The following is a 113961-nucleotide window of genomic DNA, read 5'->3' as shown; positions in this document are numbered from 1 at the left end:
TATCTTCAGAGGTTTTTGACGGAAGTCTAAAATATTGTATAAGAAGTTATGTTAAATTGTTGGAAATGATATGTTAAAAAACTAATAAAAATATATTTTTTAAAAAAAAGAGAGAGGGCTGCCTGATTAGAATACTTAGTGCAGGAAAGGAAACTCTGCACGTGCCCAGAGACAAGTAATCCAAGACTGAGATGCCGTGTTATAGCTGCATCTTAAAACAAAACCCAGCCTAGGCTCAAAAATTTTATTTCCACTTTTATTTGTTTATTTATTTTTTACAACCAAGCTGCGTAGAATTTTTTATGACATTTATTGCAATGACCTCCCGAGGATTATTTTGGGAAGATGCACAGGGGCCAATGAACACGGCCATTTTTGCACGTTTTATTTTATGTCCTCTCATTTTCAGAGCACCCATGAAAAAATCCGGGGAAGTGTGAGAAGTCAGTGATTTGGAGGAGAACATAAAATGGACAACAGAGAATCAGTGGAAGTACAGAAAGCTTGCTGTCCGCATTAACTGTCATGGGCTGGCTGGGTGCAGAGGAGTGGGAGGAGGCATCAGCTGGGGGGCACCCCCAGGGAAAGAAGGCTCGGAGTCAGGTGGTGGGTCAATGTTGTTGCAGGAACACCCCACCCCCAAACATTTAGTTTGTACAAACTCGACACACACACACTCACACACGACATATGCAATGTTTCTGTTATGAATTCATAGAAAAATCAACCGTACATCGGATTTACAGCGGTCCACTTTTATTTTGCTCCATGAAGGAAGGACTATCAAAGGGGGATGGTTTCATACAGGACGGCCATAATCCCTTGAGCGTACCAACATGTATGTAGGAGCCCTGCCCAGTTGGCATGCCAACCTTGATGGTCCTAGACAGAAGACGGAAAAAGGTAAAAGGCGGATCTACACGGATCCTCGTGAATTCATATGATTTTTTCATTCAAATTAAATAAAACCACCATGATACTGTAGACCATGTCTTACTCTGTAGAAAGCATCAAAAAAATCACGCATCCACTGTTTTGGGGGGGCGCAGGGGCGCAAAAACATGGTTAAAAAACACGGATCCTCATGGATCCTCATGATTTTTGCGCTAGATCAGCCCAAACTCACTTTCAAATTACAAATCATGTCCAGGGGCACAACATCCACCACAGAAATCACGCATCCACGGCTTCCTGGCGAAACCGTGGCCCAAAAACGTGGTTTTCAAGAACGGATCTTCATGGATCCACACGCTTTCTGCATCGGGCCAACCCAAACTCACCGTCAAATCACATATCATAGTAAGGGGCACAGCCTACAACACAAAAAACTCGGATCCACACCTGCCTGGCCACGCCCTGGCCCAAAAACGTGGTTCCGAAGCACGGATCCTCATGAATCCTCATGATTTTTGCACTAGATCAGCCCAAACTCACCGTCAAATCACACATCATGTCCAGGGGCACAGCTTACACCACAAAAAACTCGGATCCACGGCTTCCTGGCCATTCCATGGCCCAAAAACGTGGTTCCAAAGCACGGATCCTCATGGATCCTCACGCTTTTTGCATTGGACCAACCCAAACTCACCGTCATATCACACATCATTCCCAGGGGCACAGCCTGCACCACAAAAAACTCGGATCCACGGTTATCTGGCAATGCCATGGCCCAAAAACGTGGTTCCAAAGCACGGATCCTCATGGATCCTCACACTTTTTGCATTGGGCCAACCCAAACTCACTGTCAAATTACACATCATGTCCAGGGGCACAGCATCCACCACAGAAATCACGGATCCACGGCTTCCTGGCCATACCGTGGCCCAAAAACATGGTTTTCAAGAACGGATCCTCATGGATCCTCACGCTTTTTGCATTGGGCCAACCCAAACTCACTGTCAAATCACACATCATGTCCAGGGGCACAGCTTACACCACAAAAAACTCGGATCCACGGCTTCCTGGCCACTCCATGGCCCAAAAACGTGGTTTTAAAGCACGGATCTTCATGGATCCTCACGCTTTTTGCATTGGGCCAACACAAAATCACTGTCAAATCACATATCATAGCCTGGGGCACAGCCTACACCCCAAAAAACTCGGATCCACACCTGCCTGGCCATACCGTGGCCCAAAAACGTGGTTCCGAAGCATGGATCCTCATGGATCCTCATGATTTTTGCACAAGACCAGCCCAAAGTCACTATCAGATCAAACATCATGGCCAGGGGCACAGCATCCACCACAAAAAACTCGGATCCACGGCTTCCTGGCCATACCGTGGCCCAAAAACGTGGTTCCGGACCACGGATCCTCATGGATCTTCACGCTTTTTGCATTGGACCACCCCAAACTCACTGTCAAATCACACATCATAGCCAGGAGCACAGCCTACACCACAAAAGTCACGGATCCATGACTTCCTGGTAAATCCATGGCCCGAAAATGTGGTTTTGAAGGACGGATCCTCATGGATCCTCACGCTTTTTGCATTGAGCTACCCTAAACTCACCGTCAAATCACACATCATGTCCAGGGGCACAGCCTACACAACAAAAAACTCGGATCCACGGTTATCTGGCAACGCCATGGACCAAAAACGTGGTTTCGAAGCACGGATCCTCATGGGTCCTCATTATTTTTGCACTAGATCAGCCCAAAGTCACCATCAGATCAAACATCATGGCCAGGGGCACAGCATCCACCACAAAAATCATGGATCCACGGCTTCCTGGCCATACCGTGGCCCAAAAACGTGGTTTTGAAGGTCGGATCTGCACGGATCCTAACGCTTTTTGCATTAGGCCACCCCAAATTCACTGTCATATCAAACATCATGTCCAGGGGCACAGCCTGCAGCACAGAAAACTCAGGTCCACGGTTATCTGGCAATGGCATGGCCCAAAAACGTGGTTTTGAAGGTCGGATCTGCACAGATCCTAACGCTTTTTGCATTAGGCCACCCCAAATTCACTGTCATATCAAACATCATGTCCAGGGGCACAGCCTGCAGCACAGAAAACTCAGGTCCACTGTTATCTGGCAACGGCATGGCCCAAAGACATGGTTTTGAAGCACGGATCCTCATGGATCCTCACGCTTTTCGCATTGGGCCAACCCAAACTCACCGTCAGATCACACGTCATAGCCATGGGCACAGCCTGCACCACAAAAAACACGGATCCACGGCTTCCTGGCCATACCGTGGCCCAAAAACGTAGTTTTGAAGCACGGATCCTCATGGATCCTTACGCTTTTCGCATTGGGCCAGGCCAAACTCATCATAAAAGCTTTTTGACACCTAATCGTCTCCGCCTCTCATTGCGCGGGAGTCTCCTGCGCAGGGTGGGCGTGGGTAGCGGAGTGCCTGGGCTCTCTTCACTGACTTCCAGGGAAGAATCCCGGAGCCCTTCCACCTCCTCTTCCCATTGCTCTCCTGGACTCTTGGTGTAACGCGTATTTCCTTCCCCTTCCACCGAGCTGAGTCTCCCCCTTGTGCTAGGACCTTCACCTGCAGAGTCTGAGACCCTCTCCTTCTCCCGTGTCTCTGATGTCAGTTCCCTGACAGGTTGCTAATACACCAGAGGACAGGGTCAGAATTCAAAATGACCTGAATAGCCTAGAGAGCTGGGCCAAAACCAACAATATGGAGTTCAATAGGGAGAAATGTAAGGTACTACACCTGGATAGAAAAAATGAAATGCACAGGTGGGGGACACTTGGCTTGACAACAGTACCAGTGAAAGGGATCTGGGAGTCTTAGTTGACCACAAGCTGAATATGAGTCAACAGTGTGATGTGGCAGCTAAGAACGCCAATGCAATTCTGGGCTGCATCAATAGGAGTATAGTGTCTAGATCAAGTGAAGGAATGCTACCACACTATTCTGGTTGGTCAGACCACACCTGAAATACTGTGTCCAGTTGAAGAAGGATATTGTCAAGCTGGAACATGTCCAGAGGTGGGTGACCAAAATGTAAAAGGTCTGTAATCCAAGCCCTATGAGGAGAGACTTAGGGAGCTGGATTTGTTTAATCTAGAGAAGAGAAGATTAAGGAGTGACATGATAGCCATGTTTAAATATTTGAAGGGATGTCATGTTGAAGAGGGAGCAAGCTTGTTTTCTGCTGTTCTAGAGACTAGGATGCAGAATAATAGATTCAAACTATGGGAAAAGAGATTCCACCTGGGCGCGGTAATCCAGTCAGGGAAAAAGGGAGGCATACTATGTTTAGGGCACCATTTCCAGCCTCTTCTCCTTTTCGGGGTGAGAATAGTGGATCCTAAAAAGGGCTGCTCAGTCATGGATACAGCTGCTGAGCTGCTCAACTGCCTTATTCCTTGAGTCAGAACGACTGAACGCCCATGTGTCGGCTCATGACTAGGGGCTTCACATTCCTGCCCCTGTAGCCATTTAGTGATCGCCATGGGGGTTGGGTTTGGGGGGGGTTGGGTTGGGTTTTTGGAAGATGCCTGTGCGTGAATTTGTTTTATGTGTGTAGATCAGTGCACACTGACCAACGCACAGCCTTCGCAGTAGGGCTCTGTTCTGATGGCATGAGTAGTCACGACGAACTGGTGGATCCTATCTCATGCAGCCTTCATCCGCCTTCACAGCCGTTGTAACACACTGCTTGTTATCACCCGCCTGTTCTGCCATTGAGGACTTCTTGGCTCATTCTTTGTCTAGCTCCTTCCCTGTTATGTACTAAGCTTGGATCCTAGAACAATAGGCAAGTAGGATCCTAGAATGCAAGAATTGATTGGCTTGCAGGAAAGACCAATCAGGCTCCAGGAGGGAAGCAGAACCAGCCATTCAGACGGGACTCATTGTGTAAATAATGTATATAAAAGCCTGAGGTTTTGGGGGAAATTCAGTCACTGTTTTACAAGCTGCAATAAAGAGCATGAAATCACTACAGGACTCTGAGCATATTTACTTTTCTTTGACCTTACCACCTTGGGTGACCCTGCTGGGAGTACGAGATTCCCAACGGCTTCACTCACAAGGGTCATAGGAATGTGCAAGCCCACTCACCATGACAAGTGAGAGAACTGAGATAGATTGCACTGAGCCCTGGTCTCATTAGACAAAGTGTTCCACCAAAAAGGCTCTGGCTCTGGTTGAGGACAGCTGGATATGTTTTGGGCCAGGGACCACCAGTAGGTTGCTGTTAGATGAGCATCACACTCATGGGGGTGTATTGGAAGATAATTCCCACAGATAAGAAAGGTCACAGACTGTTTAGGGCTTTAAAGATTAGCACCAAAACATTGAACCTGATTTGATACTCCACCTGGAGCCAATCCAGCTGATTAACAACCAACTGAATGTGGGCTCTCCACAAAGTCCAAGAAAGAACTCATGCATCTGCATTTTAGACCATTTGGAGTTTCTGGAGCAGTCTCAAGGGTAGCCCTGCATATCTCTCTCTCTCTCTCTCTCTCTCTCTCTCTCTCTCTCTCTCTCTCTCACACACACACACACACACACACACACACACACACACATATTTAAACCCTGCACTCCCCGGCTCAGGTGTATAGCAAGTTAAAGTACTCTAGTACTGTATGCAGGTGACTACTGCATGGATCACCATGGGTAGGTTGGAAAGGGACAGGTACAGTGCCGATTGCCTAACCTGACATAGATTCAAAAATTCCAGTTTGGCTACATTTGTGACCAATGCCTCCATAGAGACAGAAGCATCCAGGATCACACCAGGACTCCTGATGGCAGCTACAGGTGACTATTGCACCCCATGAAGAGCTGGGAGCTGGCAAACCAAACTGAAATTATTCTGGCCCAGCCATTGGATGCCCATCTTTAAAGGATAGAGATTCAGCCGACACTGTTTCCTCCATCCCAGCACACCCACCTAAAAATTGGCCAATATATCCAGGGTAGCATCTGGCCAGGGCCATGAAGCAGTAGATCCATGATGTTTGTGGTCAGATCTGTGGTTATGTACAAGATATGTGAATGAAGGGTGAATTTGGGGTTCCCCAATGCAAAAAGTGTGATGATCCATGAGGATCCGTGCTTCAAAACCATGTTTTTGAGCCATGGAGTGGCCAGGAAGCCATGGATCCGTGATTTTTCTGGTGCAGGCTGTGCCCCTGGAAATGATGTGTGATTTGCCGTTGATTTTTGGTTGGCCCAATGAAAAAAGCGTTAGGATCCATGAGGATCCGACCTTCAAAACGACGTTTTTGGGCCATGGCGTTGCCAGATAACCGTGGATGCTAGTCTTTTGTGGTGCAGACTGTACCCCTGGACATGATGTGTGATTTGATGGTGAGTTTGGGGTGGCCCAATGCAAAAAGCGTGAGGATCCATGAGGATCCGTGCTTCGGAACCACGTTTTTGGGCCACAATATGGCCAGGAAGCCGTGGATCCGAGTTTTTTGTGGTGCAGGCTGTGCCCCTGGCCATGATGTGTGATTTGACGGTGAGTTTGGGTTGGCCCAATGCAAAAAGCGTGAGGATCCATGAGGATCCGTGCTTCAAAACCACGTTTTTGGGCCATGGAGTGGCCAGGAAGCCGTGGATCCGTGATTTTTGTGGTGGATGCTGTGCCCCTGGCCATGATGTTTGATCTGATAGTGACTTTGGGATGGTCTTGTGCAAAAATCAGGAGGATCCATGAGGATCCATGCTTCGGAACCACGTTTTTGGGCCACGGTATGGCCAGGCAGGTGTGGATCCGAGTTTTTTGTGGTGTAGGCTGTGCCCCAGGCTATGATATGTGATTTGACAGTGATTTTGGGTTGGCCCAATGCAAAAAGCGTGAGGATCCATGAAGATCCGTGCTTTAAAACCACGTTTTTGGGCCACGGTATGGCCAGGAAGCCGTGGATCCATGATTTTTGTGGTGCAGGCTGTGCCCCTGGATATGATGTGTGATTTGACAGTGATTTTGGGTTGGCCCAATGCAAAAAGCGTGAGGATCCATGAGGATCCGTGCTTCAAAACCACGTTTTTGGGCCTTGGAGTGGCCAGAAGCCGTGGATCCGAGTTTTTTGTGGTGTAAGCTGTGCCCCTGGACATGATGTGTGATTTGACAGTGAGTTTGGGTTGGCCCAATGCAAAAAGTGTGAGGATCCATGAGGATCCGTGCTTCAAAACCACGTTTTTGGGCCATGGATTGGCCAGGAAGCCGTGGGTCCGAGTTTTTTGTGGTGTAAGCTGTGCCCCTGGGAATGATGTGTGATTTGACGGTGAGTTTGGGTTGGCCCAATGCAAAAAGTGTGAGGATCCATGAGGATCCGTGCTTCGGAACCACGTTTTTGGGCCATGGCATTGCCAGATAACCGTGGATCCGAGTTTTTTGTGGTGCAGGCTGTGCCCCTGGGAATGATGTGTGATTTGATAGTGAGTTTGGGTTGGCACAATGCAAAAAGCGTGAGGATCCATGAGGATCCGTGCTTTGGAACCACGTTTTTGGGCCATGGAGTGGCCAGGAAGCCGTGGATCCGAGTTTTTTGTGGTGTAAGCTGTGCCCCTGGACATGATGTGTGATTTGACGGTGAGTTTGGGGTGGCCAAATGCAAAAAGCGTTAGGATCCGTGCAGATCCGACCTTCAAAACCACGTTTTTGGGCCACGGTATGGCCAGGAAGCCGTGGATCCATGATTTTTGTGGTGCAGGCTGTGCCCCTGGGAATGATGTGTGATTTGATGGTGAGTTTGGGGTGGCCCGATGCAGAAAGCGTGAGGATCCATGAGGATCCGTGCTTCGGAACCACGTTTTTGGGCCTTGGAGTGGCCAGGAAGCCGTGGATCTGAGTTTTTTGTGGTGTAATCTGTACCCCTGGGCATGATGTGTGATTTGACAGTGAGTTTGGGTTGGCCCAATGCAGAAAGCGTGAGGATCCATGAGGATCCGTGCTTCAAAACCACGTTTTTGGGCCACGGTATGGTCAAGAAGCCGTGGATCCGTGATTTCTGTGGTGCAGGCTGTGCCTCTGGACATGATGTTTGATCTGATGGTGACTTTGGGCTGATCTAGTGCAAAAATCATGAGGATTCATGAGGATCCGTGCTTCGGAACCACGTTTTTGGGCCAGGGCGTGGCCAGGCAGGCGTGGATCCGAGTTTTTTGTGGTGTAGGCTGTGCCCCTTATTATGATATGTGATTTGACGGTGAGTTTGGGTTGGCCCAATGCAGAAAGCGTGTGGATCCATGAAGATCCGTTCTTGAAAACCACGTTTTTGAGCCACGGTTTCGCCAGGAAGCCGTGGATTCGTGATTTTTGTGGTGGATGTTGTGCCCCTGGACATGATGTGTAATTTGAAAGTGAGTTTGGGCTGATCTAGTGCAAAAATCATGAGGATTCATGAGGATCCGTGTTTTTTAACCATGTTTTTGCGCCATTGCGGCACCACGAAACAGTGGATGCGTGATTTTTTTGGTTCCTCCTACCGACTAAGATGTGGTCTACAGTAGCATGGTGTTTTTATTTTGTTTCAATATAAAAATCATATGAATTCATGAGGATCCGTGCCTCGGATCCATGTTTTTATGGTGCTGCAGCGCGGCAAATTGTTGAATCCACGTTTTTTATAGTCCAGTTTGTAGGCGTGCCTTCTAGGTGTGATTTGACACTGCATTTGTTGGAATTATTTTTAAAAAACTGGAGGATCCATGAGGATCCGTGTAGATCCGCCTTTTATGCAGACCCACAGAAGACCATCAAGGACACAAAGAACTTGCTTATGGGAGTGGATTCAACACGGACTGGAACAAAGGACAATGATCAGCTCTTCCCTCTGGGGGCAGGAAACTGCCGGTACCCCCCCCTTTTTTTTAAAAAAATATTTTATTAAGGGTTTTCTTGTTTTACAGTGTAAGTGTAATGCCTCGTGTATTTTTTTTCCATGTAACATTTTTACAAATCCGTTTCATTTGTTGAGGCATTAGGGGGAGAAGGAAAAAAAAGAAAAGAAAGGGGGGTGGAAGGAGGGGAGATGGATGGGGGTGGGGTCGGGTAGCGGTGTTTCTATTATGCTTAATGTATGTAGAGTTTGGTGTCAGCGTGCTTGTGTTGTTCACTTTCAGCAGCCAGAAACACCATAACCAGAGACTGGAGAGACTCATCAGGAGTTAGCATGGACCAATGGTACCAAATAGTATGGGAAACAGCCCTACTAGAAAAAATAACTAATACTGTAAACTGTAACTGACACGGGGACAAACAGAAGAAGACACCTTCACCCCGCTATGGCTCCCCTTTATCACATACACAGCCCAACAGGACAATGACAATAATCCACCAACAGCATACAAATCAATATGGCTAACCTGATCCAAAACACCCACCCACCTCACTCACACACGAAAACAAAGATCACCACAGCCAATCACAAACAAACAATCACACCCTAGGCCAACCCCAACCTCTCTCACCACCAAAGGAACACAAGCCAGCTCCCCTTTGTCCTCTGGAAAATACTCATGGGGAGGGGGAAAGGAGGAACAAGCCAGGTGACAAGATACTCAGGTTACCTCCACAAACCCCTCCCGCAACCCCTCCTTTTTGTGATGTAGTTGTGATGTAGTTCTAGGGGTGTAGTTTGGGGATTAGTCGCTAATAAAAGTTGGGGTCTTCCATCTTGTTCGGGGCTTCCATCTTGTTCCACCTTGTGGCAGGTGGGAGTCCTGTCGTGACACTCTTCAATAAAGACCAAGCCTACTGGCTGCTGTTTTGCTCTGGTATTCCTGGCTGGTGTCCTTGTTTTTTGTCCAAGGGAGCCCTCAGATTTCTCCGTTAACAACGTTGAGTGGTCAGACGGAGAAGCCTGGGAGGAGGTGGTGTCGGAAGCTGCAGAGGCAACAGGGCTTAGTGAGCAGGAGGAGTCTGTGGCAGAGAGCAGTGCAGACCCTGAACCTGGAGAGGAGGCAGAGTTGAGGCAGGCTGCTGAAAAACCCAGGGAGTCTCCCCCTCCTGCTGCAACCAGCTCCCCTCCACACTGGTCTCCCAGAACACGCAGAGAAATGAAAAGAGCAGAGATTGATTGTGTGCAGTCTCCAGCATAGCTGTCAACCTTCCCCTTTTTTGTGGGAAATTCCCTTATTCCAGTGCTGTTTCCCACTGCTATCCCGGATTGTTAGATATCCCGTAGACTGTCCCCGGGACTGGTGAGGCTGCTGATCCCTTATTTTCGAGGCTGCTTATTTTCAAATCTGAAAGTTGACAGCTATGTTCTCCAGTTGCTTGGGAATAAACCCTGGAGAGGAAGGGACTTAGGCAGCAGTGGGAAGGCAGGGGCCTTCAGTCTTCGCAGCTGCAAGACCTACTCGGGAAGAGTTCCTGTGATCACTAGGACCTGTGCTGTTTGGGTTGTTTTGAATAAAGAGTTAACTTCACTGACACCAGTGGGTTTTTAAATTGCTGACATATACCTGACTCTGTTCCTGACATATTCTTCCATTTATTGCTCCTTCAGCCACCCATTAGGTAGAGTAGGGCTCCTTAGGCCCAGAGGGCTGAAATTTCCAGACATTCCCGTTCCTTCCACGGCCAGGAACTCACAGGCTATTAATCTCTTACGTGAAGCAATTTCAACACAGCAAAGTATTTCAATTAACCAAAGTCTCACAGCTTGGTGTAGATCTTTTTTAATCAACATTTTATTCATCCCCAGCCCTAGTAGCTGGGAAACAAATCAGCAACTCTTTCCTTCAACCATATTAAAGAAATCAAATAATTAAAGGGGTGGAGGTGGGGAATCAATCAAGGGAAGCCAGTTCTGAGAAATCCATTTCTTGCATCTCTTTTACTTTCTGTAATAAATTTGGGGTTGGATTAAATGGAATTTGGGGTCTCCTCTAAACTGGATTTCTGCAAGCAGAAAAGGGAACTGCAAAAGTGGTCAGACCAGTCTCTCTATTGACTTGAAGACCCAGCCAAGTTTATTGTCTAATCTGTTATGTTAAGCTTGGGCCATACTGTTTCATAGAAACCAAATAGCCAGAGAGCTTCTAGAAGGGGAGGTTTTGCATGCAGCAGGTTCCAATAGTTCAGGCTTCCTCAACCTCAGCCTCCAGATGTTTTGAGACTACAATTCCCATCATCCCTGACCATGGGTCCTGTTAGCTAGGGATCATGGGAGTTGTAGGCCAAAAAACATCTGCAGGGCCGAGGTTGAGGAAGCCTGCAATAGTTCAACACCCCAAGATCTCCAAGGAGGATGGGCAATAGGGCAAAAGGTGATCTGGTAATTAAGGTGCCTTGTCGAGGCAAATGTAAGATATATGGCTACTTGTCTGCCATTTATGGATAGAAGGAAATATAGCTCTTTGTCTCCCATAAAAGGTAATAGGAAATGGGTATATCTTTTATGATTGGTTCTAGCAAACAGCCAATAGGAATTTCAACCAAGCTGATTGGACAGAAGCAGCCAAAGGAGGAGCAAGGGGGCTGGGCTGAGGAAATATAAGTGCTGGCCATCAGGGCTGGAGGGGGCAGAGCTTTTGGTAACCATATACCACTGTGCCTATCATTTATTTGTCTGACAAATAAATTATTATTTTAATTTCTCTATTGCTGCGTTGAATATTTCATTCCAGCTAAGCGTTAACCACAAGCAGGGTGCTACACCTGGGCAGTGCTTCTGGGGTTCCTTGACCTCCCCAGATGACAAGACCCTCCTCTTGACCTTGCTGAGCAGAGCAATACGTTTGGCACCAGCTTGGCTGCAGGAGTTGCTGGAAGGAGGCGTACAAGGCGTCATCTAACTGTCTTAGGGATGCCACATAAATCCATAAATATAAGGCACCACCAGCCTCTAGTGACCTTCATTCCTGAGAAGGCATTTCCTGCCTGCCCAGTGTTTGGGGCCACAAGATAGATATCCCATCATGCAGAGAGATTTGGGCATATATCCAAGACCTTCAGTATATGCCTCTCAGTTTGGACCTAAGTTGAGAAACATCCTAGGGAAATCATCCTAGCTCTTTTCCCAGAGCTGCTGAAATCCAGTTGGGGAAATTGATCACAGAGGCCAGGCAGAGAGCTAATGCAAACTGCCCAGACAACACACATAACCATTGTTTCCTTGTTCTAAAATGCCAAGGGAAGTGTTAACACTACTTCATTTTTCAGAAAACGGCTGCCACTGCTAAAGAGAGAGGTGGATGGGGAACTGCAGTCAGGATAACCAAGTTCTGCAACTGAAATAAAGGTTTGCCTGCTTGCACAAACAGGTTTGGTTTGGATGGAGGTATCAGTCCTTCCTCTCCCCCATGAAGAATCTGGAATGCTCTGAGTCACAGGCAAGATATCAGCAAGTGCCCCTCCAGAGTGGAGGCTTTTGTCTTTGTTTTGTGGGTCTATTCTGCAGCATGTCGTTGATGCAGTAAAATAGTGCATTTGCGGTGGGTTTAAGCTAGACTGTATAGATCATTCTAGGGACGCGGGTGGCGCTGTGGGTTAAACCACAGAGCCTAGGATTTGCCGATCAGGAGGCCGGTGGTTCAAATCCCTGCAACGGGGTGAGCTCCCGTTGCTCGGTCCCTGCTCCTGCCAACCTAGCAGTTCAAAAGCACGTCAAAATGCAAGTAGATAAATAGGTACCACTCCGGCGGGAAGGTAAGCGGCGTTTCTGTGTGCTGCTCTGGTTCGCCAGAAGCGGCTTAGTCATGCTGGCCACATGACCTGGAAGCTGTACGCTGGCTCCCTCGGCCAATAAAGCGAGATGAGCGCTGCAACCCCAGAGTCAGTCACGACTGGACCTAATGGTCAGGGGTCCCTTTACATTTACCTTTATAGATCATTCTGCACATCATTTTGCTTCCTTGGTTGGGCTGCAATGCTTCCTTCCCCCACCCCAACGTTGTCACACTATTGCTGCCAGGAGGGGAGCTCTTGCAACACAAGCGGGACAAACAAAATTAAAACGGAATCTTTCTGGTATTAAAGTTGCAGGATTCCAGCAGGACACAAAGTGGCACATCAGCCCCCAAACTTATGCAGGCAACAAAAGTATTAAAAGTTGCATTGCAAAGAACTGCCCCTATACTGTCACAAGAGCACCTGGAGGGGTGATGTGTGAAGGAAGCCCCACAACTGTGCCAGATAACCAGTAGCTGCCTCATTTCCACAACATTTCCTCCATTTCTCTCACAAGGCAATGCTTTAAAGACAGGGCATTGCCAGGGCTAGAGAATGAAATTGGGCACAGGAGAAAGGATTAGAAGCCATGGGGAGAGAGGACGGAAGCCTCACTCTGCAGTTTTCTCTAGATTGCCGGCCTCTTCATTCAACAAGCCGCAGTCACACGTTTTCCACCTCTCAAAACCCTGAGGACTAGCCACCCTTATTTAAAATGAAAGGATCGCCTCTCCTAGTATGCCCCGCGGAGGACCTTAAGGACTGGGGTCTCTGACACAGAATGTGCAATTCACGGTGAGTTGGGAGCCACAGGAAACCCTAGGAAATCCAAGGGTGTTTCTTCGGGGCTTAGGAAGCTCTCAGAGACATTGGTTGCCACAATCACTCGTTTGCTCATTTCAGTGATCCGTGTGGCGGTCACCTCCAGGCTTGATTATTGTCACTCGCTCTACGTGGGGCTGTCCTTGAAGCTGACCCAGAAACTTCAGCGGGTGCAGAATGCCGCGGCGAGGCTCCTTACGGGGTCCTTGCCGCAGGATCACATTCATCCAGTCCTTTACCAACAGCACTGGCTCCCGGTGAAGCACAGGATCAGGTTTAAGGTGCTGGCTTTGACCTTTAAAGCCCTACGCGGCCTAGGACCCTCGTACCTACAGGACCGCCTCTCCTGGTATGTCCCACGGAGGACCTTAAGGTCCACAAATGACAACACTTTGGAGGTCCCAGGTCGCAAGGTGGCTAGTTTGTCTCAACTAGGGCCAGGGCCTTTTCAGCACTGGCCCAGACATGGTGGAATACTCTGTCACAAAAGACTAGGGCCCTGCGGGACTTGACATCTTTCCGCAGGGCCTGCAAGACAGAGCTGTTCTGCCTGGCTCTGGCCAGGGGAGGGCGGGGTATAAATAAAAATTATTTTTTTATTATTATTATTATTATTATTATTATTATTATTATTATTATTATTATTGGAACCACCAGAGTTCACGCAGCTGTGGAGAATATGAAGAACCCCAGATGTTAGTGCCCTTATCTGATTTTGACTTACAGCCATCGAAAGATGGAATCATTTAAATGACTGAATCGTTGAGAGTCCTTCAGTTCTGGACCTCACTAGACTCAGATTAATGCTTTAAAAAGAAAAAGAAAAATCAAGGCCATCTCCCTCTCTCCCATTCCACCCTGACTTTTTCAATCCTAGCAAAACTAGCCATCATATTAGCATCTCACTGTTCCTGAAAAGAGTTCAAGACAACGTAATGGGATTATATCAATTTCCCTCACAACAACCCTGTGAGGTAGATCAGGAGATAGCGAGCAATGTGCCCAAGGTCTTCCACTTATGTATTTTCACTATTAGATGAGGATCTGAATTCAGGATTCACACAAACAAACCCAACGGCTGAGACATGATGCCACATCAACTGCTGAGCACTTAAGGGTATACCCCACTCCCTCAAATGAAAAGTCTTTCAGATTTGTTGTGAGAAAAGCCAGAGGTCTTTTCCGACACTGGCACACGTCCTCCGTTGTGAGTGAAATAATCTCCTCTGGAAATCTTGCTTTTAAACAGTCCAGCCGAAATCACAAGTCTTCAGGGATGGGAGAGATGAGCAAGCCACAGCTTTTAATACGCTGTTATTTTCTCACTTGCTTTCCTCAAGGAGGGGCAGCTGGGCAGAACGGCTTCAAGATCTGGAGAAAAGAAGGATACAGAAAGTGAGCAGAGTGCATCTAAACCGAAGGAAACTTCTAAGGCAGTCAGGCTCCTGAGAGTGCAGAATGGCAGAGTCCACAACCTGGAGGTTGCTGGGAATCAATTCTGTGCTGAATGAATTGACTTCTAATTCATTTTGGGACCAAGCTGGAGGGTTTCTTACAGGGGTTCGGAACCGCCGACCGAAGGGACAAATTTGGCCCGCCAGCCCTCCCCATTTGGCTCAATGAAACTGAGGGAAGATTATATTAAAGCTATAGAGGCAATATATAGGAAACAAAAAAACAAACTTATTTTCAATAACGAAATAACAGAAGAATCTTGTATGAAGAGGGGGACAAGACAAGGTTGTCACCATTACTATTTATTATGGTACTGTAATAATTGATGAATGCTATAAGAAATGATAATAAAATAAAAGGTATCTCATTAGGGGAAAAGGAATATAAGATCAAAGCATTTGCGGATGACCTGATTCTGAGGGTTGAAAACCCCAAAGAAAGTATAATACAGATAACTGAAAGCATTTTTATTTTGTAAACGGCTCTGTGACCCTTGGGTGAAGGGTGGTAAAGAAATTTAATAAATACAGTGGTACCTCAGGTTACATATGCTTCAGGTTACATACGCTTCAGGTTACAGACCCAGAAATAGCGCTTCAGGTTAAGAACTTTGCTTCAGGATGAGAACAGAAATCGTGGTCCAGCGGCGCGGTGGCAGCAGGAGGCCCCATTAGCTAAAGTGGTGCTTCAGGTTAAGAACAGTTTCAGGTTAAGATCGGACCTCCAGAACAAATTAAGTACTTAACCCGAGGTACCACTGTAATAAAAATAAGCCATGAATGATGGAACGGAATCTAGTCCTGCCGTTGCTGCATCCCACCCTCAACGAGTCCCTTTTGGAATGAGCAAACTTACACTCTCTGGGCTAGTGGTGATGTATTAAACTGTATCCGTCCACCGTAGCGTATTCAGGGTCTACTGTAAGAAGCAGATGAACAATAAGTTAGCATTGCAAAAGATGGAAAGGGCGCATGCGCGACAAGACGGCGCAACTGCCAGGAATCCCGAACTCGACTCAGGAATCCCACAAATGCGGTCCTGAGAGGGGAATCTCCTGACCTCTAGCAAAGGGATCTGTTTATTGAGCATGCATCTTGCTTAGCTTATGCCAGGGGTTCCCAAACTTCCTTCCTTCCTTCTTTCTTTCTTTCTTTCTTTTTTGTTAATTTCTTTTTTATTCAAAATTAAAACAAAACATATTATTCAGAAACATATCACATTTATTTCCCCCCTTTTTTCCTCCCTCCCCTCCCTCCCCCTCCCTCCCCCCACAGAACCCACCCCCCCACCCCCACTCCCCAACTTCCCTCAGTTCCAGGCTTTGATTTCTCTAAAAATGCTGTTTTCTGCATGTTACACTGTTGTATAGATCCTCAAACTATTTAAGTAATAATTGTCAATAAAAAGTTTGTGAATGTTTATTCAAAACCAGCCAAGGAGTCCAGTTTGCTTTGTTGCGTCTACAAATACTTTGTAAAGGGTTCCCATTCATCTTTAAGGTCACAGTTATCCTTGTCCCGTAACTTTTTTCAAAGAGAGCCAAATTTGATGAAGTCGCTTGAGCTTTTTGTTGTTGAGTTTTTTTTAGGATTGAAGTTGCTGAACTTTTTTAAAGATTTTACCCCAGGACATTTACTGCAATGGGGGACAGATTAAACAAACTGGCGGGCCAGATATTAGGCCCCCGAAATGGACTTTGGACAAGCCCGGCTTACGTAGAGGTTAGGCCAGCAGTTCCCGAAATGGGACAGTTATTTAGGGGGGGCACACGCTAAGAGACAATGGGGTAACCGGGTGCTGGAGGTGTAATTGAACATCAGTCTTTGTATCACTGGATCAAATTCATCACTCTTGTTGAATCCGTTAAACTAAATTGTTTCAATTGGATTTTGAACAAATGTGCAGTTGTTTTGAATTTTGCAGTGTGGTTCTCTTCCTTAGTGGTGTTATGTACTGAGTTGAATAGGATCAAAAGTGCAGCAGTCTGATTGGTCCTAGAACAATAGGGTTCAGAATGCAGCAGTCTGATTGGTCCTAGAGCAATAGGTTTCAGATTGCAGCAGTCTGATTGGTCCGCAGGAGCCACCCAATCCAACTCCAGGTGGAAGTGAATCCGCAACCTGATTGGCCTACAGGAGAATCGTGGAATTAGCCAATCACGTGGGTCCCATTGTGTAAATAATGTATATAAAGCAGACATTTCGGGGAAACTGGCATTCCTCACTACTATGAGCTGAATAAAGAGCATGAAATCCATGCTCAACTCAGAGTATATTTCAGTGGGCTGGGCAAACCATTATTTTAAGCAGTGCTTTTTACAGGGTTGGAATCAGAGATGAGTTTATGGAAGCAAGAAAGTGGTGGCTCCAAAAACTTTGGGAATCACTGGGTTCGGCTTTGTCCGGTCATTACTGAGCATTTGTTGGGATTTGCTTGCAGGGAGGTTATACGAAAAAATAGCAGTGGTCCTGAATTCATCTTGACTCACATTTTTTCAGTGAATCTCCCCATCAATTTCTAAACCTTAAAAGAAAGCGGGTTTGTTGCACGTGGGTGACAGATTAAAGTGTGCGAGCAAACCTAAATTTTCTGGTATGCACTTCAATCTCTCCCAGAAAATGCTGATAGTCTGGAGGCGACCAGAGAATTTACAGCACCATCATACTACAGGAATTCCCAGAGTTTCAGGGTAGAGCAAGATGGTGGGGGTCTGCGTTGGCTCCCCCCACCCCACATAAAAAGAAGCAGCAGCAAAATTCTCAAAAAATGCAGCTGGTTTAGAAGAAAACTTCTGGTTGCTTACATGGCCCGCTGGAAGGAATAGGTAGCTTTGGCCTCCTGCAGAGAGAGACAAGAAGAAATCATTTATTTTTTCGTTTGTTGAATTTCTATACAGCCCTTCATTTTAGGATCACAGAGCAGTTTGTGGTATAAAAATACAAAACACGGTAACAAACCCATCAATTATATGCACACACATACACAGTTTAAAAAGGCCATAGATTATTTAATTAGCCAAAAGCCTGGGAGAAGAGGGAAGTTTTCTCCTGGCGCCTAAATATATTCAGTGAAGGTGGCAAGTGAGCCTCCCTGGGGAGAGCGTTCCACAAATGGGGAGCCACTGCAGAAAAGGCCTCGGGTGATGATTGCAGGGTCTGGGTTGGTTCTCATGGGGAGAGGCAGTCCTTGAGGTATTGCGCTCCTGAGCTGTCTAAGTTTTTATAGGTCAAAACCAGCAGTTTGAATTGGGCCCATAAGCTAATTGGCAGCCAGTGCAGTTAAGCCACGATCGGTATAATATGCTCAAACCATCTTGCTCTAGAGAGCAACCTGGCCGCTGAATTTTGCACCAGCTGAAGTTTCCGAACCATCTTCAGAGGCAGCCCTACATATAATGTGTTGCAGTAATCTAACCTAGAGGTTTATTAAAATATTTAATAGAATTCAGCTTTTAGGGTTGTTGTTGTTTTTCCACTCGTATGTCAAAAAGTCTTCTATGCAGTTTACAATGTTAACGGAGCAATCTGAGGGCTCCCTTGGACAAAAAACAAGGACACCAGCCAGGAATACCAGAGCAAAACAGCAGCCAGTAGGCTTGGTCTTTATTGAAGACTGTCGCCACAGGACTCCCACCTGCCACCAGGTGGAACAAGATGGAAGCCCTGAGCAAAAGAGCCCCCAAACTTTTATTAGCTGCTAATCCCCATGTTAAACCCCCCAAAACTACATCATGGTTACCTCATGGTTACATCATGAAAGGGTGGTCTGGTGGCAGTAATCTGAGCATCCTGGACCCTGCCCCATGGTTCCCTTTGCCCTCCACCAAACACCCATCAAGTGGAACAAAAGAGATATTTACATTTCCCTGTTTCCCAGCCAAGTTACCCTTTTGTCTTCATCTGGGTTTGTTATTTCTGGAATGGCTACCTGTTCTGGCACTCAGGTATCAGGATGCCAGGGATTATCACTCAGGCAGAGGGGCTGCTGAGGAGCTGAGCTCACGTGTCTATATGGATTTCTGAAGTTTTCCCGGCGAGGCAGTACATAGATACATTTATCAGTGAATTGTTACATTTGGTGCAGAAAAGGCTCTTTGAATAAATAGCAAGAAACTGTGATGAAGTGTTTTGTGGGGACAAATCAAAAACGTCACAAAAGCGATTGTGCTGGTTTTGGTAGTGGGCTGCATGTGCATGATATCTGCTGGAGGGGCAACCTCCCCCCAACCTATACATAAATTCCTGCAGCAACAACTATAAAATTGATCCATAATCACACCTGCATGTTAACCCAGCAACAGACAGACAGTCTGCGCTAGTGAAACCATGAAGCGCCTTTTCTATTTTTATTCTTGCCAGGAGGTGCAATGCCATTTATACAATCCTATATTTATACTACTGAAAGGTTGAGGGTTTGTTTAGGGTTTTTTGCATGTTGCTACATTAGCTATTAAGCTGCTGTTTTATTGCACTGTTATGAAACTGTTCTTAGGACAGTTGGTTTTTAGATGTGTTCCCGTTTTCTCGGCTGCGAGTCGCTCCTTTTGCGCAAAGGCAGCGCACCACCAAAATGACTGCGATTACTGCCGCCACATTGGAGTCCCCTGATGCAACTTAATCAATTAGTTAGCTTGCGATTCCCTCCTTTATCCTTACCTCCCGGGGGCGGGGGCTTGATTTCTCCCTGGCGCTGCATTCTTCTGAGTGTTGTAATAGTTTTCATAGACCACTGGATCTGCAGAGAGAGGAAGGGAGAGCAGGCAGATTGCAAAGCGGTCATCGTTTTGTAAAACAGGCTGCAGAACCATCGGCAAAAGCCACTTACTTCTTGGCCAAATTTTGGACAGGAAAGCCACTACAATTGTTACAGCTGGGGAGTAGAACATGCTGGGAGGAAGACCCAGACAGAACCCTTCCCCCACCCTGAGTGCAACTTTTTAGGAAAAAAAATATTTTTATTGTTATCATTCAATTTAACACACAGTTTAACACACACAATTTAACATACAGAAAAAGAAAGCAAATATCCATCACCACAAAACAACAAAGAAAAAATAATTGATACATCAACTAGTAGTCTCTAAACCTTAAAATAAAAATGGTCTTTTTCTATCAACCAGACTTCCTGTCTATTCCTTTCTTCAAATTCTCATTATTTGTTCACTGCCGTTACATAACAAGTTTTTTTTATAATTTAATAATCTTTAATCCATTCTTAGATTTTACATCATTCTCGAAACTACTACTGAGATTATTCAAATGCTGCAAATGACCTTAAACTACAATTATTATTTTTCAAATCGATTTTAAAGACTTTCCATTTTGAAATAAATGCCTGTTTTGGTTTGTTTTTTGGTTTTTTTCTGACATACTATCTAGTTCCGGATATCCTGCCAATTTTTGAATCCATTCTAATCTTGACAGAACTTTGTCACTCTTCTAATCTGCCGCAATGAGAACTCTTGCTGCGACTGTGGCATATAAAAAGATCTCTGTTACCTTTTTGGGAATATCCGAATCTGTGATTCCCAAAAAGGAAAGCTTCTGGTTTTCTATTAAAGGATATTTTAAGCATTTTTTTCAAATTCTATATGGACGCCCTCCCAAAAGACCTTAATTTCGTTACACTGCCACCACATGTGGAATAAAGTACCTGGCTTTTCTTTACACCTCCAACAATTACCTGAGACGCTTTTGTACATCTTAGAATGTTTCCAGGAAGTTAGATACCACCGACATTGCATATTAAGTAAATTCTCTCTCAAAGCGTAACAAACTGTAAATTTCCAGTTTATTTTCCACAGGTTTTCCCACTTCTTCATGGTTATTGTGTACCCAAAGTATTGCGACCACTTTACCACAGCCACTGTGACCACCTCCTCCTTGACAGCCCAGTCAAGGAGGAGTCGGTACCACAGCATGCAACTTTTTGACCCACACATAGTGACATTCCCCCTCTCTCTCTTTACAGAAAAAACGGATACCGAAAAGGGACATGGTTCACCCACTGCTGTGATGTTCTGTGTGCTTCCAGAATCTGAGATGGCTCCACTTACTTGGTGGGACGGTCCCTGTTTTGCGGGCATTCACAAAAAACTCAATGTCCTTCTCGATGCTGCACTGCTCGAGGCTCTTGCGTATCTCCTCATAGTTCTACAAGGTGCAAAACAGAAGGAATCATCCCTGGTCCTGAACGGGGTAATTGTGCCCATGAAGGACCAGGTGCGCAGCCTGGGAGTCATTTTGGACTCACAGCTGTCCATGGAGGCGCAGGTCAATTTTGTGTCCAGGGTAGCTGTCTACCAGCTCCATCTGGTGGGCAGGCTGAAACCCTACCTGCCTGCAGACTGTCTCGCCAGAGTGGTGCATGCTCTAGTTATCTCCCGCTTGGACTACTGCAATGCACTCTACATGGGGCTGCCTTTGAAGGTGACTTGGAAACTGCAATTAATCCATAATGCTGCAGCTAGACTGGTGACTGGGAGTGGCGAGGGGAATCTGTGGTTTTCTTTTTTGTGGTGCGGACACAATTTTTTTCCCCACCAACATTTCCCCCCCTCTCCCTCATTGCGGGGGAACCTCCTCCCTCCTCCTCCTGGTGTAGCAAATGGCCAATCGCCTGCTAAGGTTTGAGGCCCTGGCCAACGGGCAAGCGGCAGCTGCGTGTGGCCAAGAGGAGGAAGAGGGCTGGGCTGGGCTGAGCTGGCCGAGCGCATTTTCAGCAGCCCCTCGGCGGAGCAAGCTGCTTGCCGCTGCCGCTGCCGCTGCCGCCACCACCGCTCTGCCAAGCGTGGCGCCTGTGCCTGCCCTTGCGAGCGGCAGAGGCTGTTGTCGTCATCGGAGGAGGAACGAGCAGCCGGAAAGCAGCCCTTTTGGGCTGCTTGCTCCTCCTCTGATGCTGACGCCACCAGTCTCTGCCTCTCATTAAATAAGTTGGAGTTCTTGTTATTAAATATACCAAGAAAAAAGCACACCAAGAACTCTGACCAATGTAAGTTTCAATAGTGGGAGTAGTCCCTACTCGCAAATCAATAGTCAATTGTAACAAAAACTAATCCATTCAAAAGTATGTATTCTGACAAGGATTACAAACTCAAATAATTGACTTCTGACTTCTGATCAATGATTGAAACTAAGACCTTCACGTCAAATCTGACTATGGACTAACATGATCTCATCTCTACTCATAAACTCTTATTTCTAATTCTGTAAAGAATTATTGTGTTATACATATTCTTATGAGTTTGTGTTTGTAATCTCTGTTAGAGTTTGTAGTCTCTGCCTCTCGGCAGCACCCTAGATAGGCAGGGGGATGGGAGGGGCTGGGGGGGAGAGAAGCCCCCTCTGCCGTGTGCACATGCGTGCGTGCACACATGCACTCCGGCCCACCAGGAAGTTTGTAGTGCGGTGAACTGGCCCAACCCCCCAAAAAGCTTGCAGAGCCCTGCTCTGGTTATCTCCCGCTTGGACTACTGCAATGCGCTCTATGTGGGGCTACCTTTGAAGGTGACCTGGAAACTGCAACTAATCCAGAATGTGGCTGCTAGACTGGTGACTGGGAGCGGCTGCCGAGACCACATAACACCGGTCTTGAAAGACCTACACTGGCTCCCAGTACGTTTCCGAGCACAATTCAAAGTGTTGGTGCTGACCTTTAGACCCCTAAACTGCATCGGTCCTGTATACCTAAAAGAGCGTCTCCACCCCCATCGTTCAGCTCAGACACCGAGGTCCAGCTCCGAGGGCCTTCTGGCGGTTCCCTCCCTACGAGAAGTGAGGTTAAAGGGGAACAGGCAAAGGGCCTTCTCGGTAGTGGCACCCTCCCTGCGGAACGCCCTCCCTTCAGATGTCAAGGAAATAAACAACTATCTGACTTTTAGAAGACATTTGAAGGCAGCCTTGTTTAGGGAAGTTTTTAATGTTTGATGTTTGATCATGTTTTTAATATCCTGTTGGAAGCCGCCCAGAGTGGCTGGGGAGGCCTGGCCAGATGGGTGGGTATAAGTAATAAATTATTATCATTATCATTATCCCAGTGGCTCCAAAGAAATATTCTGACAAGGGCTCAGGAAGAAAGGGGGCACACCACCTCATCTTCGAAAGTGACTTCTCTTCTGTTACGTCACAAGAAGTCAAATTATCTTTCTGAGAGGGAACAAAATCATCGGGGGCAAATTCAGGTTGTCTCAGTCCCTGCCTGTCTATTGGGTTCGATTTCCCACCAATGCCTCTGTCTCCATCCATTAAAAAAGCCAAACTTATTGGCACTGAACAGTGAGGATCACAGCAAACAGGAAGCAGGAGATGTACGTTTGTGATCTCCAGAGCTAAGTGGTCCCCCAGATGTTGAAGGTCTCCAGGCCCCATCGACCCTGATCATTGTTCATGCTGGCTGGAGCAGATGGGAGCAGTTCTTGGTCTCCAGCCCTGTACTGGGGAAAGCAGACAATGCGGTCTTCTACTTACTTCGTCGTTCTTGACACATTCCTGAGAGAGCTGGTTGACGTGGAGCCACAGAGCATTCCGGAAATAGTTTATCCTTTCGGTCTCTTGGCTCTCGAAGAACTGCGGGGAGAGAGGCAGAGGACAAGGCTGAATTCAGAGGCAAAATATCAGCATCTAATTCCTTTGGAAAGAACCTTGCTTTGGTCTTTTCTCCTTCGTTGGGAGTAATTATAACCTTAAGGTAAAAGGTAAAGGTACCCCTGCCTGTACGGGCCAGTCTTGACAGACTCTAGGGTTGTGCGCTCATCTCACTCTATAGGCCGGGAGCCAGCGCTGTCTGCAGACACTTCCGGGTCACGTGGCCAGCGTGACAAGTTGCATCTGGCGAGCCAGCGCAGCACACGGAACGCCGTTTACCTTCCCGCTGGTAAGCGGTCCCTATTTATCTACTTGCACCCGGGGGTGCTTTCGAACTGCTAGGTTGGCAGGCGCTGGGACCGAACGACGGGAGCGCACCCAGCCGCGGGGATTCGAACCACCGACCATGCGATCGGCAAGTCCTAGGCGCTGAGGTTTTACCCACAGCGCCACCCACGTCCCTTAATTATAACCTTAAGCACGGATAATAATTACTAAACTAAACCCCCGCCACCTTTAAAAAACATCAGCAAATGAAGCAATCAGCATCGGACTTGAGAAACGGCAGCAAGTTCTCAATCTAACTTTTCAAAAGCAATCCCAAAATTGTGCAAACGTCTCGGAAGGTGCAGCTTGTGATGTTCGTCTCCCCTGGGGCATCAAGGTCCCCATGCAAAAGGTGCTGTGCAACATGTTACTCACTAGTGCAAGGGGGGAGGAATTGCAAGACAGCATTTAACTGACGCAACCAATAAAATTGTGTTCTCAGAGATAGCCATAAGGAGGCAATGAAGTATCAATTCCAGATTCTGAACAGGCTCTACCCACACCGCCTGTTTGTTTATTATTTGTCAAAATAACTAAAACTCTTTGAAAAATGCACTGTGACATAAGCAACACACTCCACCTGTCATTGTTTTTAGGAATGTTACTCAACACCCACCCACAGCCATTATTAGGATTATCTGTTTACCATATCATTACAGATATAACGTTCTTCCTTACATTTCTGTCCCACAAAGGCCCGGACTGACTCCAGCTACAAAAGCTAAGACTCTTGGACTGGGGTGTTGTTTTGTGTTTTTGATGTCATTTTTAAAAATCTTTATTTTATATCTTAACAATTTATGTAGAAATTGTTCAGTTTGGCTGTGCATTTTCTGATGATCTATTTACTACTTTTGTTACGTTGCAATCAGGGTCTTGCGAAAGAGCAATGTTAAACAACAATGTTAAACAACAATAGAAAGTGTCCTTTCATATTGTATCACAGTGTGGTACGTTGGCCTGACAGCCACGGACAGAAAGTCTCTACAGAGGGTGGTGAACACAGCACATGATATCATGGGCTGTCCCCTGAGTCCGCTAGATGACATCGCAAGGGATCGTTGCCTTAGGAGAGCGAGGAAAATTCTCAGGGACGATTCACACCCTGGCCAGCACCTCTTTAATCTTCCACCCTCGGGCAGGAGAAATAGAAGTATAATCAGTTGTACCAACAGGCTAAAAAACAGTTTCTATCCATGGGCTGTTGGGCTGCTGAACAGAAAATAATATAGTGCAACTAACTGAATTTTGGGGTTGGTGTGTTGTGCGACAAGCACACGGAGTGCAATGAGATTGAGTGTTTGTGTGGGGCAGGAGGGAGGCTCGGTTAATTTCATTGTACACAGGTTGTACACTGACAATACAGGTTGTACACTGATGTTTCCGAGCACAAATCAAAGTTTTGGTGCTGAAAAGAGCCCCACTCTTGAAAACATTTTGTTCTAAATCCTGCCTGCATCTCTGAAGCATAGCTGTCAACTTTTCCCTTTTCTTGTGAGGAATCCTATTCGGAATAAGGGAATTTCCCTTAAAAAAAGGGAAACGGCAGCTATACATACTTTAAATGCAATAATCTTAACACTATTTCCGGTTCCCCAAGAAAGAATACAGATATTCAAGATGCTTTCGAGAACTCGAGGGCATCTAAAAAGCAATCCCTGCCCAGCAAATAGTTTTCTTGCAACACTCTGGCTTTACTTGTGGGCTGCCCCCTTTTCCGCGGGGCAGGGTGGGTCTCCTCCCTGCAGCTTTTCAAAGAAACCTCACCCGCTTGAGGAAGTGACTGGCAATTCTTTGTTTTGTTACACGTACGCACACCCAAAGGGCAGTCCAAAACTCACAACATTCAAAGGCGAGGGATGACGTTTCCTCCACACACTTATTTCTGTCTTTTGGCTGCTACTAGCTAATCTGGATTCCTCCGCCCTATTTCTTTTCGACATGAAGTGTTCAGAATTCGAACCCAGAACCCAGTATTTGGGGTAAGGGGTCAGGGCAACCTTTTTTGCAGGCTGAGGGCCACATCTCCTTGTGAGTGCCATTCCAGGGGCCACATTCAGTTCCACCCATACAGCTTTTTTAGGGGGGGAACTAGCGGCTAGTGGCAGACACCCCTTCTCACAGGCGCGGTGAGAGCCTCTTTTAAGACTCAAGGGCCACATTCCCTTCTAGGAAATCTTGCAGGGGCTGCATGCCAGGGGCGAGGACAAAAAGTGGCCAGGGCAAAAAACAGTAGGCTAGTTTCTCCAGAGACACACCAGGCAAGGAAGAGACATTATCAAGGTTTCGAGGACATATTCCGGTCAGGCAAAAACACCAGTGAGGTGAATTGAACAAAATATTTCTGTGACGCCAACACTCTCTGAGCTATACAATGGTATCTCGGGTTACATATGCTTCAGGTTACAGGCTCTGCTAACCCAGAAATAGTGCTTCAGGTTAAGAGCTTTGCTTCAGGATAAGAAGAGAAATCGTGCTCCGGCGACACGGCAGCAGCGGGAGGCCCCATTAGCTAAAGTGGTGCTTCAAGTTAAGAACAGTTTCAGGTTAAGTACAGACCTACGGAACGAATTAAGTACTTAACCCGAGGTACCACTGTACTGCCTGCCCCAGTATCCTGTCGCCTCAGGAGAGGCAGCCAAACCATTTTTTCCCCAAATAATCTTTATTAGTTTTTCAATTAGATACTCCACATACACATATTGTATTACATTTTACCTTTATACTTGCTCTTCAGAGCTGACTTCCCTCCTTCCTTCTTCTGGTTTTTTATGTCCCATATTATTTTAATCACATTATTTTCTTCCATTTTGTATATTGTTATTCATTTTCCATATTTTGTCCACAGTGTATCCATAAACAAATAAATCCTCGTGTTTATACAATTCTTGTTGTCTGTCTGTATTCATTTACAGCTACTGTTAGTTATATTAGTTTCCTTATACATATTATTTTCATTATCCATCACTTTTCTTAATCTTTCCCGTTATGAGGTTTCTTTCCAATTCTACTGGTTCCACGATTTCATCTTATCTTTCCCATAAGAGGCAGCCAAACCTTTGTTATATTCATATTTACCTCACACGCCTTGACATGTTCATTCTTCCATTCTTCCCTGATCTTCTCCAGGGCACCAACGTTCGACTGATACACCCTGTCTGCAGTTGGAGAAATAAAAAAAGAGAAATCTGGTCATGTCAAGAAAAGATGGGCCAAACATAGAATTGGAGATTTGGAAAGGGACCACAAGGGTCAAGTTCAATCCCACTGGCAGTGCAAGAATCACAGCTACAGAAGCTCTAACAGTTGGCCATCCAACCTCGGTTTAAAGACCTCCAAGGAAGAAGAGTCCACCATCTTCCATGGGACTCCATTCTACCACCGAACGGCTCTTTCCATCAGAAAGTTACAATACGATAATCTTTATTGTCCTTGTCCCATACAGAACAACGAAACTGAAAAATCTACATCAGACATTCAAAACCCAACAAGCCTGCTATCCCAGCCTGGTTAGCCCCCTAAAAACTCTGATACCCCATTTTTAAATACAATATACTCCCATACAGACTCCTTAAAGGTAAAGGGACCCCTGACCATTAGGTCTAGTCGTGGCCGACTCTGGGGTTGCGGTGCTCATCTCGCTTTATTGGCTGAAGGAGCCGGCGTACAGCTTCTGGGTCATGTGGCAAACATGACTAAGTCACTTCTGGCAAACCAGAGCAGCGCACGGAAACACCGTTTACCTTCCCGCCAGAGTGGTACCTATTTATCTACTTGCACTTTGACGTGCTTTTGAACTGCTAGGTTGGCAGGAGCAGGGACTGAGCAACGGGAGCTCACCCCATCACGGGGATTCAAACCGCTGACCTTCTGATCGGCAAGTCCTAGGTTCTGTGGTTTAACCCACAGCGCCACCTGCATCCCTTACAGACTCCTTACAATGCGTTTAAAACCAAAATCGCATTTGGGTAGAAACTGTTTCTCAGGTGGCTAGTCCTAGTCTTTATAACCCTGTACCTTCTTCCAGAAGGCAGAAGCTGACAGAAAACATTTCATTTTCGTGGTGCGCACTATCCTGTGCTATCTCTGCAGCTTTCTTATGACACCTGACAGCATAGATTTGATCCAAGGTGGGAAGAGTGCTCCCAATTATTCTCTCCGCAGTCTTTACAACCCTGGACAGCATTGATTTTTCCCTGGCCGTGCAGCTCCCAAACCATAAGTTAATACACTCACAGACCATAAGTTAATACACTCTCCACAGTACAATGGTAAAATGCCATCAACAGGTCCTTTGAGAGATTGTTTTTCCGGAGAATTCTCAGAAAATATAACCTCTGCTGTTTTCTCCCCAGGTTAGGTCATCTCTCAACTCCATTCCTACAAATCGAAACACGGAGACCTGTTCCACGCACTTTCCCTCAATAATAAGTGACTGACTATTCAATTTACATTTCCTAAAGTCCACAATAATCTCTTTTGTTTTCTTTAAGCTAAGGAGTAAGTTGTTTTTCCTGCACCACTCCCCCAACTGCTCAACTTCCTTCCTATAGGTCGCCTCCCCCTCTCCAGCCATGATTAAACCAACCACCGTTGTATCATCTGCAAACTTAATGATCTTATTAATGAGGTATTTGGGGGGACAGTCAGCTGTGTAGAGCGTTCTTCCTGAAGTTGAGTCGGAATCTCCTTTCTTGTAACCTAAATCCAGCAGAGAAGGAGCTCGCTCCTTCCGCCATGTTGTTAACCCTTCAGATATCTGAAGGGAATCACAGAATTGTGGAGTTGGAAGGGGCCACCACAGATCAAGCTGCAGCTAAAGGCAGTGGAGCAGAGGTCCATGCAAAAGTTGGCAACCCAACTTTCCGGGCGAATTGACCTCACCTGAATCTTCCAGGGCTGTCTTTGTCTGAGCCAACTTCACGAAGAGCTGGAAGGGAAGCAAAAGAAAGGAGGTCAATCGTCGTGCGGCCAGCCAGGAGAGCAGCTCTGTGAGGAAGTGTTGGGCAGATGGGTCTCCAACTGCCATCTTGGTTAAGGGAAGGGGGCCTGACCTCAGCCTTCCCTAGAACTTCCATTTTGTTTATAAGGTACCTTCTACCACATGTGGTGGACCTGCAAAGAGGTAAAGACTTTCTGGGAAATGATATATAATGAGTTAAAGAAAATGTTGAAAAATACATTTGTTAAGAAGCCAAAAGCTCTCCACCACTGAGCTATGGTCCTCCCTCTATCATCTGCCTATTTTGGCCTCGTTTAGGGCCATACTTCAGCCCGACTCCCCACGCCCCCCCTTGCACCTTCCTAACCTTTTCCTGCTGCTTTTGCGTGACCAGGTTGGCGCTCCGGTGGACGGCCTGCTCCGCCTCGTCCTTGTCCCGGCACCTTTGCTCATACAGCCTCTTGGCCTGAGGGGAAACCGGGATGCAACAGGTTGCAAAGGATGTACATCAAAGGGTTACGACAGAGACCATAACAACTTGGGACCAGGCTTCCTATGAGATTGGCCTTGCGTGTTCAGACCCAGAAACCTCCCCCTTAAATAAATTCACACTTGACTCAAATTTTAGGTTTGGTTTTTGGCAGAATTTAGGCCACAACTTTATTGATTACAGAAAGTGACTGCTTGCATAGGCTCTGGTTCGACTAGCTCCCTGCCATACAGGTAGCGCTGACCCAGGGCACCAGCATAGGTCAGTCAAGGGTGAACACCTGGATAAGCGGAAAGCCGGGAACAGGCTATCTCCGCCACCCAAATGTCCCCCTGGACTCAGGCACGGGCACAACCCCCTCTCAGGGGTTGGCCAAACCATCGAGTCCCTGGATTCCTTTAACGGAATACCCTTCACATAGGGATGGTGAGAGCGTTCTCCCATCCCTATCGCCTGAACCAGATCCTATCCGCAACCTTACAAGTTGTGACGATTTGCTACTCGGCAGGCGAAACCCAAATGGCAACAGCCAATCAGCCAAGTGGGGAAAATTCCTGCCGTGCCCCTGTCCCAATGACAGATAACACACAATGGCATAGCAAGGTCAAGTGCAAAGCCCTAAAAGTAGGGAGAGGTGGGCGGGTGTTCCAAATGCATGCGCCAAAAGAGGAAGCTCTGAGTCACGTAACGTAAAGGTAAAGGGACCCCTGACCATTAGGTCCAGGTGTGGCCGACTCTGGAGTTGCGGCGCTCATCTCGCTTTATTGGTCGAGGGAGCCGGGGTAAAACTTCCAGGTCATGTGGCCAGCATGACTAAGCCGCTTCTGGTGAACCAGAGCAGCGCACGGAAACACCGTTTACCTTCCTGCCAGAACGGTACCTATTTATCTACTTGCACTTTGATGTGCTTTTGAACTGCTAGGTTGGCAGGAGCAGGGACCGAGCAATGGGAACTCATCCTGTTGCGGGGATCCGAACTGCCGACCTTCTGATCGGCAAGTCCTAGGCTCTGTGGTTTAACCCACAGCGCCACCCGCGTCCGTGCATGGGTATAAATAGGTCCCTCGAACCGTTTAGACTGTGTCCCATTGGCCTGATTGCACCCAGCTTCGAGGGACCTACCAATCGGGTGTTGTGGCTGACCAACGTACCCACCCACAACACAGGGTGTTGGTTGTCCAGGCCTCACCGCACTACGTGCCCTCTTTAAGGGAGGACCCTATTTGTCCTATAATGTTCTCTAGATTGCTTCGATCTGTGGCAGCAACGCAGCCACAGGCGTCACATATAATACCTGCTCTGCTTTTGTAAGAAACTGATCTTTGGAACTCCCTGCCTCTTGATGACCAGGCAGGCACTGTTTTATTCTCTCTGCAAACCGCGTTGAGGCTTTCTGCACTCAGGCTCGTCTCGCCAAATGAAGCTGAACCTGCTTCACCACACGACTGCCAGATAGGCGATCTGCAAGGGCACGTGGTATTTTAAGAACCAGGGGAGAAGAATTAACTCACGTCCAGGGTTTTCTTGTACTGCAGATTCCGGTTTTTGTGAATCGCGTCCATTATGAGTTCAATCTGCGGAAAAAATACCAGGGTTAGTGGAGCCTTTTGCTCCTCAGCTGAACAGGGAAGGAAAGAGAAATCCGTTTCCCCTTTCTAAATATAGAAGGCCACACACGTTTTACAAGGAGAGGAATTACCGCGAACGTCTTCTGCTTCATCTTGCAAAACTGAATTGTCATGTCTTTGCTACAGGGCTCCGATTTGGACACCTAACAGAGAATCTGAATTCCACCGAATTTTGAGGTTTGTTAAAGGGTTGTATTTCCTAATAACCGAAGCAGAACGCCAGTAAAAGACATTCAATCATGCCGAAAGCACAGCAGCTTCACTTTGCTTCCTCATGTACTACTTGAAATTCTTTCATTCTCTTTGCAGACCCATGGCGGCTAGAAACTTGGTTTAATTTAACCAAAGTTGAGTTTCCCTGTTGATTCGGGTCAGAGGAGACAGGATTTTCAGCCAGGCTTTGGGGCTTAATCTTGGAGAGTTTCACAATACTACTACGGTTCTTATTTTTTATTGGTTCCAAAGTTTAATATTTTATTGCTTTGAGTTCACTGTTCCTTTAAAAAAGCAACTGATACGTGCAATAAAATAATGGATTCATAGCTGGATCCTGCCCTACGCTTTTCAGGCGGGGAGGGTACAATTATGGAAGCTCTCAGCTCGAAAAGGAAATTCAAAACCAAAAGCTTTTCCTCCAGAGCTTTGAAATGCAGAAACGCAAGATATCGCCCTCAAACAAGGAAGCTGTGCTGTGCTACCTGGTCTGGGCCCTATGCGGTTAAGGTGCAAGCTGGATTTTGTTCCACTAGCAGAGGAGAGGGGGAAGCAGTTGTGAAAGGAATGAGGAAATTAAAATGGGCAGGCAAGAAACTATGCCTTGTACAACAGCGGTGGAGAAGTTCAGGTGCTGAATGGAGGTTGTTTTCTTCTTGGAACCAGAGTTCATCACATTTTAGGGCTCCCAAACACAAAGGGAACTGGAATTGACACCTGCGGGGTGGTGTGGCGAGCACAAGTGTGTGTGTTTGTGTGCTCGATCCCCGGAGTGGCAGCCTATTTATTATTTGCACCCAAAGATGGCAGAGATTACCTGTACCTGAACATCACAATCTGTGTGCCTGAGCTCAGCAATCCCTGGGCTGCATGTGGCTCTGTGTTTAGTTGCAATATAAAGTCTTGCGTGAATTCCCCAAAACCATTATTTTGCTTTTATCAAAGCTCATACACAATTTCATTCTGGACAGATAGTCAATACAGGAATTTAACAATCGCTTTAAACCAATTCTTGTCCGTGAAAGCAAAATCGTATCATTTGCCTATAGGAGGATGGGAATGCTTAATGCATTGAGTTTGGGGCTGTGGGCGTCCACCTGTTTTAGTGAAGACGCAAGGTCATTAAGAAAAAGGTTAAAAAGAGAGGGAATAAAGATGGAATCAATGTCAGTGAATCATCCTGTGTCTGTGGGGAGTCTGCTACAGCATTCCAAAATTTCTTATGACCTCTTGTTAGGATGGCTGAAAGTAACGTATCCCAACATGCCTGATTATATCTTATCCAGCTGAGCTGGATAGTTTCCCTGAGTTGTCGGGATCCGGAGAAGTAAATATCAGACATCATATATATATATATATATATATATATATATATGCTTTCGTAGATTTTCACGGGTACAGGAATGCAGGTTTTGGTGTCCTCGGGTGTCTTCCCGTGTAAAAGTTGGGGTGTCTAGGCGACGTTTCGACGAGGTCTCACTCGTCATCTTCAGGCTGGTGCTTTCGGCTTCTTGTTACTGGAACAGAGCAGGATCTCAGTGTTTGAGTTCCTATAAATACTGTTGAGGAGGTGTGGCCTCTAATGTTCTTGGGCAGAGAGGAAGTTCCCAGGCTAGTGTGCCTTTTCTTCTTTTGTTTCTTAATTACTTGAGGGATATCTTGAGTGATTTCTTGAGTTGTATCCTGAGTACCACTTAGGTGGTACTCAGGATAGACCCACCTAAGTGGTACTCAGGATACAACTCAAGAAATCACTCAAGATATCCCTCAAGTAATTAAGAAACAAAAGAAGAAAAGGCACACTAGCCTGGGAACTTCCTCTCTGCCCAAGAACATTAGAGGCCACACCTCCTCAACAGTATTTATAGGAACTCAAACACTGAGATCCTGCTCTGTTCCAGTAACAAGAAGCCGAAAGCACCAGCCTGAAGATGACGAGTGAGACCTCGTCGAAACGTCGCCTAGACACCCCAACTTTTACACGGGAAGACACCCGAGGACACCAAAACCTGCATATATATATATATATATATATATGCAGGTTTTGGTGTCCTCGGGTATCTTCCCGTGTAAAAGTTGGGGTGTCTAGGCGACGTTTCGACGAGGTCTCACTCGTCATCTTCAGGCTGGTGCTTTCGGCTTCTTGTTACTGGAACAGAGCAGGGTCTCAGTGTTTGAGTTCCTATAAATACTGTTGAGGAGGTATGGTGTATTGTCTCCAATGTTCTGGGCAGAGAGGAAGTTCCCAGGCTAGTGTGCCTTTTCTTCTTTTGTTCCTTAATTGCTTGAGGGATATCTTGAGTGATTTCTTGAGTGATATCCTGAGTACCACTTAGGTGGGTCATTAGGTGTGGATTAGTTGCTAAAGCCTTTGTGTCTTGACCTCTTGAACTTTGTGAAGAGTTTTTCTGAGAAGATGGGTGTACTACATTTAGTTGTGCTCTGGCTTGGCTTCGTGTATAGGGGCGAGCTGTGGTTTTGTGGCCTGTGCCAGCCAGATCTGTGTAGGGATTGCAGGGGGGTGCAGCATCCGGAGGTGCCACCATGGTTTGGCTACTGGATGGTGTCTGTAATTTATCTGTGGAGAGGGTCTGGGTTTGGGTCTGGTGTGGTTGATTGGTGATGGCGTTCTGTGTGCCTCTGGATCTGGTGTCAGTTTTTGTGGGGAGGGCTAATTTCCAGATGTCTGGCAAGCGGGATGTGTCGTCACGCTTGTTCATGTTGTGAGGGTGTTTCTCTATCTCGATGGCTTCCATGATTATTCTCTTGTGGTGATGTTCCATGTTAGAGAGCAATTTGGAATCTGCAAAATTAATTTCGTGTCCTGTTTCTTTCATGTGTTGGAAGAGAGAGGAAGTTTTTTCTTCTTTTTTGACGGCATTCTTGTGTTCTGCGATACGTGCATTTATTCGTCTGTTTGTTTGTCCAATGTACGTGGCTGGGCAGACTTTGCAGGGTATTTCATAGACCCCTTGGTTTTCCAACTGGATTTTATCCTTGGGGTTTCTGAGGATATTGGCTATTTTTTGGTTGGCGCAAAAGGCTGTTTTGATATTGTGTTTATGGAGGATTTTGCTAATTTTATCTGTAGTGCCCTTGATATAAGGAAGGAGGGCCATGCCATTGTTTTCTTCTGTGTCTTGGTTTTTGGGGGGTGTTTCTTTTTGGATTAGCTTCGTAACCCTGTTTTGCTGGTATCCATTGGCAATTAACACATTTGAGAGATTCTGTAACTCAGTTGTCAAGTGGTCTTTGTCAGCCAGGCGTTTGGTTCTGGAGATGAGAGTCTTGGCTACGGAGTTTATTTGTGCAGGGTGGTGGTGTGATTGTGCATGTAAGTAGCGGTTGGTGTGTGTTTTTTTCCGGTAGATAGTGTGTCCTAGGGAGCCATCAGGTTTTTTGTAGATTAGGACGTCAAGAAAGGGAAGTTGGTTGTTGGCTTCTATTTCCATAGTGAATTGTATTTTGGGGTGTAGGCTGTTGAGATGTGTGAGGAAGCTGTCCAGTTTTTCCTTCCCGTGTGGCCAAATTACAAAGGTGTCGTCAACATATCTGAGCCAAAGTTTGGGTTTGTGTTCTGACTTGTCTAAAGCATTGGTTTCAAAGTGTTCCATGTACAGGTTTGCGATGACCGGTGAGAGGGGTGATCCCATAGGTGCTCCTTCTATCTGTTTGTATCTTTGTCCATTGTGGATGAAGTACGTGTTGGTTAGGCAGTGGTTGGTCAGGTCCAAGATGTATTCGGGGGGATTGTATTTGTTTTGAATGGCTGTCAAGGCTTCATTAATGGGCACTTGTGTGAAGAGAGATACAACATCGAAGCTCACAAGTAGGTCATTGGGATGTAGGTTTTGCTTCTTTATTGTTTCTATGAACTGGAAGGAGTTTGGAACGTGTGAAGAGATGGATTCTGCATAGGGCTGGAGTTGCTTGGCGAGAAATTTAGCGAGATTTTGTAGAGGTGAGCCTATGGAGCTGACTATTGGTCTGAGTGGTGTTCCTTCTTTGTGTATCTTGGGGAGGCCGTAGAGTTTGGGGCATCTGGATGATTTTTCTCTGGGGATGATTCTTAGCTGGATTTCTTCACTGATAGGAGAGGCTTTTATTTTGGATTTGGTGGTTTTTTCCAGGTAGGTGGTGGGATCTGTTTTTATAGGTTGGTAGGTAGGGTCTTGGAGTAGATTTGATAGTTTTGCTTGGTAGTCCGATGTGTTCATCACAACAGTGGCATTACCTTTGTCTGCTGGGAGAATGATTATGTTGTTGTCTTTCCTCAGGTTGGTGAGTGCTTTCTGTTCTTCTTTGTGTAAATTGCTTCTGGGTGGTTTGCTGGAGCAGAGGATGTTGGTGACTTCAAGTCTGATTTTATTGGCTTCATCTGGGTTGATTTTGGTTAGGCTAGCTTCGACTCCGCATATGATGTTTTCCGTGGGGATGCGTCTCGGGGCGACTGCAAAGTTGAAACCTTTGGAGAGTACTTTGGTTTCAGTTGAGGTGAGGATCCTGTCTGATATGTTATGTACTGTTTGTTTCATGGGTTGTTGTGGAGGGTGGCTGGGCTTCTGGCGTTTCTCTAGTTTGTGGAGTTTGTTGGTATGTGTGTCTGTCTTATGTGAGGTCTCCGTTTCAGCTCTCCAGACGGCTAGTTGTTTGCATTTGTCCCAGAGTGCAGGGTGGATTTTGTTACAGAGTTTGAGGTGAAGAGTGAGCAGATCTTTGTTGGTTTGGTTTAGTAGGTATCTTTTCTTGTGTAGTTCGTTTCTGATTAGGGATAGTTCAGTTCGTTTCAGGATCCTTTCGGTAGCTGGGGTTTTAGAGTGGAATTTAAGTTGGAAGCTTGTGGGAATTAAGTTGTTGTCTCGGCAGTTGCGTAGGAACAAGAGATCACATAAGATGGTGGCTCTTCGGATTTCTAGTTTCTCGTAGGTTCTTGTCAGCTGGAAGGTTTCCTCCCCGTAGAGGTGAGATATTTGCTTTCGTAGATTTTCACGGGTACAGGAATGCAGGTTTTGGTGTCCTCGGGTATCTTCCCGTGTAAAAGTTGGGGTGTCTAGGCGACGTTTCGACGAGATATATATATATATATATATATATATATATATATATATATATATATCTCAAGCTATGGTTATCCCAGTAGTGATGTATGGAAGAGCTGGACCATAAAGAAGGCTGATCGCCAAAGAATTGATGCTTTTGAATTCTGGTGCTAGAGGAGACTCTTGAGAGTCCCACGGACTGCAAGAAGATCAAACCTCTCCATTCTGAAGGAAATCATCCCTGAGTGCTCACTGGAAGGACAGATCCTGAAGCTGAGGCTCCAATACTTTGGCCACCTCATGAGAAGAGAAGACTCCCTGGAAAAGACCCTGATGCTGGGAAAGATGGAGGGCACAAGGAGAAGGGGACGACAGAGGACGAGATGGTTGGACAGTGTTCTCGAAGCTACCAGCATGAGTTTGACCAAACTGCGGGAGGCAGTGAAAGACAGGAGGGCCTGGCGTGCTCTGGTCCATGGGGTCATGAAGAGTCAGACACAACTAAATGACTAAACTATATATATATATATATATATATATATATATATATATATATGACCTATTGCAGACGTGAACCTCCCCCTTCCCCAATCTTGTCGCTCATCTTTCCTGTCCCGAGCGGAGAAGCCAAGTGACAACATTTTGCAGAATGCCCTATCTGTCTCCAAGGACTGTCTCCATTCCCTCTCCTGCTCCTGACCTTTTTGCGATGGAGCTTTTGCTTCTCCCGGAAGTCCTCCATCTTCCTCGCCTCTTCGCGCAACGTTTGGGCCAACTGGATGTGGCTCTGCCCGACACTGTCCACCTCTGAAAGCAAGGATATGTTAAGAAAGAGATAAAGAGATAAAAGTGTCATATGTGTAAACTTCAGTAAGTTAAAAGTGATGTTGTGCAATTTTCCTATTACTATTTATATATTGTTAAAATTGGTTAATTGTAATGAATTGATGTAGCAACTACTGTGGTTTCTTCCTTTGTTATTGTTGAATTCTAAATAAAGTATTATTCTTTAAAAAAAAATGAAAGCAAGGAACGGTATAACAAAAGAATCACCGGGAGGAAATGTAAAGGCAGGCTTTGTTCCTCCTAGCCACCCAATTCTGGAAGGAACGTCACTTTTACTGCCGCTTTGCAGAAGGGAAACTGAGGCTGAAGCACAACAACAACATTCCCAAGGTCATCTGACGCGGAGTTTCTGACTAAAACGCTGTGATTTTTTTTAATACAGTGAATGTTGCAGTTTTCGTTACTTTATTTTTTGCTTAATTGTTCTATAGCGGCAATAATAATGTTGGGGAAACGTTGCAGAGCAACTAGCAAAACAGGATGCCGTGTGAACGCTCCAGTATAAATCCACCACTAACACACAATTGTTCCGTCAATCACATGTTGCAGAATACAGCCCCTAAGGAAACACCAGTCTGCAGGGACAGGGTTTAGAAGCGTTTAGTAGAGATGTTCCCATCCAGCTAAGGTGCCCCCCACCAAATTAATATGGGGCTGAACAGAGAGAACAGGTGCCCCAGGGAGGCAGTGGGATTACCAAAGCTGGTACCATGCGTTCAAGTTCACAAATTTTGTTGAATTAAACTTAATGTTTCTAACTGGAATTTGGAATGAAGATGCAATTAATGGCTACTGTTCGGATTGCTCTCATGTTATTATTGTCCTTCGTAGGCCATGCAAACCGCTATTCTGAATAATGATTTTTAGGGTTGGCGCTGTGGGTTAAACCACAGAGCCCAGGACTTGCCGATCAGAAGGTTGGCGGTTCGAATCCCCGCGACGGGGTGAGGTCCCGTTGCTTGGTCCCTGCTCCTGCCAACCCAGCAGTTCGAAAGCACACCTGTGCAAGTAGATAAATAGGTACCGCTCCAGTGGGAAGGTAAACGGCATTTCCGTGCGCTGCTCTGGTTCACCAGAAGCGGGTTAGTCATGCTGGCCACAGCTGTACGCTGGCTCCCTCAGCCAGTAAAGCGAGATGAGTGCCATAACCCTAGAGTCGTCCGTGACTAGACCTAACGGTCAGCGGTCCCTTTACCTTTACTTTACTAGGGATGAGTTTATGGAACTCAGGAAGCAGTGCCCAAAAAAAGTTTGAGAATCACTGAGCAATGGCATGAAAAGGGCAGAATTTCGAACAGATAAATAAACGAATCCTTAGCCGCTCGCCTTTTCTGTCCTATTGTACAGTCTTCACTGATGCTTATTTTTAAAAGGCTATGGTGGACTGCCAAAAGGGGTTTGATAAAATTCTATTCTAATCCATTCAGATGCCTGAAACGAGGGTGAAGGAGCCCTTGCTTCCCATGAGACCTTTCTCACGCTTCCCCTGTTGCGTTTTCACCATTGTTCGCCAGCTCCTCCCTGTGAGGAACAAAGCCGACTTTGGGGATTCCAGGGTCAGTCCAGCCAACGCCAAAAAAATGCCACTAAACTGGCAACGTGGGAAACTCCCCTGCCTGGAGGCTGCCTATCAAGCTGGAAGCCTTCCAAGGCTGAGAATTTCCAGGAAAAAAACACCAACCCACATTTCATGTTGCAGGCAAGAAGGGTTCCTAGAAACCCCGTGGACTTTTGCAGAAACGCTGCCCAGATCCTACAAATGCATTTTGAAATGCTGACATTCCTGGCGTCGCACTGCTCTCTGTTTTTGTCCAAGGATCCTTAACGCGTACCAGTTTTTCTGCGCCCATGTCTCTCGCCGCCTGTCAAGGGCGGTGCGAGTGTTTATAAAAACACTCTGCTCCAGGTACCCAGGGCGCAAAGACAGGAGCGCTTCCAACTAAAAGGCCTGAGAGAGTCATTAAGCAAACCAAGGCAAGGAGCTTGTGGCAGAATCGGAGGCTGGGCGGACTATGCTACGAGACGCCTTAGCCTCTCTTAAAAGAACAAAAAGCAAACAAAGGATGCTATCTTATACGGAAAGTAATGACAAATCTAGACAGCAAACCTAGGCAAACCTAGACAGCATCTTAAAAAGCAGAGACATCACCTTGCCAACAAAGGTCCGTATAGTTAAAGCTATGGTTTTCCCAGTAGTGAGAGCTGGACCATAAAGAAGGCTGATCGCTGAAGAATTGATGCTTTTGAATTATGGCGCTAGAGGAGACTCTTGAGAGTCCCATGGACTGCAAGAAGATCAAACCTCTCCATTCTGAAGGAAATCAGCCCTGAGTGCTCACTGGGAGGACAGATCCTGAAGCTGAGGCTCCAATACTTTGGCCACCTCATGAGAAGAGAAGACTCCCTGGAAAAGACCCTGATGTTGGGAAAGATGGAGGGCACAAGGAGAAGGGGACGACAGAGGACAAGACGGTTGGACAGTGTTCTCGAAGCTACCAGCATGAGTTTGACCAAACTGCGGGAGGCAGTGGAAGACAGGAGAGCCTGGCGTGCTCTGGTCCATGGGGTCACGAAGAGTCGGACACGACTAAACAACATCTTATACTGAGTCAGAGGATCTCAGGGAAGGGCAGAGCACATCCTTTGTGTGGACGACTTTGCCCATTCAGCTCTGCTGCTGGCATCTCTAGTCCCCTATCTGACACCCTGAACTATTCAACCCCGGCACAAAAATGGAAGCAAGAAGAATTACTGACGAAAGAAGAATGGCAAATGAAATTAATGGACTATGCAGAATTAGATAAATTCACAGGAAGGATTTGAAACCGGCAAAATCAGAGATTCTTAGAGGAGTGGAGTAAACCTTTGAACTATTTGAAAAGCAATTGTAATAAACAGATTACGCTAGTAGGACTGCAAGAAGTTCTGTAAGGAGGACTTTGTGAAATATTGCAAGGAAGATTTTGAAAAGAATTATTAGTTAAGGACAATTAAAAGTAATAGAGAAATTAAGAAATGCAGAATAAGTGATAAAGAACGGAAAATCTTCAGAGGTTGTTGACGGAAGTCTAAAATATTGTATAAGATAAGAAGTTATGTTAAATGGTTGTTGGAATTGATATGTTAAAAAATTAATAAAAACATATACAGTGGTACCTCGGGTTAAGAACTTAATTCATTCTGGAGGTCCGTTCTTAACCTGAAACTGTTCTTAACCTGAGGTACCACTTTAGCTAATGGGGCCTCCCGCTGCCACTGCGCCGCCAGAGCACGATTTCTGTTCTCAACCTGAAGCAAAGTTCTTAACCCGAGGTACTATTTCTGGGTTAGTGGAGTCTGTAACCTACCCTGAAACATATGTAACCTGAAGCATATGTAACCCGAGGTACCACTGTATATAAAAAAGAACTATTCAACCCCAGAGATTCACATGCAGTGCAATTAACATCTCCTGTTTAGCAACCATGTTCAAAATTGTGCCAGCCTAGTTTGGGGACTCCTTCATGACATCTGCAAGCTCTGCACACCAATCCTGACCTGCTCCTCAATTTTGGGGCAACCCAGTCAGATGGGCAGGGTAATTGGGTAATTATTATTATTATTATTATTATTATTATTATTATTATTATTATACCATTCCCTTTCTAGCCTGCTAAGTCGGCTGCAATATGAGATGGCTGCAATGACAGCCAGCATGGTGTAGTGCATGGGTAGGCAAACCAAGGCCCAAGGGCCGGATCATGCACCCATGCCCAATTGCCTTCTAAATCTGGCCCGCTGGATTCCAGGGAGTCCCATTAATTCCAGGGAGTCTTCTCTTCTCATGAGGTGGCCAAAGTATTGGAGCCTCAGCTTCACGATCTGTCCTTCCAGTGAGCACTCAGGGCTGATTTCCTTAAGAATGGATGCGTTTGATCTTCTTGCAGTCCATGGGACTCTCAAGAGTCTCCTCCAGCACTATAATTCAAAAGCATCAATTCTTTTGCGATCGGCCTTCTTTATGGTCCAGCTCTCACTTCCATACATCACTCCTGGGAAAACCATAGCTTGAGTAGAATATGAGTAGAATATGTGCTTTTATTTAAAATGCATCTCTGTGTTATTTGTGGGGCATAGGAATTCGTTCATTTTCCCCCTCCAAAATATAGTCCGGTGGCCCCCCACAAGGTCTGAGGGACAGTGGACCGGCCCCCTGCTGAAAAAGGTTACTGGCCCCCTGGTGTAGTGGTTTAGGGTGTTGCACTAGGACCTGAGAGACCTGGGTTCAAATCCCTGCTCAGGCACCAAGCTCGCCGGGTGACCTTACGCCTGTCACTCATTCTCAGCCAGACCTACCTCTCAGGGTTGTTGTTGTTGTGATGATAAAATGGGGAGTGGGAGAACTGTGTGTGCCGCATTGAGCGCCTCGGAGGAAAGGTGGAATATAAATGGAATAAGGAGGTAAAGAAAAAGTAAGGCACTGGGTTTCCCTCCCCAATAAGCACGGCTTTTTGAAGGCTTTGGCAGTTTACAGCTGTGAAATGAACTGCCACATTCTTAGAGTAAATAAGACTTTGCAATCACTGTAAGTCTTCTAGGGAGGAAATGGAGTAAAGGAAATTAAAATGCCAGAGAGTTCCATGAAATTCAGGGTGGGGAGGAGGGGAGAGGAGAGAGAATTAGCTAAAAATACATGGCTTTCTCCCCTCAAGGTAACCTGCAAATATCAAAGTATTTCGAGTCAGTGATTTCACTCTGCTGTGTATGTGTTTGTACATCTCTTCACATTAGCTTCACACACAACCCGAGCCACAGTTTTCCACACTGTGGAGACCGTTAAAAGTTACTTACGTTGCTTAAAAACCTCAAGAGCTCTTCTCAGGGTGCTGGAGGAAATGCAGAAAAAGTGAGGGGGGGAGAGAGAAAGGAGGAAACAGTTAGAATCTGGGAAACCTTGGAGAGAGGAAGAAATCATCAAATCTGTTTTTATGCCACACGCCAGAACAAGACTTCCTTGTGAACTTGCATAAACTGGCCTTGTTTCAACACCGGGTGACGCAACCTTTGAAATTCAGAGGACAAATTTTTACGGCTGGGCATGAGGTCCTGGGCGTCTCTTCCTTCCGCTGCCAGAGACCTCCTCAAAAGCACTCGGCGGCCGGGTAAATATGCCAAGATTTCTCAAGAGGGGCCGGCTCAAAATCCAAGGCTCAAAATCCAAACAAGACTCCTCTCTCTCACACACACATACATGCAGATGATGGGGCAGCTCCACTGGGAAAGTCTCCTGCACAGCTCCTCTTGACTGCAAGGGGGTTGTGCAAGAGACCTTCCCAGTGGACTCTGCCCCATAAGCAGGCTGTACCCCATAGCGCAGATCCACCCATTTTCCACTGTAACACCTGTAAAAAATAAATGCTGCTCTGTTATATACCTAGGAAGAGGCCAGCCCAGATCTAGAAAGAGGAGTTAACAAAACCCTTTTGTTTTAGGCAGGCCTAGTGCACAATTTTGTTGCATTTTTTAAAAAAAATTAATTTAACTAACTTTATATATCACTTGATTGCACAAAAAAATTTTTTTATTAATTTTCCAATATTTACCCAATATTACCACAGTTTTGCCAATTGTACAGTTATTCCAATTAATATCAAAATAATTCCAAATATTTCCAAATTTCTACAATTTAATCAAAGTGGTTTCCTGCAGAGGGGAAACCCCAAACTTCTGGTTGGTTTTTTAAAAAAATAAAGAAAACGTTAAAATTATTGGTCATTTTAAAATAGTCAAATGATGACTAAAATAAACTGTACCTAAAAAGAAATAAGAAATAAATACTTGCTGATTTTATCCATATTTTTAATTACACTTACTGTTTTTTTAATGTCTGGCTTTTGTCACTATTTTTGGAAGTAACTATTTTATACTAGCGGGTGTAAACATCTTAGAGGCGTTTTGTTTCTGATGAAGCGATGTCTCAATATTTCTAAATGAAATAAAAACACATCAGTGGTAAGGCTACCTTTGCTCGCTACAATGGGATTGTGGCAACCGATGTCTCTGAGAGCTTCCTGAGCCCCGAAGGAACACCCTTGGATTTCCCAGTGTTTCCTGTGGCTCCCAACTCACCGTGAATTGCACATTCCGTTTCGGAGACCCCAGTCCTCTTAAAGGGGCTATTGTGGGCAGTGGCGTAGCGTGGGGGGTGCAGGGGGGGCCGGGGGCACCGGGCGCAACACCTGGGGGTTAGGGTTAGGGGGTGCAAATCCACGGGTTAGGGGGCGCAAATCCAGGGGTTAGGGGGCGCAAATTACTTGCCTTGCCCCGAGTGCTGACAACCCACGCTACGCCACTGATTGTGGCTACCAAAAAAGGGTGTGCCCAGTTACAAATCCTATTTGTGTCAGCAGGTCACTGGGAAATACCTCCTAAGAGCTTTTCCTATGGCTCCCAGCACATGCCCCAATGGTCACGCAACTCGGCTTAGAATAAGCTGGAGTTTAAAAATACAAGATACAACTCAGGGGTAATCACAAGGGTTATGAGCAGGGCCGGTTTTAGGTTTGATGAGGCCCTAAGCAACTGAAGGTAATGGGGCCCTTTATCTGTCCAGCTGTCCTTTGTCAACAACAAATGGTCACTGTTTTTGTGTGTGGAATATATGCTATATGGTAATTTATGGACCTAATATGTATCTAAAACCATTTGCACATGTTGCCATGCAGCCAGTTCATGCAGAATGTAGGCACCCTATATATAAAGGTAAAGGGACCCCTGACCATTAGGTCCAGTCGTGGCGAACTCTGAGGTTGCGGCGCTCATCTTGCTTTACTGGTCGAGGGAGCCGGCGTACAGCTTCCGGGTCATGTGGCCAGCATGACTAAGCCGCTTCTGGCGAACCAGAGCAGCGCACGGAAATGCCATTTACCTTCCCACCGGAGTGGTACCTATTTATCTACTTGCTCTTTGACGTGCTTTTGAACTGCTAGGTCGGCAGGAGCTGAGACCAAGCAACGGGAGCTCAGCCCGTCGTGGGGATTAGAACCACCGACCTTCCAATTGGCAAGTCCTAGGCTCTGTGGTTTAACCCACAGCGCCACCCGCATCCCTACCCTATACATAGAAATGAGCAAACCAGTTTTATTTTAGGGAGCAGGTTAGCAGGCGGGGCCCATGACTTACATCACAGGAGCCTACACAACACGAAACACTGTTGCTGTATGTAGCTTTAATTTTATTTGTTTCTTATCTTATATTCTGGAAATGTACATCCAGGCTTTTTGTCTTTAAATTTGTTTGGGGGCCCCAAGAGAGTGGGGCCCTAAGCTATAGCTTGTTTAAAAAAGTAAAGGACCCCTGACAGATAAGTCCAGTCATGAACGACTCTGGGGTTGCGGAGCTCATCTCACTTTACAGGCCGAGGGAGCTAGCATTTGTCCGCAGACAGTTTTTCCGGGTCATGTGGCCAGCATGACTAAGCAGCTTCTGGCGAAACCAGAGCAGCACACGGAAACACCGTTTACCTTCCTACCGGAGTGGTACCTATTTATCTACTTGCACAGGTGTGCTTTTGAACTGCTAGGTTGGCAGGAGCAGGGGCGGAGCAACGGGAGCTCACCCCGTCGTGGGGATTCGAACTGCCAACCTTCTGATTGGCAAGCACAAGAGGCTCAGTGGTTTAGACCAGAGCGCCACCCGCGTCCCTCTTGTTTAACTTATACGTAAATCCAGTACTGGTTACGAGCAAATCTGAACCCACAAAAGCCGAAGGATCCCTCCTTTTTTTACCTACAGCTCCCCAAGTTGGCTGCCTCGCCATACGGCAAAACCAGCCACCGTGAACAATTTAAAGCAGTGGAGCTTCCCCTAAGCCACAGCCTTTTCTAGTTTCCACTAAAGCAGGAACTGAATTCTGAGCACGGGCCACGATGAATACTGGAAGAGCCTACTTGGGCAGAAATGAAGGGAACTGGGGTTACGTCACACACGGTTTTTTAGACCAGCGAGTGTTTTTCCAGCAAAAACCCTCCTCGCTTTCACAACAGACTCAGGGACTTTTTAGACTGGGAGCAGACGGCTGTCCGAATTCTGGACCAAAAACAGACATGTCCTCTGCAAAGCAGTTCCGTTTTCACAAAGTGGTTTTTGGAGGGTACGCTTGAACTTTCCTCTCCCCATGTGGACCCCCACTCACACCCACAAATCTGCTCCGAAGGGCAGGGGGAAACCCCTCAGAAGAGATTTCCAGTGACGCGGGTGGCGCTGTGAGTTAAACCACAGAGCCTAGGTACTACTCCGGCAGGAAGGTAAACGGCATTTCAGTGGACTGCTCTGGTTCGCCAGAAGAGGCTTAGTCGTACTGGCCACATGACCCAGAAGCTGTACGCCGGCAACCTTGGCCAATAAAGTGAGATGAGCACCGCAACCCCAGAGTCGGCCATTACTGGACCTAATGGTCAGGAGTCCCTTTACCTTTACAGGAAGAGGAGGGGACCTTCACAAGGGCAAAAGGAGAGCTGCCTTATTCCAAGGCAGACTCCACAGGCCAGAATCGCCCACACTGGCTGGCAGCCGGCTGTCCAGTGCTTCTGAGACAGGAGCTCCTCCCAGCCTTACCTGGACATGCCAGGATTTGACCCTGGGACCCTTCCCCAAGCACCTTCCATCACACAGCTAGAATGTCTTGTGCTAATGGAAGTACGTCGCTGGAAGTTTCATTCAATGGAAGTCCAGAGATTGAGCCAAAAATTGGGTCTCCCCTTTTTTATACACAAACAACAACACAGTTTTAGGGACTGCAGTCACTCACTTCAGCTCTGTCTGCCCGCAGGGTTTCTTCCGCGATAAATTAATCAGGTCCTTGCCATATCTCTCTTCTATAGAAGCCCTGTTGTGTGGGAAGAGAAAGTTTTTGTTTGTTTATTTGTTTGTTTGTTCATATCCTGCCTCTCCCCCCCCCCCCGCAAGCCAGGGACTCCAAGTTGGCTTACACAAATGAAAGCAACACATATAAAATACGGGGAAGGCTAAAACATATAGAAGATGTAGAACAATGGCAAGAGAAGTTGATGAACTATGCAGAACTGGGAAAAACAACAGGCAGACTAAGAGAAAAAGACAACAAAGACTTTGAAAAAGATTGGGAACCATTCATATTATATTTGCAGAAACAAAGAAAGTTGATAGACTTGATGGCAGGATTTAAATAAACATTCACATTACTAGTATTAGAAAATGTTTAGAAGATAGTGAAATATGATTGTGGTGCATTTACTTTTATTTTTATGCTTTTAGGCTTGATGTTAGGTTATTAGTAACTTTTTCTGTTAAGAGATAGCAAAGTGGATGAAAATTGAAAGAAACCAGAAGCGGAAGTTGGGGGAAGCCTTGTAGGGGAGAGAGGGAGGAATATATAGTAAATGTGAAGAATTTGAGATGTATGTAGTGAATGAAAAAGAAAAATGAATAATTTTTTAAAATAAATAAATAAATAAAATAAACAGGTTGGGTGGCCATCTGTAAAAAAAAAACCACTAAACATATAGAAGATTAGGGAAGTTTTTAATATTTAACGCTGTATTGATTTTAATACTTGATTGGGAGCCGCCCAGAGTGGCTGGGGAAACTCAGCCAGATGGGCGGGGTATAAATTTTTAATATTATTATTAACAAGTTCAAAGTAATTTGGACTATAATAGAATCATAGAACCGCCGAGTTGGAAGGGGTCCCCAGAGGTCATCTAGTCGAACCCCCTGCAAAGCAGGAATCTCAGGTAAGCAACTATGAGAGATAGCCATCCAACCTGTACTTAGAAATTTCCATGAAGGAGAGGCGTTAGTTTCAACAGAATTGAAACAATATTTTTTAAAAACAATTTTTTACCAAAGCACAGATAATGAGAAACCCCTTTCCTTAAAAAAACAAAAAAACAAAGGTCTATTGGAGCACAACACCTGCCAGCTGAAGAACAACAAGGAGTTGTTCCACCTGGCTTTTGGCTTGGAATCAACTTGATCCCCTTCCCCTCTTTCTTTTTTCCTTTCTCTTTCTGTGATGGAGCTCCTATTTGGGGACTTCCCTGCCTTTTTTCTGGCCCACCAGTCTGGATAGTTGGCCTTGGTGAAGATGTTTTCATCCCCAAAAAAGTTTTTGAGTTTCTGCTGAAATGAGGCTGCATTTTAATGTTGTGTTTTAATCTTGTTTTTTAAGTTGTATTTCAGTCAATTGTTTTATATCTGGTCTTAGCCGCCCTGAGCCTGGTCTTGGCTGGGGAGGGCGGGGTATAAATAAAATTTATTATTTATTATTATTAAGGAGAGAGCTGGTCTAGGTTCTCCAGGGAGGGAGTTTCAGAGCCTGGGAGAAGCCACCACCAAGAAGGCCCTCTCTTGCATTCCCACCTGTGAGGTTGGCGGGGGGGGGGGCAGAAGATAATTTTTTGGGAAATGAAACCCATGGAGGGAGGGGAGGAGGTCCAAAGGTTCAAAAGAACCTTTTCCTTTTTGTGTTCTGGAATTGTTAAAGTTATTGTGCATAAATTTATGTAAAACCAATAATATAGAACGGAGCAAGTCCGACGAGTCTTCAGCACATACCTTTCCTTCAAAAAGTCTTCAAACTCTTTGCAGTTCTTCCTGCCGTCATTGAGGTGCTGGATGATGCCATCGTAACCAGCTGTGCTGATTAAATCTGTAGTCTGAGCAAAGGGTGTTGGAAAAGATATTTAGAAGAAATATAACTTTTTAAACAACAACAACAACAACAACCAGCCCAGCAAGGATCTAGGACAGGGGTCCTCAAACTACGGTCCGTGGGCCAGATCCGGCCTGCCAGCGTCCTGAACCTGGCCCATCCGCAAGGCACAAGGCTCAGAAACGGGCGGGCGGGAAGAGCCCTGAGGTAAAAGCGTGCACGTGTAACGGTTGCTACCGCCGGCGCCGGCTGCTTGATAATAATAATAATAATAATTTATTATTTGTACCCCGCCCATCTGGCTAGGCTTCCCCAGCCACTCTGGGCGGCTTCCAAAAAAATATTAAAATCCTCTAATACATCAAACATTAAAAACTTCCCTAAACAGGGCTGCCTTCAGATGTCTTCTAAAAGTCTGGTAGTTGTTGTTCTCTTTGACATCTGGTGGGAGGGCGTTCCACAGGGAGGGCGCCACCACCGAGAAGGCCCTCTGCCTGGTTCCCTGTAACTTGGCTTCTCGCAGTGAGGGAACCGCCAGAAGGCCCTCGGCGCTGGATCTCAGTGTCCGGGCTGAACGATGGGGATGGAGCCCTCCGGCGCTGCCCCTTTAAGCTGCCGGAGGGTGGGACAGTGGCAAAGGAACCCCTTCCACGCCAGCCCTGACCCTCCGGCCAACTCCATGTCCGCCAGAACAGCACCTCTCTAGCCAGTTGCTCCTTAACGCCGCACGGATCCCATCTGGCGGCCTTGGCCACCTTAAAAGTTAGGGAAGCACCAAAAACACAAGCAACATATGCAAATAGAATTAGCAAGAAGAGAAGCCTGAATCACAACCGTTTATTGTACAAGGGAATCTCCATGTAAATAGTGGTGGGTGAATCTTTAAAATAAAGCGCTCCACCCACACTTCCCCTCTACAATTTCATGATTCTGTGATTCTATCCTTTGAAGTTTAGACTGATACATCTTAGGTTTCATCCTGTTTACAACTTCCTTTTCCCTCTCCTCTCTCATGGCTAGGGATGAGAGGTCTCCATGGTCTGAGAAGAAATGAGCAAGCACAGCTGCTTTTACTTTCTCCAGAAAAACGGAGAAACGGTCCTATCCGACAATAAACAGCTTCAATTACTTTTCTCTACTGCTGTATTGAACGGGACGTGGGTGGTGCTGTGGGTTAAACCACAGAGCCTAGGGCTTGCCGATCGGAAAGTCGGCAGTTCAAATCCCCGCGACAGGGTGAGCTCCCGTCGCTCGATCCCTGCTCCTGCCAGCCTAGCAGTTCGAAAGCACGTCAAAGTGCAAGTAGATAAATAGGTACCACTGTGGCAGGAAGGTAAACGGCGTTTCCGTGCGCTGCTCTGGTTTCGCCAGAAGCGGCTTAGTCATGCTGGCCACATGACCCGGAAAAACTGCCTTCAGACAAATGCTGGCTCCCTCGGCCAGTAAAGCGAGATGAGCGCCGCAAACCTAGAGTCGTCCACGACTGGACTTAACTGTCAGGGGTCCTTTACCTTTACCTTTTTTACCGCTGTATCTCTTGTGGTGTGATTGCAACAGGTAGAACGAGATCTCCAGCCAAATTCACAAGCCCAACTCTGCACATCAAAGCTCAACAGCTGTGGTAGAAACCCTGTGACTCTCTAAATGTCTCTGGACCAAAATTCCCAGCAGCCCCCACAAGCAAGGCCAATGTTAGGGTTGATGGGAGTTGTAGTCCAATCCCCTGAAATGCAGGAATCTTTCACCCAACGTGGTTCTCCAACCAGTGACCCTAAGAATAAGATTCTCATGGCCACCCTTTTATTACAGTGTCACTATGAAGCTGATCAATATACCACAAAACCAGATTGATGGCAAAGAAGTTCAGCGCATTACAAACTGTATGGGACTCTTCATCTGGGGAAAAAGCTCTGAGTGGATCATTAAAAAAATGTGTGGCGATTAGGAAGTTGACTCTCCCCGAAGGCAGAACTTGCCTCCATCGTGGGCTGAGCAAATTCCAGCTGTTCAGCCCCATATAGATCATCGGTGGGCTCTGCTGCCTAGTAGAGATAGGCTGAAAGGCCAACACTGAGGATCATCACAGACGAGGGCAGGAAATTATTCTATGGTTCTATTTATTTGAGATTCCTGCATCACAGATGTTTGGACTGGACTGCCCTCAGGGTCCCTTCCACCTCTACGGTTCTGTGATTTTATGATTCTAATCTTGTGGAGGAACTGTAACTCAGAGGCAGCTGAGAAATAAGGGGACACCAGGGATTCTGTCTAAAACACAGTGGAGCATCCCCAGAAATGGAAGCAAGAAGAAATTCCGATGAAAGAAGAATGGCAGATAAAATTAACAGACTATGCAGAATTGGACAAAATGACAGGAAGGATTCAAAACCTGCGGGACCAGAGATTCACAGAAGATTGGAAGAAATATACGAACTATTTGAAGAGCAACTGTAATCAACAAATTATGCTAGTAGGACTAAAAGAAGTTTTGTAAGGAGAAATACATGAAACATTGCAAAGTAGAGAAAGAAGAGAGATATTAGTTATGAGATTTAAATGTAATAGTGAAAGTAAGAAATGTATATTAAGTGAATAGATTGGGCTCTCGTGCTCAAGTCCTGCTTGCTTGTTTCCCACAGGCATCTTGCTGGCTGCTGTGAGAACAGGATCCTGGCCCAGATGGGCCACTGGCCTAATCCAGCAGGCTCTTCTTATGTACTTATGCTGGTGCTGAGCAAGGACTTGAGTCTTGCTCTCTCCAGTCAAAATTTCTCTGCCTAGGGCTTCTATCACGCCTTAGGAACCTGACTGAGTGAGAGCATCTGACTTATGTAGCCCATGACTGACTCGTCCTGTAGCCTGATTAGACTCTACCGACTGGTGGGGTCTGTGTTGCTCCCGGGAGGGAGAAAGAAAGTCAAATGACACCGAGGTAGATTCAGAGAAAGAGTTTATTCTGCTCTCCGGATAGCAGAAGGCACTTGCGTGGTCAGTCCACAGCACGTCCAAAGAAATGAGAGATTTCATGCAGTATATATATCCTCCAGGCACCCTCTCCCCCCTTCCCCAGGAATCCAGCCACGTCAGCTTATACACGCAGGTTGATATCACATATGTTCCTGCTCCAGTACTCTTAACCATAAAAGGGTTTTCCTCTTCCTGTACTCTTGACCATAAAAGGTTGTTCCTGTTCCTATACTCTTATCTTGGGGCAGGAGGTCACCAACTCTGAGAACACTCCTGGCACCGTTCCCGGGTCTCTTGTCAGACTTGACAAGGTCTGTGCATCTTTTTGTGGTCAGGATGTAAGATAAGACCCAGACGTGCCGTCCCTGCTCCACGGAACTGGCAAGGTCATCCATTGCCGTCACGGACTGATAAAGGAGAAGGCTTTGAGCACTTGTTTATACAGCTGGCTTTCTGTTTATACATTGACTCAAGAACTCAAGTTAATGCATTTTAGAAATGCTCCCTTGGAGGAGGAAAAATGTGGGTTTTGGGTCCCGTTTCAGACTGACTGCACAGAAACCCATTCCTTCAGTCCGACTCGCAGCAGCTCTCTGAGATCTCAGGACAGAGGCCTTGTGGCTGCGAGAGATGTGCTCTGGTTCTTGGCAATGGCTAGCTGGCGAAGAAGACTTTCTTCAAAGAAGCTGTTTTTGCACTTCATCCAGTCAGCCTCAATGTGTCAACCCAGGAACAAAAGATTACCTTGTATTCAAATATATAAATTTGGGAAAGGGCTTTTCTCAGAACCCTGAATTCCAGTTTCCTCGAGTTCTTTGTAACACTGAGGCAACGCGATAATGCTGGAAAGGGGAACTCTGGTTCTCACACACTGGCGTGACAATGCTGCAGATCGTGGTTTTGATGCTCAGCGGAGAAAGCTTTGCACAAACCTTCATGGAAATTAGTATTCAAGGGAACCTCTCGGAGGGATATGCCTGTGTGGTGCCAAGCTTAAAACAGGTCAGGCTGCAATAAATATTGTTTCAAAAGTTGGGTGCCACCCCTACTCTCTACCTGATTCATTGGGGTTCCTGGCACTCACCCAGGGTCTGCGTTCCTTTGGAGAACAGAGACACAACAGAGACTGTCATAGCTTTAAGAAATGTGGTTTATTTGCCTATTTATACCTTCTGTCTGCATGGGAGGAGTCCAGATCTTAAAGCATGGCCCTTTCAAGAGCCTTGTACTCCACAGCAGTGCATCTCTCCCAGCCAGCCTTCAGCCAGCCTGCCCAAGATGGATCCCAGGCTTTCTTCTTCCTTCTTCTTCCCAGAACACCCTGCTAAAAAACCTCTCTTTTCCTGCCATTTCACACCCAGTTACTATGGTAACCTTCCAAATCCCCAATCACACAGTGGGGACGGTAGTTCTCTTGCATTGTCAAAGGCTCTCAATGGCCCTGTATTGCTTCTTGATGGCCAGGTTGTTTTGCATAAGCTTGCTCAGGATTTCCTCTGCAGTTTGTATTTCTCATTTCACAACCCAAAGCATCAAAATCCTACCATTTATATCGAGAGTTTAGGGATCCCCAGCCACAAATCTCTTAACACCGTGTTAGCTTTTTAGGAGACACTTTGCCAAACCGGTGCCCTCCAGCTACCCCAGCCAGTATGGCCAGACTGAAGCAGCTGTCATTCATTGAGATGGACCACGGAGCAGATTCTTATTGCCTTAATCTGAGGGTCTGCTTGTGCATGGTAGCTGTGAAGCAGAACTTTTCCTGACTTCCTCTGTCAGAGGCAGTAATGCCTCACAGATGAGGAGAGCTCCGTTGCACTCAGTTCCTGCTTACAGACTTCCCAAAGGGCATATAAATGAGTAGCTGATCTGATAGGGCTCATTCCTTTGTTCTTCTTTCATCCAGCCATTATGGCCCATGTTGCCCAGTGTCTGCTGGGGGAGGGGGTGCTGACCCTTAGGCCTGGCCGCTGCAGATGCTCCACTGTGTTTTTTTTATTATATAATTTTTTACTAGTTTTTCAACATATCATTTTCAACAAAAATTAAACATACCGTATTTTTTGCTCTATAAGACTCACTTTTTCCCTCCTAAAAAGTAAGGGGAAATGTGTGTGCGTCTTATGGAGCAAATGCAGGCTGCGCACCTATCCCAGAAGCCAGAACAGCAAGAGGGATTGCTGCTTTCGCTGCGCAGCGATCCCTCTTGCTGTTCTGGCTTCTGAGATTCAGAATATTTTTTTCCTTGTTTTCCTCCTCCAAAAACTAGGTGCGTCTTGTGGTCTGGTGCATCTTATAGAGCGAAAAATACGGTACTTTCATATCTTATACATAAGATGTGTATTTCTTTAAAGGCCAGAGCAAATAACATAACCTTGTTTTACAGCTGTGAAGCAGTACAGCAGGTGCTGTTAAGTTGTGGTAATTAAGCTGTTGGGTGTAGTATATAAAGAGCAGCATGGAGCTCTCTCAGTACCCTGGTGAATTGGATGGTGGATGGCTCATGCTTATTGATATACAGTCATACCTCGGGATGAATACGCTTCAGCTTAAATATTTTCAGGTTGTGCTCCGCGGTGACCCAGAAGTAACGGAGCGTGTTACTTCCGGGTTTCGCTGCTCGCTCGCACATGCGCAGATGCTCAAAATGACGTCACGGCAAAACGCGACCTGCACATGCGCAGAAGCGTCTTACATTCACTTCAGGATGCGAATGGGGCTCCGGAACGGATCCTGTTTGCATCCAGAGGTACCACTGTATTGTAATTTAGTGTAAAAGGAGTTTTTGTTTTTGTTATTAAAGGTAAAGGTACCCCTGCCCGTACGGGCCAGTCTTGACAGACTCTAGGGTTGTGCGCTCATCTCACTCTAGAGGCCGGGAGCCAGCGCTGTCCGCAGACACTTCCAGGTGACGTGGCCAGCGTGACAAGCTGCATCTGGCGAGCCAGCGCAGCACACGGAACGCTGTTTACCTTCCCGCTGGTAAGCGGTCCCTATTTATCTACTTGCACCCGAAGGTGCTTTCAAACTGCTAGGTTGGCAGGCGCTGGGACCGAGCAACGGGAGCGCACCCCGCTGCGGGGATTCGAACCGCCAACCTTTCAATCGGCAAGTCCTAGGCGCTGAGGCTTTAACCCACAGCGCCACCCATGTCCCTAATACACTAAATTACTGTATTGTAATTTAGTGTAAAAGGAGTTTTCGTTTTTGTTATTAAAACCCAGCAAAAGTTACTTTTGCATTTCTTGAATGTGTGGTCTCCCCAGCACGCCTTCTGCGGCACAACTAATCATCAAAATAGCCAACACTGGGCTGTTTGACGGCACAGCAAACATTTGTGCACCTGTTCAACCCGAGAACTTGATGGTGTAAATCAGTCACGAGACTGAAACACACACCTTTCTGGTTCTGTGTTTTTTAAAAACTGGCACCAGCTGGATTATATTTGCTCCTTGCTCGGTCCGGCCTAAACGCTCCTGGAATAACCAGAGAGTTTCAGATGGGCAGAGATGGATTTAAGGGACTGCAACTGGTTCCCCCACACTGGGCACCAAGCCGAGAGAGCACCACAGGGGGCACTGCAACCATGACGAACAACAGAAGGCAAGGGGCAGCGGGATTGCCAAATGTTGGCATCACACAGGCGCCTCTGAAATTTTAAAAGCTCAAAGTCCTCCACCGAGATAGGGCTGGGGCAGCCAAGTGCCACAGAGCCCAGCCTCAGCGTGGCAAGGTCTCCTCACCAGTGCCGGAGGCAAAGAAGCCAGTGCAAATGTTTCAGCTGGGAACATAACTAGGTCACCATCTGTGGCACAGCTATAAACGGAAATAACCCCAGAGGAGCTGTTTGCAGGAATATGGGTGGAAACTGTAGGCAGCCTGTTTCAAGGTGACAAGTCAGCCGCTGATGAGTCCTTGGTGCAACAGAAAGAGTGACCGGAGGCAGATGGAAACCAAATCCCAGATACAGCACAATTCTGCTCATGCCTACAGCCCCACTGAACCGACTGAGACTCAGGGCCCCCGATTCCTAGGGGCCCATCTCTTCTTGAGGTTGAATCCTGACAAGACAGAAGTACTGTTTTGGGGGGACAAGGGGCGGGCGGGTGTGGGGGATTTCCTGGTCCTGAATGGGGTAACTGTGCCCCTGAAGGACCAGGTGCGCAGTCTGGGAGTCATTCTGGACTCACAGCTGTTTATGGAGGCGTAGGTCAATTCTGTATCCAGGGCAGCTGTCTACCAGCTCCACCTAGTATGCAGGCTGAGACCCTACCTGCCCACGAACTGTCTCGCCAGAGTGGTGCATGCTCTAGTTATCTCCCGCTTGGACTACTGCAATGCGCTCTACGTGGGGCTACCTTTGAAGGTGACCCGGAAACTGCAATTAATCCAGAATGCGGCAGCTAGACTGGTGACTGGGAGTGGCTGCCGGGACCACATAACACCGGTTCTGAGAGATCTGCATTGGCTCCCAGTACATTTGCGAGCACAATTCAAAGTGTTGGTGCTGACCTTTAAAGCCCTAAACGGCCTCGGTCCTGTATACCTGAAGGAGCGTCTCCACCCCCATCGTTCTGCCCGGACACTGAGATCCAGCACCGAGGGCCTTCTGGCGGTTCCCTCATTGCGAGAAGCAAAGCTACAGGGAACCAGGCAGAGGGCCTTCTCGATAGTGGCGCCCGCCCTGTGGAACGCCCTCCCATCAGATGTCAAAGAGATAATTACCTGGCATTCAGAAGACATCTTAAGGCAGCCCTGTTCAGGGAAGTTTTAAATATTTAACGCTGTACTGTTTTTAACACTTGATTGGGAGCCGCCCAGAGTGGCTGGGGAGACTCAGCCAGATGGGCGGGGTATAAATAAGTTATTATTATTATTATTATTATTATTATTATTATCATCATTATCATTATCATTATCATCATTATCATTATTATTATTATGGGGTCCCCTGGTCCCCAATATTTTTTTGGATGAGGAGCTGGGGCCCCCAATGTTCTGAATGAACAGGGGATGGAGTAGGCTGAGTGCAGAGCCGAGGACAGTGAAAAGGCAGCAGGAGGAGACATCCGAGCACAAGAGAGAAGGAGCCACCTGCCATTGAGTCGGCACTGCTGCCATGTTCAGCTCCCCCCCCCCCGACACCCCCCAATGTCCTGACTTCACAGCAGCATGCGCACATCATTGCCCTCCCAATCTTCAGCGCAAGCTGGCGGCTCTGCTGAGACTTACAGTGCAACTTGTGAAACTGCCTTCTACTGAATGAGACCAACGGTCCATTTAGCTCAGTATTACCTACACTGACTGGGATGCAGGTGGCGCTGTGGTCTAAACCACTGAGCCTCTTGGGCTTGCCCATCGGAAGGTTGGCGGTTCGAATCCCCACAGCGGGGTGAGCTCCCATCGCTCTGTCCCAGCTTCTGCCAACCTAGAAGTTCGAAAGCATATCAGTGCGAGTAGATAAATAGGTAGCACTGTGGCGGGTGTTAGAATTCCTGCTCCATGATTGCAGTCATGGAATTTTTGTCTATCACATGACGGTGTATGTTTTGACTCCACGGAGTGGGAAGTGACAGAGCCAGGATGTTTGTGTTGCTGTGTTCCATGAAGTGGGACTATTGTCCTTTGTCCCTTTTCTCTTTGTTGTTTGATGCTAGAGAGAGGGGGAGCCATGTTGCAGTGTTCCGTGTGTGTTTATATGCAAATAAAGTAGATGAGCCAAAACACTGAGCTGCTGAGGTCTGTCATGCAAGCTGCGAAGACTCTGCGGATCCCTAAGTGTGCCAATGGCGTCGGTCGCTGTGATGTTCGGGCTGGAGAAAGCTTTTGAAACTCCCGAATGATCGACCAGGAGGGAGGGAACATGCCACTCGGGCATGTGTCTCTACCAGGGTCCTACTTGAGTGGAGGACCAGCTCCTGACAGTGGGAAGATAAATGGCGTTTCCATGCGCTCTGGTTTCCGTCAGTGTTCCATTGCACCAGAAGCAGTTTGGTCCTGCTGGCCACATAACCCAGAAAGCTGTCTGTGGACAAACGCCAGCTCCCTCGGCCTGAAAGCGAGATGAGCGCTGCAACCCCATAGTCGCCTTTGACTGGACTAAACCATCCAGGGGTCCTTTATCTTTATCTTTATATCTTTTTTTAAACTGACTGGCAGCAGCTTTCCAAGGTTTCAGGTAGGGGTCTCTCCCGGCCCGGCCTAGAGATGGCAGGGAATGAACCTGGGACCTTCTGCACACAAGACAATGCTCCACCACTGAGCTCCAACCCATCTCCATGTCTGTTCAGGGGTAAGCCCTGCTGAATTCAGAGGGGCTCCTTCCCAAGGAAGTGGGCCTAATGTTGCAGGAAACCCCCCACCAATCATTTATTTGTACAAACTTGACACACACGACATACGCGACGTTTCTGTTATAAATTCATAGAAAATCAACCGCACATAGGTTCACTTTTATTTTGCTCCATGAAGGAAGGACTATCAAAAGGGGATGGTTTGATACAGGATGGCCATAATCCCTTGAGCGTACCAACATGTATGCAGGAGCCCTGGCCAGTTGGCATGCCAACCTTGATGGTCCTAGACAAAAGACCATCAAGGACACAAAGAACTTGCATATGGGAGTGGATTCAACATGGACTGAAACAAAGGACAATGATCAGCTCTTCCCTCTGGGGGCAGGAAACTGGCAGCTCCCCTTTGTCCTCTGGAAAATACTCATGGAAGGAGGAAGCAGCCAGGTGACAGGACACTCAGGTTACCACCACAACTCCTGCCTCAATCCCTCCTTTTTGTGATGTATCAATGATGTAGTCATGATGTAGTTGTGATGTAGTACTAGGGGTGTAGCTTGGGGGATTAGTAGCTAATAAAAGTTGGGGTCTCCTTTTGTTCAGGGCTTCCATCTTGTTTCACCTGGTGGCAGGTGGGAGTCCTGTTGTGACAGTCTTCAATAAAGACCAAGCCTACTGGCTGCTGTTTTGCTCTGGTATTCCTGGCTGGTGTCCTTGGTTTTTTGCCCAAGGGAGCCCTCAGATTTCTCCGTAAACACTAGGATTCTGTAATTGGCATTCCAAGACTTAACAAATCACTGTTCTTGGAGGGGAGGAACCTCGCTAAAAGTGTCCAGGAACCAAAGTGCTCGAGATTGTTTATTTGCCGTGTAATCTAATTTTATTCTATACAGTGACTTGGGAGCATCAGGTACCACAGCTCTATGCAAGTGTCTGGATTTAGTACAGTTCAGAGTTATTTCTTATCCTCTTCTTTGGAGTAAAAAACTGCAATTGTTTCAGTTCAAACCATGGAACCATTTGGAACAGTGTTTCCCAAACTTGAGTCTTCAGCTGTTGTTGGACTACATCTCCCATCATCCCCGACCACTGGTCCTGCTAGCTAGGGATGATGGGAATTGTGATCCAACAACAGCTGGAAATCCAAGTTTAAGAAAACCTGCTTTGGAATGACTATACAGACCTCACTTCCTCTTGGTCCATTTTGTCACAGGCTCAGTAAATCGTATTGATGTATCCTATACATCTTTACAGGGTGGCGCTGTGAGTTAAACCATCAGAAGATCGGCGGTTCAAATCCCTGCGACGGAGTGAGCTCCCGTTGCTTGGTCCCAGCTCCTGCCAACCTAGCAGTTCAAAAGCACATCAAAGTGCAAGTAGATAAATAGGTACCGCTCTGGTGGGAAGGTAAATGACGTTTCCGTGCGCTGCTCTGGTTTGCCAGAAGCGGCTTAGTCATGCTGGCCACATGACCCGGAAGCTGTACGCCAGCTCCCTTGGCCAATAAAGTGAGATGAGCGCTGCAACCCCAGAGTCAGCCACGACTGGACCTAATGGTCAGGGGTCCCCTTTACCCTTTACCTATACATCTTTACAGGCAACTGTGACAACTTGCCCTTTCTCTAAAACCAACTTTTCTTACATTTCTTTGCTGTTATTAAAATGCAGTTTTAAAATATTTCGGGTGGGCAAGGATTGCAGCAGAAATTGACTGCCTGCATTGAACTCTGCCATTACGCAACAGAAAGCGCAGCACAGAATCCTCTGACAGGGCCAGGGTTTTGTTTTCACTGCTCTACACATATTAAAGCGTCACCACCTTTCCCACTTCTCTTCCTGACTTCCTGCACACAGAGCAGCTTCACATTAGCACATTAAACAATCCAGACTTGACCCCGTATCCTGTTTTCTTGCTTTCATTTTCCTTTCCAGTGACTTTTCTATCACAGTCCAGGCTAATTTGAACTTAGCCTGATCTTTTATTCACCTTCCTTCCCTCCCCCTCCCCATTTTATGAAGATTACCCGCTCTGAGACCCCACAGCTAATTCTCCCCTGGTCTCCTCACTGGCCCAAATAGGACTAATTTAGCCAGCTAGCCCTGGTGGTCATCTAATGTTTATTGGATGGATTTTCCCCCTAAATTGATTTTTTAATTCTGAATTTATTGTTATTCACGTTTTATACAGTGGTACCTCGCAAGACGAATGCCTCGCAAGACGGAAAACTCGCAAGACAAAAGGGTTTTTGGTTTTTTGTATTGCTTCGCAAGACGATTTTCCCTATGGGCTTGCTTCGCAAGACGGAAACGTCTTGCAAGTTTGTTTCCTTTTTCTTAAAACCATTAATACAGTTGCGACTTGACTTCGAGGAGCAACTCATAGCACGTGGTGTGGTAGCATTTTTTGAGGTTTTTGAAGACTTTGGTGATTTTTTAAGCTTTTCCGAAACTTTTCCGAAACCGTGCTTCGCAAGACGAAAAAATCGCAAGACGAAAAAACTCGCGGAACGAATTAATTTCGTCTTGCGAGGCACCACTGTACTGTATTTTATGCTGTTTTTTGTTGCATCAATTAAGTGTTTTAAATTTGTTGTTAGCCGCCCTGAGCCCGGTTTTCTGAACCGGGAAGGGCAGGGTATAAATAAAAAAATATTATTAGTATTTATTATTAACTCCATTATCTAGCTTCTGTTAATACAGACCAGGAACCCTGTTTGTCTTCTAACCATTCATTGAGAAGTGGACTCAGTCCAAAAGCTGCTCTCTTTCTTCCCCAAGGAGGGCTATAACTCAAACAATATTATTAATTATGATGATGATGCTTAAAAATTTGTATACTGTCCTATACCCACAAGACCCAGTTCACAACATAAAATCACAATATACAACATAAAATACATAATAAAAACAAAAACAAGAGCAAACCAGTAGTCCCCCCCCCCACTCGTTTTAAAAGGGCATTGGATGTGAGTCAGCCAAAGGCCTGGTTAAAGAGGAATGTTTTTGCCTGGCGCCTAAAGGTGTATAATGGGTGTGGCAGCTGAACCTCCCTAGAGAGCATTCCACAAATGGGGAGCTAGTGCAGAAAAGGTCTGTTTTTGTGTTGCCACTCTCTGGACCTCTCACAGAGGAGGCACATGAAGAAGGGCTTCAGAAGATGATCGCAGGGTCCAGGGAGAGAGGACCATAAAGAAGGCTGATCGCCGAAGAATTGATGCTTTTGAATTCTGGTGCTGGAGGAGACTCTTGAGAGTCCCATGGACTGCAAGAAGATCAAACCTATCCATTCTGAAGGAAATCAGCCCTGAGCGCTCACTGGAAGGACAGATCCTGAAGCTGAGGCTCCAACGCTTTGGCCACCTCATGAGAAGAGAAGACTCCCTGGAAAAGACCCTGATGCTGGGAAAGATGGAGGGCACAAGGAGAAGGGGACGACAGAGGACGAGATGGTTGGACAGTGTTCTCGAAGCTACCAGCATGAGTTTGACCAAACTGCGGGAGGCAGTGGAAGACAGGAGTGCCTGGCGTGCTCTGGTCCATGGGGTCACAAAGAGTTGGACACGACTAAATGACTAAACAACAACAAAGGCAGCCTTTCTCAACTTTGGGTCCCCAGTTGTTGTGGGACCACAACTCCCATCATCCCAGTGGTCAGGGATGTTGTGAGTCGTAGTCCAACAACCCCTTTTGCTTCTGGACCTGAGAAGTGACCGTTATTGTATGTTAACCTGTTGTTTTGGCATTTCAAATGGTTTTATGTGCAAATCGCCTCATGACAGCGGTTTAAAAGCCGATTAACACACCAGCTGCAATAATAATACACAAGAGCAACCGCTCGCCCACCGTCTTGCTGCGTCCCGCAGTCCCACTTTCAGAGAACAAACCTCCAGTTGCACTTTCACAAGCACCGTTTTTGCAAAGCCAAGAGGGACAGGGAGAAGTTGGCGAGGAAGGAGGAAGTGACAGACGCCGTTTCAAAAGGGCGAAGGGAAGAAAGCAAGAGGAGGCAGCAATGTAGTCGCTGGCTGCTGGCCCTCTACATCCCCATCCATAGCATGCATTGAAAACTAAACTCATTCATCACGGCGTAAAGCTTTGTGGGCTACTGTCCCCTCCATCACAGGTCCAAGGCACAGTCCTCAGTCGCAGGAGCAGCAGCGTAGCGTGGGTTGTCAGCACCCGGGGCAAGGCAAGTAATTTTTGCCCCCTAACCCGGGGCAAGGCAAGTAATTTGCGCCCCCTAACCCCTAACCTGCCGCCGCTGCCAGCTTCTTCTTGCTGCTGCCTGGGCTGGGGTATTTACGGTAAGGTAGCCACGGCGGCAGCGGCGGGTCCGTGTCAGGTGATCTGAGGCGAGTTGCTGCTGGCGCTGCCGCCCAAACGACGCCGCTTGCCCGGAGGAGGAGGGCAGAGAGGCGAGGAAAATGCAACATGGCCCAGCAGCTGCAGCAGCAGTGGTGGCGGGGCTGTGAGGAGGGGCTGATTGGCGCGCCCTCCACGGCCCTGACGCGCGGGGACCGCAGCGAGCGCTGAGAGCCGCTGCCAGCTCATTGGTTCCGCGACACATGGGGCTCTGCCAGCACCCGAGGCTCTTCGGCGACTCCGGAGGCGGCGAGCGCGCCCCCCCAGATGTTGCGCCCGGTGAGGCCGGCCCCCCCTGCACCCCCCACGCTACGCCACTGCGCAGGAGCACCACTTACAAACCCGGCAGGCAGGTGGGCAGATAATAATAATAATAATAATAATAATAATAATAATAATAATAGTAATACAGTGGCACCTCGGGTTACATACAATTCAAGTTACAGACTCCGCTAACCCAGAAACAGTGCTACAGGTTAATAACTTTGCTTCAAGATGAGAACAGAAATCGTGCTCCAGCAGCGCGGCGGCAGCGGGAGGCCCCATTAGCTAAAGTGGTGCTTCAGGTTAAGAACAGTTTCAGGTTAAGTACGGACCTCTGGAACGAATTAAGTACTTAACCCAAGGTACCACTGTAATTTATTATTTGTACCCTGCCTATCTGGCTGGGTTTCCCCAGCTACAGTGGTGCCTCGCAAGACGAAAAGAATCCGTTCCGCGAGTCTCTTCGTCTTGCGGTTTTTTCGTCTTGCGAAGCAAGCCCATTTGCGGCTTAGCGGATTAGCGCTATTAGCGGCTTAGCGGGTTTAGCAGATCAGCTGATAAGCGGCTTAGCGGCTTGGGAAAAAGGGGGGGGGAGGGAAAAAACCTGCAGGAACTTGCAAGTTATTTTCGTCTTGCGAAGCAAGCCCATAGGAAATTCGTTTTGCGAAGCACCTCCAAAACGGAAAACCGTTTCGTCTAGCAAGTTTTCCGTCTTGCGAGGCATTCGTCTTGCGGAGCACCACTGTATTCTGGGCGGCTTCCAACAAAGACCAAAAATCCACTAAAATGGTGAACCACAAGCTCAGAGGGATGAACAAATGTAAAAGGGAAGACCGTGACAATTCAGCTGCAATTCACAGAAGCACAGTGACCCTTTGCAGGCAGCAATGATGGGCAATAAAGCCGTAAACTTGGCAATGCAGAGATAATAAACTTATGCAGTGCAGCAGGGCAGGAAACGGTTGCTCAACAGGTAGTCACCAATCTGTCAATGAATCCCATGGATTCCTCAAACAGGCACCTCCTCAAACACACCTTTTCTCTCAACCGGAGCCGGTCCACCCATTAGCCTGGCTGAGGCAGCTGCCTCGGGCGCCAGGCTGGGGACAGCCCGGAGGGGCGGCAAATCCAGAAAGACAGGGCAATCCTTGAGTGCTGTTTCCCCAGGTCACCTCCAGGGGCTTCTTCAGCAGAGTAGGAATTAACTAAAGTTTATATAATAAAATAAATAAATAAATAAATAAATAAATAAATAAATAAATAATTTATTTATACCCCGCCCTCCCCGGCCAGAGCCGGGCTCAGGGCAGCTATCACCAGTAAAATTACAGTAAAAAAATAATGGGGGGGACGACCAATTTAAGATACAAGTTAAAATGGAATTTAAAATCCAGCCTCATTTTAATAATAGCCCATAGATCAAAACCATAAGGGGAGGGAAAACATAAGAATCAGACTGAGTCCAAACCAAAGGCCAGCTCTGTCTTGCAGGCCCTGCGGAAAGATGTCAAGTCCCGCAGGGCCCTAGTCTCTTGTGATAAGTAGTTGCAACAGACGGGGCGAACCAAGAAAACATGAGAAAAAGAGGAGACAAAAGGAGCCATGGAAGGAGAGGATGGGAAGGTCAGCTGAGGAATGCTTTCTGGTTTTCTGTTTGTTTTTTGGATATCCTAACATTGTTTTTTTTTCTTTTCTATTTCAGAGTTGCTGTTTCTTTTGCTTCTTGCATCATTTCTGTTTATCTCTTTGATATGGAATTGTATCAGAAACATAAATAAAAACAATACAGTCTGGGATGGCTTCTGACAATTGGGGATGTCTCGCTCAAAACGGGATAGTTGCAGCCTATGGGAGGAGTCGCGGGCGCCGTTTTCTGGTTTGCCTCAAACGGCCAAAGATCCTGAACCAGCCCTGCTCTCAACAGATGTGTGGTTGCAATTATGCATTTGCTGAGATGTCCTCTAGTTCCATTTTTAAGCAATGAGGCACTTGGGTTTCCCCCCCAAACCTCGCAAGGCACTTCCTAATATAATGGTGAACTGTATCTGCCCCCCTGACAGGAAGGGCACTGCCCCTCTTCTCAGTCTGAAACGTGGGGTTTTTCTTTCTCTTTCCTAAATACTTCCTTCATATTTTCGCAAACCAGGGTTTCCTCCTCTTTCTCTCACACACGCACATGCCAAGCATGTCGATATCTGCCTCTTGTTTCCATTTCTGTCAGCTGTCACCACCTGCATCTGCTATTAGCGCGAGTGCCACAGCGTCTGTTATTTTTAACCCGCCTCAGTCAGTAGGTGCTGTACGGTAAGTGCATGCAAAAGGAACAAATTCTTCCCACGGGTTTTCAGACTGAAAAGGCAAAGCGACAGGAGGAAATGGAAAGAGGCGAAAAGGAGGCAAAGGAGGGAGCGGTTGCGAAGAGAGGCACCCTCTTCGTGTGGTGTTGAAATCATAAAATCGTAAAGTCGGAAGGGACCCCAAGGGTCATCTAGTCCAACCTCCAGCAATGCAGGAAACTTTCGCCCAATGTGGGACTTGAACCCATGACCCATGAGATTAAGAGGCTCATGCTCTACCGACTGAGCTGATTGCAAGGAGCTGCTTTCCATCAGGAGAAGGGGAGCTCTGGGGAGCAGGGGCAGCAAGGAGGGAGGTATGCAATAGAGCAGGGGGGTGTCCCTGAACTTGGGGTACATCGGGCATATTTAGAATTTAGAGGGTGTGACTTGGACTGCCGGGAGTTGTAGTCAAACACATCTGGAGGTGCTATGTTAGCAAAGGCTGGACTAGGAGATTAAGTGCAGCTGCTGAAGAAGAGAAGAATTTGATTTGATATCCTGCTTTATCGCAACCCAAAGGAGTCTCAAAGCAGCTAACATTCTCCTTTCCCTTCCTCCCCCACAACAAACCTCTGTGAGGTGAGTGAGGCTGAGAAGACTTCAGAGAAGTGTGACTAGCCCCAGGTCACCCAGCAGCTGCATGTGGAGGAGCGGGGAAGCGAACCTGGTTCTCCAGATTACGAGTCTACTGCTCTTAACCACTACACCACACTGGTGTACTCCTTGCAGATCAGAAAAGTTAGTTAGGGCTGTAGCTCAGTGGTAGAGCATCTGTTTTGCATGCAGAAGACTCCAGGTTCAATCCCAGGCATCTCTGGGTAGGGCTGGGAGAATGACAGCTCACTCATCAAAGCAGTGGGCGGGGTTTGTGACCTGTGCATAGCTGTCAACTTTTCCCTTTTTCTTGCGAGGAATCCTTTGACAGTTATGGGCCTGTGCCTGGGTGACACCCCCTTTGCTTGCTGGCTGTCGCCCCGCCCCCTCCCCAGTTGCCCAATCAGCTGCCGGCTGGGGGGCGGAGCAAGGGCCAGGTAGGGCAGACTCCAGTCGACCATCTCTTCAGTCGGTCCTTTTCTGAGAATTGCTTTGGGGCAGGCCAAGATGTTGGGGGCAGGACAATGAAGGTCACAACAGTAGAAAGTGAAATGCAAGCCCCCTCAAAGCACTTGAGGATATACTGTTATGTACTGAAGTTCTCACCCTGGGCCAGCAGGGGGATACTGTAGATAGTTTTCACTCAGGTCCACATATGCAAATAAGGAATCGAGAGTGACGTTCAGTGATTGGACAGTTACAGAAAATGGTTACTGCTGCGTTCTACTGGAGCTCTATATAACCAGGCTGGCTGAACCCTTCAGTTCAGTTCTGTTCTGGCCTGTGAATAAACAAGAGCTGTTTGAAGAATCGCTGTGTCGTCTGATATGTTCACCCACAACTTAACATATACAGAGTTTGTATCCCAAGGATCCACGCTTGGCAGCTTCCCCCTGATGTTTCTGGCCAGTTTTACCAGTTCCTGCTTCTTCCAGAGAATCCTGGGAACTGTAGTTTTGTAAAGGGTGCTGCAAGTTGAAAGGAGACTCCCCTGTTCCCCTCCCAGAGGCATAATTCCCAGAGTTCCCTGGGAAGAGGGATTGGTTTAAGCAGAGAGTCCAGATGGTTGGCCTTCAAGAGGTTCTCTCCTGCTGTGTGATCCTAAACTCTGGGAGACAAGGTCCGTTGTCTGTCTTTGATACTATGTAAATATGCAGGATGTGAAATGGTACAAGTGATTTTTGTGTGTGTCCAATAGCTGCGTCCTTCACCTTTCGCTGTTCCCCTGGTCTGTATCCTTTTCTGCATTCCTGGCTTTGTATACCCATTGAGGCGCCACTTGCATTGTACATTTATAGCGGTATCATTTCGTTTTAAATGGTCATGACTTCCCCCCCAAAAATCCTGGAAACTGGTTTGTTTGGCTGAGAGTTGTTAGGAGACCACCCCGTTCCCCTCACAGAGCTATGATTCTCAAAGTGGTTGAGTATACCTGAAGGAGCGTCTCCACCCCCATCGTTCTGCCCGGACACTGAGGTCCAGAGCCAAGGGCCTTCTGGCGGTTCCCTCGCTGCAAGAAGCAAAGCTACAGGGAACCAGGCAGAGGGCCTTCTCGGTGGTGGTGCCCGCCCTGTGGAACGCCCTCCCACCAGATGTCAAAGAGAAAAACAACAACCTGGTATTTAGAAGACATCTGAAGGCAGCCCTGTTCAGGGAAGTTTTTAATGTGTGACATTTTAATGTATTTTTAATCTTTTGTTAGAAGCCGCCCAGAGTGGCAGGGGAAACCCAGCCAGATGGGTGGGGTACAAATAATAAATTATTTATTATTATTATCAGTTCATAAATGAGGGAGAGAGAAAACCCTCCAAAATCCACAGTTAGACAATAACTAGGATCAACCAAACGGCTGTTTGGTTGGGATTGGACTGCTTGCCACTATGGTACACCAGCTTAGAGAGCGGGAGAGAAATAAGATTCTAAAGCAAATGGAACAGAATTGGAACAGAATCGTTCCTATTAGAATAGCTAGTAGGAAAATGGCAGTATTCACTGCATAAATTTAGTGCATTCCAGAAATGCATTTATCAAATAAGATAATAGTTGCAAGTCAGAGAAGGAGGTTGGCACTGGCTAATTTTAAAAAAAGATATATACCGCTAGTCCAGCTTGCATGACCTGAGAGCCTCTCCATTACTAATCATAGAAACTTTTGGCCTATCTCTGGACAATTCGACGGTGCAAGGGAAGCACTCTGCACATGCTCATGACCATTACAACAACTGATGAGCCAAGGCCAAATCCTGGTATTCTGAAGAAAGGGAGTGTGAAGAGCTCCATAAAGAATCTCTCAAAACTGGCTGAAAGGGCTTTAAAATAGCAAATGAAATTCAGCGTAAGCAAATGTAAACTGATGCATATTAGGGAGAGGAAAAAACCACCTCTAACTTGATATATATGCTAGCAAGCTCTGAAATAGCGGTGGCTGACTAGAAAAGAGACCATGGGGGTCAGCCGCCCTGAGCCCGGCCTTGGCTGGGGAGGGCGGGGTATAAATAAAAATTGTTGTTGTTGTTGTTGTTATACCAGGCATCTTAAATAAAGTGCCAAGCCAGTGTGCAGCAGCTGTAGATAAGAAAACTCCTTTTTTTATGAATAATTAGAAATGGGCAGGAACATAAAATGCAAATCTATGATATAACCACAGTTCTGGTCACTGTGCCGCAAAATGGATATTGTAGAGCTTAAAAGGATTCCAAAATCACTAACCGAAATGATCAAGAAGGGGCTGGAGCAACTCCCCCATGAGGAAGGATTACAACATCTGGGACTTGCTAACGGACATTGCAAATCTATCATTTGGACTACCACAACTGCCAACTGAGGAGGAAGAAAAACTTGGAGCAGTCGGAGGATCAAACATCTAACAAACAAAATGTCTCTGCAACTTCTAAGCTGGAATTGTAACGGTTTGAACCATCCCAGAAAAAAACGACAGGTTTTCCACATTTTGAAAAGGGAACAACTGGATCTGATATGTCTACAGGAAACTCACATAACTAGAGCACACAGGAAATTGTTGGTGAACAAAAGACTGGGACAAGAATTTATATCTTCCGATAAAGTAAAAAAGAGAGGAGTAGTGATTTATGCAAAGGAAAAATTGGACCCAAAGCTAAAATTTAAGGATGAAGAAGGAAGATACCTGGCAATTGAAGTACAGATCCAGGGGGGAAAATATTTGATAATTGGAGTATATGCACCAAATGATGGGAAGGCAGAATTTTTTAAGAAGTTGCATGAGACCTTACTAGATTATCTCGACTGTAAAATAATAATGATGGGGGACATGAATGGAGTGGTTTCTACAAATATGGACAAGGCACAAAGACAGACAATATCTAAAGAAGGAAGATTACCAAAGACTTTCTTCGAGATGACGGAAAATATGGACTTGATTGATATCTGGAGAACAAAGAATCCTCTCGAGAGAGAGGGAACTTTTTTCTCGGAATCTAAAATGACATGGACGAGAATCGACCAAATCTGGGTATCTAGTGTGATGGCTACAAAGATTAAAAAAGTAGAAATCTGCCCAAAAACCTGCTCCGACCATAATGCCGTAAAGATGGAAATGAAAATGACAACAACTGGATCCTTTAGATGGAGAATGAATGACTCCCTATTTAGAGATGAACAATTCTGTATAAAGGCCCTAAAGACATTGAAAGATTACTTCGAGATAAATTTGAGAACAGATGTGGAAAAAAGAACAATTTGGGACGCAAGTAAAGCCGTGATGAGAGGCTTCCTGATACAACAGAATTCAATCAAGAGGAAAAAGCAAAATGAAAGGAAAGAAAGAATTTTAGAAAAAATGAAGGAAGGAGAAAAGAAACTGAGGTCAAAACCAAAGTCTCAAGAAATTTTGAGAGAAATAAAATATTATCAGACGCAATATATGGAACTGACAAATCAAGAGATAGAATGGAAAATTAAACAAATGAGACAAAGGACTTTTGAATCTGCAGATAAGTGTGGGAAGCTCCTTGCATGGCAATTGAAAAAGAGGCAAAAATTGAACACAGTTACTTGTTTGGAGATAGAGGGAAAGAATGTTCATAAGCCAAATGAGATAAGTAACTGTTTCCAAAGTTTTTTTAGGAAATTATACACACAAGGGCCAGTAAATGAACAAGAAATAGAAGAATTTCTTAAAAATTATGGACTACCGAAAATTCCAGAACAGGGCAAGTTGATTTTGAATGAGAAAATAACAGAACAGGAAATAGAGGAGGCCATTCAAAAGGCACAACTGGGAAAGTCTCCAGGACCAGACGGACTGACGGCTAGATATTATAAAGCTTTGAGAGAAGGTTTAGTGCAACCACTAAAAGAAGTTTGCAATGAAATATTGGAGGGGAAAAAGGCACCTGAAACGTGGAAAGAGGCTTTTATCTCACTTATACCAAAGACCGAGACTGAAAAGAACCAGGTTAAGAACTACCGCCCGATATCATTATTAAATGTGGATTACAAAATTTTTGCAGACATTTTAGCAAAAAGACTGAAGAAAGTATTGACAGGTGAGATTCATAAGGATCAATCTGGCTTTCTCCCGGGTAGACACATGTCTGACAATGTGAGGAACATAATAGACATTGTGGAACTGTTGGAAATGAACATTAACAGAAAAGCGGCTTTGATTTTTGTGGACGCGGAGAAAGCCTTTGACAATATTTGTTGGAGTTTTATGAAAAAGAATCTCCAAGGGATGGGGGTAGGCCAAGGTTTTGAAAATGGTATAGGTGCAATTTATTCTGAGCAGAAGGCAAAGCTAATTGTGAACAATGTGGTAACGGAAGAGATAGCCATAGAGAAAGGAACACGACAGGGATGTCCTATTTCCCCCCTACTTTTTATACTGGTTCTGGAGGTTTTGTTAAATATGATTAGAAAGGACCAGTTGGTTAAAGGAATTCAGGTCGGAGTGAAAGAGTATAAATTAAGGGCATTTGCAGATGACCTAGTTTTGACTTTGCAACAGCCAATCACTAGCACAAAAAGAGTTTTAGAACTGATCGAGATATTTGGTCAAGTTGCAGGATTTAAGCTGAACAAACAAAAAACTAAAGTTTTGGAAAAAAACCTAACAAATGAAGAAAAAGAGACATTCCAGAATGAAACAGGTTTGGAGATAGCAAAAAAAGTGAAGTACCTGGGGGTGAATTTGACATCGAAAAATGTGAATCTTTTTAAAGACAATTATGATAAATGTTGGACAGAAGTTAAGAAAGATTTAGACATATGGTCAAGGCTGAAACTTTCCTTGTTAGGCAGAATTGCTGTTATCAAAATGAATGTATTGCCTAGAATGTTATTTCTGTTTCAGACATTACAAATAATAGACAAGATGGACTGTTTCAAGAGGTGGCAGAAAGACATATCGAAATTTGTTTGGCAGGGCAAAAAGCCAAGAATAAAATTTAAGACATTAACAGATGCGAAAGATAGAGGGGGTTTTGCCCTGCCGGACTTAAGACTCTACTATGAATCAGCAGCGTTTTGCTGGTTGAAAGATTGGCTGCTCCTCGAGAATACAGACATTTTGGACCTTGAAGGATTTGACAACAGATTTGGTTGGCATGCATATATATGGTATGACAAGGTAAAATTGCATAAAGGTTTTAAGAACCATATGGTGAGGAAAGCTCTGTATAATGTTTGGATTAAGTATAAAGACCTGTTTGAAAGTAAAACCCCCAGGTGGTTGTCACCAATGGAAGCAAAAGAGGTGAAAAAATTGAATATGGGTTCTAATTGGCCTAAATATTGTGAAATTATAGAACAAGATGGTGAAAATGTAAAATTGCAGAGTTTTGAGAAACTGAAATTTAAGGTGAGAGATTGGTTACATTATCGACAGATAAATGAAGTATTTAAACAGGACAGAAAGAAAGGCTTCCAGGTGGAGAAGTCAAAATTAGAAACAGAACTGTTAGAACCCAATACTAAAAATTTGTCAAGAATGTACAACTTGCTGTTGAAATGGAATACTCAAGATGAAATGGTGAAATCTAATATGATTAAATGGGCACAGGACATTGGGCATGACATTGAATTTGCAGACTGGGAGCAGTTATGGACCACTGGTGTTAAATTTACGGCATGCAATGCCTTAAAAGAAAACATTATGAAAATGATCTACAGGTGGTACATGACTCCTGCTAAGTTAGCAAAGATCTATCATTTGCCCAATAACAAGTGTTGGAAGTGCAGTGAAACGGAGGGAACCTTCTATCACCTTTGGTGGACCTGCCCGAAGATTAAGGCTTTCTGGGAAATGATCTATAATGAAATAAAAAAAGTTCTGAAGAGAACGTTTGTCAAAAAACCAGAGGCCTTTCTCTTGGGTATGGTGGGCCAAATGGTGCCAAAGAAGGATAGGACATTTTTTATGTACGCCACCACAGCAGCAAGAATTCTTCTAGCAAAGTATTGGAAGACGCAAGATTTACCCACGTTGGAAGAATGGCAGACGAAGGTGATCGACTATATGGGACTGGCAGAGATGACTGGCAGAATTCGAGACCGGGGGAAAGAGGCGGTGGATGAAGACTGGAACAAATTCAAAGTTTATCTTAAAAACTGTTGTAATTTGGAAAATTAGGGGCTCAGAGTTATAAGAGATAAAGAACTACAGTTGTATTAATAATTAACTGAAGTTAAATACATGAAATATATTTAAGTTATGATCAGAGGGTTGCTAAAAAATCTTGAAACAAGAATGCAGGAAAGGGGTGGTATGGGGAAGTCATGTTTTTGTTTGTTTATGTCTATGTTTTTGTTTTGTTTATTCTTTATTTATGGAAAACTAATAAAAATTTATTAAAAAAAAAAAAAATACAACATCTGGGACTTGGTGGTTTTTAAAAAGCTGAGCAAAAGGCAGGGGAGACACGAGAGGCGTCTATAAAATTATGAATAGTGTGAAGAAAGTAGATACGTTTTTCTCACTCTTTATAACTTTAGAACTTGGGAACGGTCCCATGCAACAGAATGGAGAAAAACTTTCCTCCCTCTTGCGTAACTGTGGAACTCATCGACATCCAAAGAAGTTGAATGTCTGTTGGAAGATCAAGGGCAGACCAAAGGACGTTTTTCACCCAGCACACAGTTAAATAAACCATGGAATTCAATCCCTCAAGAAGAAGAGAAGAGTTTGGACTTGATATCACGCCTTTCACTCCCCTTAAAGGTAAAGGTAAAGGGACCCCTGACTGTTAGGTCCAGTCGCGGACGACTCTGGGGTTGCGGCGCTCATCTTGCTTTACTGGCCGAGGGAGCCAGCGTATAGCTTTCGGGTCATGTGGCTAGCATGACTAAGCCGCTTCTGGCAAACCAGAGCAGCGCACAGAAACGCCGTTGACCTTCCCGCCGGAGTGGTACCTATTTATCTACTTGAACTTTGACGCGCTTTCGAACTGCTAGGTTGGCAGGAGCAGGGACCGAGCAACGGGAGCTCGTCCCGTCGTGGGGATTCGAACCGCCGACCCTCTGATCAGCAAGTCCTTAGCTCTGTGGTTTAACCCACAGCGCCACCCGCGTCCCTTTCACTCCCCTTAAGGAGTCTCAAAGCGGCTAACAATCTCCTTTCCCTTCCTTCCCCACAACAAACACTCTGTGAGGTGAGTGGGGCTGAGAGACTTCAGAAAAGTGTAACTGGCCCAAGGTCACACAGCAGCTGCATGTGGAGGTGCAGGAAATCGAACCCGGTTCACCAGATTACCAGTCTACTGCTCTTAACCACTACACCACAATGGCTCCCAAACTATCTCTCAAGAGGCAACAGTGGCCACCGACAATGGATGGTTAGGCAAATTCATGGAGGAGAAGGCTAAAAATGGCTAAGTTCCGCCTCTTGCTCCAAAGCCATTGTGCCTCTCAATATCAGTTGCCTGGAATCGTGAATGCTGTTGCACTGAGCTCTGCCATGCAGGCTTCCCACTGGCTGGCCACTGTGAGAACAGGATCAGCATCTGGACTGGCACACCTCTCTGTTGAGAGCCTGGAGAATGAGCAGGAAGAGGCAGGCAGAAAAAGGAAGAGACTCAGAAGGAAAGCAGAGCATTTAAGGACAGGGAGGGACCAGAAACAGGCAGAAACAGCGGCTGCTCAATCCAGACCCTGCACAGACCAAACACACAACCAACGCACAGGTTACAGCCTGGTGCCGATAATGCCAAGGTTGCAGGTTCGATCCTCGCAGGGGGCAAATTCACACATTTCAGGGCATTGGTCTAGACGACCCTCAGGTTCCCACCCAATTCTGTGACTCTATGTATCTATGCAACACCCTAAAGCTCAGCACAAATTCGCTGTGACACGCGTTTCTAGGACCAAGGTCCATTTCCTTAGTTCTCACCTGCACAAAATAAAACTTTTAAGCCGCGATAAATCGCTTACAACCTTCTGGCTGGGACAAGACGCTTCGCTCGAGGCGCCACACAGGGCTCAAACCAGCCTCTAGGTAGGACCTCGACTCGCCTTTTGAGTCTCCCAAAAAGCCCTTGCGCCTTTAAGAGCTGCCCAGAGGGAGCAATTGCGCCAGCTGCGCTTCCCCTCCACCACCGCGCACAGACACAAAAACAGCTGCATCGCCAGGAGGACGCGCGCACCTGGCGAGAGATTCGCCCTTAGAGGCGCAGGGTCTGCGCATTGCATCTGTGCAGCTTTGCTGCAGGTATCCAAACGCCCCCTCTCCCCAACCCCTTATTATAACTAAGCCTTAAAGGAGAGGGGTGGGTGTCTAACTTTTCCTTCCAGAGACCGGGCACGCTCCCCCGCTTTCTCCCCTCTCACCCAGAAGTTGTCCTTGAAAAGAGTCTCCCGCATGGTGGCTGCGGAGCGGCTGCAACAGGTTAGATCCCCACCTCTTCTGTGCCAGGTGCGCAAAAAGTGCTCAGGCTGCTGTTGCTGCTGCTGCCCGGACGAGCTGCTCCACGCAAGTTCCTCAATTCTCCGTGCCTTCTTCCACCCCCCCTTCCCTGCTTCCCTTTTCTGCTGGGTCTTAAAGCCGGTGCACGCGCAAAAAAAGAAAAGAAAAAAGGAACCCATTCTTCCCCTCTGAATTGGACAAAAGGGGAAGGGCTGGGGATGGTTAGGCCCCTGAGATGGAGTTGGTGCCCGCTAGCAAAATGCCTTTAAAAAGTTGTGCAGAAGGTGGGGGAAATTCATAGAGCACCTTAAAGATCGCTGTGAAAGTTTAAAGACGTCAGCAGGATTGTTATAACACTTATAACATTAACAAGGCTAATGTTCAAAGTGAATTTGAAAAAATGTAATTAGAGGCAGTAGAAAGAACAGATAAATATTGGAAACTGGGGGGAGAGGGAAGTCCGGGGATCCAAGTAATCCCAGATGTATAAAAAGTTGGAAATGTTTTAAATGCAAATAACACTGTTGAAAAATGAAATAAAAATAAAAGTTGTGTAGAAGGATTTCTCTCTCTGTAGCTTCTCAAAGAGGGCTAAGAAATGCATGCTCAAATTTCCTCTTTTTTGCACAAATTGTAAAAAAAAAAAATGGAGTTTGAGGGTTTTCCTTGACTTGGGGGAGGAGTAATCTGAGGACTACTCCAGAGCACGGACAGTGTCATCCTTTAATATGTGGTTACTCAAAAATGATTGACTTTAATGGGGTGTTAATAATAATTATAGTTATTATTTTATTTTGCCCAGCCTTCACCTGAAGGTCCCAGGGCAGGTTACAATTAAAACACGATGTTTTAATTGGGGGGGGGGGAGGCTGGTTTCCAACAATTGTGTACATGATCTTAAATTTCACAAGTCAGGTTAAAGAGGTCCAAAATAAAGCTGCATACTCACTATACAGTGGTACCTTGGGTTACATGCGCTTCGGGTTACAGACTCCGCTAACCCAGAAATAGTACCTGGGTTAAGAACTTTGCTTCAGGATGAGAACAGAAATTGTGCTCTGGCGGCAGTGGGAGGCCCCATTAGCTAAAATGGTGCTTCAGGTTAAGAACGGTTTCAGGTTAAGAATGGACTTCCAGAATGAATTAAGTTCTTAACCCAAGGTACCACTGTACATTTAAAACACCCGCTCCAAGAACCTTGGGAATTGTAGTTCACTCCTCACAGAACTATACTTCCCGGTAACTTTAACAAATTTGCAGCAACAGGTCCCAATAAATATATACTATGCATATTTATAACTCAGAGCAACACTTTACAGTGGTAACTCAGGTTAAGTACTTAATTCATTCCAGATGTCCGTTCCTAACCTGAAACTGTTCTTAACCTGAAGCACCACTTTATCTAATGGGGCCTCCTGCAACTGCCGCCGCGCCGCCAGAGCACGGTTTCTGTTCTCATCCTGAAGCAAAGTTCTTAACCTGAAGCACTTTTTCTGGGTTAACGGAGTCTGTAACCTGAAGCGTATGTAACCTGAGATACCACTGTATAAGTCTGATGACATGGACTATAGTCCATAAAAGTTTATAGCATAATTTGTTTGTCTTTTACCGTATCGCAGAAGTTTCTTGTTTTGCTGCAAAACCTTTGCTGCAAATCTTTCCCATGTTTACTCAGACTTTAACCCCCATTGATTTCAGTGGGCTTTACTTCCAAGAAAGCAGGTTTGGGTTATATAGCTCTAGGATTGTGGTTAGAACTGTAGTTTATCCCTAAGAGAGAAAGAGTTCCCAGTGACTTTAACAAACTACAATTCCCATGATTTGTTGATAGAAGCCATGTGCCTTAAATGTATTACGTGGTATTTGCCCGGAGAGTAATAATGCATATAGCATTGGGCAGCACAATTGCAGTCCTTAGGCACACTGTCTTGAGAGTAACTCCCATTGGAAATGAAAATTCATTTGGAGTAAAGGCAGCACTCCTGCACATACTTACATGTGAGTAAGCCACATTGAACTCTGATTTACTTCCAAGTAAGCATTGTTTGCTATAGCTCCTAAAGGCACTACTTCCTTGAATGCAAAAGTTGTTTAGAGTCAACATGGTTAGGGTGGGACTGTTAAGACTGTGGTCTTTCTGGTGTAGTTCTGATTGATAGGTGGCAAACATTCAACAGGTGGAGCTCTCCCTTACTATTGCCCAGGAAAAGGCTGCATCGGTTGAATTTCCATGTGCTTCACAGATAGAGGAGCCCTGTCAGACAAAAAAGGTGGCAGCGCTGTGCTTAGCAACAGAAGCTTTATTTAGGAGCAGAGGTGAGTTGGGAGGATCCAGTGGCGTAGCGTGGGTTGTCAGCACCCGGGGCAAGGCAAGTAATTTGCGCCCCCTAACCAGGTAGGGGCAGAGAGCTGCGAGTGCGAGCGCACACCCCCCCCCCAGATGTTGCGCCCGGTGCGGCCGGCCTCCCCTGCACCCCCCACGCTACGCCACTGGGAGGATCAGCTGGAGTGTTGGCGAGATCAGGGAACATTTGCAGGTGCTAATTAACTCCAGTTTTCAAGTTGCTTGTTACACACAAAACACTTTCAGACACAGTAGATTGTGGGAAGAAGAGGTGCTGTGCTCTGAAGGAAGAATGATTTCTGGCAAGGGTAGGCAGTTAAGAGAAACCAGAAGCCTGTGATTTTCACAATTGCTTATCCCAAGATAAAAAGAGAAAAAGTCTTTTAAAAAATGCACGCCGACCTTGCTAGCCAGGTTGCCAAATGCAAAAGGGGAAACGATTCCATCCCACCCCTTTTAAAATTCTGGAAGAAACACAATTTGAGCCAGTCTAGCTTCTCAGGCAAGGCTCAGAAAAGCTGCCCTTGCTTATTTTTCCTCTTTGTCAATCATATTTAGTGTATTTTTTTTAATCCCACCCACCTTTCCTCCAAGCATGAAGTAGCACACATAGTTCTCCTCTACATGTTACCCTCACAATAACCCCATGAGGTACAATGGCCTGTGAGATGAGCAGCAAAGGTCTGCCCGTGAATGCCATGGCTGAGTGGAGATTTGAATCCAGGGCTCCCTGGTCGTTGTTTGAGACTCTTAACTGCTACATAACCACCCCCATCATTCAGCCCGGACATTGAGGTCCAGCGCTGAGGGCCTTCTGGTGGTTCCCTCACTGCGAGAAGCCAAGTTACAGGGAACCAGGCAGAGGGCCTTCTCGGTAGTGGCACCCGCCCTGTGGAACGCCCTCCCATCAGATGTCAAAGAGAGAGAAAACTACAGTGGTACCTCTGGATGCGAACGGGATCCATTCCGGAGCCCAGTTCACATCCTGAAGAGAATGCATGTCTGCGCGGGTCGCGATTTGCAGCTTTTGTCTAATTCTCTTTGAAAGCCATCCTCATTTGTGGCTGTCTCCTGTGGAAGTGAGTTCCAGAGTTTAACACTGCAGGATGAAGACCTGTACAGTGGTACCTCTGGTTACAAACGCTTCAGGTTACAGACTCCGCTAACCCAGAAGTAGTACCTCAGGTTAAGGACTTTACTTCAGGATGAGAACAGAAATCGTGCGGTGGTGGCACAGCGGCAGCGAGAGGCCCCATTAGCTAAAGTGGTACCTCAGGTTAAGAACAGTTTCAGGTTAAGAACAGACCTCCAGAACGAATTAAGTTCTTAACCCGAGGTACCATTGTAAAGTGCCCAGATGTCCCTCCCCCTTTTCCCCCCTTTTAAGTAAAAGCTGAAAACTTTGCGATTGTGAAGTTCTGTCTTGAGAAACGGTAGCTCATGAATAGATAGAAGTATTTTAAGGCTGCCTTTCATGGCATAAAACCCTCACAAAGCACCTCACGAGATATTAAAATACAAAACAATTGTGTGTGTGTGTGTGTGTGTGTGTGTATAATTTATATATTTAAAAAGGATAAAACAACTGTTCAAAGCACCACAAGCTGACAGCGGATAAAATGATTAAATGCTGTATTTGCAAGTACCGGTAAACCACCCACCACTGGAACATGGAAATTACAGGAGCATTTCTTATGCAAAGTTTGCAACGAGAGGCATCGCAATCCACAACGTGTCAGATGCTGTTGGCACAGAATGAAGACTCCACCTGTTCTCCCGGTTTGCCCAGCCTGACAAGAGTTACTAAAAATACGGCTGAACAATGAGGAAGGTCAGACAGGACAATCGCCTAGTTTGTTTCCAGGTTATGACAGTAAGAATGCATACAGGAGGAAGTCCCAAGTGCACAAACACACCCTCTCTGTTGTCGATAACTCAGCCTCAGGAGGAATGCTTTCAAAGAGGGGTCAGCAAATAGAAGCCCTCCAGACTAATCCGTCCTCCCACGAGGGATGGGCAATTTACTTTACCACATTGCCAGCCCAGAAGCCAAAGAGGGTTCTGTAGTAAGTGCTGTCCTTTTGCATCAGAAGTTGTCTGCAGAAAGCTGAAGTACAGTGGTAGCTCGGGTTAAGTACTTCATTCGTTCTGGAGGTCCGTTCTTAACCTGAAACTGTTCTTAGCCTGAAGCACCACTTTAGCTAATGGGGCCTCCCGCTGCCGCCATGCCGCCGGAACACGATTTCTGTTCTCATCCTGAAGCAAAGTTCTTAACCCGAGGTACTATTTCTGGGTTAGAGGAGTCTGTAACCTGAAGCGTCTGTAACCTGGAGCATATGTAACCCGAGGTACCACTGTACAAGGGTGTTAAGGCAAGTTCCCATGACCCACCACACAGCTACCCCCAGGTAATCTTGTTCCTCATCAGGGCGCTAATATTTTGCGAGCTAAGGGCAGGGAGGCAGATTTCACATGGCTGTAAGCGAATAAGGGGTTTGGTGGGCAAAGAGCCTGCAAGCTGTGCTTTACTCCTACTTCGTGTGTGTCTTTGTATGCATGTGTGAACAGGAGGCAAATAAAGATCAGAAAGCTGCTTGCTTACTAGTGTCTAAGAGCCTGAACTATGAGTCAGGATTTTCCTTGTTGCAAAATGCCCGATCCTACCCTAAACCAGCGACAGTCTGAAAGCACCCCTAGACAATCGCAACAGGCTAACATGAAGCTAACTTATGAAGAGACAGGCTGCTGGATTGCTCTGGCCGGCAGCATCTCACAGCAGCCCAGGTTGGATATTTAACCTTATGAGATGGCAGAATGGACTGTACAAATCAAACTGCAAGAGATCATTTTTATTGGTCCCTTGAGTAAGAAGAAGAAAACTAGCCATTCGGGAGAAGCAATTTGCTCTCCCTGCTGTCTCTACTCTATTTTATCTTTTGCAGCATTCGTAAATTTGATCCGCAACTGCATTGGAACTGTTCATTCTACCAGAACTTTGTAGCCCCAAAATGGAAATTACCAACAACAGAGGAGTGGAAGACGAAGATGGTTGATTATGTGGAACTAGCAAAACTGACCTGTACGATCCAAAATCAGGAAGAAACAAAATTCCAAAAAGATTGGAGTAAATTTATGGAGTACATAAAATAATAGCTGTAGAAATTTGAAGACTCTGAAATAAATCTTACGATGTAGACAGGATTGGATACAATAAGAAACTGTGGAAAAGTAACTGACATAAGAAAACCTGTTGAAGGGAGGGAAGGAAGTCAATGCTCAGCAGAGTGTGGGGAAAGAATGTGGGTAAATGACTGTTGAATTTTACTGTATTTTGTTTGTATTAAATGAAACACCAATAAAAAGCATTTACAAAAAAAGGGGGGAACTGTTCATTCTACCCTGAATCAGGAGTCTACCACCCCATTCTTATGCATGTTAGATCCAGCCTCAAGCTACATTTCTCTACCTGCTGCCTGATGTTTTCAGTTGCCTGAGCCAGGGATTAAATCTGGGTGGTTGTCTGCCTGCAAAGGATGTGCTTGTCACTAGATTGAAATGCTTTTGCCCAGTCCCTGGAAAATGCCCAAGATGACCCATGTAAGCCCAAAAGGACCTCTAAAGCCAGAACCCACAACCAAGATTTAATACTTCTTCCAAAATCATCTGTGCTTCCTTTCCCTTTCCAACCATCGCTTTCTTACCTCCTTTGGCAGAGATGTTTCCTTGAAGAGCGTTCTTTCCACTGTAGAAAAAGTATTCCATATTAAATCCATGAGCCTTTCTGTCCTCTTTTCCTTTCTGTCTCTCCTGCACCCAAGAAGGCTGCCTTGCTGTAATGTGCGACTGAGTGTAAGGAACAGACCTGAATGAAACTGGGAGGATTCACCCGCAAGCATCATATTACAGCAAGGAAGTCTATGGAGCAAGACTATGGAGGTGGGGAGAACACCAGCAGGAAGGTGTACTTTCCTGGAAAGTGTCTCCAGAAACCCAGGAAGCTGCACAATTATTGGATTAGTGACATCCCTTAATCCAGGTGCAACGTGGGGATGAACACACAAAATGATACCATGGTGGTGGCTGTTATCCCTCTGCTTAAAGAGGCAATGGTGTGTGCCTCCAGGGGTAAAGACAAACTGTTGTGTTAACAGCACCAAAGTGACCTCCCTGGATTAAAAAAAGGTAAAAGACCCCTGGACGGTTTAGTCCAGTCAAAGGACTATGGGATGCAGCGTTAATCTTGCTTCAAGGCCAAGATTAGACCTGTTTAGACCACAGTTTCACTCACGTCCCTGGGACACAAGCCTGGGCAGTGGCTATGGAGGTTATGGGTTACCCAGAGGAGAAGACCCTCCTCTTGGCCACACTGATGTGGTCCAAAGGAAAGCAGAAGAAGACTTTTGGCACCAACTTGGCCGCAGGAGTTGCCAGAAGGAAGAAAACAAGGCACCATACAACTGTTTTAGGGACTCCAGATTCACGTAGGGTTTACTCCTTAGCCTTTTCTTCTTCCAAAGACATCCAACAAGGCAGCAAAGATTTAGCAGGGGCAAAACAAGGCTTTCTTTCACCTGGCTCAAAGACCCAGTTTGGCACACACAAACCCATGCTCATTTGCGTACATACACACACAGGTTGGTGTTAGGATATTGATGTTCCGTTCCACCTAAACAGATGTGTGGAGCTGTTATATGTCTGTTTACATTCCAGCACAGCTTGCTGGGAACTTCCGTTTGTGCTTCCTGCTGCTTGGACACGAAGGGGAGCAGACATGTTTTCTTTGTCCTGATCTCTGCTGAATAAACTGCTTGTAAATATGCTTGACATCTGCCTCTGTCCGCCCTTCCGTCGCAAAGAGTTTGTTATTTCTGCTGGCTTGCGTGCTTAGCTTCTGAAGCTCTGAGTCACATTTATTGATGCAGAACCGAGCACTGGAGTTCGACAGGCTGCCGGCCGGTGGGCTGGAGCCAGCTCGGGGTCTGCCAATTGCCCCCGTTCCCTTGGACGCATCGCAACAGTTGGGAGCCTTAATGGTGCCCCTCTGGAGGGTCCGTCCAGGGCAAAAAAAACTCGCTAGCCCCCCGTAGGTACAGCACTGGTTTAGGAACAGAATTTTCCTTCTCCTAGGTGGGCTACCTTCCCAAGTTGACGAGTCCCATGTGCCCCTCACTACAGCACATGCAGAAACCGCCTTCTTAACTGTTGGACCCACTATTGGTCTCGTCTGTTCAATCCACCAGAGCCTATCTTCACATGCAGGTGAAGTCCCTAACTCACCGAGGATTTGAGACCCATCAGCTACCCTCACCTGGTTTAGCCAGCCAGTCAGAGCCATTCCTGGGGTGTTGCATGCTGACAGCTTCTAGAAGGTACAGGTGAGAGCCGAGTGCACGGTAGGGACCAAAGATGGACAAGCTACCCCAGAAGGAGCGCATCATGTCCCTCACCAGAGGTACTACTCCTCCCCTAACATCCCATAGCATGGCAAAGCAGTTGTTTTTCTCTTAACACCAGGAACAACTCCACAGTAGTGGTACCTTGGTTTAAGAACAGTCCGGTTTAAGAATGATTTGGTTTACAAATGCTGCAAAACTGGAAAGTGTCCTGGTTTGAGAACTTTACCTTGGTATAAGAACGGAATCCGAACGGTGGAAGGGCACCAGCGGCAGGAGGCCTCATTAGGGAAAGCACACCTCAGTTTAAGGAAGGTTTCAGTTTAAGAACAGACTTCTGGGACAGGTTGTTTGCAAACCAAGGTACCAGTGTACAAAGAAATGTTTTATTTGGCCCTGTGTGTTTATTATGGGGGATACCAACCCCCCACTTCCAACAAGATCCAAGGGTTAGTGGGGGACCCTTTGGGTCAATCATGTATCTGCGATCTGAACCCTGAAGTGTTGGCTTAAAATGTGTTACAATGTATTACGTCAGGGATTTCGAAAAGGGAGCTGGAAATGTGTGCTCTGGTTGTGCAAGCCACAGCACAGGTGAACAAGATGGAGCGCTGGCCTTCCGTCACATACGTGACTTCTGAAGGAAGAGGAAAAAGCCATGGGCTAGGAAGGAAACTTTGACTGCTGGGAAATGGAATGTACGTGTCAGGTCTCTTTGCAGGGTGGATGAACTCTGGGGCTTTTCCATGTGGTGACTCCTCTAATCTTGTGCCTCTTGATCATCTCCAAAGTTGCTCAAACTGGAGACCTTAAAGCCATTATTTCACTCACACACACCCAAGACACCATGCATACATGCTGAGAGGTGTAGATTTAATCTCTAGGCAGGGGTTCCCAAAACATGGCTCACAGGCTTCATTCACCTGGTCTGCAGTGTGTCATTAGATTTGTGGCTTGAGAGGGAATATCCATCACCTTAAATACTCCTAAATTGTAATTGTATTGCTTCTTTTATTTCTTATATTCCATCTGATATTGAATGTTATGGAATTGCAAAACAATAAAATACAATTACAAATCATCCAGCAATGACTAGGAGAGAAAAATCACTGGGTGGTCCGTAAAGACCCTTAGCAATTTTCAGGTGGTCCATGGGGTGAGGAGAAAGAGTCTGGTCACCATTGCTCTAAGGCCTCATTTGCAGTGGTACCTCAGGTTAAGAACTTAATTCATTCCGGAGGTCCGTACTTAACCTGAAACTGTTCTTAACCTGAACCATCACTTTAGCTAATGTGGCCTCCTGCTGCTGCTGCGCCACCGGAGCACGATTTCTGTTCTCATCCTGAAGCAAAGTTCTTAACCCGAGGTGCTATTTCTGGGTTAGCGGAGTCTGAAACCTGAAGCGTCTGTAACCTGAAGCGCATGTAACCTGAGGTACCACTGTACTGGCAGAGGGCTGTTGCATGGGAGATTCCAAACTCCTCTGGTCATGTTGGGGAGTAGGGGGAGACTGCTGCCTTAGAACAAGTGTGGGGAACCTGTGGCCCTGGATGAACTGCAATTCCCATTATCCCATGCTGGCTGGGGTTGATGGGAGTTGGGGGTCCAGCAGCACTAGGATGACAACAGGTTGCCCATCACTGCCTTCTTAGTCCCCATAGCACCACATTACCTGAAATGAAAAGGCAGGGAGGCTAAGCAAGAAGATCTAGAGTGAGCATGGCAAACATTTATGGTCAGGAAACTCACAGGTCCAGAGTCATGGCCTTCCCATGCCTAGTGCTCTCCAGTTTTGGACTTTTTAATTCCCACCATTCCTGACCATTGGCTACAGCACCTAGGATGGATGGGAGTCGTAGCCCCAAATACCTAGAATGTATCTGGTTGGGTAAAGTCAAAATAGGAAACGGGTTGAATTGTGGTGTGTTAAGGAATGGTAAAGGCTGGAAAGAGGTGGTGGTGAATGAGGAAACAGGATCTGTGGGAGTATATTATCTAAGTTCTAGGAAAGGGCTGGGTGCTATGAACTACAAGGCAGTGGAGAAGGACAGCAGCTTGGGAAGCTGGGCAGTTGGTTTCAAGGAGTCAAATGAACACAGCCAAAGCAGCAGGCATGTTCACGTAACACAATGCTTTCATGTATTTTATTGCACAGCGCCCTAGGGTTTATTTTCTGTACATGTGCTGCCCTCTACTGGTCCATACATTTAATGTACTGGTTCTGCTGGCTAGGGGTGATGGAAATTGTAGTCCAAAACAGCTGGAGGCCAAAGTTTGTGAAACTCTGTTCTAGAGTCAAAGGAAAAGCACCTCCCAGTCAAACAAGCCCTGTAATCCTAAATGTGCAAACTGGAGAACCACGTCTCTCCCCCACCCTCCAGCTAAGGGCAGTTTTAGGTGCTTGAAAACATGCCAGAAAGTGTTGGATGTGATGTCTCATTGAGGGATGAAGGCAGAAGCAAAGTTTCAAGGTGCAGTAGATGCCACCAACCTGTTTGCACAGAGGCCTGAATACACACATAGGAAAAAATATAGCTGTGTTGAGATGTTTCTGCACCTATGTGTTTTAGAGAAGTGGCCCGTGTGTGTTTCTTTCCAATACTCCCCCCCCCCCTTACAAGGCCAAAACATTTCTAAAAGGGGTGAGACTAGTTTTCTGGCAATGTGTCGGCAGGCGATGTGCTTCCTGGAGGCTGATGTGCCACCTAAGGTGGTTCCCTCATGAATGGACTGTCTCTGATTAGTGGTGTGGACAATGAAATGAAGAAAAGGCTGTTCAAAACTTGTGGTTTTGGCCACCTGAGTAAACCCCTTTTAGAACAGGGCAGGGCTACAGTTTGACCTGTACAAGCAGCTTGTACAATGGATTACAACTCTGCTGCCCATTTTGAAGCCACCCAAACCCACCTTCCCATCCTACTATTCCAACCATCTAACCCCCCTCAGACCTTTAGCACTAATTTTACATGTGTAGCAAAACCACATTATCAACCCCAGGTTAGAAAGTCTGAGCAGTACGACAAAGAGGCAAAGCAACTCTCCCACATGTGTGTTTAAGGGCAAGCAGCCTTTAAAAGAAAGCTTTTCTTCTTTAATTGACAGTGTGCAATGTTTGCACTGAGTCTTAAAAGTATTACCCTAACGAAAAATCAGTATGGTTTGCAAGATTTTATTTGCCATGTACACACCTATGTCGGTTGCCAGCAGGTCACTATCGCAGCGAGCACTATGGCCACAAGACTTCTTTACATGGAACTTTTAATGAGATCTGTACATTCAACTCACACATACCTTTTATTAAGCCTCTGGTAAAAAAATGGAACCAGAGTGCTACCACCGTTCAGTGACAAAATATGCCTTGTATAGAGAACTGTCAAAGAGTTTATGCTTCAAATGTTGCCAGGAAATTTGTGACTATTTCCTTCAGCTTGGCTTCAGTTTGTTCAGAGATCTTCCCATCAGTCCTGTCAAGGCAAAACCAACCAAATTTCAACTCTCATCCACAGCGGACTGTGTAGCAGCTACTCCTTCACTTCAACCATTTTGCAGTGACTTCTGCCACCAGCTTTCTCTTTCCCCCACCATTATCCATAAATCGCCATATTTAACATTATAATAAAATGAACCTAAATATTAAATGCAGTGCTGTGCACCATCCAAAGGCAGATTCTTAAAGCAGCTCTTCCAGGTGAAACTTAGCACTGTTTTTATAAAGTCATTGCTGCTCTTTAACAGTAATGCTCAGAACTATAAGAACTTTCAGTTGTTCAAAGCCACAGTCATTCCATAAAAATGTATGACTGCCTCACAAGCAAGTGGAAGTTTCTAGTCTATTTTACCTGATTGTGGAGAGGAGGGCCTGGTGCTGGCTCAGAACGTGAGCAAGAAAAGCACTCTCGAATTTGGTGATCTTGCTGGGCTCCAGCTTGTCCAGGTGGCCTCTTACCCCAGCATAGATAACTGCAACTTGTTCCTCAATAGCCATGGGAACTAGAGAGAGAAATGTGCAAACTTAGAAGATTGTCCAGAAGGAATAAAGCAGACGTTGGGCTGAAAAACGTTCCTCACCCTTGTGTGACATGGGGAGGGTGTGGTAGAACTAGGAGTCATGCAGAATTCTTACCATATTGTCCTTGTTTAAGCAGCTCAGTCAGTCGTACACCACGATTGAGCAGCTGCTGAGTAGCAGCATCCAGATCTGATCCAAACTGGGCAAAAGCAGCTACTTCACGGTACTGAGCCAGTTCCAGCTTCATGGTTCCGGCCACCTAGAGAAAGGAGTGGACAGGCTTATTGCCTTTTCTGGGCAAATCATTCTGAACACTTTCCGCTTGCCAGTCTATGTCTTCAGTTACCTCCTGGACCATCAGAATTGCTATGACAATATAGGAGTCAGTTAACTATCTAGATTAAATATGGCATTGTCAGGGATGGGCAGGCTTCAGGCCTGGGCAAACAACTGTGCTTTTACTAGGATGCCAAGGTCCACCAACTGGTGCTAGGTACAAAATGGCAGCTCAGCGGCCCAACACAGGCTTAGAATTAAGGAACAAGCTGCCACCATACATTTCTCAGTACCAGAACTAAGCTCACAATGTTTTCATACAGAAGTTGTCATTCGTTTCAGCAGTTATCATCCACAGCAGCTAAATTTAGTGCCTTTTTGTTACTGTCATTGTTAATCAGTGAGATTAATGATATTACTCAGATATCATTGCCAATATATTGCAAGTCACTCAAGAGTAATAATAATAATAATAAATTTTATTTATATCCCGCCCTCCCCAGCCGAAGCCGGGCTCAGGGCGGCTAACAACAATCAAATAATCAAACAGTCAAATAATCACACATTCTAAAAATATTTCATTATAAAAATTAATTAAAATCAAATTGATGGCAACCAATTAAGCAAAATTCTGTGCAGGTTGCCAGAGGAGGGAGTCAGGCTGCGCCCTGACCAAAGGCCTGGTGGAACAACTCTGTCTTGCAGGCCCTGCGGAAAGATGTCAGGTCCCGCAGGGCCCTAGTCTCTTGAGACAGAGCATTCCACCAGATTGGAGCCGCAGCCGAGAAGGCCCTGGCTCTAGTTGAGGCCAGCCTAACCTCTCTGAGGCCTCTCTTGTCCTACAGAAATTATTGTTCAAAGTCAGAGGAGCCAGGACCAGGATGTATAACAATTTGACAAAAATGGTCTAAGCAGAATTGATATAGAAAAGGTCTGGCATATTATGCTATTGCTCAAAAAAAATTCCAACCTTGGTTTTGCTAAACTGGCCTCCACTTAAACTTCTACAAAACCCATTCCTGCAGAGACAGCAGCACGGAATATGCAATTCTGTATATTAACCAGAGAATACTCACTAGCTTGCCACGTGAGCCTCTTTTTATTCAACAGTTCTAATTGAGATAATGAAATGCTAGAACAGAACGATACTGCTGATGTGACCCTGCATCCCAACACAACAAACTGAATGCTTAGCTAAGCCATAGTGTCAATATAACTAAGATTTTACACTTACCTGCTTCATAGCCCTTGTCTGAGCAGCAGAACCGACACGAGACACAGACAGACCAACGTTGATGGCTGGGCGGATACCTTTGTAGAACAGCTCAGTTTCCAAGAAGATCTGTGGGGGAAAACCAATATATAATTTTACCAGACACTAACGTGACTAAAGAAGTGCAGTTGGGCCCAATATGGACTTCAGGTCATCCCAAACCATTCTGTGTGCGGATTCTCAATTAAGTGCTTTGGGATCCTACCTGACCATCGGTGATAGAGATTACATTGGTTGGAATGTAGGCTGACACATCACCAGCTTGAGTCTCGATGACAGGAAGGGCAGTCAGAGAGCCACCTCCAAAGGAATCGTTCATTTTGGCTGCTCTTTCCAAAAGGCGGGAGTGCAGGTAGAATACATCGCCGGGGTAGGCCTCTCGGCCAGGTGGACGGCGCAGCAACAGCGACATCTGGCGGTAGGCAACAGCCTGTTGATACAAGAAAGATGTTACATCTGTTTCACTGGCTCCAAGAATCTTCTTAAGGTCCAAGTTTGTGCCCCCCCAAATTAAGAAGCCAATAGCACATTCAAACCTGTTTGGATAAGTCATCATAGATAATCAGAGCATGTTTGCCATTGTCTCTGAAGTATTCGCCCATGGAGCAGCCAGAATAAGGAGCCAAATACTGAAGGGGGGCCGCGTCTGAGGCTGTAGCAGAGACCACGATAGTGTACTTCATGGCATCTGGAAAAAATGGTTTAAAATAGTTTTGTCAGGGTCAGTTTCTAATTAAATGGAAATGGAAACAGATTGGCTAACAGCCATTCAGTTACTAGATTTACTCCCATCACACCATACCATGTTCTCACAGTATTTCAAAGTGGGGGACTTTGCTACAGTAAATGGCAGAGTTTACAAAAGTGTGTCAGTTCTCTTTGTATCTGCAGGAACTAGGGGGGAATGTTTTCTCCTATTTGTCCTTACCCCAGCACACTGTAAGTTGTGCAAGTTTAGCATTTAACAGAAATAAAATTAAGCTGCAGTTTCAGGAAAGCAAAGCAGGTCTTTAACTAACAGAGCTTAGTACCAAGGTAACGGGACATGGAACCTGACAAAAATTCTGCTGTCAATAACATCTAAGCTGTGTACATAAAACAGTTATAGATCAATCATACACAATAAAGACAGTTCAAAAAACATTTATGCTATCCATTTCCACAGACTTCACTTCCATCTAGGATGTTTGTGCAAAATACATAAATACCTGCATCAGTGAGCCTTTTCACCAGCTGAGCAACAGTGGATCTTTTCTGGCCAATTGCAACATAAATACAGTACAGTTTCTTCTTTTCATCAGTCCCATCGTTAAATCGTTTTTGGTTGATGATGGTATCAATAGCAATTGAAGTTTTCCTGCAAGGAGAATAGCAAGTCAGTTAGCATCATTTCCTACAGCCTGTCCAAAGCTTTTACAAACGATTTCAAGCTATATTTTGGGGAACCCCAAGGTTCCTCATTGAGGAAATTATTATAACTATTATTTATTAAATTTATATACCACTATTCGTCTGACGATCACAGGGCAGTTTACAACATAATTGTGTGCAAGCATAATAATCATGGACAAGCTTCTCTGCCTATATGAATCTTATTTTACAATGAGCTGAGTATAATCAGGAATTCATTGGCAATTCGTTGTAGAGCCAGTGAACTGCCTGAATAGGGTACACCTTAAAAACATGACCCAGAGCCTTCTACAAAGCCCAGGAGATTTGAGACAGGTGCACTGGGGGTCCTTGGCCAACAAATCAATGTGTGAAAGGGATCTCTGAAAAATGGGAGCTTTGAGACACTTTTCTTAATTCCCAGGGCACTTTTTTATCACAGAAAACTTAACAGCAGTTAGGACAAAGCAGTTTGAGTTAGGCAAGACAGTAGGTCCTTACCCTGTCTGCCTGTCTCCAATAATCAGCTCACGCTGACCACGACCAATTGGTACCAAGCTGTCTACAGCCTTGATGCCAGTTTGCATAGGCTCTCGCACAGAGATTCTAGGAATGATCCCAGGTGCCTTCAGACCAACCCTCCTGCGAATCTTGGAAGCGATGGCACCCTTTAAAAGGAAGACAACATTGTCATTTTCTCAAATTTGCTCACTACTGATAACCGACATGCAAAAGCAGTAAATATCATTGCCACACCAACCTTTCCATCGATGGCATTTCCCAGTGCATCTACAACACGTCCCAGCAACTCTTCGCCAACTGGGACATCCACAATGGCTCCTGTTCTCTTCACAACGTCCCCTTCCTTAATCAACCTGTCGTTACCAAATACGACGACACCAACATTGTCAGGCTCCAAGTTCAGGGACATACCCTAGAAAGTTAATTTAAGAAGGAATTGAAAAGATGCATTCATGAGACACTCCAGTCAAGTGTTGGCAGGGCAGATTCCCACAACCAACTGAAGTCTACCAAGCTATAAGGTTTGAAAACAGTATCAGACAGTGATGATACTACCATATAGGATATGCTATGGCTGAGCACATTAGGTTAGAGCTATAATCACAGTAGCAGGTGTCTTACAGTGAGCAAAGCCTCTTTGTAACAAGTTGATTTTAAACCACATTTCCAGTCCCAACATTATTCATAATCAGGTACCTTTCACACTGTAACCAAAGGGTATGAAGAGACTTTCAAACCAAGAATCACAAGTTTTACACAGGCACTTAATACAAATACAGATGCAATGAAAACAAAACCTACCTTAAGCCCAGAAGAGAACTCAACCATTTCTTCTGCTTGAACATTCCTGAGGCCATACACACGGGCAATACCATCACCAATGGAAAGCACACGGCCAGTTTCTTGAAGCTCAGCAGAGGTGTCAGCGCCCAGAATGCGCTCTTCAAGAATTGAGGAGACTTCAGCAGTGCCTGGCAGAATTTAAGTCATGACAATGAAATTTCCTGTGTCACCGGGAGACTCATTAGAATCTTAGCTCACTTTGCATCAAAAGTGACATTTCTGGTAGTCTGGATTAACCAAGATAGGTTAGGTCTGAATCTTGTTTATAGCACATCCTTCTGTGTGGTGTGGTGACAAGACTATCTAGTCTATGAAAGATCAGGTGTCCATCTCTAATCTGGCCAATGTCACGCAAGACACCATATATATAGAGAACACATCTACAATTGTAAAAGCAAAAAACCCCAATTTATCGTTTTATCTTCCTTTGGTGGACCTATCACACCCTCACACCCTTCAGACAAGGTTTTCAAGCTGTATTTGAACATTTGACCTTTCTACAAATTACTCAATGAAGCTTGCATGAGTTAGGCAAGCTGGATGGAACGCTTAACAGTTTCATTTCTTGATTCTGTACACTCATGGATTAGATTAAGCTAAATGGTAATCAAAGTGGTCTTTTATTTGCCCAACTGCCGCTATTTCTTAAAACCCCAACAGACAATTAAAACTTTAGTTAATATGCCTATTCCAAAACATTTAGACGCGTAACCAGTTAGGTAATTGCTATGCTACATAAAAGGATGTATTTCTTTTGGTTCCAAATGTTTCACCAAATCAATGCTTAGCTGCAATTAACAGTGATCACTACAGTACTTTATTACCAAAGTTGAGTTTCCAAATATTTATTTTTACTCACCTGTTTTCTGTGGACTTGTTTTGGAGGCATGGAGGTTCCTTGTTGCAACAAATGATGCACCCAAAGCATTCCGAGAAACCTAGCACAAAGAAAAATCTTTTGACTTTTACGTTTAACTTATTATCACTTTCTTGACATTTATGAAATCACACTCCTGTTTTTGCTACTCCTCACTCCATCTCCCTGCAGGGTTTACTTAATCCCAGTTATCAGCTCTTATATATCAGCTATTGATTATTTCAATCATAAAGGTATGTTACTGGTATACAGTATCTCAATGGTGGCAAACCTATGGTATGCTTCCCAGAGGGGGCACTCAGAGTCCTCTCTGTGGGCATGTGCACCATCACCCCAGCACAGAGTTTGCCAGAGTTCGTTACAAGAAAGCCAGAGGGAGGCGGGGCAGGGCTGCTCCCCTCCCATTCTCCATGCGCACTTGAGGACATTTCTCACATCACCCGCACCTCTGTCCAGCCCAGCTGCTCAGGCTCCATTCTGCACCCCTAGACTGAGTCAGGCAGAGCCAGCCAAGCGCATCACGCGAACTGCTCCTCATGCTCCAAGCATGTATGAGTTGTTGTTTTTTTCTAAACTGAAACTTCAGTATTCAGGTTAAATTGCCATGTTGGCACTTTGCAATAAATAAGTGGGTTTTGGGTTGCAGTTTGGGCACTTGGTCTCTAAAAGGTTCTCCATCACCGCAGTATCTGGAACAGGTAGACATACGGCACAGAACATTTCTAGTATGCAGGTTTACTTGGGATTATACACCCACTGTAGCCAATGGGGCTTTCTCCTGGGTAGAAATGCATAAGATTGTAGCTTTAGATTCAATACTGCTGCAAGTGACTTTAACAAGTAAGGTTTTGGCACCATTAACACAGAGAAAGAAGATACAAAATCTTAATGATTTGTATAGACTACTCAATATTAGTGGCTGGAATGTATTGCAAGAGAAATAATCAGCCCAAATATCTTGATTTTAGTGGCATCCTCCATTCCCCTTCTGTAGAATCCTGGGAGAATGAATGGGCCTAGCTCCCTGCCATCTGAAAAGTTTCTTTCATAGATTCACTCTTGCACAAACCTATTCACAGGACAAAAGAAATGCCTATATAGCCACTGTCCTGAAAACTGGAAAAATATGGGGAAATTGCAGACCTCTTGGATAGAGATGTCCAGGTTTTTTTAAATAAAGCTCTCTCCCATGTAAGGCCTTGCATTTGAAACTGGATGCAAGTATTTGTTGCTCTTTTCAAGTACTATGTAGGAATTCTGAAATAATTTAATTTGAAGTGCCTTTTCTAAAGAATGACCTTCAGTAGAATCTACCAGCTATACTGCACATGGACTCCCTCAACACTAATAGGTCAAAAAGAGTAACAAGGGCAAATATATCGACTCTGTAATGTAAGGGCAAATGTGAAGACACAGGACTGTGAAGAGCTGATGGAACTGTCAAATATGTAGCAGCAGTCACAGCTGTGAAACCTAGGGCTGCACCACCAAAGTGTATTGCTAGAATGAATGAAGATTTACACTGAAATATTTGTCAACAATGAATGATGTATTGGTGTTTTTCTATTTTAAACTGCCCTGAGGAAGGGCAACATAAAATTTAAATAAATAATAAGTTATGAAAATAAAGAAGATATAAACCACCTATCTTACAAAACAAAGGAGGAAGAACTCCGGGACTTTCCACCACTTACAGGCTTTCAAGACATGTAGATCTACAGGGGAGACCCCAAACAAGTGGTTGCATTTGCAACCCCTGAACTTATCTTTTTAAGTTCCCAAACTTGTCTGGAAAGCAGTTTTCTCAATCCCTGATTAAACGTAAAAGGTGAGCAAATACAGGTCATAAAAAAGGCAATGCCAAAGGATTCTCTTATTAGATGCCACCAAGGTCACAAATACCAAAAGACGATGGTGTGCTGACACCACAAGTGCTGTCATCTTGCAAGGTGAGGCGAGTATGCCTGCAACAGCAACCACTTCTCTCCTACCCAGGAGCCCATGCACGCTCCATGTATCCACAAGGATTTCCCCTCTCTCTTTCCCCCTCTGTCCTCATCTGGATTCCAGTCGCTGCAGGATCAGCAGCTGCAGGTCTGCCTGGCGTTCTGTCTTTACAGGCTTTCAATTCCATTTTAAAGACATTTAAACTTCTCAATATTCTAATCTGCCGTGCGTGGTCCAGTTGAGATTCCTGCATTGCAGGGGACTGGACTAGATGACTCTCAGGGTGTTCTCCAACTCTACCATTCTGTGTCAACTGTAGATGCAGAAGCTGAATTGCTTTGAAAATAAGAAATTGAACAGAGGCATTGCGGGGGGCAGGGACTGGATAACACGTTCTGCACCCTCAAAGTAAAAAGGAGTCCAACTGCATTTCTGCCCAAGATGTTCGCAGCTCAGAGAGGAGCAAATCAGGGGTGAAAGTGCCTCTCCTGCAACCTTTAAAAAAGAAACGGCGGAATTTTGCAAGAACAACCATTACTATCGCTATTTATTGATTACCATTGACAACCAACCACCCATGCTTTCCAATGCCTAGTACAGCTGCGCATTTTAAGTCATCGTAGAAACAGAATAAATCACAATCACGTGGCTTTATTTAAAAAGAAGAATCACCGGGCACAGGGCCTTTGCTCTCTGTCCCCACCAACATGCAGCGGCTGAAGGGGACCCGTTTCCCTTCGCAGTGACCTTGCCAGGCCTCCAGGGGCGAAGGGAAGCGAGAGGACGGGAAGCTCCCGCAACCCCGCTCCCCTCCCCGCCGTGGAGCCCAGGCACACGCGGGGAGGGCGAGGCAGCCTCGCAGGGGAGCGAGGCCCGCAAGAGCCCGGAGCCTCCCCCCCTCCTCAATGTCACCCGCAGGGCCCCAAGATGGCGGCGCCGACGGCCGCCTCACACGGACCTCCCTCCCTCCCTCCGCTCTCGCGTCTCTCTCACCAGGCCGGCCTGCCGGGGCAGGGCGCGGGCGAGGGCGGCGGCTACGCGCACGGACAGCATCGCGGCGGGAGAGGGCGGCGGAGAACCAAGGGAGAGAAGGAGACGCCGCTACTGCCGCTGCCGCTTCTTCTTGCTTCTCTTGCAGCCGCCGCAGCCGCCTCACGTCAGGGACCCGCGGACAAAATGGCCGCCACGCAGCGCCGCCCCCTTTTTGCCGGAAGAGGCCACGCCTCCTTTCCTTCAAGCCGAGCGGAGAGGAGAAAGTCATGACCCGGAAGCGCTTCTGTGGCCTTTCCCCCCACCTTTTACCTCAGTTCAATTTATTATTATTATTACTACTACCACTATTATTATTATTTAATAATAATAATGATGTTGTTATTATTATTGCTATTAATAATATTTACTGTTATTATAAAATAATTATTATTATAATACAATTAAATATAATAAAAATAAAAATATTGATATTATTATATCGGTCCGGTTTCTTTATCTGCAGTTATGCCTGAAATTTCTCTTCATGTGTGCGTTTAAGGGGAGAGAGCGCTGTTGGACTCCAACTCCCAGAGGTCCCCCTCCGACACGGCCGGTTGTTAGGCATGCTGGGAGTTGGAGTCCAGTCGGGTCGTCTGGCATCCCGACGGTCCCCCTCGCGAGGGCAGACCACGCCCACCCAGGCGCGAAGGTCGTCCAAGGGGGAGGCGCGGTCCAAACGGACTAACCCCACCCCTTTGGTGTAAACTGCCGGCGAAGGGGGCGTGTCTTACGTCCTGACCACGCCCCTTCCAAACTGCCCCGGATCCACGTGGCTCGCTGCTCAGTGCTGCGTTGTCACCTGCACCCGAACGGTAGCTTGGTTTGAGTCTCTGCTTAATAACCGGGGTTTCCCTCTGCCTTGCATGATTTACCCTAGTGAGCGAAGCTCCTCTAAGCACGTGCAGAGTGCTTATCGCTCCTGACACTAAAAATCGCTGCGCTCCTAATCCCAAATGCCTGAGAATAACCCCATTTCAAGTCATTGGAAGTTACTCCTGAGTAAATGCGGCCAGGACTGCGGCCCTCATTGCCAGTCACCTCTTTCTTAGGGAGGGAGGGACGACGGTTGCGTCTTCTGTTTATAATAATATTTGGAAAAACACATAAAGTGGGCACACCTCAAATGCGATGAAAATATATTCTCTTCATAATACTGTTACGTACTATGGTATATATTTCTGTGTGTCTATTCCGTAAACTGACCCTAGGATGGATGATAATAATAATAATACGTAATAATAGTAATAATAATTTGTACTCCGCCCATCTGGCTGGGTTTCCCCAGCCACTCTGGGCGGCTTCCGATAATATTGAAAAGATGGGCATCTCCAATAGATATGATGCAAGCACTGTATACGCAAGCACACACGCAACATTTCTTACTTGTTTTTTTCAAAAGAAAAATGTAAAGTTTGGGAATCCCCATCCCTCACCCCCCACCCTCTAAGCACAGGTTCCTATGGGGAAACCTTGTTCCAAAGTTTCAGGTGCGAATCCAGAAGGTGCCCAACGTACATGACGTTGTGTTGAGTGTCCGACAAATGCCATTTGTCTTATCTATGGGGAGGCAAACTAAGGCCCTGAGGCCAGATCTGGCCCAATCGCCTTCTAAATCTGGCCCATATAGACGGTCTGGGAATCAGCGTGTTTTTCCATGAGTAGAATGTGTCCTTTTACTTAAAATGCATCTCTGGGTTATTTGTGGGGCCTGCCTGTTGTTTTTACATGAGTATAGTGTGTGTGCTTTTGCTTTGCTTTAATGCATCTCTGGGTTATTTGTGGGGCATAGGAATTCGTTCATTCCCCCCCCCCCCCCAATATAGTCCGGCCCGCAAGGTCTGAAGGACAGTAGACCAGCCCCCTCTTGAAAAAGTTTGCTGACCCCAGGTATGCACGCCTGTGCATTTTCCCATTGAGGAGCAACGCGGCTGCCTTTGCTCTTCCGCCCCCACCCCCGGGGCTTTTCTCGGCCCCTTCCCGGGTGAACCAAGGTCGCTCGTCCTTCCCGATGCAGCTTGCTCCCCCCCTTGCGCGCCCTTAAGCTCTGCAGCCGGGAGGAGGCGGGCAGGGAGTTACAGCGCCTCCCCAGCGTGGGCTGGGCTTTGATGCATTGACTAGGCCCCTCCGAACTACAACTCCCAAGAAGCACCTCGCCCTGTGACGCCATCGTTCCGCGACGGGGGAGTTGCGGAGGAAGAGCGAAGCGGGAGGTTTGCAAATGCAAGAGGAGCTGGCAGGGATGGAGGCGAAGCTGGAGAAGGTGAGCCGGTGTGGAAGCGACCCCCCCCCTCTCCCTGGGATCTTCCCGGAGAGGAAAGCGCTTTGCAGATGGGAAGGGCGAATTGAAGAGCGAGAAGGCAGGAGAGTAAAGGGCGAGTGGTCAGGGGAAAGCTGAGCAAACGAGGAAATTTTGGCTAAGCGCCCACCTGAATTACACTGGGGTAGTGCCAGATTTACTTAGAAGGTAAACAAGCTGTAGCTTAGGGCCCCACTCTCTTGAGGGCCCCCAAAAAATGTAAAGGAAAAAAAACCTGGATGTACATTTCCAAACTATAAGATGAAAAACAAATAAAATAAAACCTACCTACAGCAACAGTGTTTGGTGTTGTGTAGGCTCCTATGATGTAAGTCATGGGCCCCGCCTGCTAGCCTGCTCCCTAAAATATCACTGGTTTGCTCATTTCTATATACAGGGTGCCTACATTCTGCTATTTATAATTACAGTGGTACCTCGGGTTAAGTACTTAATTTGTTCCAGAGGTCCATTCTTAACCTGAAGCACCACTTTAGCTAAAGGGGCCTCCTGCTGCTGCCGCGCCGCCGGAGCAAAATTTCTGTTCTCATCCAGAAGCAAAGTTCTTAACCCGAGGTACTATTTCTGGGTTAGTGGAGTCTGTAACCTGAAGCGTATGTAACCCGAAGTACCACTGTATTAGTAGTTTGCATCATACATTTACACCTATTACTATTTCATGGTATAGCAAGTTTCTAGAGACTAGATTATGAGTCTTTGTAAAGTGTGCTTCTAAAGGAACTTTTGTTATTGCCAAATGACAATGTGTTTGCATTATGAGGTTTGTTATAAATAAAAAATCATTTAAAGTTAGAGCTTAATAATTATTTCACTATTAATATACTTCTTAATTGTATTTGAGTTCAATGATTACTTTGATAAAAGGAATATTTTGTAATGTGCAAATGGCTTTAGATACCTATTAGGTCCATAAATTACCATGTAGCATATATTCAACACAAAAAAGTGACAGTTTTGTGGTTGACAAAGGACAGCTGGACATATAAAGGGCCCCATTGCCTTCAGTAGTTTAGGGCCTCATCAAACCTAAATCCGGCCCTGCACGGGGGGAGGGCATTTCAGAGAGTAGGGGCCACCCCAGAAGAGGCCCTGTTTCCAGATGACACTCAGAAGGTCTTGCCTTTATCAGCAAGGCCTCTTCTGGTGATCTTGATGATCTGCACGCCTGTATAAGGGAAGGTGGTCCTTTAACAGCCACCAGCAATGTTAAAGGACCCCTGACAGTTCAGTCCAGTCGCGAATGACTTTGGGGTTGCAGCGTTTATCTCACTTTACTGGCCGAGGGAACTGACGTTTGTCCATAGACAGTTTTTCCGGGTCATGTGGCAGCATGACCAAGCTGCTTCTGGTGATACCAGAAACGCCGTTTACCTTCCTGCCAGAGTGGTACCTATTTATCTACTTACATTGGTGTGCTTTCGAACTGCTAGGCTGGCAGGAGCTGGGACCAAGCAACGGGAGCTCACCCCGTTGTGGGGATTCGAACTGCTGACCTTCTGATCGGCAAGTCCTAGGCTCTGTGGTTTAACCCACAGCGCCACCCGCATTCCATGTTTATCCTTACAGTATGATATTATAATAATTAAATAACTGCAGCATATTTTATAATGATGAAAGGCGCTAAATAACAACAACAGTAATTGGTTTCTTTCTGCTTTTCCCGTTAGGTTGCTTCGTGGCTGAAGAAGACCTTTGGGGATCAGCCCATCCCTCCGTACGAAGCCGATGCGCGGACGGTGGATATTTTGTATGAGCTGGCAGAGTGCAATGAGTCCAGGGATGGGGACGTCCGCCTGTTAATCGAGGACATGAAGCAGAAGGCGGTAGAGTACGAATCTGACGGTGAGACTGAAAGCTTAAATTTGAAGTTGCGGCGGGTAGGTCTCTCTTAAAACACACACTTTAGAAGAGGCATCAGCAAACTTTTTCAGCAGGGGGCCGGTCCACTGTCCCTCAGACCTTGTGGGGGGCCGGACTATATATATATATATATATATATTATTTTAAAAAATGACACAAGCACCACAAGCCCCGGTGGCTGCTTACCTGTGTCTTGCAAGCGGCAGGGGCTGGCAGCAGCGGCGGCAGAGGGACGAAGAGCAGCGTGTGAAAGGGCTCCGGAGAGGGGCTGCTTAAAATGGAGGCAAAACCCAGCCCCCTTCCTCCTCTAGGCAGGGCAGGGAGAAGCCAGGAGGAGGGAGGGAGGAGGCGCCGCCACCGTGAGAGGGAGAGGGAAAGAACGTGTGCGCTGGCAATCCATGCAGTGATTCCCTGACCATCTACGGGCCGGATCCAGAAGGCAATTGGGCCTGTTCCAGCCCGTGGGTCTTAGTTTGCCTACCCATGCTTTAGAATAATAATAATAATAATAATAATAAATAAAAGTAGTAGTAGTAATAGTAGTAATAATAATAATTTATTATTTATACCCCGCCCATCTGGGTGGGTTTCTCCAGCCACTCTGGGCGGCTTCCAACAGAACACTAAAATACAATAACCTAACACTAAAATACAATAACCTCTCTCCTCCTTATTTTAGTTCTTTAAAACTGTACATCAGGGATGGCCAAGCCTTCTCAGTCCCAGCCAGCATCTCCCAAAGATTGAGGACTATAGGAGTCTGGAGTCCCAACAACATCTGCAGGGCACTATATTGGCTATTCCTGTTGCACACAACAACTGTCTTAGGTCTAGTCTCTCCTCCAGTCAAGGCAACAATTTTCGAACTACTCAAGAGTTCCTCTCTGCTGTGGCCTGCTTCATAGAAATGTGTTTTTTAATATAAATATATTTCCCCCCAGGCACCTTCCTACAGGATCTTCTGACCGAGAGTCTGAACCTTTCTTTCAGCAACATGTCTAAGGGCAGCACTAGCTATCTGAACACATTGGTAGACACAGCTTTAGCCCTTGAAACAAAGGACACTTCCCTTGCAAGGTAATGTCTGCCTTTGGTTTTCTCTGTTATCGAATAAGCTTCTTTTGGGTGCTCAGTCTCATGCTCGGTTTGCATGAAGAAGCGCTGCAGTTTCATGAAGTTTTAGTGCCTTTTGCACCTACAGTCTTACTGAGAGAGGGATATGAGAGAGGGTTTTAAAGAGAGAATCACGTCCTGTTTTTGTTTGAATGGTTTGTCTGTTTTTACAATCGGAATTGTTTTAACCTGTGTTTATATCATATAGTTGCAATCAGCAACCTGGGAGCTTACGGTGAAGGGTGGGTAAGAAATTCTAAAAATAAACAGAACAAATAAATGTTCTACCACTCTGGAATGGGTTGTTTATACAAGTAGTTCAAGGCTGCAATTATAAATACACTTACTAGGGTGTAAGCCTCATTCCACCTTCCTGTGAATGAACTTTTCACAGACAGTGTGCTTTCATGAATGGATGGTCCAAAAAAAACCTTAAATCCTTAAAAAAAATATTTTGTTTGTGTCATGTGTTGTTAATGAAAGCTCATTCACCTGTTGGTGTACTGAATTTGTTTAATAAGTAAAATCTATTAATTGTGTATTTATTTGTATATATTTAATTAAATATATTGTGTATATTAAATAATATTGGGTATTAATTTCCGATATGGAAATTAAATTTATTATTATGTGGCCCGACCTGGCCACAGTGATCCATGCGACAATCACTTCCAGGCTTGACTACTGTAATTCGCTCTACGCGGGGCTGCCCTTGAAGCTGACCCAGAAACTCCAGCGTGCAGAATGCTGCAGCGAGGCTCCTCATGGGGTCTCTGCCATGGGAGCATGTTCACCCAGTGCTTTTCCAGCTGCACTGGCTCCCGGTGGAGTACAGGGTCAGATTTAAGGTGCTGGTTTTGACCTTTAAAGCCCTTCATGGCCTAGGACCCTCATACCTACAGGACCGCCTCTCCCGGTATGCCCCACGGAGGACCTTAAGGTCCATAAATAGCAACACCCTAGAGGTCCAGGGCCCTAAGGAAGTTAGATTAGCCTCAACCAGAGCCAGGGCTTTTTCAACTCTGGCTCCGGCCTGGTGGAACGCTCTGCCTCATGAAACCAGGGCCCTGCGGGATCTGATTTCTTTCTGCAGGGCCTGTAAGACAGAGTTGTTCCGCCTGGGCTTGGAGCCAATTTGATTCCCTCCCCCTCTTTCTTTTTTCTTTTTTCTTTTTCCTCCTGTGATGAGGCTGCATTTTGATATCTTAATGTTTCAATATTTTAATGTTGTATTTTAATCTTGTTTGTAGGTTGTATTCATTCAACTTGTTTTTATTATTGCTTGTTAGCCGCCCTGAGCCCGGCCTTGGCTGGGGAGGGCGGGGTATAAATAAATTATTATTATTATTATTATTATTATTATGTGGCCCATGAGTTCTGTGTTGCCATACTTTAGAGGGTCTTATTAGCAGTTTGTGTGAATGAGCCAAAAAGATAAGTGGGGAGAGGGCCACAGCTTTGTGGAAGAGCATCTCCTTTGCATGCATAAGTTCCCAAGTCCAATCCTCACCACTTCCAGGTAGGGCTGGGAATGTACGCAGCCAGGGCTCGTGCAGAGATGCTGCCAGCTGGTGTAGACAACCCTGAGCTAGATGGGTCCATTCGCAGCTTGCCAAGTCCTTCCTTGGTGCACGTAGGTAGCTGGTAGCTGAGCTTCTCCTTACAGCCCTGAAATCCGGATACTGTTCGTTTGGTAGTTGTTGTTTTAAAAAATAATTGTCATTACCAATTGTTTCTAGCTTCATTCCTGCCATCAATGATTTGACTTCAGAGCTGGATGCCGCAGAGTCCAAAAACAAAGAGATGGAGCTGGAACTGAGCACTTTGAGGAAAAAGCTCACCTCGGCGCTGGTGCTGGAAAAACGGCTTCAAGAGTAAGAGCTGGACAGAAGTTTCCTTTATGCTTTAATTTTCTCCAGTGAGCTCAGCAGCTTCGGTAGGGATGCCGACACACTGGCAGCCAGCCAGTTAACAGCGTGGTGTTTTTTTATCTGTTAGCAGTTGAATTTCATCATATGCCTTTTGATCTCCTGGCTTCTCCTCTTCCTCCTCCTCCTCCTTCTATATTTATTTATACCCCACCTTTTGCCAGTGAAGGTGGCTTGCAGATAAAATAAGAATAGCTAAAAACTTAGTGGGGAAACCATTACAAAGCAATTAAGCATTAATAGAATGAAAACAGTACAGTCGTACCTTGGATCTCAAACGCCTTGGCTCCTGAACAAATTGGCTCCCGAATGATCAAAACCCGGAAGTGAGTGTTCCGATTATCAAACGTTCTTTTGGAACCCAAATGTCTGATGGGGCTTCCGCGGCTTCTGATTGGCTGCAGGACCTTCCTGCAGCCAATCAGAAGACGCACTTTGGTTTTCGAAAGTTTTGGAAGTCGAACGGACTTCCAGAACGGATTCTGTTCGACTTCCAAGGTATGACTGTAGATAGATAGATAGATAGATGTAGATCGATATATTCTATTAAAAGCATACAGGTAATAGCCACAAAAGAGCATGCAAAGTGCATTGTGGGCCATTGTGATTTAGGCCTGACTTCCAACAAGAACAGAGCCACAAACATCAGTCACCATCATTACATGCATCCCAGACTTAAACATAGGTAAAGGTTAAAAAAGGTAAAGAGTCTTAAGCATATAACTTAATAAACATATAACATAATACAGTGGTACCTCGGGTTACATACGCTTCAGGTTACAGACTCCGCTAACCCAGAAATATTACCTCGGGTTAAGAACTTTGCTTCAGGATGAGAACAGAAATCGTGCTCTGGCGGCGCAGCGGCAGCAGGAGGCCCCGTTAGCTAAAGTGGTGCTTCAGCTTAAGAGCAGCTTCAGGTTAAGAACAGACCTCCGGAAGGAATTAAGTACTTAACCCAAGGTACCACTGTAGAAGCCCTCCAGATGTCCACACAAAATTGATGTCTGTATGAAAAAAGTTCAAATGTAGCTGGGGCTATTAGGTGCACAGACCTTTGTTTTTAATGGACAGTGGGTATTTATCCTTCCACGGTCTTAAGTCTAAGCTGCTTAGCAACCACAGGGAATCGCTAGGTCCGCTTCTGTTGACTTGCTGTTAACCTCCATACTGCAGGATTAAAAGTTCATGAACATTTACAAATGGCTTTACATTTGGCCACCAAACCTGAGGTCTCCCCACAACTGCCTTCAGGGAAAATATTCCATATTGCAGTCCTTGTTGTGCCTCTGCAAATCCCAGTCTCACGGCAGGCAGGTTTGCCAGGGTATGTTTGGGTCTTTTATTTGAATTTTGTTAAATGCATTGGAAATGTCAGCTGCTATAGCGTGAGCCTTTATTTTCCCCGTTCCATCTCACTTTCCGAAAGAGCAACCTTCCTTATTGCAAGCCTGTACATGCTTTGTGATCCTGAAGACTCAGCTAACCACAATCCGAATACTGTGGGGTATTTGGGGGTTGGGTAGGGTTCACCCCACGGTTGTAGATTCCAGATCCTACTAGCCCTGTTCAATGGAAGTTGTACATGGAGTTTCTTGAGCTGTTCTGCGAGCAGACAAGCAGTTTGGTTTCTGGCCTCCTTGGCATTTAGCAAAGGAGTTCTGCCACTGATAAGAAGTCTTTGCTGTTTTTGTCGTTGTAGTGACCTTAAGAAAACCGAAGAACTACTGGTAGTGGAAAAAGCGAAAGCTGATAACCGGACCCAGAACATGAAGTTCCTGAAGGACAAAGTGGAAGATTTCAAATTCAGAATCAAGGCAGCAGAGGTTAACACAAAGAACCCTTTATTGGTGTTGCTGTAGGGGAGGCTCACTGAAATGGGAAGCTTGCTTTTACTAATGCTTTCTATAGTGCTATCTTTGCAGCTTTGCAGAGTGGAGTAATAAAAGCCCCTGCCCCAAGGAGCTTGCAATCTGAATTTGACAGAGGGGGAGGCAGATGGAGAGGTGTGGGTAACAAAGGAAGAATGGCTGCCTCTGAAGACGGTTCAAACAGTGGCGTAGCGTGGGGGGTGCAGGGGGGGCCGGCCGCACCGGGCGCAACATCTGGGGTTAGGGCAAATCCACAGGTTAGGGGGCGCAAATCCATGGGTTAGGGGGCGCAAATCCACGGGTTAGGGGGCGCAAATTACTTGCCTTGCCCCGGGTGCTGACAACCCACGCTACGCCACTGGGTTCAAAAGCTCTACCTGGTGCAGAATTTGGCGGCCGTTTAGCTCACCGGGTTTAGCAAGACGGTTTGAGCATATAATGCTAATCCTGGTTTGACTGCACGGCCTGTCAATTAGCTTCTGGGCCCCATTCAGAATAATGTTTTTGACCTATAAAGCCTTAGATGGCTCAGGACCACAATACAGTGGTACCCCGCAAGACGAACGCCTCGCAAGACGGAAAACCCGCTAGACGAAAGGGTTTTCCGTTTTGGAGGCGCTTCGCAAGACGAATTTCCCTATGGGCTTGCTTCGCAAGACGACAGCCCATAGGGAAATCTCTGGGACAGCGGGGAAGCGCAGCGCGTCTTCCCCACTGTCCTCGGACCTCCTCCCGCCGCCCGGCTTCCGAACGAAGCTCCGATGCCGGGCGGCGGGGCGGGAACGCCTCCTCCCGCCGCCCGGCTTCGGATGGCTTTCCTGAAGACCTGGGGTGGGAGGAGGGTTTTCCTTCCCACCGCCAACATTCAGAATGCTGTTCTGAATGTTGGCGGTGGGGAGGAAAAACCCTCCTCCCACGCAAGCCCCGGGAACAGAGGGAAAGCTCTGCGCGCCTTCCCCTCTGTTCCCGTACCTGTCCTGAAGGCTTGCGGTGGGGAGAAAAGCCCTTCTCCGCACCGCCAGCCTGGCAAGCGGTTTCCCTAGGAACGCATTAATTGATTTTCAATGCATTCCTATGGGAAACTGTGCTTCGCAAGACGAAAAACTCGCAAGAAGAAAAAACTTGCGGAACGAATTAATTTCGTCTTGCGAGGCACCACTGTACCTCAAAGAATGCTTCTCCCCATATAAACCCTGAGATCATCCTCTGAGCCTTTTCTGTGTGTGCCTCCTGCATTTGAGGTCTGGAGGATGGTAGCATGTGAAGGGGCACGATTTCTGTTCTCATCCTGAAGCAAAGTTCTTAACTCAAAGTACTATTTCTGGGTTAGCGGAGTCTCAAACCTGAAGCGTCTGTAACCCGAGGTACCACAGTACTCTTGAACCAGGCCTCGTAGGGCTGATTAAAATTCTACTGCCTTTTAAATGTGTTGGGGAGGGCGGTTATTGTTTCACTGTTTTCATTTTAACTATTTATTTGTGCTTGTACAGTGTTTGGTGCTACCTTGTACAGTGGTACCTCTGGATGCGAACGGGATCCATTCCGGAGTCCTGTTCGCATCCTGAGTAGAACGTAACGTCTGTGCGGGTCGCGTTTTGCCGCTTTTGCGCATGTGATGTCATTTAGAGCGTCTGCGCATGTGCGAGTGGCGAAACCCAGAAGTAACGCGTTCCGTTACTTCCGGGTCACCGCGGAGCGTAACCTGAAAACGCTCAACCTGAAGCATATTTAACCCCAGGTATGACTGTATTTTTATCTTCTGAACCGCCCTGAGATCTTGTGATGAAGGGCGGTACAATCATACCTTGGTACCCAAACGCCTTGGTACTCTGATGTTTCGGCTCCCAAATGCTGCAAACCCGGAAGTGATTGTTTCGGTTTGCGAACGTTCTTTGGAACCCGAACGGCCGCCGGGGCTTCCATGGCTTCCAATTGGCTGTGGGAGCTTCCTGCAGCCAACCAGAAGCCGCGCCTCGGTTTCCGAACGTTTTGGAAGTCGGACAGACTTCTGGAACGGATTCTATTTTACTTCCGAGGTACCACTGTATATCAATTTAATAAATAATAAAATGATGATAATTTAGCTCAGTGGGGGAGCGCCTGGCTTCCATGCGAAAGGTCTCAAATTCAACCCCTGGCATGTCCAAGTAGGACTGTGAAAGTCTCCTGTCAGTGTAGACTATACTGAATTAGGAGGACCAACAGTTAGGAGGAAGACTCAGTGCAAAGCATATGTTCATGAAGCAGAATGGCATTTTTGCTACAGTGGTGCCCCGCAAGACGAATGCCTCGCAAGACGGAAAACCCGCTAGACGAAAGGGTTTTCCGTTTTGGAGGTGCTTCGCAAAACGAATTTCCTATGGGCTTGCTTCGCAAGACGAAAATGTCTTGCGAGTTCCTGCAGGTTTTTTTCCTCCCCCCCCCTTTCCCAAGCCGCTAAGCCGCTTAACAGCTGATCTGCTAAGCCGCTTAACAGCTGATCGCTAAGCCGCTTATCAGCTGGCCCGCTAAGCCGCTAATAGCGCTAAGCCGCTAATGGGCTTGCTTTGCAAGACAAAAAAACCGCAAGATGAAGAGACTCGCGGAACGGATTCTTTTCGTCTTGCGAGGCACCACTGTATTTTTAATTATATGGGAACTAGCAAAATGACTTTTTCATCTCTGTCTTTTTCCTGAGGGTAATCCTACAACGCGTACCGTCTGTTTTCATTGCTGAACAGAAGTCATTGCTTGCCCCCTTATCCTGGGTTTCTTCGTATCTCTTGGCAGGAACAATTATCTATGTGTGGGATGGATGTTTCACTGACTCACGAGTCTCTGGTGAATCTCTCAGAGGTGGGTGTTTCGCCTTGAATGTTGACGGTGTTTGAAAATGACACACACTGGTTGGCATTCAACCTGGATGATAGGGAGGAAATGCCATTTACCCAGATGGCAGTTGGCTGTGAGCTTGCTAGAGATGGTGAGATCAGCTCCAAATGCCTCTGTGATGCGTGTTTCAGAGAATGCAAAGGGATTCACATTTTACATCAAAGGGCAGGCCCCTAGTGCTAACTGAAATACTGCAAGAGAGAAATAATATTAATAATAATAACTTATTATTTATACCCCGGCCATCTGGGTTCTTGACGCACAAGCTATGAAAGACACAAACAAAAATACGGTGTTTTGTATTGGGGGGTGGGAAGCCATAGGCTGTAATTGTAAATAATAACAATACTGTCGTCAACATCTTCATTCATTCATTCCCCGCACATCTGGCTGGGTTTCCCCAGCCATTCCGGGCGTCTCCTATTCCCATATCATCTAATTTCTTCTGCCTGGCTTCCACCCCTCCTGCAATTTCAATACAGATTAAGACGGGGGATTTTGGCCACTTAGATGTTGCTAGACTACATTTCTCACCATCCCTGATCAGAAACTCTGAACCAAACTCTCCAGTCCATTCTTCCCAAAATATGGAAATTAAGTGTGTAGATAAAAAAGGTAAAGGACCCCTGACAGTTCAGTCCAGTCATGAACGACTCTGGGGTTGCGGCGCTCATCTTGCTTTACTGGCCCAGGGAGCCAACATTTGTCCGCAGACAAAGGGTCATGTGGCCAGCATGGCTAAGCCACTTCTGGCGAACCAGAGCAGCGCACGGAAACGCCGTTTACCTTCCTGCCAGAGCAATACCTATTTATCTACTTGCACTTTGACGTGCTTTTGAACTGCTAGGTTAGCAGGAGCAGGGACCGAGCAATGGGCGCTTACCCCGTCGCGGGGATTTGAACCGCTGACCTTCTGATTGGCAAGCCCTAGGATCAGTAGTTTAGACCTGCGTCCCGTGTGTAGATAGGCATGCATATTTTGCTGATGGCTTTGAAGTGTCGTTTATTGCAGATCGTGAGGCTAAAAAGCACCCACCCAAACCTTGCATTTCTTTCTTTCTTTCTTTCTTTCTTTCTTTCTTTCTTTCTTTCTTTCTTTCTTTCTTTCTTGGGGGAGAAAGACAGAGTCACTGTGTGAATGGTTTGTTTTGTGTTTCTATCCACAGAATCTAGCGGAATTAAAGAAGCAGGCGGTGCCTTTGAAGAAGAAACTGGAGTCGTATCTGGACCTGACCCCTGTAATCTCCCGTACCCCGCTTCTCTTAGAACTGTAGAATCCTAGCATTGTAGCTCAACTTCCAGGAGAGTTCCCCAATATGGTGCCAGTTGACAAGTCTGCTGCGGCCCCAAATGCCAGGAAACCACCAGATTGCCCAAGGGCTAGTTTAAAATATTGGCATGTATCCCTTGGCTCAGTTGGCTTTTGGAAGTTCAGCCTGACATGAGGGTTATGGGTTAGCAGACATGTGAAAGGAGCTTTCTTTGCTGCCAAGGCTATAGAATTGCTATTATTTCTACAGCACTTGAACATACTGTATTTTTCGTTCTATAGGACGCACCGGACCATAGGAGGGGGGAGAACAGGGGAAAAAAAATTCTCCCCCTTTGCTCAGCGCCCCTTCAGCGAAGCGGCAGGAGAAACGGAGCCCCTTCCATTTCTCCTAATGCTTTGCTGAAGGGGCGCTGCGCAGAGGGGGGAAACTGTGCAGCGCCTCTCCAGCGAAGCGAAGCCTGGAGAGCAAGAGGGATCGGTGTGCACCGACCCTTCTCGCTCTCCAGGCTTCAGGCGGCTATCCGCAAGCCTTTGGAGCGCAGCGGGAACTCCTGCTGTGCTCAGAAGGCTTGCGGGTAGCGGCCTGAAGACCCTGGCGTGATGCGGGGGCTCCCACTGTGCTCCGGGGGCTTCAGGCGGCTTCAGCGAAAGCAACGCGAAGCCTCCGGAGCACGGGGGGGGGGAGCTCTCCCTCTGCGCTTCAGAGGCTTTGCATTGCTATCGCTGAAGCCAAGCAGCCTGCATTCGCTCCATAAGACGCACACACATTTCCCCTTAATTTTTGAAGGGGAAAAAGTGTGTCTTATAGAGCGAAAAATATGGTGTATGCACGCTATTATTCTTGTTTTTAAATAAATAAATGTCCGCAAATGTTGCTCCAGTTAACAGTTGCGGCCCTTCTGGTGGTCAGTTGCAGACATAAGTGGCAAGAAGGAAGGTGGGTAGGGTTGTTTCAGGGGTCAAGAAACCTTCAGATTGCTGCTGGACACTGAAGTATCTTTGTTCAAAACTCACTCTTCTTCATTGCCTATCCGTCTCCATTTCATGGAATGATTTCTGATGGCACTGGAGTGTGTGCTGAACAAATGCACTTTAAAAACTCTCTTTTTAAAGTTTTTTGGGGGGCAGCAATACCTCCATAGACTTTTTGCTTGATTTCAAAAATTCAGACGGGAGCGTGGAAAACCCCTATGTCTGCCTAAATAGCTTTCTACTGCTCTTTTCAGAGTCCTTCTCTCGCACGAGTGAAGATTGAAGAAGCAAAGAGGGAGCTGGTAGGTGCTTTTGTTGGTATTAATATGTTCTCTTAGTTGCACCGGTGGACAGGCTGATCTTCTGGGCTATTTTGGTGCATTTTTCTTGTCCGGGGATATTTTGGAGGGGTGGAGAAACTGGGTAGGGTGGGCCAGACCTCTTCTGTCCTAAAGGCAGCACAAGAAATTGCCACCTCCCTACATAAGCTCAAGGCTAGGGGTCAGCAAACGTTTTCAGCAGGGGGCCGGTCCACTGTCCCTCAGACCTTGTGGGGGCCAGACTATATTTTGAGGGGAAAAGTGAATGAATTCCTATGCCCCACAAATAACCCAGAGATGCATTTTAAATAAAAGCATTCATTTTACCCATGGAAAAACACCAGGCAGGCCCCACAAATAACCCAGAGGTGCATTTTCAATAAAAGGACACATTCTACTCATGGAAAAACCTGCTGATTCCCAGACTATCCACAGGCCGGATTTAGAAGGCGATTGGGCCGGATCCGGCCCCCGGGCCTTAGTTTGCCTACCCATGCTCAAGCCATTGCCCATCTCTGCCTTCCTCTAAAGTGCTTTGTCCTTATCTCTGCACATCAAGCAATGCAGAGAGAGGTTCAAGTGCAAATCTAAGCCTGTCAACCATTCCTCCTTTTCACATTTATTTATTACTTGTTAAATTTATAACCCACCTTTTTCTCCAAGAAGCTGAAGGTGGCGTACATGGTTTTCCCCCTCCTCATTTAATCCCCACAAAAACCCTCTTAGGTGTTGTGTACTAGATCATCCCTGACCAGTGGCCATGCTGCGTTCAACGACATCTAAAATCTTTTCATTCTGACCTATTCTGTTTCCTTCACTACGTTGGCTTGACCGTCCTGTCTCTGTTAAGGGTTTTGAATGTCCAATCATTTTTTATCGTATTGTTGGTTGGTGTTTGCTTTGTGTATCATGTTTGCCGCTTTGCGAGAACATGCTTTTAAAAAGCGGGATATAAATCTATGGGATTAAGGATACCTGTCATCCCAATTTCCTTTTTTGGTCGGTTTCAGCTTGTGGGAAGCATCTGTATGGTACGTTGCCATACCATACCATGTTTCTGTATTGGGGAGGGTGTCTTAACTCCCATCCAAATATTGGTGCTGACTTTTCTCTCCCTTTTCTAGGAAGCTCTTGAGGCCGAGGTTTCAGCAAAGGTGGATATGACAGCACTTTCGGTCCCTTTATCTACCAAACGTCACTTTTCCCAATGACCTTGGTGCAGAAACAAAAGGGCAGTTCTATATTGTAAATTCTGTGGCTCTTGGTATATCTTTCTTATGTTCATGTGGCCTTTGTCATCTTTCCTTCACTTCCCTTTCTCCACCTTTTTTTATTTTTAAAAATGTACAGCTTTGTGTTTTGCATACATTTCTCTCTATTTCCTCCATGAGAACGAACAATAAAACAGCATTTCTGAACCATCCTTTACAATCAGTATGTGTAACAATCTGATTTGACCGCTGCCCCTCCAGGCGGTACTCATATTGTATACAGGAGCAGAAACCATTCAAGGTTTGATTAACTTTAGGAAGCTGACCGGGAAAATCCGAAACCAGTGTGATCAAGCTTTCCAAAAAGACTGGGGTACTGTAAATTTATACAATACTTGAAAGACAATTGTAAACATTTAACAACACTATCAGGATAGACTTAAGAAGACTTGTAATGTTGATGATTCTACCTTTTTACATTTTATTTAAATAATATGACAATGGTAATGGGCAAAGTAATTAGGAAAAAGTGCAAATGTGATGATACAGTAAAGAATTAAGGTAACCATGAATCGGGGGGGGGGGGGTCGATCAGCTCAAATGAGCAAAAAGCAATGTGAGTAATGAGGATGTATCTATATATGAGTAATGAGGATGTATCTATATATTCAAGGGACGCGGGTGGCGCTGTGGGTAAAAGCCTCAGCGCCTAGGGCTTGCCGATCGAAAGGTCGGTGGTTCCAATCCCCGCGGCAGGGTGCGCTCCTGTTGTTCGGTCCCAGCGCCTGCCAACCTAGCAGTTCGAAAGCATCCTCCGGTGCAAGTAGATAAATAGGGACCGCTTACTAGCAGGAAGGTAAACGGCGTTTCCATGTGCGGCTCTGGCTCGCCAGAGCAGCGATGTCACGGTGGCCACGTGACCCGGAAGTGTCTCCGGACAGCGCTGGCCCCCGGCCTCTTGAGTGAGATGGGCGCACAACCCTAGAGTCTGTCAAGACTGGCCCGTACAGGCAGGGGTACCTTTACCTTTACCTTTTATCTATATATTCACTAGTGTCTAGGTTTGTCATTTGCAGTGATCATGGTCTTCTGCATATCTGAGGTTGTTGATATTTCTTCCGGCAATCTTAATTCCGGCTTGGGATTCATCCAGCCCAGCCTTTCGCATGATGAATTCTGCATATAAGTTAAAAAAGCAGGAATATCATCATTTCCACTGGCAGTGCTTTCTAAGGCCCATTTGACTTCACTCTCCAGGATGTCTGGCTCAAGGTCAGAAACCACACTACCTGGGGTGTACGAGACATCCATATCTTTCTGGTATAATTCCTCTGTGTATTCTTGCCACCTCTTCTTGATGTCTTCTGCCTCTGTTAGGTCTATATATTATAAAATGGAAACTTAATAAAATATTTTAAAAAATTAAAACTTTAGAACTTTAACTAAAAATGGCACCTAGAAACAACCAGTTCCATTTCTCTCTTGCCCACTCCCGCCTACATCTTTGGGGAGCTGATGGGGATCAAGCTGACCAGAGCTGAAGTCTGCCTGGGGTCTTCTGTGCCAGGTGGGCTACGAGTGATTACTTTAAATTTACCATTTTGTCCCAAAGATATGCAGATGACACAACATTGATGGCAGAAAGTGAGGAGGAATTAAAGAACCTTTTAATGAGAGTGAAAGAGGAGAGTACAAAATATGGTCTGAAGCTCAACATCAAATAAACGATTATCATGGCCACTGGGCCCATCACCTCCTGGCAAATAGAAGGGGAAGAAATGGAGGCAGTGAGAGATTTTACTTTCTTGGGTTTCAGGGTCACTGCAGATGGTGACAGCAGCCACGAAATTAAAAGACGCCTGCTTCTTGGGAGAAGGGCAATGACAGGCCTAGACAGCATCTTGAGAAGTAGAGACATCACCTTGCCAACAAAGGTCCGTATAGTTAAAGCCATGGTTTTCCCAGTAGTGATGTATGGAAGTGAGAGCTGGACCATCAAGAAGGCTGATCGCCGAAGAATTGATGCTTTTGAATTATGGTGCTGGAGGAGACTCTTGAGAGTCCCATGGACTGCAAGAAGATCAAACTTGTCCATTCTTAAGGAAATCAGCCCTGAGTGCTCACTGGAAGGACAGATCGTGAAGCTGAGGCCCCAATACTTTGGCCACCTCATGAGAAGAGAAGACTCCCTGGAAAAGACCCTGATGTTGGGAAAGATGGAGGGCACAAGGAGAAGGGGGCGGCAGAGGACGAGATGGTTGGACAGTGTTCTCGAAGCTACCAGCATGAGTTTGACCAAACTGCGGGAGGCAGTGGAAGACAGGAGTGCCTGGCGTGCTCTGGTCCATGGGGTCACGAAGAGTCGGACACGACTAAACGACTAAACAGCAACAACAAAATCTGATAATTGAGTTGCTCCAAAGTATTGCGGGAAATTTAAATGGCAGCACCCCATTTTTGGCACATGAGAGCTGTCAGAAGCTGCTAGTTTTGTGTACAGCTCCCTCGTGTGGTGAGCCACGGAGCTGCAGGTAGCAGCCTCAGCCAATCGCCTTCAAATCCTGAGCTGAGACAGCCCACCTAGGCAGGCCATAGGCTCCTTCCGGCCAGGAGGGAGTATAAAAGGCGTCATTCTCCAGCTGAGTGTTTCTTGAGCAGCGTTCTGAGGTGCTCCTGTATCCTTTAGTGCGCAATAGCTGTGGGAAAAGTCAAATTTAATGCTAGGGATCGCCAGGAGAGGAACTGAAAACCAAACTGGCAGCTGTCCTAATGCCACCATAATAGGAATTTATGGTGGGCTACTGCATGCAGTTCTGGTGGCCTTGCCCTCAAAAGGGATATTTTAGAGTTGGGAAAGGTTCAGAACAGGGCAACCGAAATTGGATGGAGTGGCTCCCCTGTGAGGAATGGTCACAGCATTTAGGACTTTCTTAGTTTAGAGGATAGGCAAGAAAGAGGCAACATGATAGAAGTTCTATAAAACTCCACCTGGCATGGATGGAGAGAAGTTATTTCTCCCTGTCTCATGACACTGGACCTGCGAGCATCCTAGGAAAGTTTGGGGCAGACAAAAAGTACGCAGCGCATGGTGAAATTATGGAACAGGAGAGCAGTGATGGATCACGGGGATGGCTTTAAAAGAGGATTAGACCCATTTATGGAGGAGAGAGAGGCTGTTGATGGCAACTAGCCATCAGGGAGACTGCTGCATGGTTGGAGGCAGCAGTTTCTGGAAAACGCCGGAGGGGAGAGCGAATCCTGTGTTCGAATCCTGCTTGCGTGTTTCCCTTCTGGGGTATCTGGTCTGGCCACCATGAGGACAGGGGGCTCGGCTACATGGCCTGATCCAAGGTGGATCCAAAGTGATGGCAAAATTCAGAAGTGAGGCACTCCCACAGCTCCTGAAGGGACAGAATATCCAAATCCTGTCCAGGCTCCAATAATCAATCAGGCCTCAAAACTGTCCAAAAACTCCTTTTGTCTTCTAAAAATCCAAAACAGCTTTTCTCTGCTCTTCTCTCCTTTTCTCACAAGATGCTGTGGAAAAAGGAAAAATGTTACTTTTAAAGGCTAATGAATAGGCTCTGTTCATAGCAGGCCTGAGAAATGAATCTTATCTCATTCCAGTTGCAACTTCTTGGGCATGCTTGGACATGCTGAACCACTCTCACTCCCCTTTTCCTGGGAAGGGTGCCAAGAGTCCCAAGACAGCTTTCTGTTCATGCTCAGAGGAACTCATGGGCAGGACTCCTGAAGGAGGAGAAAGGAGGAGGGAACTGGAAAGGGGTATACAGTGGTACCTCGCAAGACGAATGCCTCGCAAGACAAAAAACTCGCTAGACGAAAGGGTTTTTTGTTTTTTGAGCTGCTTCGCAAGACGATTTCCCCTATGGGCTTGCTTCGCAAGACGCAAACGTCTTGCAAGTTTGTTTCCTTTTTCTTAACACCGTTAATACAGTTGCGACTTGACTTCGAGGAGCAACTCATAGAACGCGGTGTGGTAGCCTTTTTTGAGGTTTTTAAAGCTTTTTGAGGTTTTTGAAGCTTTTCCAAAACTTTCCCGACACCGTGCTTCGCAAGACGAAAAAAATCGCAAGACGACAAAACTCGCGGAACGAATCAATTTCGTCTTGCGAGGCACCACTGTATATGCTTGTGCACATGACTGTGAACTTTGTGCATGCTTTTTGTGACTTATCACACTTGCTCCTTCTACCAGTTCATGGATAGTAGAAATAAAAGCCTTTTCTCCGAAACTATTCCTTGAGTGTCTGTTGACTCCCAGTTCCCTTTCCCGGGCGCAATATTTTTCCCACCCGAGGGCAAAGCCTCATAAGGCTACACTCCCACACATTTATAATTTTATTCGTATTATTTTTTCAAATTAAATTTCTAGACCTCCTTTCATCCAAGGATCACAGGGTGTTTTGCAATATAAAAACACGAAAATGCTTAGCAAAGTAAACAAAAGCAGTACTTTCAAGCTGAAAAGGCAATAGACATGCACACACACATATGTAGTACTATCTTAGGTTAATTGATTGTAAGATGCTCCAGAAGCCTTCCTGGTACCTGATGCTCTAAACTAGGCTTCCTCAACCTCAGCCCTCCAGATGCTTTGAGACTACAATTCCCATCATCCCTGACCACTGGTCCTGCTAGCTAAGGATCATGGGAGTTGTAGGCCAAAAACATCTGGAGGGCCAAGGTTGAGGAAGCCTGCTCTAAATAGTAGTAATTACCTTATGTATTTTTTTGTTTTCATTTTGGCATTTTTTAATGTTGTCAACCCCGTGACCTTTGGAGGAAGGGCAGTGTATAAATATAATAAAAGAAGAATGTGTATATGAATATAAACATATGTATAGACACACGTGCACATGCATTTCTGGGTCTTCATATATGCCTGTGAGATTTGTTTGGTTTGCCTGTTTTGTTTCTTTGCAGGTCATTTTGTGTTGCCGCGGCAAGGAGAAAAGTGGCTGCTAAATTTAAT

The 113961-nt window shown here is 46.1% G+C and overlaps 3 protein-coding genes across 5 annotated transcripts; 1 reads left to right on the top strand and 2 right to left on the bottom strand.

Annotated features, from left to right (window-relative positions):
* Window positions 1–14439: 14439 nt before the first annotated feature.
* On the bottom strand, window positions 14440–79514 carry PSTPIP2 (proline-serine-threonine phosphatase interacting protein 2). Of its 2 annotated transcripts, none has more exons than XM_077936509.1 (15): window positions 79373–79514; window positions 47534–47634; window positions 45747–45824; window positions 41789–41823; window positions 36813–36919; window positions 30744–30806; window positions 29110–29208; window positions 28685–28730; window positions 26879–26958; window positions 23357–23455; window positions 20947–21043; window positions 19547–19625; window positions 17695–17729; window positions 15747–15809; window positions 14440–14807 (listed from the first exon to the last, which is right to left on the bottom strand). In XM_077936509.1, the coding sequence occupies exons 1-14, from the start codon at window positions 79442–79444 to the stop codon at window positions 15757–15759; spliced, it is 1044 nt and encodes a 347-aa protein (XP_077792635.1). In that variant the 5' UTR covers window positions 79445–79514; the 3' UTR covers window positions 14440–14807; window positions 15747–15756. The 2 variants fall into 2 exon arrangements, with proteins under 2 accessions (XP_077792635.1, XP_028604924.2); XM_028749091.2 differs by lacking the exon at window positions 79373–79514 and adding an exon at window positions 73252–73438.
* A 4703-nt stretch (window positions 79515–84217) lies between these two features.
* ATP5F1A (ATP synthase F1 subunit alpha) lies at window positions 84218–93377 on the bottom strand. The gene is made up of 12 exons (XM_028748605.2): window positions 93194–93377; window positions 90236–90314; window positions 89335–89504; window positions 88772–88945; window positions 88513–88679; window positions 87831–87979; window positions 87159–87310; window positions 86828–87052; window positions 86584–86691; window positions 85188–85332; window positions 84904–85054; window positions 84218–84528 (listed from the first exon to the last, which is right to left on the bottom strand). The coding sequence occupies exons 1-12, from the start codon at window positions 93251–93253 to the stop codon at window positions 84447–84449; spliced, it is 1662 nt and encodes a 553-aa protein (XP_028604438.1). The 5' UTR covers window positions 93254–93377; the 3' UTR covers window positions 84218–84446.
* Window positions 93378–95367: 1990 nt separating this feature from the next.
* Window positions 95368–109172, top strand: HAUS1 (HAUS augmin like complex subunit 1). Of its 2 annotated transcripts, none has more exons than XM_028749057.2 (9): window positions 95368–95492; window positions 97214–97388; window positions 98348–98483; window positions 100259–100393; window positions 102150–102273; window positions 105088–105153; window positions 106356–106427; window positions 107689–107736; window positions 108879–109172. In XM_028749057.2, the coding sequence occupies exons 1-9, from the start codon at window positions 95451–95453 to the stop codon at window positions 108963–108965; spliced, it is 885 nt and encodes a 294-aa protein (XP_028604890.1). In that variant the 5' UTR covers window positions 95368–95450; the 3' UTR covers window positions 108966–109172. The 2 variants fall into 2 exon arrangements, with proteins under 2 accessions (XP_028604890.1, XP_028604891.2); XM_028749058.2 differs by having other exon boundaries at window positions 105039–105153; window positions 108879–108970.
* Window positions 109173–113961: the final 4789 nt, after the last annotated feature.

Source organism: Podarcis muralis, chromosome 11, assembly GCF_964188315.1.
Source record: "Podarcis muralis chromosome 11, rPodMur119.hap1.1, whole genome shotgun sequence".
Classification (NCBI taxonomy): Eukaryota; Metazoa; Chordata; class Lepidosauria; order Squamata; family Lacertidae; genus Podarcis; species Podarcis muralis.
Note: the sequence above shows the minus strand (reverse complement) of the source record. Positions and strands in the feature narration are given on the sequence as shown.

What these genes read in the sequence shown, in the direction of transcription:
- PSTPIP2 (XM_077936509.1), bottom strand. Translation starts at nt 79,444, where the DNA reads ATGGATTTAATATGGAATACTTTTTCTACAGTGGAAAGAACGCTCTTC. An exon ending in TCTTGAGGTTTTTAAGCAAC is followed by an intron (nt 36,920 to 41,788) that starts GTAAGTAACTTT and finishes CCTTGCTTTCAG; the next exon opens with AGGTGGACAGTGTCGGGCAG. An exon ending in AGTACAAGAAAACCCTGGAC is followed by an intron (nt 29,209 to 30,743) that starts GTGAGTTAATTC and finishes GTTTCCCCTCAG; the next exon opens with GCCAAGAGGCTGTATGAGCA.
- ATP5F1A (XM_028748605.2), bottom strand. Translation starts at nt 93,253, where the DNA reads ATGCTGTCCGTGCGCGTAGCCGCCGCCCTCGCCCGCGCCCTGCCCCGG. An exon ending in TGCCCCGGCAGGCCGGCCTG is followed by an intron (nt 90,315 to 93,193) that starts GTGAGAGAGACG and finishes TCTTTGTGCTAG; the next exon opens with GTTTCTCGGAATGCTTTGGG. An exon ending in AGACAAGGGCTATGAAGCAG is followed by an intron (nt 85,333 to 86,583) that starts GTAAGTGTAAAA and finishes TCCTTTCTCTAG; the next exon opens with GTGGCCGGAACCATGAAGCT.
- HAUS1 (XM_028749057.2), top strand. Translation starts at nt 95,451, where the DNA reads ATGCAAGAGGAGCTGGCAGGGATGGAGGCGAAGCTGGAGAAG. An exon ending in GGTAGAGTACGAATCTGACG is followed by an intron (nt 97,389 to 98,347) that starts GTGAGACTGAAA and finishes ATTTCCCCCCAG; the next exon opens with GCACCTTCCTACAGGATCTT. An exon ending in TCAGAATCAAGGCAGCAGAG is followed by an intron (nt 102,274 to 105,087) that starts GTTAACACAAAG and finishes ATCTCTTGGCAG; the next exon opens with GAACAATTATCTATGTGTGG.